At 43.2% G+C, this 134,165-nt stretch overlaps 3 protein-coding genes and 1 non-coding gene across 21 annotated transcripts; 2 read left to right on the forward strand and 2 right to left on the reverse strand.

Moving 5' to 3' along the window:
• Positions 1 to 30,392: 30,392 nt before the first annotated feature.
• TCEANC2 (transcription elongation factor A N-terminal and central domain containing 2) lies at positions 30,393 to 74,588 on the reverse strand. Of its 4 annotated transcripts, none has more exons than XM_019957422.2 (5): positions 74,449 to 74,588; positions 73,218 to 73,361; positions 56,568 to 56,709; positions 38,771 to 38,964; positions 30,393 to 31,430 (listed from the first exon to the last, which is right to left on the reverse strand). In XM_019957422.2, exons 2-5 carry the CDS (start codon positions 73,317 to 73,319, stop codon positions 31,242 to 31,244), a joined length of 627 nt encoding a protein of 208 aa, XP_019812981.1. In that variant the 5' UTR covers positions 73,320 to 73,361; positions 74,449 to 74,588; the 3' UTR covers positions 30,393 to 31,241. The 4 variants fall into 4 exon arrangements, with proteins under 4 accessions (XP_019812981.1, XP_019812982.1, XP_019812979.1 ...); XM_019957423.2 differs by lacking the exon at positions 74,449 to 74,588 and adding an exon at positions 74,194 to 74,343; XM_019957420.2 differs by lacking the exon at positions 74,449 to 74,588 and adding an exon at positions 74,148 to 74,342.
• Positions 54,537 to 54,666, reverse strand: LOC139182386 (small nucleolar RNA SNORA42/SNORA80 family). The gene has a single exon (XR_011566051.1). It is a non-coding gene; the product is annotated as a small nucleolar RNA SNORA42/SNORA80 family (small nucleolar RNA).
• TMEM59 (transmembrane protein 59) lies at positions 74,584 to 100,301 on the forward strand. Of its 4 annotated transcripts, none has more exons than XM_019957416.2 (9): positions 74,584 to 74,901; positions 78,786 to 78,818; positions 79,827 to 79,932; positions 81,728 to 81,822; positions 84,814 to 84,966; positions 87,027 to 87,108; positions 88,745 to 88,829; positions 91,127 to 91,235; positions 99,661 to 100,301. In XM_019957416.2, exons 1-9 carry the CDS (start codon positions 74,713 to 74,715, stop codon positions 99,814 to 99,816), a joined length of 1,008 nt encoding a protein of 335 aa, XP_019812975.1. In that variant the 5' UTR covers positions 74,584 to 74,712; the 3' UTR covers positions 99,817 to 100,301. The 4 variants fall into 4 exon arrangements, with proteins under 4 accessions (XP_019812975.1, XP_019812976.1, XP_019812977.1 ...); XM_019957417.2 differs by having other exon boundaries at positions 74,586 to 74,901; positions 88,748 to 88,829; XM_019957418.2 differs by lacking the exon at positions 78,786 to 78,818 and having other exon boundaries at positions 74,600 to 74,901.
• Positions 100,302 to 107,036: 6,735 nt separating this feature from the next.
• On the forward strand, positions 107,037 to 119,187 carry LDLRAD1 (low density lipoprotein receptor class A domain containing 1). 12 transcript variants are annotated; one of them, XM_019957425.2, is made up of 8 exons: positions 107,107 to 107,211; positions 108,202 to 108,481; positions 108,998 to 109,052; positions 111,657 to 111,785; positions 113,866 to 114,003; positions 115,737 to 115,784; positions 116,151 to 116,279; positions 117,693 to 119,187. In XM_019957425.2, the coding sequence occupies exons 2-8, from the start codon at positions 108,461 to 108,463 to the stop codon at positions 117,839 to 117,841; spliced, it is 669 nt and encodes a 222-aa protein (XP_019812984.2). In that variant the 5' UTR covers positions 107,107 to 107,211; positions 108,202 to 108,460; the 3' UTR covers positions 117,842 to 119,187. The 12 variants fall into 12 exon arrangements, with proteins under 12 accessions (XP_070642601.1, XP_070642597.1, XP_070642599.1 ...); XM_070786496.1 differs by lacking the exon at positions 108,998 to 109,052 and having other exon boundaries at positions 107,099 to 107,211; XM_019957427.2 differs by lacking the exon at positions 111,657 to 111,785.
• The last annotated feature ends 14,978 nt before the right edge of the window (positions 119,188 to 134,165 follow it).

Below are 134,165 nucleotides of genomic sequence, written 5' to 3' on the forward strand. Positions count from 1 at the left end.
GGAGGAAGGGTTCTTCAGGCAGGACGTGGCTAGAGATTAAAGACTGGGGATCCCCAAGTCCACCAGGTGGGAGTGGAGGTGGAGGTGACAGAGAGTGGAGGTGATAGGCCAGAAGTGCAGGTGGGGACAAAGCCTGGCTGTCGAGATTCGTCCCACACAGCAGGGCCAAGGCCTGGGGGATCTGGGATGGCCACGTCAGGCTCCCCAAATCATAAATCCTGTGCACTGGCTTTATAGCTGAAGCCTGGACAGAAGGCAGTTGGCCTACGGTCACCCAGGAGAGCGGGAATCACACCCAAGTTGCCTGACTCCAAGGGACACTCTGTCCCTGCAGTACAATCTCATGGCCCTTCCTCCTTCCGGGGGGGTGAGTTTCTACCTGATCACCATGGTAGCCATCAGGGACCCCAACTCCTGGGATTCCCCTGGCAACTCTGTTGACAAGGCCCCACCCGCATCACCTGGATGAGGGAGTTTCCCTGTCTTTGAATTCAAACACAAACAAACCCCAAACAGAAACTGCCCCACACCTGAGCTCCAGGTATTCACAGCCCAAGCTTGTGGGGTGTACACACCTTTTGGCTCACACCCAGGAGAGGGAAGGAAGCTGTTTGAATATAAAAACTCCTCTGGATGAGTGCCCAGCATTTTACAGTTTGCAAACTGCTTTCCCCAAACATTCTGTTCTTTGATCCTCACACCTGTCCTGAGAAGGAGGTGTTGCCCATTTTGCAGAGGGGGAACCTGAGGCCTGAGAAGTAAAGTGATGTGCTCAAGGTCACCCTGAGAGCTACTGATGGAGCTAAGGTTAGAAACAAGCAACTGCAGGAGGCTGTGCGTGCTGAGCCCACATCAACCAGGCAGCTCGATCCTGATGAGTGTGGGGGGTAAAGCCAGGAGCCCTTTGGTCTGGGTGGGACAGAGGAGGTGCCACTGGGGCTGGGTCCTTCAAAGATGCACTGCAGTCACCAGGCAGAATGGGAGGAGGGCTTTCTGGGCAGAGGGAACAGCGTGAGCAAAGGCCTGGAGATAGGAAACCTAGAGGATGGTCCCAGACAGGGAGTATTCCAAAAGGGCTGGTGTACAGGGGCTGTGGGGCCAAGAAGGTGGCTCTCCTCCATCCCAGGGGCCCTTTTCTCCCTTCCTCTGTCTCCCAGCTGCCTCTGTCAACATCTGCTTTTCTGTCATTGTCAGCGTTCAGATCTGACTCCTCCATCATTCTGGAAGCTTCTGGAGGTCAAGGACCCTATCCAGTTCATCTCTGTGTCCTTGTCTTCTAGCACAAGCCTGGGCTGGCACAGAGATATAGTCTGTGAATGAATAAAAATGAATAAGTGAATGAGGCCACAGTGCTGGTTGCATATGAAATAGCAGCCAACAGCGTTTTGAATATCAACTGTGTGCTACCAGGTGCTTGGCTAACTGCTTTCTATATGTATCCTCTCTTTAATCCATTGATTTTATTATTCTCATAATCTCTGTTTTATATGTGAGGAGCCAGAGGCACAGAGAGGTGAAGTAACCAGAGCAAAATCACAAAGCCCAGAAGTGTCTCTGGACTTCAAACCTAAGCCACAGGCTCATCTGAGACAGTTTGCCCATGTTCTCTGGTGGCTCAGATGGTAAAGAATCTGCCTGTAATGCAGGAGACCCAGGTTTGATTCCTGGGTTGGGAAGATTCCCTGGAAAAGGGAATGGCTATCCTCTCCAGTATTCTTGTTTGGAGAATTCCATGGATAAAGGAGCCTGGTGGGCTACAGTCCAGGGGGTCACAAAGAGTCTGACGCAACTGAGTGACTAACACTTCTACTTTCGCAGGCACGTGGAGCGATGTCCTCCTGCACACACACACGTACACACACATGTATGCACACACATGTACACACATACAGATGCACACAGCGTGGATATCCAGGCCTCAGGCCCGTGCTCTTGGGCACCCACTCCTCCCTGGGTTCACTTATGCCTGGCGGGGCCTGGTGCCAGGCCTAGGGAGGGCGGCTGGGAAGGAGTCAGGGGGACTCTGAGCCTCTCACTCCCTCCTCCTCCGTTGCAGCTCGCTGTCCTTAGGCACCTCCAGCTCTGTCAGGGTTGTGGAAATGCTTTCTCTACAATTGACCCTGTCCATACAATCCCCAACACAAAATGTTGGTTGCCCATCATGAAGGAAGTGAAGACTTCCGGTCTGCCTGTGGTGTAGCAAGCCCTGTCCCAGACCCCTTACTAACTGTGTCACTCCTGGAGGGGTTCCTCAGGATGCCCACGGTCACCCAGAGTCAGGGGCAGAAAGGGAGTTCCGATTTATGTGGATGGGACCCTCCAGACCAGCGTGTCCCTCACCGCCCAAGTTTCTCACTGGGACCCCCAAGCCTCTTTGAGGTCTGACAGAGGACAATCCAGTTATAAGGAGCAGAGTGGGGACCAGAGAGGGGAAGGCCTTGCCTGAGGCCACGCAGCCAGTGGAGAGGAGCCAGAACTAGGGCTAGCTGTGGGGACAGGTCACAAGAGCACATGTCCATCCCGAGCTGAAATTGAGGCTGGCTGGGGGCTAGTCTGAAGGTTTGGGGAAACCCTGCCTGGACACCCGTCCTCTTTGCCGGCTCCATCTCAAAGCCGAAGGGAACCCTGGAAGGAAGGGGCCTGCTGGGTGTGGGGGGTCCAGACCAGGCCTGCAGTTCTGAACGGCAGGTGACTTGGTGTGCATGAATCCTTGCACTGGCTTTCACAGTTCACACGCGTAGCCGCACAGGAGCTCCGCTGAGTGTGGCTGGGGGCACAGGTGCGAGGGTCTGCGTGTGGCTGCGTGTGTGGGTGCGTTTGGAAACATACGTGTGGGTCTAACATTATGCCCACTGCACTCTCACGTGTGCCCGGCCTGCTTGGCTCTGTCTCTTCCAGTGTCTCTTTTGATTCCCACCAAAGGGCTGTGAGGGGGTCGTGGAGAAAGGGAGGTTGAGAGGAAAGCAAGGGAGGGGTGTTTGACTGCAGGAGGTGGCTACGTGCATGTGCTCACGTAAAGGGGTGCTCCTATGCATGTGTGTGCATGTGTGTGTACTCTGTCTGGAGGGGACTGGGAGTGGTGATCCCTGAGGTCCCTCCTGGTTCTACCGAGCCTGTTCCCCCAGAGATGTCAGGTTTGGGGTTTTGGGGGGCCTGTGTGGGCAGAAGAATGTGTACATGCCTAGTAAGAGAGAGCCCTTGTGTGCACTGCGGGTGTCTTCCTCCACCAGATAGTTCCTAAGGACCTGAGGCTTGAGGAGGGTAGGGGAGCCAGCCCAGAGGATTGGACAGATGCTTTGGAGGCCACTCTGCCCACCCACCTGGCAGAGGGCTGGGTTGGCGTTGGGCACAGCGCCACCTTGTGGGGCTGCAAGGTGGGCTCTGCGGCATCCCAGGGAAGCTGATGACCTCCCTGGGGAGGATGGAATGTGACAGGGAAACATGGTCTGAGGGATCTGGCAGGTCAAACCACCAAGGAGCCGGCCTGAGCCACTGCATCCTGGTTGTGCCAATTTCCCAGTAGAAAAAAGACTTTAAACGCCTCCTGGAAGGTTTTCTCCAACATCCCAGAATGGCCCTGAATCCTCCTGGCACCCTTCACCTCGCTTTTAATCTTAAGTCCTATTACCGTTGCTGAGAAAAACAGACACTGACCAAATCCTTAAAACTGGGATGTGTGAAAGGTGGTCAATTGTCCCAGCCTGCCTTGGCTTGCCAGGACTGAGGGGCTCCCCAGGACATGAGACTGTCAGTCCTAAAATCAGGGAAGCCTGGGCAAACTGGACTTGTTAGTCCCCCAGATGGGTGAGTGTGTCAAAGGGGCAACACCCAGTGCAGTGGAGACAATGTCCACTAGCTTGTCTGAAGGATCTAAGGAGGCTTCTGCGCCCTCACCCAGCAGGGTCTTGGTCGATCTTGTGTGTCCTGGGAGTTCTGTTACCGTCTCCGTGGTATTGGGTGACGCCCAGTCTGGGTCTCCACCCAGGCCTCTCTCTTAGCTTCAGTCCTTGTCCCCTGCTCTAGATGACAGCTCCGCGCTGCCCCACAGGACAACGACCACACAAGCCTCCAAGGGAGTCATTGTGTTCCCTGAGCCTCTTCCCCTCCTGTGTTACTATCTCAGTGAGTCACTCTGACAGATACCTAGGCTCATCTTTGATCCCTTCCCCTCCCTCACTTCCCACATCCAGCCAGTCAATTGCACGTGTCCCCATCTTTCCAGTGTGTTCCTGTCTCTCTCATCCCTACTGCCACTACACTGTCATTGGTAACCTCTCCTGGCCTCCCTGCCTCCAGCCATTGCCCTGAGTTCATATAGACCGTGGACAGACCATGGAGTCTGGGCATGACTTAAAAATGAGTAAGAATGTTGGTTTGAACTTGGTTCCAGTTTCTAGGTCCTGAGAATTCTTGCCATGCTGGTCTGGGGACACTCCTTACCTACCCTGCACAGGAGGGATGGTGTAGGTCCCCTTTATGTCCTTCAGGGTCTGTCTGGGCCCTGACTGGAGGCCCCTCTATTTCACCTGGGGATCTTCCTGCCCAGGCCACTCCAATGCTCCCCATTGTCCTCAGGATGAAGTTGGAGCTCCTCAACCTTGCCCACAAGGCCCTGATGACCAGCTGCCATCATCCTCAGAGTGATACTTATATCCATTGCTCTACCTGTACCCACTGTGCTGCTGGTTTTCTAACTCTGTTCTGTAGAGAAAGATGATATGTGTATAATGGGATGTGTGTGTGTGTGTGTGTGTGTGTGTGTGTGTGTGTGTGTGTGTGTGAATGCTGTGTGTATGGTGGTATTTGTGTATGTGATAGTTGTGATGATGGTGTGTGGTGGGGTGACGTGTGTGGTGGTGAGGATGGTGTGTGGTGGTTGAGGTAATGGTGTGGGTAGTGGTGAGGGTGATGTGTGTGGTGGTTGAGGTGATGGTGTGGGTAGTGGTGAGGGTGATGTGTGTGGTGGTTGAGGTGATGGTGTGTGTGGTGGTGAGGATGGTGTGTGTGGTGGTTGAGGTGATGGTGTGTGTGGTGGTGGGGGTGATATGTATGGTGGTGAGGATGATGTGTGTAGTGGTTGAGGTAATGGTGTGTATGGTGGTGAGGATGGTGTGTGTGGTGGTTGAGGTAATGGTGTGTATGGTGGTGGGGATGATGTGTGGGCTGGTTGAAGTAATGGTGTCTGTGGTGGTGAGGATGATGTGTGTAGTGGTTGAGGTAATGGTGTGTGTGGTGGTGGGGATGGTGTGTGGGCTGATTGAGGTAATGGTGTATGTGGTGGTGGTTGAGGTGATGGTGTGTGTGGTGGTAGAGGTGATGTGTGTGGTGGTGAGGATGGTGTGTGTGCTGGTTGAGGTAATGGTGTGTGTGGTGGTGAGGATGGTGTGTGGGCTGGTTGATGTAATGGTGTGTGTGGTGGTGGGGTGATGTGTGTGGTGGTGGTTGAGGTGATGGTGTGTGTGGTGGTTGAGGTAACAGTGTGTGTGGTGGTGAGGATGGTGTGTGTAGTGGTTGAGGTAATGGTGTGTGTGGTGGTTGAGGTAATGGTGTGTGTAGTGGTGGGGGTGATGTGTATGGTGGTGAGGATGGTGTGTGTGGTGGTTGAGGTGATGGTGGGTGTGGTGGTGAGGATGGTGGGTGTGGTGGTGGGGGTGATGTGTGGTGGTGAGGATGGTGTGTGTGGTGGTTGAGGTGATGGTGGGTGTGGTGGTGAGGATGGTGGGTGTGGTGGTTGAGGTGATGGTGGGTGTGGTGGTGAGGATGGTGGGTGTGGTGGTTGAGGTGATGGTGGGTGTGGTGGTGAGGATGGTGGGTGTGGTGGTTGAGGTGATGGTGGGTGTGGTGGTGAGGATGGTGTGTGTGGTGGTTGAGGTGATGGTGTGTGTGGTGGTGAGGATGATGTGTGGGCTGGTTGAGGTAATGGTGTGTGTGGTGGTGAGGATGGTGTGTGGGCTGGTTGAGGTAATGGTGTGTGTGGTGGTGAGGATGGTGTGTGGGCTGGTTGAGGTAATGGTGTGTGTGGTGGTGAGGATGGTGTGTGGGCTGGTTGAGGTAATGGTGTGTGTGGTGGTGAGGATGGTGTGTGGGCTGGTTGAGGTAATGGTGTGTGTGGTGGTAGAGGTGATGTGTGTGGTGGTGAGGATGCTGTGTGTGATGGTTGAGGTAATAGTGTGTATGGTGGTGGGGATGGTGTGTGGGCTGGTTGATGTAATGGTGTGTGTGGTGGTGGGGTGATGTGTGTGGTGGTGGTTGAGGTGATGGTGTGTGTGGTGGTGGAGGTGATGGTGTGTGTAGTGGTGGGGGTGATGTGTATGGTGGTGAGGATGGTGTGTGTGGTGGTTGAGGTGATGGTGTGTGTGGTGGTGGAGGTGATGGTGTGTGTAGTGGTGGGGGTGATGTGTATGGTGGTGAGGATGGTGTGTGTGGTGGTTGAGGTAATGATGTGTGTGGTGGTGAGGATGGTGTGTGTGGTGATTGAGGTAATGGTGTGTGTGCTAGTGAGGGTGGTGTGTGTAATGGTTGAGGTAATATGGTGTATTGGTGATGGGGGTGATGTGTGTGGTGGCTGAGAAGATGATGTGCTGTGGTTGGGACACAATTGGGCTTTCAGACCACTCAAGTCTACTTCAACCAGACCATATCTACTTGTATGTTTTGTGAGTAGGGTCCTCACAAAACTTCATTTGTAAGGCTTCTGCGGCTCTGAAAGTTTTATGAGGAATCCCTGCCCTAATATGACTGGCTGTTCTCCGTTCCTTGTCCATGCCAAGCAGGTTCCCATCTCCATGCTTTTATCCATGCTCCTTGGAGGCCTCCATCTCTGTAGAAATTCTGCCTTCTCAAATGCCCATGCCTCCAAGAAGCTTCCAGGACTCAGTGTCAGGGCAGGACCACTCCCTCCTCTGTATACACTGCCCTGCATCTCTGCTTCCTGTGTTTTTGTCTGACTCACATACCTAGGCTGAGAGCTCACCACCTCAGTCATCCCCACGCTAATATTCTCCTTTCTTCTCTGCTGACTCATACACAGAGCTACATAGAACCTCGTAAAGATTTGCCTGCAGCACAAAGTCTGGGAGGCAGGGGAAGACAGACACATAAATGGATGATACTGTGACATGAGTATCATATGATGGAGGGGAGCCCAGAGGCCCTGGACCAGGGACGGGGGAGGGGGAAAAAAGGCTTCTTAGAGAAAAGACTCCTCAACATGGTTTAAAGGATGAAGTGTGAGCCTAGAGAAGTGGGAGAAAGTGTCCAGGCAGAAGGAACAGTGCATGCAGGGGGCCTAGAGCATTAGAGACAATGGTTAGCTGGTGTGGCAAACTGTAACTAGTGTGTGGAATAAAGAGTGTATGTGGGGAGCAGCAGGACACGAGGCCTGGGAAGCAGGTGGGGAGCCGGATCACAGACGGCCTTGGGTACCAGGCTGTGGAGCTGGAACTTAATCCTAAGAACAATGGGGCCTTTACAGGGAATTGAAAAGATACTGACAAGGTCAGATTTACTTAAAAAAATTTTTTTATTGTGGTAAAATACACATAATGGCAACCCAGTCCAGTACTCTTGCCTGGAAAATCCCATGGACGGAGGAGCCTGGTGGGCTGCAGTCCATGGGGTCGCTAAGAGTCGGAAATGACTGAGTGACTTTACTTTCACTTTTCACTTTCATGCATTGGAGAAGGAAACGGCAACCCACTCCAGTGTTCTTGCTTGGAGAATCCCAGGGACAGGGGAGCCTGGTCGGCTGCCATCTATGGGGTCGCACAGAGTCAGACACGACTGAAGTGACTTAGCAGCACACATAACATAAAACTTACCATCTTAGTCATTTTTAAGTGTGCAGGTCAGTGGTATTAAATACATTCACATTGTTGTGGACTTTCTGTGGTGGTCCAGTGGCTGAGACTCCGTGCTCCCAGTGCAGGGTCCTGGGATTCGATTCCTGGTCAGGGAACTAGATCCCACATGCCACAACTAAGAGTTTTCGTACCACAACTAAGACCTTGTGCAGCCAAATAAATAATTTTAAAAGCCTATAATATAAAGCATTTTTAGAAATATCCACAGGGAGCTCAGCTCTGTGCTCACTGATGACCTAGAGGCCTGGAATGGAGGGTTAGGGCAGGAAGGAGGTTCAAGATGGAGGGGATATACATACACATAGCTGATTCACATTGTTGTATAGCAGAAACTAACACAACATTGTAAAGCAACTATACTCGGATTAAAAAATAAATGAATGAATACATTCACACTGTTGTGGAGCCAACACCACCATCCATTGCCCTCTCTCCTTTCATCTTTTAAATCTGAAACTCCACCCATTCACCAAGACCTCCCCATTCTCCCCTCCCCACCAGCTCCTGGCAACCACCATTCTGCTTCTTGACTGTATGGTTTTGACCACTCTAAGTACCTCATACACGTGGAGTCATACAGTATTTGCTTATTTCAATCAATGTCCTCAAGGCTCACCCATGTAGCATATGTAGAATTTCCATCTTTCTTTGCTACTGCTGCTGCTGCTAAGTCGCTTCAGTTGTGTCCGACTCTATGCGACCCCATAGACAGCAGCCCACCAGGCTCCCCCATCCCTGGGATTCTCCAGGCAAGAACACTGGAGTGGGTTGCCATTTCCTTCTCCAATGCATGAAAGTGAAAAGTGAAAGTGAAGTCACTCAGTCGTGCCCGACTCTTAGCGACCCCATGGACTGCAGCCCACCAGGCTCCTCTGTCCATGGGATTTTCCAGGCAAGAGTACTGGAGTGGGATGCCATTGCCATCTTTCTTTAAGGTTGAATAATATTCTATTATTCAGTATCTGCCACACTTTATTTATTCACCCTCTATGAACATGTGGGTTGCTCCTACCTTTTGGCTATTGTGAATCATGCTGCTTTGAATGTGGGTGTGAAAATCTCTCTTGGAGACCCTACTTCCGATTGTTTTGGCTGTATGCCCAGATGTAAACTTGCTAGGTTATAAGGTGATGCAAGTTTTAATTTTTTGAGAGACCACCATACTGTTTTCCACAGCAGCTGTGCTGCCTTACACCCCCACTGACAATGCACAAGTTTCCAATTTATCTATATTCTTGCCAACACTTGTTATTTTGCTTTTTTGATATTAGCCACCCTAATGGGTGTAAGAAAGTATTTAAAAAAATAATTTACTGAGGTGAAATTCACATAACATAAAATTAACCATTTTAAAGCAAACAATTCTGTGGCATTAAGTACATTCACAATGTTGTTCAGCCAACAACCAATTCGAAAACATTTTCATGACTCCAAAGTAAAATCCCTTACCTGTTAAGCAGTTTCTTCCCATTCTTCCTCCTCTCAGCCTCTGGCAACAATCAATCTGCATTCTGTCTTTACGGACTTTTCTATCTGGACATTTGATTTATAGAACCATACAATATGAAACCTTCTATGTCTGGTTTCTTTCCCCTTACTTAATATTTTTGAGGTTCATCTGTGTTGTACCATCTATCAGTACTTAATTCCTTTACATGCTGTGCTATGCTAAATCACTCAGTAATGTCCAATTCTTTGTGACCCCATGGACAGCAGCCTGCCGGGCTCCTCTGTCCGTGTGGATTCTCCAGGCAAGAATACTGGAGTGGGTAGCCATTTCCTTCTCCAGGAGATCTTTCCAACCAAGGGATCAAACCCGGGTCTCTCGCATTGCTGGCAGATTTTTTTTACTGCCTGAGCCACCAGGGAAGCCCTCATTCCTTTATATGGATGAATAAATCCCACTGTATGTACAGTTGTCCTTTGGTATCTGTGGGGACTGTTCCAGGACCCCTGTGGATATCAAAATGCACAGATGCTCAAGTCCCTTACATGGTATAGAATGGCACATTTTCCAGTATACTTTAAATCATTTCTAGATTACTTATAATATCTAATACAAAGTACATAGTTGTTAATACAATGTGAGTACCGTGTAAATTGTTGCCAGCCCTTGCCAAATTAAAGTTTTGTTTTTTGGAACTTTCTGCAATATTTTCCTGAATATTCTGGATCCACAGTTGGTTCAATCCATAGATGTAGGACCTGTGGATATAGAGGGCCAACTGTACATACTACAAATTGTTTATCTGTTGATGAACCTTTGGGCTGTTTGGGTTTACTTTTGATCCCTCTAGCTAAGTCCATACAGTTGTTTGGAGGGGAAAGTCTGGATGAGGAAGATGGATGCAAGCATAGGTCACTGACGTGGGAAGACAGAAGGGCTGCATTGATTTAGAAGGCAGGTGGTTGTAAGTGCTAGAGGGAGGAGTGAAAAATGTCTCCCCAGTTCATTGCTCTTGAGACAAGCTATAGGGGAAGAGAAGTTTCGGGAGAAGATCATGAGCTTGGTTTGGACCTTGCAAATTTGAGTTGCTTGTGGACCATCAGATGCAAATGCCCTCCAAGGCGTTAGAGATGTGGATCTATGTGCATCTGGAACTCAAGAAAAAGTCTGGGCAGAAGAGGGGTTTGACAGTCATCAGTTTGTAGCTGAGATTATCAGGAGGGAGTAGGGAGGTGGCAGGAGGGAGGAGGCTCAGAACAGGACCCCGAGGGTTCTGGAAGGCAGTTCCTGCTCATCCTGACCATCTTGCTCACCACTGAGTAAGCAGGCCCAGGTGCAATGACGGACACAAACAAGTAGCGACATAAATCCTCGTTGAATGAATGAAACAATCCACAGAGGCCTGAGAGACCTAAGAGGAGAAACCAGAAGACTATGATGTTGGAAAACTTGAGAGGAATTCAAGGATGAAATGGTCCGCAGTGCCGATGTTGCAGCCGTTATTCTGGGTAAGAACCAGTGACCTTGACTTCTATCTGGGAAAGAGGAAAGCACTGATGACCCAGGCAAGTGACACAGATTTGCAGTGGTGCAGAGTCGGGACAATCCCGAGAGGCCTTGCAGGAGCGGAGCTCGGAGCAGAGAGGGTGAGCTGCAAGGTCCCGTCTGGTCAGCCTAGGCTCTGGTCAGGAAGCCAGGATCTGACTGAGTGACTTGGCTGAGTCCCTTCCCTCTCAGGCATTTGAATGGCCGCTCCTGGAGAATCTGCAATGACTGCTATTCATCCTCACTAGCTGTAATCCCACCTCCCAGAGCCTCCCCAGAACCTCCTCACTTCACAGGTCCCTTGGCTCTGCGTAGGGAAGGGCTTATCTCAGGGAACACTAATGAGTCCCTCGTTTTTTTAAATATTTGGCTGCACTGGGTCTTAGTTGTGGCATGGGGAATCTCTGTTGCTGGGCAAGGACTCTCTAGTTGTGGCGGTGAGGGTTTAGTTGCTTTGCAGTATGTGGTATCTTAGTTGCCTGACCAGGGAGCAAACCCACATCCCCTGCGTTGCAAGATGAACTCTTAACCACTGGCCCGCCGGGGAAGTCCCTGCGGTCCCCTGTCTATAACTGGCCCTCAGAAGTATGTAGGTGGAGAAGGGAGAACCAGAAGCTTCTGGCTGCTCGACCAGCATTTCCAGGGTTCCATAACAGTTTTCTTCTCCTTTTTCCGAAGTTGAGGTTTTTCATAAGCCCCAGGCACATCAGATGGGAAGAGGAAAGGTATCTGGGAGAGGCTGAGAGACCCCAGGAACACTGAAAGTTAGAGGGAGGGCTGACCTTGCATCCAGATGGCTCACAGAACACCCCCCACCTCCCACCCCGCCCCCCCCCCCCCCCGCCACACACACACAACTCCCTGCTAGCTCAGAGGAGATGCCCACATAGGTGGTGGGAGATCTAGACACCCGGGGCTTTGGATCTGGCTTCTCTCTGCTTCACTGAGTGACCCTGGGCTAGGGCTTCTCTTCTCCAGGGCTGCTTCTTGTCTCTACCATGGATTCACTTGACTGCCTCATGCCCTGACATTCTAGAGCTTCAAACTGCCATACTGAGACCAATGTGGACACAGTACAGCACAGCAGATCCCAGCCAATGAGGGGCTGATAGACTCTCCAGCTCCCTCACCCCTTGACTGGGACAACTTTGAGGCACATTCTATGTCATCATCCAGAAGTCCTTGGTGGAATCCTTGGTTATCAGAAACTTATCTGAGGGCCTCCCTGGGTGGCTCAGTGGTAAAGAATCCACCTACCAATGCAAGAGACATGGGTTCAATCCCTGATCCAGGAAGATCCCACATGCTGCAGGGCAATTAAGCCCAAGTGCCACAGCTGTTGCGTCTGCACTCTAGAGTCCAGGAGTTGCAGCTACTGAGCCGGGGCACCACAGCTACTGAAACCCGAGAGCCCTAGAGCCCGTGCTCCGCAACAAGAGAAGCCACCAGTGGGAAGCCTGCTTACCACAACTAGAGAGTAGCCTCCACTCGCCACAACTAGAGAAAAGCCTTCACAGCAACGAAGACCCACACAACCAAAAATAAATAAATCAAAACAAAAAAAATTTTTGTAAAGAAACATTTGATAACATCCTCCTTTCCTTGTCTCATCTTCCAACATGCCTGCAGGTGCTCTCTCTTGTCTCAAATCCTTATTTTAGGGACTGTTCCTGGGGAAACCCAGCCACAGACAGTGCAATAATAGTAATGGTGAAAGTGAAAGTTGCTCAGTTGTGTCTGACTCTTTGCACCCAGTCCTATCGAGTGCAAGGAGTGGACCCCCTTGTGGACTGAAAGCTTGTTTGGGAGTCCTGGGTCAGGCCACCTCCGCTCTGAACCTGAGGCATTTCAACAGAGACATAGAGGTGGGGGTGCAGCTAGTGAGGGTGTATAGTTGTCATTGCAGATTCTCCAGGAGTGGCCACTCAAATTCCTGAGAGGGAAGGGACTCAGCCAAATCAGTCAGTCAGATCCTGGCTTCCTGACCGGAGCCTAGGCTGACCAGACAGGACCTTGCATCTCACCCTCTCTGCTCCGAGCTCCTCTCCTGCAAAGGCCTCTTTGTGACCCCATGGACTCTGAAGTCCATGGAATTCTCCAGGTCAGAATACTGGAGTGGGTAGCCTTTCCTTTCTCCAGGGGATCTTCCCAACCCAGGGATCACACCCAGGTCTCCTGCATTACAGGTAGATTCTATACCAGCTGAGCCTCAAGGGAAGCCCAGAAATACTGTAGTGAGTAGCCTATCCCTTCTCCAGTGGATCTTCCCGACCCAGGAATTGAACCAGGCTCTCCTCCATTCAGGTATATTCTTTACCAACTGAGCTATCAGGGAAGCAATAACAACAGGAACTGCCGTTTACTGAATGCCTGATATGTGCCAGCCTTCATATTATATAGACCTCATGTGATCCTCCCAACGAGCCTTCCAAGTGGACGTTATCACCTCTATGTCTCTGTTGGGATGCCTCAGGTTCAGAGGGGAGGTGGCCTGACCCAGGACTCCCACTTGACAAGCTTTCAGTCCACAAGGGGGTCCACTCTTTGCGCTCGATAGGACTGGGTGTCGAGGAACCTGAACCCAGGGGCCTGGCCCCAGTGGTTATCACACCCAGAGCAAAGGCAGTGTGGGGCACTTTCAGGCACTGACACTGTCCCCACGACAGCACCATGAACAGTGGCGGCAGTGGACTCCTTCCAAGGTGTCACTAGCCAAGGATACTGATGAAGATGGAGTCCGAAGCTGGAGAGGAAGAACAGGCAAATATGGCGACTGCCATCGACAGGCTGGCTTGTGGCTACTCTTGGGGATTCCTAGCAACACCTGGGGGACTCTTTGAGAGAGATAAACTCCCATGTATGCAGAGTGAGGCTCAGGATCATCGTCCTTTGGACGAAAATCGGACTCCATTTTGTAATCACAGGTCATTAAACTTGAGCAGTGTTTAGGCTGCATCCAATACATTCTTAATGTGTTTGTGTAGACAGACTATGCCTTTGTTTATGGAAGCACAGAGATATTTTGCTTTAGGTTTAAGTTTCAAAGCATGGCTCCATAGTAAATATTTTAATTATATAAAAAGAAAGCTAGGGATTTCCCTGGTGGTCCAGGGCTTAAGAATCCACCTTCCAATACAGGGGATGTGAGTTCGATCCCTGGTCAGGGAATTAAGATCCCACATATCACCTTGCAACTAAGCCTGAGCGCTGCAACTAATGGGCCCTCGTGCTCTGGTGCCCGCATACCACAACAAGAGAGAAGCCCGAACGCTGCAACTAAGACTTAATGCAGTCAAATAAGGAAAAAGAAGAAATAAAAATTAAACTGCTGTTATTTTAAAAAAAGGCTATTTGAGTAATAATGAAGTAATACACTCATGTACACTAAAATAAGCTCCCTTGACGGTATTCAGGAGGCTACACTCCACTTCACACTGGGTCTATTTTCCCAAGTGCAGCTCGGAGTAACCCCCCATTTCTGGCCTCAGTTTCTTCACGGGTGGTAAGTGGAGCACCTGGATAAGCCCCAAGCTCTCTGAGGTCCCAGACTTGACAGGGCCGGTGGCTCTCCCTTGGGGCTGTTCAGCAAATCTAGGCAGGTTCCTGCCCCCACTGTCTAGCCTAGAAGCAGATCTGTAATTGAGCCTGCAGGGTCACAGTGACAAGCACAGCCGTAAATCTCAGCTGAGGAAGCAGCCCCCGGGAGATAAATTGTACTGAGGCTGGCTCTTTCCTGTCTCTGGGGTTAACGTGGAGAGAAAGGGAGCCGACAAAACCGCTCCCTGTGGATTAGACAGTCCACAGGCTGTGGGCACCAGGACCCAGGCCACCCATGGCCGGGAGGGAGTGGCTACAGAATGCTGTTTGCTCCTCGGAGCCCTTGAACATGGGCATAGGGTGGTTTAAGCCAAACAGTGACTTGGTCAGAATGAATGCTTTGTCATGGAGTGTCTACATGTCTCTTTCCTCCCCTGGATTCTGCAGCCAGATACTGTGTCTCAGTCAGCTTGGTGTGTCAGCACAGGGGCTGTATGTATTACTGAATACCCATAAAAGATGATAACAATGAGAACTAATATTGAGTGTGAATTCTGTGTCAGCCCTGTGCTTATTGTTCTACACGTATTATTTACTCCTCACAACAGTGCCAGAAGGTACCCTTAGGAGACAGTTGAGAAGACATAGCACAGAGATGTTAAGTAACTCATCTAGCATCACTCAGCTAGTTGGTGGCTGAGCCAGGATTTAAACCCAGGTAGTTTGGCTCCAGAGATGGGGCCCTGGATCACACTGCGAGGTGGTCACAGAGCAGTCATGACAACAACAGTGAAAACGGACAGTCAGGCACAGGAGCCCACCAGGTAGTCTGGCAGTGGGAGCACCGGGTTAAAGACAAGGGGCTGAGAACGGCCACTGCCGTTTGAGGAACGATGATACACTTGGTAGATAATAGGATGTGCTGAGAGATGAACATAGGAAGCTGGGGCCTGATCCCAGTGAGCTCGGGGGCCAAGCTAAGGAACGTGGGCTCTCTCCTGCGGGAGAGGGCAGAGCAGTGACACAGCCAGGCATGAGGACCCCCTCTCACTAGCTCTGTGACCTCGGGCAAGGCACTGCCCCTCTTGGAACCTCGGTTTTCCAAAACTAAGATCATGGCATTCGGTCCCAATCACTTCATGGCAAATAAAAGGGGGAAAAGTGAAAGCAGTAACATATTTTCTTTTCTTGGGCTCCAAAATCACTGCAGATGGTGACTGCAGCCATGAAATTAAAAGACGCTTGCTCCTTGAAAAGGAAAGCTATGACAAACCCAGACAGCATATTAAAAAGCAGAGACATCATTTTGCCAACAAAGGTCCATCTAGTCGAGGCTATGTTTTTTTCCAGTAGTCATGTACTGATGTGAGAGCTGGAGCATAAAGAAGGCTGAACGTTGAAGAATTGATGCTTTTGAACTGTGGTTCTGGAGAAGACTCTTGAGAGTCCCTTGGATAGCAAGGAGATCAAACTAGTCAATCCTAAAAGAAATCAACCCTGAATATTCATTGGAAGGAGTCATGCTGAAACTGAAACTCCAATACTTTGGCCACCTGATGTGAAGAGCTGATTCTTTGCAAAACACCCTGATGCTGAGAAAGATTGAAGGCAAAAGAAGGGGGTGACAGAGGATAAGATACTTAGATAGCATCACTGACTCAATGGACATGAATTTGAACAAACTCTGGGATAGTGGAATACAGAGGAACCTGGAATGCTGCGGTCCATGGTGTCACGAAGAGTCAGACACAACTTAGCGACTGAACAGCAATAACATTCATTCATTCCTGCTGCTTTCTGCCTCTCAGGGTCTGGGCAAGGACTAATAAGACAAGAGACAAAAACGATTATATAAATTGTAGCAGATCTGACAGATGCAGGTTGGTGGGAGGCATGGAAAGAAGTGAACAGACAGCAGTTGTGAGAGTAGCCAGCTGTTTTCATCTAGAGGCTACCAGATTGCCTCCAACTTTTATTGTTATTAAAAGGAATAGCATTTGCATGAGGCCTTGCTACTGCCATGTGGCTTTTATCACCTCAGTTGAGGGCCCTCAAACCTTTTAAGTTAGATGTAATTATTTATCTTGGGCTTCCCTGGTGGCTCAGACAGTAAAGAGTCTGCCTGCAGTGCGGGAGACCCGGGTTTAATCCCTGGGTTGGGAAGATGCCCTGGAGAAGGAAGTGGCAAACCACTCCAGTATTCTTGCCTGGAAAACCTCATGGATGGAGGAGGCTGGTGGGCTACAGTCTATGGGGTAGCAAAGAGTTGGATACAACTGAGCAACTTCACTTTTATTCAGCTTACAAGTGAAGACACCAAGGTGCAGAAAGGTGAGGTGATCCCCATATCCGCTGAGCCCTACAGGCCAGGGGCAGAGCTGAGCACAAGTTTGGGGTTCCAGGTGCACAGCCGTGTTCTTTCAGTCTCTCATGTGACCTTCTTTATACTGTCAGCTTGTCAGAGCCAGAGGGCAAACCAAGGGCACGAAGGTACAAGGAGACAGGAAACAGCAAGAACTGAAGACTAGAGGTATTTGAGGTCTCGAGCACTGGTCAATAACCTCGAAGGTCTAACAGGTTATAACTTGTCATTTTACTGAAGTCCAAATCTGAATTCTTTGCTGCAAGACCGATAAGTGGGGCAAAAGCCTGTCAGAAAGGCCATCCGGCTGACTGCCCAGTGGGCGGTTCTCAGCTCAGCTGCCCGGTTTTCTTCCTGGGGGAGGCGGAGAGGCCTGGGGTTGAAGTTGTACAGGGTTAGAAGCAGTCCATCTGGGGAGAAATCCCAGCTCTGCCACTTGAAGCTGTGTGATGTTAAGTGACTTCCTGTCTCTGAACTTGTTTCCTGATATGGGATATAAGAATAATAACATCTACTTCCAAGGATGTTGAGAGGATTAAATGAGATAGTCATTCATAGGCTCTCAGGAGAGCCAAGGAACTGGGTGGTACAGGGCAGCCTCTGGGAGGGGAAGTGGGAGGCAGGGATGCAGAAGAGGGAGGAAGGCTTACTGCTCACCATATACCTTTTTGTAATCTCTTGTTTTGTTTTAATCATGTGTAGAGGGTCCCTTTTCAGATATATTAATAGAATTTCAAAAAGTGAGATAATGCATATAAAATACTTGGCACAGTCTTGACGTATATCACCCCATAACTCTTAGCCTTATAGTTATTATATATATTAGTATAAAGTAGTTATTATGAACTCTTTCTTTGTGGACAATGACTCCCTCCTGCAAAGATGAAACCCTTGATGGAGCTGAAAAGGAGGATGCTAAAACAAGGGCTGTTTCTTACCTAGAGTTTCACGGAGTTTCAGGGGGCAAATACTTGCCTTTGACCGGGCTTCTTGCTAAGAAAGGTTAGGCTGACACCTGGGCATCTGGAGGATCATGGCAGCCTCATTGGAGTAGGAGACTGGCCTTAAACGTGTGTCAAACCATTGGTCCACAGGCCTGGGCTTGGCGCCTGTCTCTGTCATTCACTGGCAGAATAACCTTGAGCAAGTCGCGGAACCTCTCTGAGCCATCAGATTTTCAATTGACAAATGAGGATGGTAAGAGTGGTCTGCCTTGCAGGGCCATTGGGAGGATTTTGAGAGAATTATGTGGTACCTCTCATCATCACGTCTTCATCTTCATCACTGTAAGGTGTCTGTCCTTCATCTGGACACAGCGGGAGCCAGTAAAAGGTTTTCTGCCAGGCACAGTAGGGTTGGATTTTAGGCATGAGAGGTCACTCTGGAGGTCAGTGTGGACAGGGGACTGAGCAAGGAGGGGACTGAGAAGGATTCTGTGTGGACCCCCAAGCCCACCCCACCTGACCTCTCTGAGCAACACCTTTGGCCATGAATTGTACTCACCCTGGAAAAGGACTGTTCTGGATGTGGCAGGGAAACAAAATCTGATGTAACTAACAGAGCTTTGCCTTATCCACTTGCCTGGGATGGTATTTATGTTAATCCTATTCCCAGCTAAAGCAACTCACTAATAAAATCGGCGCCTCTGCTCTGGGCTCCACACCATCTGTCAGTTCCGCTCGGGAGGCGCTCTTCCCAGGGAGCAAGGAGCCCATGGCTGGGCTTCATGGGCCCTCGTGGGCCAGCCTGGAGGTCCTGTTTACCTTGCACATACATACGAAGCCCTGCTGGGGGCCAAGCCCTGGGCCAAGCACTGGGGACCCGGAGGACAGAAAACAGACAAGGTTGCAGGTGCTCCATGAAGCATGCACTCTGTTGCTGCTGCTGCTGCTGCTAAGTCACTTCAGTTGTGTCCAACTCTGTGCGACCCCAAAGACGGCAGCCCACCAGGCTCCCCCGTCCCTGGGATTCTCCAGGCAAGAACACTGGAGTGGGTTGCCATTTCCTTCTCCAATGCATGAAAGTGAAAAGTCAAAGTGAAGTCACTCAGTCGTGTCCGACTCTTTGCGACCCCATGGACTGCAGCCTACCGGGCTCCTCCGCCCATGGGATTTTCCAGGCAAGAGTATGGGAGTGGGTGCCATTGCCTTCTCCGTGCACTCTGTTAGGAGAGGCAAAAACAAAAACACAAGTAAATAAATAAGTGACTAAGTTCAGATGGGGTTAAATCCAATGCAGAAAAAAAGCCCTCATGTGTCAGAAAGTGGCCTAATGAGAGGGTGAGGGGAGACCTTGTTGAGAAGGTGAATCACCCTGGCCCATCAGAGTGTGCCAGGCAGAGGGAACAGAAGCAGATCCCCCAAGGAAGGGCCACTGTCAGCGAGTTTGAGGACAGAAACCAGAGCACTGGAGCCGGGGTAGGAGATGAGACGGATCCCGCCGGTGGCAGAGGTCAGGACATGGGGGACCCTGGAGGCTGTGGAAGGACTGTGAGGGGAACCACAGGAGGGTTTTGAGTGGCATGACCTGCAGTAGTTTTAGACGTCACACTGGCTGCTGGGTGGAGAGTCCATTGCAGGAGGGACAAGACTGCTCCCAGGAGACAGATAAGAGGCTCTGGCAACTGGAGATGGGAGAGAAGTAAGGCTCGGGGTTCCCTTTGAGGGTAACAATGTGAATAAGATCCAGAGTGTAGTTTACCTAGCACAGCATCTAACACACCTCGGGAGCTCCCTCCATGATGGCTAGGGGTTTGATTATTAATATTTTGATTCTCCTCTGCCGCACAGCTTCTCCAAAATATTACCCTTTAAAAATCCTGATATTTGATCACCTCAGGTGCAATGCTATGGGCACTTTCCCTGGCAGGCTGGCCTCCAATCACGTCCCCAGTGGCCACGTACGCTGCTGACCTCCGAAGTGACCCTCCCAGGGGCCATGCATTTATTTCCTGGCTCTGAAGCAATCCAACGTTTAGTGCCTCCTCAGGGAGCCTTGCTCTCTGCTTCAGGCAGGAGGGGGTGGGACTCTTGCACACAGAGAGATTTCGAACCTGACACAGTCCCTGCCCTGGAGCACCTATTAAGGTGGAGTGGGAAACAGTGTCTGATGCACTACTCCGTATTTGTTGATTCACAGCTACCCACGTCATAAGCCCCTCCTACTGTACCTATAACTTTACTTGGGTATCTCCTCATCTCAAAACCTTTAAACTTCTCCAGGTAGAAACTCCCAGCCCAGAATTCAGGCCCTTCACAGACTGGCCCCTGCCTCTTCTCCAGTCTTCACTTCAGGCATTCTGCCTCTTCATGCACTTTGCCTCCTGCCACAAGACACTTGGGCTTCCCTGGTGGCTCAGTGGTAAAGAATCCGCCTGCCAATGCAGAAGATTTGAGTTTGATCCCTGGGTCAGGAAGATCCCCTGCAGAAGGGAGTGGCAATCCACCCCAGTATTTTTGCCTGAGAAATTCCATGGATAGAGGGCTACAGTCCATGGAGTCACAAAAGAGTCAGATATGACAGTGGCAGTCCATGGGGTCGCTAGGAGTCTGACACGAATGAGCGACTTCACTTTCACTTTTCACTTTCCTGCATTGGAAAAGGAAATGACAACCCACTCCAGTGTTCTTGCCTGGAGAATCCCAGGGACGGGGGAGCCTGGTGGGCTGCCGTCTTTGGGGTCACACAGAGTCGGACACGACTGAAGCGACTTAGCAGCGGCAGTAGCAAACAACAACAACACACGACACTTCTTATCGTTCCCTGTTCTCTGACATGTCTCTGACTTGCACTACCTTTCCTTGTACCAAGAATATCACTTCTCCCATTCACTACCTGGTAAACTCCTATACATCCATCAAAGCCCAGCTCCAGGGAATTCCCCAGCAGTCCAACAGTTAGAACTCTGCACTTTCACTGCCGAGGGTGTGGGTTTAATCCCTAATCAGAGAACTAAGATTCTGAAAGCTGTGTGGCAAGGGCAAAAAAAAAAGGTCCAGCTCCAACATTAGCATCTTTGCAAAGCCTTTCTGATTGTCTCCAGACTGAGAAACTCAATAGGCAGAGTTGGCCCCCACTCCACGATACTCCCACAGTCTTCCACCCATTACTCTGGCATGCCAGACTGCTATGGATCAGTGATTCAGTCCTTCCATTGGACTGTGAGCCCCTAACGGGTTCATCTCGGTGACCCACAACAGGGCCTAGCTAGAGGAGGGAAGTGGTCAGGAAATAATTTTGTTGGGTGACAAGGATATCGGTGTGGCCACAGTTATAGGTAGATGAGAGGCACAGGCATGAGGCCAAAGTGGCCAGGAGACGCCTGGAGGGCAGGGCCTTGGGTGCCAGGGCTTGGGTGGATTTCAGCCACTGGAGAGAAAGATGAGGAAGAAGAGGAAAACCAAATCCCACTTAAAAGACCTGGGAAGGAGAACTATATGGCATTATGATAGGGGATATAAATATTAATTATGTTTACACAATGTTCTCAAAGGCTATTAGCTCTGGGTTCATTGTCCAACATAAATAAGATAACCCTTGCCATTAAGAACTTCAAGTCTACTAATAGGTAAAAAAATACCTGTGCACCTATAAACATATAAAATTGTCTCTTTCTTGACCTCTGACTCCATCTCATCAAACATTCCCTTATGCAGATGTAGAAATCGAGTCATGGAGAGTTGAACTAGCTTGTCTAAAACTTGTTAACTGAAGCAACAAGCTAATGACTATTCAATTCAAAGGCAGTCATGAAGTGCTTTGGAGGAAGAAATCTCACCAGTCACAGAACTTGTTTTTCATCCAGTATGGTTGCTTGTGTTTTCTGCCTTATACATGGATTGATACTCCATGTATCAATGTATACTGTATACTCCATGTATCAATGTATAATGTATCAATGTATCAATTGATACTCCATGTATCTGTGAAAAAAACCCAGATTGGATTACAACCCAAAGTATAAAATAAATATGAGTCCATACTTACATAAAATAAATAATAACTAGGGGGGAATGGGCAAGTCTTCCTTAGGAAGAATTCCGAATACTACATGTAGATACTGCACCCTCCTCCAGGAGGTGGAGTTTGATTCCCATCACCTTTGAGTATGGTCTGGGGAGGAGAGTCTGAGATGGAGATGAGCACACAGGAAGTTTATTAGGGGCTGCTCCCGGGTGGAGGGAGGGAAATGGGTAAGATTAGGCAGAGATCAGTTGGGGGATGCAGTAGTAAGACCTCAGCTGGTGCCACAGAGCTGTGAAGCTCCCAGTCCTTCAGAGTCGTGCTGAATTGGGACAGTGGAAATAGGCCTTTATAAACTTGAATCAACCTGCCCTGGGGGAGGGGTCTGACCTGGGGGGAGGTAACTCTCCTCAGCTGAGGGAATTCCCAGCAAGGGGTTGCTGGCTGAGGGGGAATGAGGGTGTCAGTCACAGGGATAAGGTCTGGGCAACACAGGACAGCACCCTCTAGAGCCCACATTTTGTGCCATCCAGCCCCACTTCTTGAGTTCTGGGAGCATCTCTTCTGGGATTCCAGTGGGCCTCTTTTCCTGGGGGAAACTTACAGAGCAAAGTTAGTGAGACAAACTGCCACCCTCAGCACTGTGACTGGTCTGCAGCTGATACTCATCTTCCTCTTCTGTTACCTGTTCTAGATTCCCCTTACCCTCAGCTAGCACCTCTTCTGGGCTCAGTGACCTACGTGGTGGCGTGATCCTGAGAGCCTGTGGTCACCTGATCCTTCTCAGGCCACGGCTCCCACACTGTCTATCTACGGTAAGTATTGGGAAAGGATCCCCTGGAGAAGGAAATGACTACTCACTCCAGTATTTTTGCCTGGGAAATCCCATGGACAGAGAAGCCTGGTGGGCTACAGTCCATGGGGTCACAAAAAGAGTCGGACACGACTGAGCGACTAAACAATCTGCCAAGGGAATGCCAGGGGATTTCCAAATGGATTAGCTGGGTATGAAAGATATACCTCTCTGCTCTCCAGTGCTTAACAGCAGCCTTACCACTTCCCGATGATCAGGGTTAATTATGCTGAACGAATGGTGACTCTGCGTCTTGCCTGCTGGTTCCTGGAAACCAGGATCTCAAAGTACCTGGGTGTCAGACATGGTGAAAAGTTCAATAGTCGTCTTGAGGTTTCCCCAGCTGAAGTGTTGCCTCTTGAGAACCAGACCTCCAACCCTGCAGATGCCAGAGTTGTGGGGAGTGACGGTAAGTGTGAGACCACTCCTGCTTTCATCCTTGGTTTCTGGACCCATGTATTTATTCTCCCTGTTGGAGACAAAGCGCTGTGTAATGGTCTTTGATATACTGCTTCTAGGAGGATGGCATCCTGCCCTCACAGAGTGTTGTTTCTGAGCTGGTGGCTCAGCCGTGCCTTTACAGACAGTTCCAAACTGGCAGCTTAAGGACAGTGCAGTATGTGGAGGGATGAGTTGCCTCCATGGCCATGTGCCTACTGATGTAGAGTCATGCTGGATCCCACACCAGTAGCTTAAACACCCTGTGATCCTTGCAGAATTGTGCAGGATGAAGCCCTACAGAGAGATACCTAGGATATATGTCTATTTCAGGAAGGATGAATCGCAGCTCTTTCCAGGGTAGAAGGGGTTTAACATAATCAAGTTGTCAAGTAGCTATTTTTCTCAAGGAAGGAGACATATCTAAGATTGAAAGTGGGGTTTTGTTACTGGTAGCTTAAACACTTAGCATCAGCCATAGCTACATGAGTCTTGGTGAGCGGGAACCCATGCTAATGGGCGCATACATTCTCTCTCTCCATGCCATCATGGTTAGTGTTTATTGACACCCCTATTGCCAACACTGGGATGGTCTTATAATGCATATACATGGTTGTTTAATGCTTCCCCCCCGCCCCCCATCTGGTTGGTGATAACACAGAATTCAGTGACCTTCACACTCGGTGCACATTTCCATAGGTCCATCCATACACCTCTAGCCCAGGTCTCCTTGTCCCTGGTTTTCTAATCTTATCCTTCCAGGCCCCCAACTGCTGCCCGTGAGATCCAGTAATACTCCATCCTTGGGCCCCTTTTCATTCCACAGAGTGGATGACTATGTGTGCTATTCAAAGCCCTGCCCACTGGAATTATTTTCTCCTCCACTGTCTTTCAAGGACACCCCTATGTGAGGCCTGCAGTGCAGCAACAGTCTATTTTTGGCTTGCTCACACGTACTGAGCCTACCCACTCATAAACAAATTTTGGCTTTTTTTCCTCCAGCTGGATATAAGGAGCTCTCCAGGCAGCCATAGGTGAGCAGAGGAAGAGACACTGGTGCAAAGGTGGTGGGTGACAAGGTGTCTGGGCCACCTGTTCATGCAGCTGCCTTCTGCCCTGTGGTCCTGTGACCAATCCCAGCGGTACCACATCTGTCTCATGATGAACTACTGCAGGCCTTGTCTGATCTTCCAACTTGGTGGATCTGATAGAATCCAGCTCACAACGAGCAGCTCTGGCTGTGTGGTCAACTTGATGATGCAGAGTCAGATGATCTAACCTGGTAGCAAATCAGGAGCTGTATTTTGAAGTGTGTCATTCCTGGCTAGAGATGACATGGCCCTGCTCCAGAACCCCAGGGGTCGGGATGGTGATTCTCCTACTAGGCCTTGTCATAAACTCCACAGGCATCTTTTCCCACTACAGCTGCCTCAGATCTGGGTTCTGCCAGATCATATGGTCCACAGAGCAAAGCTACTTGTCTTACAGCCTGGACCTGCTGCTGAGTCCCGATCTAAACTCTGGGTCCCGATCTAAACAGGCAGCCCTGGAGGCTTCCCTGGCTCAGATGAAGAATCTGCCTATCAGTGCAGGAGACTTGGGTTGGATCCCTGGTCTGGGAGGATCCCACATGCCATGTGGCAACTAAACCTGTGAGCTGCAACTATTAAGCCTGTGCTCTAGAGCCCAGGGGCCACAACTACTGAGTCCATGTGCCCTAGAACCCTGGAACAAAAGAAGTCACTTTAATGAGAAGTTCATGCACCACAGCTAGAGAGTAGCTCCCACTCCCTGCAACTAGAGAAAAGCCAGCAGTGAAGACCCAACACAGCCAAAAAAACAAATAAATAAAATTACATATATTAAAAAAAAAACAAACCCAAACAGGCAGCCTCTGTGTTATCTGATATATGGGAGGATATATGGGAGGAAACAGTACGTATTCCTAGTTATGGAATAGGCTGCCTCCAAAACCCAAAGAAACATTGTGCTTCCTTCATAATGGAGGAGTAGATGCAACACTTTTGTCTTCTACTTTGGAGGGAATGTGTCTGGAAAATCCCCGATGACTGGCCCCTAGAAATTTCACTGATATGTCAGATATGCAGATGATACCACTTTAATGGCAGAAAGTGAAGAGGAACTGAAGAGTCTCTTGATGTGGGTGAAAGAGGACAGTGAAACAGCTGGCTTAAAACTCAACATTCAAAGAACTAAGATCATAGCATCCGGTCCTATCACTTCATGGCAAATAGAAGGGGAAAAAGTGGAAACAGTGGCAGATTTTACTTTCTTGGGCTCCAAAGTCACTGTGGATGGTGACTGAAGCCATGAAATTAAAAGATGCTTGCTCCTTGGAAGAAAAGTTATGACAAATCTAGACAACATACTAAAAAGCAGAGACATCATTTGGCCAACAAAGGTCCATCTAGTCAAAGCTATGATTTTTCCAGTAGTCATGTATGGATGTGAGAGTTGGACCATTGAGCATTGAAGAACTGATGCTTTCAAACTGTGGTTCTGGAGAAGACTCTTGAGAGTCCCTTGGACAGCAAGGAGATCAAACCAGTCAATCCTAAAGGAAATCAACCCTGAATATTCATTGGAAGTACTCATGCTGAAACTGAAGCTCCAATACTTTGGCCACCTGACGTGAAGAGCTGACTCACTGGAAAAGATCCCGATCCTGGGAAAGACTGAGGGCAAAAAGAGAAGAGGGCGGCAGAGGATGAGATGGTTAGATGGGACCACCAACTCAGTATACATGAATGTGAGCAAGCACCAGGAGATGTTGAAGGACAGAGAAGCCCGGTGTACTGCAGACCATGGATGTCGCAGAGTCAGACACAACTTAGCAACAACATCAGGCTCCTGAATCTTGGTAGTGTTTTCTCCCATTCTCTGCAATGTGTGTGTCTCACTAAGGTTACTTGCATACTTGCTATTTCTTGCTCATCTGTTTCAATTAGCTGATGGGTTTAGTACAATAGATATGTTTGATATTCTGCAAGATACCTAGTTGGTACAGGTCTTTCAAGACTAGATTGTACGACAACATGAAGAGTTAACAGCCCTGGAGCAAGACTGTAAATATATACTTTTGTCTGTTCCAAGTGAATATGGAGTCTGAGCTTTCTTTCTGATATGGAAAGAAAAGAAAAATATTCACTACATCAGTGGCTACATACTATGTACTAGAGAACATATTAATGTACTCCAGGAAAGACACCACATCTGCCATTAAAACTACCACTTGGCTGATCTTGCTCTGGTTCCCTGTCACCTTCCAAGGTACATCTGATTTTTGTAGGGGACAGACCAGTGAATTAAATAGAGAGATAAAGGGAACACTATTCCTGCAACATTTAGGTCTTTAAGGATGGCATTAATCTTTGCCATTCCCTGATTACCAGTGAGGTTGAGCATTTTCTAATATGTTTATTGGCTTATTTCCTCTTCTTTGAATTCTTGTAATTTGTAATTGTTTACTTTTAAAAAAAAGGTCGCTCTATCTTAGTCATCCCTGTGATCCTCAGACTTGGCACATGAGAACTCAACAAATATGCACTGAATCAAAGGTTTTTCTCTCTTTTTCGGCCGTGCTGCCTGACTTGTAGGATCTTAGTTCCCCAACCAGGGATCGAACCTGAGCCTTCAGCAGTGGAAGTGTTGAGTCCTAATGGGAAATTCCCTAAATCAAAGATTTTAACAAGATGAAAAAGTAGCATTTGATTGGACATCCTGGTCATCTGGGATCTTGAAACCAACCTCCTTAACTTATGGGTAAGTCTATTCCTGACAGCAATTGTATCATTTTGGTTGATTTAAAAAGAAAATACAAAGTCATCCAATCAAATCATCTCTCTTCTGAAACCGAGGCAGCGTCACCAAACTAATCGAAGCTCCAAAGCCTTGTTTTCTGGATGGACTCCCTTTGATAGCAATAATGGGCAGTAACAAACTGAGCCCTCAGCCCATCTGGCTGTGATAAACACATCCAAAACACATTACAAATCTCAGAGTGAGGCTCTGAGGCCTGAGGCTGCAGCAAAAGAAAACCAAGGCTGACAGGCACAAGTTTAAAACCCTGATATTTTATAAATGAAAAAAGGCCAGCTGCCTGTTCCTTCACCACTGAACACGGTAAATGAATTATCTGAGCTTCCTGCCATTTTTCAAACCTGGGACTCTCAGATATCATTAGAGTGTATCATCAACTCTAAACTTCATTTGTCCAAAAAAAAAAAATCTCTAATTTACTGAATCTCTAGTGTTTCTTTCCTTTGCCTTAAATTGTTGTTGTTTTTAAATCATTAAGTTTTTTTCTTATGTATCTGTTTATACAGGAACGTCTTTATCTTTTTAAAACACACACCTTATTAGGTCTCTCACTTCCTCAGAAACTTCTCATGCCTTCCCATGATCTGAAGGCCAAAGTCCAAACTCCTTCACAAGGCCTCCAGGGCCCTATCTACTTTTTTTTGCCCAATTTCTCTCCATTCCTAAGACCCTTAAGCTTCTACCACCCATTTTATTGCCTTTACTGAAAGAAGCCATGCACTTTATACCTCTGTGCTTTTGCACACATACTGACCCCTCTGCTAAGAACTCTGTGTGAAGACTTCCTTTCCCTTCAGTTCAGTTCGGTTCAGTTCAGTCGCTCAGTCATGTCTGACTCTGCGTTAGAATGGTGTTAATCACCACTTTCTCCACTTCCTCAGCATTGTACATAAATATCTACAGTAAGCACTTAATATGCTATACTGTAATTATTTTCCTATGTGTTTGTCTCTCCACCAGACTAAGAATTCCTGAAAAGTAGAAACTGTATCTTCATTACTGCAGTTTCCCCAGTGCCACTCTAGTCCCTGGAACAGAGGAGGTGGGCAACATTTGTTTATTGAGTGAATGAACAGACAAGCTCCCTACTCCAAAGACCAGAACCTCCAATTTAACAACCACAAGAAAAGGATCAATAAGCTGCTGGAGCAGATTCTAAGAGTATTTACTCACCCGAATTTTCTCCAGCAACTGAACACACTCAGAAGACATATTCATGCCTAGACTTACGGGCAACTCAGAGGTCCCAAGAACTTCTCTCACCCCATTTCACAACCTGACCCTTTCATTTTTAAGAGGCTGGAGCTCAGAGGTGCTTCTTAGTGGGTGGGCAAGCTTGGATGGATGTCGGCAGGCTTCCCTTCGGCAAGCACTCAGAATAGCTCCATTAGTGTTCATGGAAATTCTGCACGTGCATCAAGGAGAAAACAGCCACAAATAACACAGCCTGCTTTCCAAATCTCCAAAGCACATCTCTGCAATCATTTTACTTTCCAACTATCACCACCAAAGCCTTTCAGCCATAGAGCGATTTGTCTTCAACTTACTCTGGGCTCCTAAGTTAGCAGAACCCTTTGGCTGTTTATAAATGAAGCTTCCTACTTCCGGTCTCTCTCCCTGCTCCAGCTTCTCTTCTACACAGCCACTTATCCAAAATACTAACCAGTTCCTGCATGGCATCAGTCCAAGTACCTTCACCTGATGCTCAAAAGACCCTTCAAACTTGATCCTGGAAATCTAGGGGTTGACACTTGGGAGACAGGGATGGGCTGAAGATACAAACTGGATTGCCATCAGCATGCAAAAGATGCTTGAAACCATAAGCGTGGATGAAATCAACCAGGGAAGCTATATATAGGCAAATCACCTGAGTTTTGAAGCTTAGATCTGCTATTCACTATCCGTGTGACCTTAAGTAAGTTATGAAACTACTGTGAGCCTTACTTTTCTCATCTTTAATTGGGTATTTTAAAAAATGTCCAGCACAGTGCTGAGCAATTATTATTCAATCTCCCAGAGTTACTAGCAGTGGGAAACTGAACAAGATACTTCTGCTTGGTAAGCCTCAGGGTCTCATCTGTAGCTCCCACTAGGTATCCACAAGGCACCATGGAATGGGTGCTTAGCAAATGACTGCCAAATAAAAGAAGAAATCTAAAAAAACTGAAACAAAACTTAGTAATAAAATAGATGAGATGATTCAACAGGCTTTTTTAAACTGTATAAAGATCAATGTAAATGCTAATAAATTATCTTAGGAAAAGGATCTAGCACTTAGAAGGTAGACAATGTTAGGCCCTTTCTTTCCGTCCTTGCTTTAAAAAACAAACAAACAAAAAAGTTTCTAAAATAAACAAATCTCTGATAAGCTTAATCCACTATAACAGCAAAAATATAAACACAAGTACATATAAAATCATACAAATACATTCAACATCATTACATTGGCATATTTCATTTTGCTAGACTTTTTTCTTCCCCATCTCCTATTTCCTTTCATGCCATCTTCTGGATCCCCTCTCTTCCCTAAGGCAGCCAGTGGAAATAGTCTGATACATACCCTTTCATACACTGCTCATATAATCCTGTACAAAGACATATATTCATATATAGGATTCTTTTGCTTCCTTTTTATAAAACTGAATTCTTATTAAAGACATTTCTCTGTAAATTCTCGCCCCCACCCCCCCGCCCTCGCACTTAATACATCTTGGTCAATCCTTCAGGTCAATGGATGCAGAAGTCATACTTTCTTTTCAATGACTGACTGCTCACTGTCAGTCTTCCTCCTCCCACAATAAAGCTACACACAATGTCCTTACAAGGATTATGTGTTTCTTTAGGAAACTTCTCTGCTGGGTCAGTGTACACACGTTGTCTTAAATATGAGTAAATATTGGCAGATTATTTTCCAAGAGGGATGTGGTCATTCATATTCCCACCATCAGTGTAAAAAGGGACCATTTCTCCACATCTTCAACAGAAGTTGGCATTTTAATTTTAAATGTTTTCCAGTTTTATTGGTGAAAATGGCATTGTATTGTTGCTTTATTCTTCACTTTCTTGAATATTTTTGAGGTTCCGCATAGTTTGTTGTTTATTGTCATTTGTGATAAAGATCTTCAATGTACACAACTTACTATCAAGAATATCAGAAAAAAAACTGTGTATGAGCGAGAAAATGAGAGCGAGACGGTGTCCTTGCTTTTTTAATCTATCTCTTCCTTTTCTGGATTTTAAATTTCTCTTTTTGGCCCAAGCCCCAAGGCTAACAGGACCTTATAGTTCCCTGACCAGGGAATCTGGAACCCCTGCAATGGAAGCAGAGAGTCCTAACCACTGGACCAAACAGGAATTCCCCAAACTTCTTCCTTTCTACTGGCTCCTTCTTTTCAGATTACAAACATGCTCCAGTCTCCCCTAATCTAAAAAGTCTTTTTGGGGTCTCATTCTATCTCCCTAAATTCCTGCCTAATCATTCTTTCATCATTCATCAACTATACTCTTTTCTCACCTCAAAACACTTTTCAATGAAAAAGCCATACCTTTGGTTTTAGGGGAAAAAAGCCCCAGTTTATTATTTTTTTAAAAAAAGCAAGTATCAGTTCCATAATTGTTTAAGCAAGCCTATATACAGGTATTTTGTTTTAAAAAACATACGTATATAATTTTTCTCTTACAGTAATTCATTTCAAGAGCAATTCCATTAGGTATCTTCTACAGAGCCCTAAACCGAGGCAGCCAGCATATTCAAATAAACTCCAAGGAGTGGGCACGCTTCAGGCCAGCTCCTCATTAGAAACCCCAGCATGGGGGCTCTGGAGACCAGTGCGCGGAAGGTCTTCCAGGGAGAGCTGAAACGTTCAGATAAGTCAGTTCTGCAAAGAAGGGGTAGCTGGCGGGCTCCAGCAGGCTCACCCCTGGGGTAGCGCAAAGAGAACAGACGGGGGAGTTCTGAGAGGCACTGGCGCTATCTAAACTCGGGGGGATGGAACCGAGTGAGCAGCAGCGGTAATTGAGTTTCAGTTACCTGCAGGGTGGTGAAATAAAGCAGTAACTTCATCCGCCTGACGCGGGGGAAGTTTAGAGGTGTCCTTGGCATACTCACAGTGAAATCTGTCACCCTTTCACTGTGTTGGGCGATGGCAACCGTACTGCGCTTCCTAGTGACAGCGAGCACTCGTCCTGTTAGGCAGCCCCAGCGCACTCCAGCTAATGAAGCATTTCCTGCAGGCCTGTCTCCAGGGCTCTGCATCCTCTGTCTGAAGGAATGGCACCATGGGAAAATTTAGCACAGCCAGCATCAACCATCGCCCAAACTCAAAAGAATCTTTGAATGGCAGAGAGAGGCCCATTTTCCTTTCTGCCCAGCCCAGTGCTGGAACCACCCTCAGGTCACTTTTTGTGGGTCTGTACAAACGTGCCGACTGGCAGCATGCCGCTCTTCACCTGCTCCCGGATTTCAGCTCGATGCTTTAATGTGAAGACCAGGGCTCTCACCGTCCGCCGGTATGGCCCATTAATGAGGCGGGAGCAGAGATGAAACGTTTCCCGTTCAATATTTTCAACCAGTAGGTGATCCATCTAAAAAAACAGAAAAATTATCAAATTAGGGCCTTGCATTGCATAAAGATTAAAAGCAAGAGAGGCTGGAGCACTTTGCTCAGAGGCCTCCATTAATCAACTGAAATTCAAGGACATCTACTTCCTGTCACAAGAGAAACAGGAAGAGCAAATTAATTCCACCCTGGCAATTAAGGAACAAGGCCATGTGCTTTGTGACAGGGACCTCATTCACAACCCCTGCCGGGTGGTAATATTTGCCATTATAACAGGAAACTGGCTTGAACCAAGCAATGGGTTCTGGGCTCTGGGCCCTGTACTTTACCAACCAGGAAACGAAGACCAAGGATAATAAATCAGTGTAAGAGTATACTTTTTGTTTGTTTGTTTGAAAGTGCTTTTTAACCCCTTATAGCATTTTTAAACACTGGGTCTGGATCCTAAATGTGTGTTAAGCAGTTTATAAATCACTTTTCACATTTAACACTTAACAACTCCTATTATCTCATTTTACAGATGAAGAAACAGGTTCAAAGGTAAAGAAATGCTCTAGATTTTACAACTATTAAGAGAAGTTGGGACTCTGACTCGAACACTCATGTTTCTTCCCTTTTACCATACTCACTGCCCCCATAGCCTCCTGAGGGACCATGTGAGTTTGGAGAGACCCCGACAGGGTCAGCTAAGCAGAAAAGGGCAGAGAGGATAGGATCTGTGGCTATGCTGGGGTGTGCGCCTCAGGTCCAAGCCCTCCTGAAGCCACAGGCCTGATCAAAGAAGGATAGGTCTGGGACTTTGTCCATATGCTCCAGATCTAGGCCAGACTGGGCTGCTGGTTGGGGACCCCCTCATTCCTTCCTTTCCAGGTGCATCGCTCACTCTTTGCCTCCCTGGTCCTGACTCCAGCCTAGCCTGAGCATGCTCAGTTGCTTTCACACACGTCTACACCTCTGCACAGGTACTTGCTCTCTCAGCAAGACACAATGTCCCAGGAAACGCATTCCTATTTGTATGTGTAGCTAAAATACAAAAAGCAAAAAAGCTAATCCTAGTTTAAAGGACTACAAGTTCTTCTCAGGGCTGCCATAATGTCCTGAGCTCCCCGTAGTCATTTTCACAACAGAATGGTGTTGTCTTCCCTAAGAATGAATTCCTTGAAAACAGGAAACAAATTTCTCTCTCGTTAGCTTTTTTTTCCTTCACTCTTTCCCTCCTACCCAACCATATATTCAGATACTTACTCAGCACTTACTATGTGCTTGGGCTGAGAAAAGAGCAGTGAACAATGTCAATACAGCTCTTGACTTCACAGAGAGCATGGGCCAGCTGGAGACAGACAGGAGCAGACCCTGGCAGTGTAGCGAGGGCTGGGAGAGGGAACAGAAGCAAGTTCTGGGGCACTGAGATACAGCAAAGGGACCCAGCCCAGGAAAGAGTGAGCACTTGACGTGAGACCTGGAGAAAGAGTAGGATCAGGCCAGGTGACGTGGCCATTTGCTTGGTGATAAATTCAGTGAGCTGTACATATATGTACTGTACTTATACTTTAAAAAGGACAAGTTTAAGGAAAAAATGCACCAAAAATTAAAAAAGGATTATCTGACATTTGATAAAAAGTGTCCTAACAAAAAAGAGAGACCAACAGACCAAAATGAATGAAGAATCCTGGAAGAAATGAGACCCAAGCAGGGGAGCAGAATAGGACTGAGAGACAGAGAGAGAGAAGATGAATATCCAGGCCCAGACGTCTGCTTAGATGTAACAGACGAAAGCCGTTCAGGGAGGTTTGTGGTCCTGATGACTGACTGGTCATCTCCAAGGAGGGTGCTGGAGTGAGTTGGCTGGGCGCCACAGCTCTCTAAAACCCAGATTCCTCGAGCGTTCATGGCCTCCTGGGTGGGCAATGAACTAGCCCCCAGCCTGAGGCAGCCCCCGAACCAGACTACTTTACAAGGTGGTAAGGGTGGCCGGCTGTCTGCCCAGCGTTTGTCCAGCAACATTTGCAAGAGAGGCTCCTCACCCCAATGTGGGGTTCCTCATCCCAGTGTGAGGGTGGTTACTTACTGACTGTTTAGAGACTCACTTAATATAACAGGCAAGAAAAAAGTCTGTTTTTTTCCTTCGTTTTGAGGGGAGTGGTTGTTCGGGGAAGAAGGGTACGTGCTCCTTTGCAAAAATAAATCATGGCCATTCCATTAAATTATAGTGTGTATATATATATATAAAGAACCTGAGAGTACCTTGAAATTCACAGAACTGAATACTTATTCATACTTCATTCAACAAATAGCTATTGAGTTACCACTGAGTGTGGTCTGATTTAGATATTTGAGACACCCAAGCAGAAAAGACCTGACACCCTACCCTTAAGTCACACCCTAGAAAGGAGAGGTGCGTACACAGAAAACCATGGGGCAGGAGGACCGGAGCTATCCCAGCGATGTGATGGGAAGGAGAAGCAAGCAACTAACGATTCTCATGGATGCCTCTTGTTAAATGAAGGCCAGTCAGAATGAAGACATGAAGAAAAACATTCGTAATACTAAAATGTAAACCATAAAGGAAAGTGATTCATCATGTATCCTTGTGTATAGTGTGTTCACTGCACAAAGTGAAAAACGCCTCTTATAACGCCTTTGGATATTCCAAACCTACCCAAGCTAAGAGTCTTTCCCAGTGGGTCCTAACCTGGTAATTTAGGTAAGCCCCTTTGGGTGAAGCATTGAAGCTGAAGCTCCAATACTTAGGTCACCTGATGCAAAGAGCTGGCTCACTGGAAAAGACCCTGATGCTGGGAAAGACTGAAGGCAAGGAGAAGGGGACGACAGAGGATGAGATGGTTGGATGGCATCACTGACTTGATGGACATGAATTTGAGCAAACTCAGGGAGACAGTGAAGGACAGAGAAGCCTGGCGTGCTGTAGTTCATGGGACTGCAAAGAGTCAAACACGACTTAGCGACTGAACAACAATAACAACAACTTCAGGTGAAAGGACCAGAGTCTTACTAAGACCTTGAGAAAAAGGGACTTTGCTATGGGACACACGTACGAATGGGAACAAGAATGCTGTAAGGAACCTAGGGAGATTTATTTATGGGCCAAATCCTTTCTCTGTGTCTCTCATGATCTGCCTGATCTCTTTTTCACATATTTTTGCTCCTTTTCATTTACCTTACTATCAGTTCTAACTGCCTTATTCTCTCCTCCTGCTATACATCTCTATCCATAGCTTCTGCTTCCTGAAACTCCTCCAAGATTCCTTCTGTTTCAAAACTTCCGTTGTTGTTTCTTGGTATTTCCTAGGTCAGCTTCCTAGAGACAGAAAATCTGATTTGCCTTCCTTATATATTTGTACCTATGGGTTGAAAATGTGTTATTGAGTTGTCCAATCATGGACAAACTGGGAGAAGATATAAAACACATCTACCCCGAGCTGTCTTATGTCAAGGATTTTGGACTCAGAAGAAATGGGGCCATCATCAATTAGTGACGTCTGCCATGACTGTAAGCTTTTTAACAGCAAGGGAAGAAACTCTTCTTAGTGTGTTTATCTGAAGTGCAGAACTTCCCACACTGTATTATAACTTCTATTTGCCTATTTCCCTCAGAAGATTGTGAGTGCCTCCAGGGCTGATACCATGCTAGATCCATTTCTAAATTCCCCATGCCTAGCATAGGTACTGGCACATATTAAGTGCTCAGTAAATATTTGTTAAATGAATTTCCTCTTTCCCCATGTATACCTCCCTCCTTTTCTGCTCTTTCAGTAAAATCCTATATATAGCAGATGAAATATGTTTCTATTTTATATGTATTTTCTAGTGAGCAAATTCCAACCATTCTAAGGCTAGTTCAACTGCTGTCTTTTCCATGGACTTTTCCCAGATTTCCCCATCAGATTTCACTGTTCTGTCTTTTGTGTGTTTACACCTCTTCCTAGTACCACTATTTCAGACAGATTTCATCTTGCCTCATATTATTTGCAGGCTCTTAGTCAGGAGACAGTAAACTTTCTTAGGATAAGGACTGCAGTTCATCTATGTTCGCATTCTCCGCTGGCACCAGTAGTAGCAGAACTAAACACTTGGGGAATTGAATATCCACTAAAGGAAACTTTGTATGAGTTTTCCAATAGCATGATTGAACTTGTACATATATACCCACACTCCTTTTTGACCATTTGAATACATTTATTAAAGAGCTGGTCAAAACCAGAGGTGCAGTCTGAGGCCATTAAGCAAAGAAAAAACTAACAGTCCCATATGGGGATGTACGCCTGACCTGGGTCTCATTAGCACCATCTGACAGCCAACTGGGCCAACCAGCCAGTGCTTCATAACTCTTAACGATAACAGGCTCACTTTGAGAATCAGATTTATTTTTTTTAATGGCATAATAGGAAAATGATCACAGGCCGTGAGGTAGGAAGGGGAGTGGATAATGAGGAAGGGGAAGTAAGAGAATGACACCACAGGGGACGTTCATATGAGGAAAGATCTAAAATGCAGGGAAGAACAAAGAAGATCTAGAAGGGAGAAAGTAAAGGGGAATGGAGCGTGGGTCTCAACAATGAGTTTTTATTCATCTACTCCATTATTCCAAGAACAAGGAAACAATCCACGAATCTGGAAAGTAAGATCTGTAGAGTAATAGAGAGATGCACATTGGGGCTGTGTGTATATATTCTTCATCTGTGGCTGTCACTACTTAGACCAAAACAAATATCATGGAAACATTACTTTCTATAAAAACGTAATAAGTAGATTTGAAAAAAAAACACATGCTAAAATCAAATTGCAAAAGCTTTTAAGTCACTGGGCCAATAACTTACCCAATGGTTTACTTCTGCCTGATAAAATACATTTATGGAGATCTGATGTCTGATATGAATGCACTCAGCATTATTTATTGTCAAAGACCAGATACTGGATTAGATGGTTCATTGATTTACCCTAACATGAAAATGTTTCAGATGATGATGGGTGTTAAGAGTTAACTTTAAAAAGTGTTTGTATTTATCTTTTCTGATGTATCAAACTATATATAAAAATACTATAAAGTGCTGTTTATGCAAGGAAAAGAGATTGACTTTCTTTGGCCAAGAAAGACAGTAAGATGCACGCTTCTAGTTTTTAAAATTTACTCTTTGTGAGCAAAACCATTCAACTATGCTTAATCTGATATTTTTTTCTAATTATATTGGAAAGCACTAACAAATGTATCACTTTTTTAACTTTGCTTTGTAACACTTGAGTGCTTACCACTTGATGTGCCATTTAAAGGATAATTAATGGATAAACTAAAAGGATAATTATTATGGAGTTTAATATAGCAGGCAAACTGCTCATTAATCCTTACAAGCATAGCTTCGTTATTATCATTTACTTAAAAAGATACCATAGGGAACTGGTATTTACCACCACATTAACTACATATTATATATCCACACTCTATGTTTCTGCAATAATTTTGGTTTATTTGAAAAATAAACTTCTCTTAAAATATCAAATATCAAGTCTTGTTGGCTAATCAATGACTCTGGAAAATTAGACTTACGATCTTCGTATTTTTTTCTCTCTTCCAAGGGCTTAATGTTCATATTAATGCTTCTTTAGGAAAAGTTAAACAAACTTACAGTATATTAATTCACTGAACCATCAAATAGACAGTAAAAGTTAAAAACACAAAAAGTAGAGATAGATAAAAATAATAGAAAACTATATACAAGATGATACTGATACTGATCAAGATTAAATATAACATAAAAATAAATAATTGTCAATTTTGTGCAGTGTCATTTAAATAATCAATAAAAATACTTTACGGAACAGCTAGCACATAACATAACAGACTCTTAATAAACCTGGGATAATCATAACTTGACCACAATTCTTTGAAAAAGCTATAATAATTTACCAACAGGAAATGCACCAAAATGTTAACAAGATTATGTCTGGATAGTAGGTTCAATGGTGACTTTATTTTTCCTTTCTATATTTTTCCATTTTCTATCATGTTTGTATTAAAAACTCAAAATTTTATTTTTAAATAAAGTAAACAATATACACAAATCCATTTGCCTTTCTTTTGTGGATGCATAATTGAGACAGAAAGGTTAAAATATTTTTTTAGAGAATATAGTGACAGATCTAGTCGAGTATTTAAATCAAACTTCTGAATTGCTTCTTTTTTGTTAATATTATTAAATCATTCTTTAAGGATACTTTATTAGGGGTACCTTGAGAGGAGGAAAAAATACCAATGTTATATGTCTGATTTTCCCAGAATACTAACTGAATATTAAGATTCATTTGATGATGATGATTGATATTATTGCTAATGAACAAAAATTTCTCTTCCAGCATTTGTACCTCTAACACCATCTAACTGCTGGTCCCAAAGATGATAGAGATTATGTCTAGTCAACTGATTATAAGCATTAGAACTAAAGGTAGAATGCGGACAAAAAATGTAGTAGTCTTTTCAAAAAACAGTTATTTATTGTGCCATTGATATTGCATAAGAGTCCATCTCAGAACTTTTGCTTCAGTGGGAAAGAATTTTACTTATTCATTTATTTTTGTTGAAGTATAGTTGATTTATAGTGCTGTGCCAGTTTCTGGAATATAGCAAAGTGATTCAATTATATGTATGTATATGTGCGTGTGTGTGTGTATATATTCTTTTCCGTTACTGTTTATTATAGGATATGGAATACAGTTGTCTGTGGTATACAGTAGGTCCTTGTTGTTTATCTATTTTGTATACAGTGGTTTGTTATCTGCTAATCCCAAACTCTAATTCATCCATCTCCTAATCTCTTTCCCCTTTGGTAATCATAAGTCTGTTTTCTATTTCTGCGGGTGTTTCTGTTTTATAAATAAGTTCATGTGTGTCATATTTTAGGTTCCATATATGAATGGTATCATATGGTATTTGTTACGGAAAGGATTTCAAAAATCGGAAAGAACCAACATTCATGAAGTGACTTCTAACCAATAGGCACTATACTATTCTTTTGTACATATAGTTCATTTAATCTTTCCAAAAATTTTAGGTAGTAGGAATTATAATCTTCATTTTACAGATTGAAAAATAAAGTCTTTGAAATGTTAAGAGACTTGCCTAAGGTGTCACAACCAGTACATACGTAAGCCAGTGTTTTAATCCATGTCTTGCTAGTTCCAATGCCTGCACTCCTTACATAACACTGTCTCCCAGAATGTTTACAAATCCAGAATCTTTAAAAAATAAAATTAGAATAGTTATGGTCCTAAAGAGAATGAAAGTTCATTGTGAAAATGTGAAGGTCATTTAACCAAGAATATCTAATAATCACATTCCAACCAAGACATTACCTCTAATTCCAAGGCTTCTGAGAGTAATTTCTGGGCATTTTTCCTAAATGTCTCAGTTTTGGCATCACTTCGGACTTCTATGGAAGGTCTATTGACATGTTTTTCTATGAAAGTTCTCCACTCAGTGTAAACTTCTCTGGCAAGACAAGCCACTTCTGAATCTGAGTGTTGACGCATCTTGTTCACAGTATGACCTGGAACAAGAGAACAGAAACCAAAGGAAACATTGTTCTGTCTTCTGAGAAGTGTAGGACTGGAAAGACTGATGTGTGGCCCTTAGCAAGTCATTCACATACCTAAGGATGTAGAGGCTCTTGTGCAAATGAAGACCTCTGTCTCAAAGGCTGAGCTAATGAGATAATCACTAGGGAAGAACCACTGGGTCAGCTAATGCAATAAGTCATAAAACAGAAGCATGATCAATAGATACTTAAAACGGAACAGCGAAGGTACCAACTCCTTAATCCAAAACTTGCAATGAAAGAAAATGAATTAAGCATTTATCTTGTCTTTTCAGTACATGTTATATTTTAGGACAACCAAACAGTCCCAGTTATTGATAAAATGTTCTTTATTCAGCTAATGAATATGGTAAAATTGACAGTATTTAAAGAAATTTTTGTGGCCCACAATGAAATAATTTATTTAGGTGACAATCAATAGTGGGTGAACACAGTCAATGAAAAATTGATGGGGAAATCTACAGTGGAAGGATGGGCTGTCATCACCTCCACTGATCAATCTCAGCGTCCTGGGTGGGATTATCAGACGGAGGCAGCACTTCACAGACCTACCTACAAAGTAGTCTTGCACTCTCTTTCTGAGGAAAAAATGAACCACAACCCAACTAACTCATCATTCAAAGCTAACCTCCAGTTAAAACAAAATACGTGAGCCAGAGGAGTAAGTTAAATTATAGCACAAGAGACAAATCCAGAATGTGAGGCATTCTGCAGGACAACAGACTAGTTTCTTCAACTGTCAATGACATTTTTTTATAAAAGGCAGTAAGGTTATAGATTGATAAAGATTAAAAGAGTTTTTGAGTTCAAACTATCAAATGTGATGTGCAATCCAAATCCTGAATGGAATAAGCCAATCAAAATACACTTGGAGATAAACAAGGAATATGCATATACACTGGTTATTAAATTATGCCAAGGACTACTGTTGATTTTGTTAAGTATGATAATAGCATTGTGGCTATGTAAGAAAACGTATTTTTTTAGAGATGCATACTGAATGAAGTATGAACTAAAATGACCAAAGGTCTGAGATTTTGCTTTAGAATACTTCAGTAACAGCACAAAAACACAGGAAGGGGAAAGATAAAGTGAATAGGACCAAATTTTAATAGTAGGTGTTCTTTGGAAGGAATGATGCTAAAGCTGAAACTCCAGTACTTTGGCCACCTCATGCGAAGAGTTGACTCATTGGAAAAGACTCTGATGCCGGGAGGGATTGGGGGCAGGAGGAGAAGGGGACGACAGAGGATGAGATGGCTGGATGGCATCACCAACTCGATGGACGTGAGTTTGAGTGAACTCCGGGAGTTGGTGATGGACAGGCAGGCCTGGCGTGCTGCAATTCATGGGGTGGCAAAGAGTCGGACACGACTGAGCGACTGAACTGAACTGGACTGGATGAATCAAATATAGGTGAAAGGCCTATGTGAGTCTGTATTCTTGTCTTTATTTTTGTGACTGTCTGAGATTTTCATAATAAAAATGGAAAAAGAGGGAAAAGGTCGAAAACTACCATAGCAAAAATACTTAGATAGAAGTAAACACATAGAAAAGCCAAAAAAAAAAATCAAGTAAGTACTTAGAATTAAAAAGTGTAAGAATATCAAGGTAGGTGTATTTTTTAAAAAATCAATAGCTTTTTTATGTTAGCCATAAACAGAATATAATAGGGGGAAAGTCATGCTTAAACTAGTGAAAACCATAAACCACTTAGCAGCACATTAACAAGAGGGGGCCGCATGTGCCCGTGCTTGCTGTTTGTGTATGTGCCTGTCTCCTTCGTAGCTCTGGAACCACTCCTAAGCGCCACCTCCATCACCACGGCCGTTACCGCAGGGCATGTCGCCTCCAGATGACTCCAGCAGCCTGCTGGCCTGTCAGCTGAAGTTTGGAACCCTGAATGCCATCTTCCACATTGCAGCCAGAGTGACCTTTATTTAACTTTATTATTTTCTCTTTCAGGGATATTTTTTCTAAAACATTAATCTGACCATTACACTCCCCCACTTAAACCTTTCAATCCCATACCCAAATTCTTCTCTCTTGTCACGCAAGGACCTTCACAATCCGCCACCCTCCCGTCTCCCTCCCAGTTTTGTTTCCAGCTGTCAGCCTGCTGTCGTGTGATATTCTAGCTACTGCAGTTCCTACTGCTACTGCTGCTAAGTCACTTCAGTTGTGTCCGACTCTGTGTGACCCCACAGACAGCTGCCCACCAGGCTCCCCCATCCCTGGGATTTTCCAGGCAGAGTACTGGAGTGGGGTGCCATTGCCTTCTCCGCTGCAGTTCCTAAGACACTTCAATAATTTTCTCATCTCTTTACTTTTGAACATATACTCCAAAGAGCATTTTGTCTGCCTAGAGTATGTTTTCTTCTTTCTTCATCTGGTTAACTTCTATTCTGCTCTAGTTCAGGAGTCCTCTCATCCTTGAAGTCTTAATAACCCCCAATCTTGGTTGGTAACTCTCCTCTGTGATTCCTTAGCATCTTATGCTTCTGTTCATCACAATAACTATTATAATTAGTTGTAATTATCTGATCAGTTATCTCTCTTGCCACCAAAGTGAGCTCCTTGAGGGCATGAGCTGTGACACATTCATCTTTGTATCTCCAGCAGAAAACACAGTGGCAGGAAGTAGGGGTCAGGAGAATGGGTGTATGGTAAATGTTGAGGAATGAGAAACCCGTATGAAGAAATATATATGCCTTTACTAAAATATGCAACAGAAAATCTGAATGAAAGAGGAACATATATCATATTATATGATGGAAAGACTAGTACAGAGATGTCAATATAAAAATTAATTTGTAGTTTTAATGTAACTATGATAAAAAACGTCAGTAGGCCACTTTTATTAGAATACATCCAAACAGCTTTACACTCATTTTATTAATTTTTTATTTTATATCTGAGTAGTAGGCCTCTTGAGAAACCTGTATGCAGGTCAGGAAGCAACAGTTAGAACTGGACATGGAACAACAGACTGGTTCCAAATAGGAAAAGGAGTACGTCAAGGCTGTATATTGTCACCCTGCTTATTTAACTTATATACAGAGTATATCACGAGAAATGCTGGGCTGGAGGAAGCACAAGCTGGAATCAAGACTGCTGGGAGAAATATCAATAACCTCAGATATGCAGATGACACCACCCTTATGACAGAAAGTGAAGAACTAAAGAGCCTCTTGATGGAGGTGAAAGAGGAGAGTGAAAAAGTTGGCTTAAAGCTCAAAATTCAGAAAACTAAGATCATGGCATCTGGTCCCATCACTTCATGGCAAATAGATGGGGAAACAGTGGAAACAGTGGCTGACTTTATTTTTTGGGGCTCAAAATCACTGCAGATGGTGACTGCAGCCATGAAATCAAAAGATGCTTACTCCTTGGAAGGAAAGTTATGACCAACCTAGATAGCATATTGAAAAGCAGAGACATTACTTTGCCAACAAAGTCCAAAAGGTCCGTCTAGTCAAGGCTATAGTTGTTCCAGTAGTCATGTATGGATGTGAGAGTTGGACTATAAAGAAAGCTGAACGCAGAAGAATTGATGCTTTTGAACTGTGGTGTTGGAGAAGACTCTTGAGAGTCCCTTGGACTGCAAGGAGATCCAACCAGTCCATCCTAAAGGAGATCAGTCCTGAGTATTCATTGGAAGGACTGATGTTGAAGCTGAAACTCCAATACTTTGGCCACCTGATGCAAAGAGCTGACTCATTTAAAAAGACCCTGATGCTGGGAAAGATTGAGGGCAGGAGGAGAAGGGGATGACAGAGGATGAGATGGTTGGATGGCATCACCGACTCAATGGACATGGGTTTGGGTAGACTCTGGGAGTTGGTGATGGACAGGGAGGCCTGGCATGCTGTGGTTCATGGGGTCACAAAGAGTCGGACACGACTGAGTGACTGAACTGAACTGATAGCTGATTAACAATGCTGTAATAGTTTCAGAATTTTAGACTTATTTTAGAAAAACAAGAGTATAAAATACTATTTTGAAAAAGAGGAATTCTGAGGTATAATTAGACTTATAAGATACTAGAACATATTATAAAGCCACTAAAATTATATGGACTGGCACCAAAAAAACAGATCGATAGATCTACGAATTAAAAAAACGAAGCTCGGGAGTAAATCCTAGTGTACACAAAATTTAATATATAATAAAAGAGGAATCAATGAACAGAAGAAAATGGAGAATTCAAATTTGAGAAGATGGTCAAAACATTTAGAAAATTTCTCAGATCACGCCAACTGCACAGTTCAACACTCGCTGGATTTATTTACTTCCCACACGTCGACTGAAGGCCTACTCTTCGTATGAGGAACTACACTAGTCGTGTGGGGCTGAATGAGAAACCGTCCCTGCTTTAAAGGTTCTGTGAGTAGCATCCTAGAGGTGAGAACAAAATGTAACTTTTAAGGGAAGACAAGAGTCTTTAACTTGTGTCTACCCAATTATCTGTCAAGAATTTTTACCAAGTCTTTCTACTGCCCAGGGAAAGAAGTGTATCAACACTCAGTACACAGAGGAAGGGGAAGGGGAGGAATGCGGAGCCCTCGTTAGAAATGGCTCAAGGTGCTTCCTAGCTGGCGATGCTTAGTGAAGTGCTTCTGAAACACATGGCATTTAAAAGTTGAAGTCAGTACTCAACACTTTTCTTTTCTGGGCAGAGTTCTCCATATCCTTGAGATTATTCATTCGGAAAACAATTTTTTTGTGCTGTTGGTCACTGTTGTGGATGCCAAAAATACCAAGATAAATGAGACACTGCAGGACCTCAAAGACCTAAATTCAGAGCATTTTATAATTTTATTTATTTTTGGCTGTGCTGGGTCTTCGTTGCTGTGTGGGCTTTTCTCTGGTTGCGGCAAGCAGGGGCTACTCTCCAGCTGTGGTGCACAGACTTCAGTAATTGCAGGAAGTGGGCTCAGTAGTTGCGGCTCCCAGGCTCTAGAGCACAGCTTCAATAGTTGTGGCGCATGGGCTCAGTTGTTCCACATTATGTGGAATCTTCCCAAATCGGGGACTGAACAGGGGGAATGATCCTGCATTGGCAGGCAGATTCTTTATTACTGAGCTTTCAGGGAAGCCCCAGGGCATTTTAATACTTATATTGAGCACCCACTAACTGCCTGGTGCTGTAGATACACATGAGTGAGACACAGACTCTGGAATTTAACCTACACACAGCCCTGCCAATGTGTGCAAATTAGATTCATGTATAAACATATTCATTACAGTACTGTGTACAGCAGCAACACGCTAAAAACAACCTACAAGCTCACCATTAAGGGTCCAATTTGTTAAATGAAAGGAGTACATCAAGGCTATATATTGTCAGCCTGCTTATTTAACTTACATGCAGAGTTATATCATGAGAAATTCCAGGCTGCATAAAGCACAAGCTGGAATCAAGATTGCCAGGAGAAATATCAATAACCTAAGATATGCATACGGCACTATCCTTATGTCAGAAAGTGAACAGCCTCTTGATGAAGGTGAAAGAGAAGAGTTAAAAAGCTGGCTTAAAACTCAACATTCAAAAAAACTAAGATCATGGCATCCAGTCCCATCACTTCATGGCAAATAGATGGGGAAACAATGGAAACAGTGAGACTTGATTTTCTTGGGTTCCAAAATCACTGTAGATGGTAACTGCAGCCATGAAATTAAAAGACCCTTGATGCTTGGAGGAAAAGCTATGGCAAACCTTGACAGCATATTAAAAAGCAGAGACATTACTTTGCCAACAAAGGACTGCATAGTCAAAGCTATGGTTTTTCCAGTAGTCATGTATGGATGTGAGAGTTAGACCATAAAGAAGGCTAAGTGCTGAAGAATTGATGCTTTTGAACTGTTGTGTTGGAGAAGACTTTTGAGTCTCTCGGACTGCAAAGAGATCACATCAGTCAATCCTAAAGGAAATCAATCCTGAATATTCTTTGGAAGGACTGATGCTGATGCTCCAATACTTTGGCCACCTGATGGGAAGAGCTGACTTAGTAAAAAAAACCCTGATGCTGGGAAAGACTGAAGGCAGGAGGAGAAGGGGACGACAGAGAACAAGATGGTTAGATGGCATCATCGACTCAATGGACATGCATTTGAGCAAGCTCCAGGAGATGGTGATGGACAGGGAGGCCTGGTGTGCTGCAGTCCATGGGGTCACCAAGAGTCAGACATGACTGAGCGATTGAACAATGAATACTTTGCAGCCACTAAAGACTGCAATCGCTCTATATGTAGTAACGTGGAAAGATGATTACTTTATTCAGGTTCTCAGAAGAGCCTGCATAGTCTAAGTCAATATTTATTTTTAAAATTACATTTGTATACACACACACACATACACATATAAATACATATATTTGCTCACATGCAGAGAAAGAGTCTAAAAAATTCTGTAAAGAAATTATTTACGAGGGTCTCTTCTAAGTAGTGGGACTGTGTGTATCTATGCAGTTCAACTCAAAATCTCATGGGTTGGCTCAACCTGTAAGGAATCCTAAAAAAGCGGGTAAATGGTATACTGTAGGTGCATTTGAGTGTCTTTGGAATAGAGATCTTTCCCTTCATGTGTTCCCCACCTTATCCTTTTCTCTTCCCAAGAAAGGCACTGTTGATCCAGCTTTCTCCTTGAGAAATGAAGATGCAGAAGTCCCTCAAAAAGAGAGTGCTTCTACTTGTCCACTGGACCTTTTTATCGTGATGTTACTTTATCACTCTGTGGCATCTGGCACTGCTGCCTTCTTCCTTCTGAAATATTCTCTTCCACCGCTTTTTGAGGTACCACCTGTTAATGGTTCTCCTCTTCCTTCTCCATCTCTTCTGCTGGTTATGTGCCTTGCCAAACCTTTAATTACCAGTGCAGCCTAGCTGGGGCATTGTCCTTGGCCTCTTCTCTTCTTTCTTCAACTGTTTTTCCTGAGTAATCTTACCCGCTTCTGGGGCCCAACTACCATCTGCAAGCAGATGACTTCCAAAGGCTCTCACTGAGCTCAAGACCCATGTATCCAGCCCCTGCTGGACAGCTCTACTTGCTTATTTTGCAAGCCACCTCTAGCTCAGCATTTCTAAAATGGAAAAGTGGAACTCATCACTTCCCCCTCAGTCCCTCCTCCTGTATTTCATGGCAGTGCTACTCACTCATCGTTTTTATCTCCTTAACATTTCTTCTAACTTTTCCTTTTTCTCACTTCCCACTTTAGTCTCACTGCTGCCCTGATTCAGGTCCTCATCACGTCTTCACCGGTCTACTGCAATGACTTACTAACCAATCTTTGTCCCCAGACTGGCTTTCTCCGATTCATCCTCCATATTAAAGTTAATTAACCTTTTAAAAACACAATTTGATCACATCATTCCCTTACTGGAAGCCCTTCAGTGGCTTTCTCCTCTGTCTTCAAATTAATTTCTCAGTATAGATTCAAGCCCTCAATGCCCTGGAACCTCTTTGGCCATATCTCTTACCATGTCTCTCTCTTTCTTCAGTCTCAACCTTCCTACATCTTGCCCCCCAGGGACAAAGTTCTAGTCATAGAGAACAGTTTGCATGCCCTTGTTTGGGGTCAGGCTGTCTGGCCTTCTTAAATTTCTGTACCTTAGCTCACAGTTTCCTCTGCCTAGAAAGGTTAAATGCTCATTTTTTCCTCTAAGCTTGATGTAAACATCTTGGGGGCAGAACTCCACACCTTACTCCTTACTCCAAGATACATTCCCAGCTCCCAGCACAGTGCCTACCACAAATCATTCAAGAAATGTTTGCTGAACTGAATCAGTTATATTAAAAAAAAAAAAAAAAGTTTACATTTGGCTTTCAAATTGGCTTTGTAGTAACATCTGAATATGGATACAGCTGATTGGGAAAATCACACAATTGCAAACAAAATAATGGAACTATACTCTAAAGTACTGAATGAAAAGGTTCTAATTCTTACCCACTGCTAAGAATGCTTCTTGTTTACTACTCCAAATTTTATAGGAATTATCTCATTTTTTAATAACTAAAAAATGAATTAAATACTATTGTTATATCTCTTTTTACAAGTGAGAAACTGAAGCTCAGCAAAGCAATCTGCCCTGGCCTCACAGCTAGTAAGCGTGGAAGCCAGAATCTGAGCACAGCTGCCTGACCCTAGAGTCTGCACACTTAACCCAACACCCTGTCCTCCTCAGTCATTAGGGACTGGCATATAGGGAGTGTTCAATAAAGCTCTGTTGAGATAATGTTGTTCACCTTCTTGATATTCCCAAATCAGAAGAGCACAGGTCCTGAGAGGTGGCCAGATGGCAGAAAACGTGGGCTCTCAGGCCAGGACAAGTGATCACTGCTCCTGGCCCGCAGGGGGCAGTATACTCCACAGTGTCCCCCACTGCAGCCCCACCCAGCCTGGTCAGAAGGCTCTCCCAACACCAGGCAAACACTCCAAGCAGGGCAGGTCTAAGGAGAATGGGGGGTGCAAGATTTGCCAGTAACAGGGTGACAAAGGGAGGAGTGTCAGCAGGGAAGGCATTCAGTCTGGGGCAGGAAGAGAAGAGAGGAGGCCTAAGGAACCGCCTTCTATAAAACACAAGGCACAGTGAAACTTTAGATCAGAAAATGAATTTCGCGATAAGAATAATGACAGTTAGCCACTGCACTGAACACTCTACACTTAAGTCAATGAACTCTCAGAACAACCCTATGAGGTAGGTGCTATGATACCCTGTTTGACAGGTAAAGAACCTGAGGAACTAAGAGTTTAAGGAACTTGCACAGGACACAGCAAATAAGCAGCAAGGCCAAGTTTCAAATGTAGGCAGTCTGGCTCCAGGGCGCAAGTATTAAACCTATACTGTTGCCTCCAGTGATCATATAGTCCTACCTCCTCCTGATTCAGATGAAAAAATGAGGCTCCATGACCTTTCCCCAAGGTCACAAGTTGGTCAGTAGCTACATCAAGGAAGTTAATGATCTGCAAAAAGTCATTATTTGCTCCATGAAGTTTATGTTTTAAAGCAAGCAGTGCCACTGGCTGGTCTTATGATCTAGGTCAAGTCCCCTGGGTTGGAGAGTATGGGGTTTCTGCATCCCAGCACATTGTTAAGAAAAACTCCCTGCAGGAAGTGGTCTTTTGCTCATTTAACAAACATTATCAAATACTTAGTTAAGTACCAGACCCTGTGCTAGAACTTGGGATAGAATGTTGAACAAGACATAGCCCTTTATTCAAGGAGCTCCACAGAGGTCTAAGCACAGGAGAAGACATCTAAACAAAAACAAATGCAGCCAAGTGTCACAGGTTCTCAGACAGTGTTGAAACGGGAACCCAAAGGAGAGTCAAAAGGACAGAGAAGTCAATCTGGCTGGCAAATGGGCCAGGGAATACCATGCAAGAGGCAATTCTTGTCCTAAGTCTTGACAAGCAGTGGAGTGAACAAGAGCAGAGAAGCTGAAACAGCAGTGTAATTGGAGCGCTGTGATAGGCAAAATGATGTTCCCAAAGATATCCATGCCCTAAACCTCAGAACCTATGAATATGTTGCCTTACAAGGAAAAAGGCGTGATTAAAGTCAAGGACCCCAAAATGAAGAGATGAGTCTGGATTACCTAGGTGGGGCCAATCTAATCACATAAGTTCTTAGAGGCAGAAGAGTGGGTCAGAGACATGAGGTGTGAGAAAAATCCAACCCACCATTACCAGCTTTGGAGATGGAGGAAGGGAATCACAAGCCACAGAAAGCAGGTGGCTTCTAGAAACTGGAAAAGGCAATGAAACCGATTGTCCCCTAGAGTCTCCAGGAGGATTGCAGCCCTACTGACACCGTGATTTTAGCTGAGACCTGTACTAAAGGTCTAACATACAGAAATGTAAGATAATAAATCTAATGTTTAAACCATTAATTTTCTGGCTTTTGAATAGTGGTGCTGGGAAAGACTCTTTAGAGTCCCTTGGACAGCAAGGAGATCAAACTAGTCAATCCTAAAGGAAATCAACCCTGAATATTCATTGGAAGGACTGATACTGAAGCTGAAGCTCTGATACTTTGGCCACCTGATGCTAACAGCTGACTCACTGGGAAAGACCCTGATGCTGAGAAAGATTGAGGGCAGGAGGAGAAAGGGGGTGAAAGAGGATGCGATGGTTGGATGGCATCATCGACACAATGGACTTGAATTTGAGCAGACTCTGGGAGATAGTGAAGGACAGGGAAGCCTGGAGTGCTACAGTTCATGGTTCACAGAGTTGGACACGACTTGGCAACTGAACAACAATAGCAACAACAATTTTGCGGCAGTTTGTATGGCACTATTCCTAGACAATGAATACAGGAGCGTCTCAGTAGTTCAGGATTGCTAAAACAGTGTGAATCTATAGAACAACCTGAGAAAGGAAGGCCGCTGGAAAGTACCTTGCCACTAAGTTACCCTGTGAACCTGGGCAAGTCAAATCACATACCCAGTCATTCATTCACTCACTAACTCATTCACTCACTCAACAAACACTTTTGCTTCACAAAGAAGATTATGTTTCCTCTGGGCCTTAAAGGTCCAAGGTACCCAGCTCAAGCACCTTGAGCCTGCCAAGGTGCATCTTTGGGTTTCAGGAGGTGGCAAGACATGGCCTAAGTCCCTCTTAGCTTTGTAGTTTATTTTGTTTCCTGAACTGGGGCAAGTTACATTAAACTCTCTAAGCCTCAGTGTTCTCATTTGTAAAATGAGAAAATAATAATATTTACTTTATAGAATTGTTATATAGATCAAATGACGTCATAGTGTCTTAGTCACTCAGTCGTGTCCAACTCTTTTCGACCCCATGGACTGTAGCCTGCCAGGCTCCTCTGTCCATGGGATTCTCCAGGCAAGAATACTGGAGTGGGTTGCCATTTCCTCCTCCAGGGAAGTCATAGTGGGGAAAGCATTTTGTAAGTATAGGGTTTTTTGTTGTTAATCAATTATAAATGAAAATCAGATCAATATGATTGACTTAAAACCTTTCCCAGATTATTTATATCTGCAGTATTGCAGAAGTAGAGCATGCTCTCCTTGTAGGCTGGGTGCAAGGCCTAACTACACTGCCTTACCAGCCATTTACTGACACCCCCTGCCCACTGGTTTCCTTTATAATAAAGGTATTCAAGCCACGGAGGCCCGATTAAGAGGCAGATCCAAAGGCTTTTGCCCAGCTAGCCCTCAACTTCCCAGACCACTTGAGAACCGTGAGGCCACTCACTTTCCCTGTCTCTTAAAACACTCTCCTCCTTAGTCCACAGGTCACTGCATGGCCCTAGTTCTCTTCCTCTAATTACACTCCATCCACTTCTTCAGCAGCTCCACTTCCTCTTCCCACTTTCCTTCCACGGATATTCTCCTCATTTCAATCCTTCAGCCCTTTAATCTTTTCTTTTACTCAAATAATTCATCCACTTAAATGATTTTAAGCAAACGCCTCCAGGCAAATGTGTTCCAAATACAGATTTTTAGTCTAACTATCTCTCATCTGAGTTTCAGTTCTCCATCTCTAACTGCCTATTGGACATTTGGTCCTAGAGAGTTTATGTCAGAGCAAACACTGACTAAAATGAAAATACTAGGAGAAAACTCCCATATGACGTACACAAGAAAAGGCACTAAATTCTGATTTAAAAGAGGTGAGCTTGAGCAGATGGCAGAACCCATAGAGATAGTCCAATAAAATAAAGGCACATATGGCTGGGATTCAGGGCACAATGGCAGTCTGCTAACCAAGAAAGAACACTGCCCCAAGAGACCTGGGTTCTCATTACATCTCCGGTGCTAACCCACTATGTGGCCCTGGATAAGTCACTTCATCTGTCTGAGTCTGAATTTCCTTGTTTATAAATTGAGGTAGCTAAATGGATTTATAAGTTTATGACATTGACATTTATAAAGTTCAAATACAGATAACAAAAATTATAAGATCTCAATAGACAACACAAAAATTCACACAAAGAGGGCAGAGTGCCAATAAGCCAATAGAAAACAATCCATTCTATACAGCAAATGAAAACAAGATGTTATTGGAAATGGTACTAATGTAAATTAGAACAGTAATTCTAAAAATCTAAGATTCAGAAATGGATCAGGACAGGAGACGCATATCCAGGAGTTGTCTGAATTAAGGCCTCAGTTAAGTGAAGAAGTGAACAGCCTCTCTGGCTAAGTGCTCTAAAGCAGAGCCAAAGACTGAGGTCTCCGAGCTTTATGGAACAGTCCCCTCTGAGAAGACAGGGAACAAAGATGGAAGAAACAGAGAGAGGCAAGAAACAGGAATACAGAAAGCTAGAAATACCATGGAGAAAACCTTGTTTGATTTTGTCATTTTCATTCATTTGATGAATATATCCTGAGCATAGGCCACATTAATGCTTAAAACACACTGGTGAATAAAATACACAGCATGGTCCTGCTGGCATAGAGTCACTATAAATAAAAACAACAAAGTAAATAACCAAATAAGTAATTACAAACTCAGACAAGGACTTGAAGGAAATAAACATTGATAAAATAGACAAAGAATTACCAACAAGTTCAGTGTCATTTATGTTAACAGAAAAGAGAGTAATCAATGGTCTCAAATTCATGGTTCTGGGAAGATGAGAACTGAGACAAGACTATTGGATTTGGATAGGATGAAATCACTTGTGTCCCGAGAGAGAAGAACAGTGGTTGTGGGTGAAGCCAGCATGGAACGAGAGAGTGGAAGAGCCAGAAATGGGAGTTGCGATTATTAATCATATTGAAAGGAATCTGACTATATAAAGAAGAAGAGAAACAAGGTATCCGGAAAAGATGACAGACAATTAAAGGAGAAGATTTAAGTGTATGTGAAGGCAGAAAGCAAGCACATGAGGCTATGAGAGGCATCCTGGCATTCTCATTTCCACAGCCAATTCCTGCAAAGTCCGGTCCATTCTCCCTGATTAAGGCCTCCCTACGAACCTGTTGCTCAACAGGTTGTCTTCTCTATTTTTAAAATTAGAACATTTTTCAATCCCACATTCCTTTCTGATATTGCCACCTCTCTCTTTCAATACCAAACTTCTTGAAAGAGTTGTCTATTTTCACAGTTCATTTCCTTACCTCCTCTTCACTCAAGCTTCTGCCCTTAACCATGCCTTTGAAACTGTCCTTAGCAAAATCATGAATGACCTTACTTTGCAAAATCCAACATGCACTTTAAAATTCGTTTCTTTGGCCTTTGACAACGATGGACAGTGCTGACGAATCCCCTCTCAGAACCACTCTTTCTCTTTCCACAGCAACATTCTCTCCTGTTTCCCCAATCACACCTTTCCCATCTCCCACAAGCCTCTTGCCTGTTGGTGTGCTTCAGGATGTGGGATTTGGCTCTTTGCTTTTCCTACATACTCTTCCCGGGCAATTGCCTTGCTTTCTCACTACATGCTGATGGTGACTCTCAAGTATATATTTATAGTCCCTCCTTAGCTCTAGCCTTATATATCCAACATTCTGTTGGATATTTCCTCTTGGATGTCCCACAATATGTCAAACACAGTGAGTCCAAAACTGAACTTACCATTCCCCCCACCTCCAAACATGCTGTTTCCTATCCTAATGAGTAGTGCTGCCACACACCTATTTGTCCGTATCAGAAATCTGGGCCTCAGCCTTCACTCTTTTCATTCCCCAACATCCAATCAACTTCTAGGTTCACTGGATTTTAATGCATTTATGTCTCTTGATTCCAACCACATTTCTCCATCCTCATGATTACAACTCCTTCCGGGCCACCCTAATTTCTCATCTAGATGTTTTAGTAGCTTCCTAACTGGGCTTTCTGCCTCCAGGTTTGCTTTCCTCAAACACTCTTCCCCTATGGCAGAGACAGGTATTTCTAAACTGCAAATAAGAATTCAAAAATCCTTTGATAACAACCACTTATGATCTTTAGGATCTGAGGTTTTATAGTGGACTAAAGCTACACTTTCACTGCAATACAATTTGATTCTGGATAAAAGTCATCTCAAAAAAAATAAGCGGAGGCTAAAGGCATAGGGTTATCCTAAGGGCCGACTAATAGCAGCACTACTGAAATACTCTGCTTTGGGTCAGTGGTGAAATGAGAGAGCTAATGCGGGGACTCTGATTCTGAGCTAGGATCCTTGAGTGGGAGAGTAAAGCATTTCAGGTCAGAAGTGGTTCTTGACTACTGGCACAAACAAAAAAAGAAGCTAACCCCCTCTACAAAGAAATGTTTCCAGTTTAGCCTCACAGAATTCCACATATTGAAAGAAAATAATGAGCTCACAATTAAAAATCAACAAACAAGGAATTCTCTGGCAGTTCAATGGTTAGGCCTCTGTGCTTCTGTTGCTGAGGGCCTATGCTCAATCCCTGGCTTGGGGAACTAATAAGATCCTACAAGCCTCATAGCACAGCCCAAAAAAAAAAAAAAAAGAAAAATCAACAAGCACAGGGAAAGGCAAACACCAGGAGAGTCAACAGAAACAATAAACACTAGAGTTAAACCCTAAGGACAACAAATATTAGAATAGTCAGATGACTACAGAAGAACTATACACTATATGTTTGCAGACATAAAAAGGCACAATCACAAGTGTGTACAAATAACATTTAAAAGAGACAGATTTTGGGAAGAAAGAAAGCTTGCAAAAATTAAAAAAAATGGTTTCAGGAAGAAAGAACTCAATGAATGGGTGAGATAGCAAATTAGAGTCAACTGAAAAGAGAATTGGTGACTTGGAAGATATATCTCTGAAGAAATTGCCCACAATTTTATGAGAGACAAGGAGACACATGAGCTAAAGAAAATGGAAAATTAAAGCTCTAACCTATTTCTAATTGTAGAATCCCAAGACAATGAAAAGGAGGTGCTTTGAAGAGATAACCACTGTAAAACTTCTACAAATGAACATAAATCCGCAGGTCCAGGAAGAAGAATATATCTAGGTTAAATTTAAAGAAACACATGCTGTGATAGCCAGTCTACAAGACAGCCCCAGTGATCCTCACCTCTTGGTGTTCATAACCCACGTGTAGTTGTCTCCCAAGCTGTACCCAGGTTGGTCTGTGTGATCAACAGAATATAATGGAAGCAATGGTATGTCACTTCCAAGATAAGATGATAAAAGATACTGTGGTTTCCATCTTGGTTATTCTCTCTTGGATCACTTACTCTGGAGAAAGTCAACCATGATGCCATGAGCAGCCCTATAAAGATATAAGCCCAGGCATAGGGCTGATAAGAAACTGAGGCCTTCTATAAGCAATCCTGTAAGTGACCCATTAGGAGCAGATCTTCAAGCCCTGCTCAAGCTTTCAGATGATTACAGCCCCAGTCAATAGCTTGATTGTAACCTCTTAACAGACCATGAGTCAGAAGTACTCAGATAAACAGCTCCCAGATTCTTGACCCTCAGAAAACCTGTGTGAGACAACAAATACTTTAGCTGCTAAACATGGGGGTAATTTTTACACAGAGACAGGTAACTAATACACATGCTAAGACAACATTTTCGGGTTTTTTTCCCACTGTGCAACCCACTTCAGTGCCTGCAGCCTACAGACAGAGGCCAGGCAATGGTTTGGGGCCAGTTTGCTCTGTCATGGGATGCTATGAGAGGCCTGGGGGACAGCCTGCCATAAACCCAAACTCATGCCTAAGACCAAACAGTTTCAAATGACTTACAAAGAATCTTTTCCATCTGATCCAGACTCTCTAACTGATTACATTTCAAATATACCAGACTGCTTTTAGTCTCTGCAATGCACCATGCTCTCTCTGTACAGCTCACATGACATAGTCCTGCATGACACATTCTTTAACATCTTCTCTACTCTCAACACACGTACTCCTTGATCTAACTTCTCCTCATCATCAGAGCACTCACAGAAATCTCATGGGACAGGGACAGGAAGGACTCTAAAGGTGGGAGAATGTAAACATTCTCAGGCAATGATACAAATGAATCTTCAGGCTAGCACCTAACATAACTACAAAGGAACCGAGGAACCCTTATATTCCACACAACCTTAGGCAAGGCCCGGGATAAGGTCAAGACTCAAATGTTGGATGGTTTCCAGGTCCTCCTAAGTCATACCCCCTTGCTGTGGTTTCATTATGATCCCTGAATTGAAATTCCTGAACATCAGACACGCCCATTCTTGAAAGCATACTCGTAATTGTACTTAGCATACTTGCAACTGTACTCAAAGGACAAACAGAAATGATTTTTAAAACTGTCATCTGTTCTGTAGTGTAGGATAATTCCAGTCTATTATGTCGATATTTAAGATCTGATTGTAAGTGTATTTGCGGTGTGCCTAAATATGAACATATATATACACACATATGTACATGTACACATCATAAAATATTAACCACTAGTACCCTCTACTGGTGGAAATACCTTATCTGCTCATATGAATGGTCTTATTGCCCTCTAGTGACCACAACCTATAAAGAGAAAATCCAGCAGCAGATGGGAGAATCTCCTTGGCTATAATGATAGGGTTTTATGTTCTTTAAGCATCTAATTTTCTCAGATTCTGGTTTATATTACAGGGGTGCAACTCTCAAGACTCTTGGGGGAACCTCTGGGGGATTTCACACAGCTCTTGCCAGCTGTTAGCGCCAGTCTGAAGCTACTCTCTCTCCTGCTTCTCATGAACAAGAGGTCAAGGGGAGGCAGAGAAGGCAATGGCTGCACGGGTGAGGGCAAGCACAGCAGCTGTGAATGACTACCCTGGACTCCCTGGGGACTTGGGAGCAGCTTGAGGAACACATGTTGGCCCTCCCTCGCATATTATTCACAGTTGTGTACTGTACTAGAACGGTAATTCGATGTAGTTCCTGACTTACCTCTTAAGATAACTCCAATGCTGTAATAAGTGATGTAAGATGCTATCATTTTGCTTTTACAAACCATGCTTTGGAAGTTACTTCTACTTAAGACAGAAAAGCCAAGATTTAAGTGACCTGTTGCCTCTTCTACAGAGTTTTTTCTGAATTCCCCAGATGTAAGACTACTCTGTTCTCTGTGCCAGCATACACCTTGCACAGATCAGAATGGTACCACAGACATTATTCATATATTTTAATTTTTAATCTAAACTATTTTACTACTTACACTTGTCTACTTGCTGGTTTCTCCACCAAACCCTAAATTCCTTGACGTCACAATCATGTCTTCTTCATTTTTGCACACCCAGCATCAAGCACACTCAAAACATTACCCACAGATCATGCAATAAGTACAGAAACTGAAGTAAGCATTTAGAAACTTTTATAGTAGTCTGACAAAGTACTTCCACATCTGTTGAATCTAATTTTTTTAGAAATAGGGCTTGCACTCTGCATATTTTAATTTCATTTAATTGTTAATTTTATTATACTATAAAAGTATTAGTCTACAATCAATGGAGAATTTTTTAAACAATGGTCTCTCACCACAGATAGTTTGAGAAGTACTGATATGATAGATAACTATGTTTGTGAGAGAGAGGAAGGAGGAAGGAGATAAAACAGAAGTACTTCTCATAAAATTCAGAAGGAACATACCTATCTTTGTTGACTTTAACACTTCTCTGGAAGGTATTTTCTTCTTTAATTCTCGTAAGGCTTCGACTAGATTCTCTTTGCTTTGATCAGGAAGCTCCAACATAGTTTTCCATCTTTTTATGTCTTCTATAACCACAACTCTCTGGGAAAAAGAAAAGTCATTTGGAAAATGGAACATTTTCATTAGAAAGACATCTGCCTTCACCTGAGCTAATGGGGCTCCTACTGACATATGAATTATTGATTATGACCTGAACCAAAGCACAGTATATTGATGGCCCCAAATGATGGGTAATTGCTTAAAAGCAGCCCCTGCTTACTGCAAATCAGGAAGAGAGTTACATCTATTAGGAAAAGTGCAAGTTTTAATCTTACCATGTCGGACACCACGGGGCACTTAGCACTGAGAGGCAAAAAGGAAGAGAAGAAAAGAAAAACGATGCTGAGGTGAACCAACCCTATAGCTCACTTAAGTGTCTCAATCCATAGGGGAGGACAGAGAGCAGAGAATTCATAAAGACATAGTTATTTCAACAATAAAAAGCACACTTCAACAGCTTCCTACTTCCCAGATGGTAAAACTCAAACCTTCTCTTGTATGAAGAATTTTTAAAACTTCAAACACAAAAAGTTAGAGTAACTCGACCACTTATAATGAAAGAGTTACATTTTGCCATTTCACATAAAACAATAAAACACTGTATAGTTCAAGTCTCCTTACACCCTTTACCCTTTAATCCCTTCCTTCCATATCTAGAAAAAACTACCATCTTAAAGTTGACATGAATCTTTCCATTAACTGTAAAATATTAACAAGCAATCCAGGTGAAAGGGATGAGGAATGTCTTTGTACTATGTTGCACTTAAAATTATTTTCACTAATAATTTTTTAAAATAAACTGGGAGACAAAAAATAAAGTTGCTTTTATAATAACAAAAAAGTTTTGTTTCTTGTTTTGTATCATTATACCTTGGGGTGGTGGGCCGGTTAGGGTCTGGGAAGGGGCACAGGGGCTTCTGGTTCATGTCCTGTTTCTTGATCTGGATACTGGTGACACAAATGTGTTGTGAAAATCTTTAAGATGTACACTCATGATTTGTCTACTTTGCTACATGCCTGTGATAGTTCAATAAAAAGAAACCCCAAAAAGTCTTCATTTACCGCCCTGGGCAGGGTCTAGCCTAGCTGCCTGTGCTGGGAGAAGGGGTTGTCTGGGGACTTCTCTATTTCCCCATCTTTGCTTCTCCTCCTTCCCCAGCTGCTTGTTTGCTTTAGTCTCTGATCCTTCCAGGTTTGAAACTGGGAAAAGGAGGTACAGTAACAGACAGGAAAAGCCTTACTTTTGGTTGCGATGCTGTGCTCACCAGGTTTCAGTACTCTCTAGACTTGGCAGATAGTCAAAAGCTGACTCTCTCTCGTGAGCTGTTTCTGTGGTCCCATGGCAGCTCCCAGGGTTGAGCTCTCACCTGTGGTATTCCCACAGCACTGGCAAGGTCTCTTCCAGCCAGCCACATACAGGTCTACCCTAAGTCTCCAGCTTCTGGCAACCAGCTTCATACATTCTCTGAAGGGGTCCCATTACCCTTCCAAGGATCCTTGTGAACCAAGCCCCTTTAATTCAACTCCAGGTTAACCAGTATTATCTCTGCTATGCCCGCATCTTTGCCCTGAAAAACTCTGAGCATAACAGCCTTCCAAATGCAACCACTTCCCTTTCAGTGGCATCAGTAAAAACCTTCTGGTTTTAGACTTTCCCAGGCACAGGTCTGGTCTCTGTCTACCAACGCCAGGAACTGAGGTCAAGTTCTCCAAAAGAAAATACCACAGCCATCCCATTTTATCCAAAGGAATTTTCATTCCTTTCTTTCTTTACCTTCAACTTTCCTTATTACCTAAGATAGGTGATAGGTTCAGGATTCCAAAACCGGTCTTCACATCCTGCCTTCACAAGTTCTGCACAGATGGTTTAGAATAACTTTTGGGAACACCACTTTATACCTAATGCTTTGTTCTCAAGGCTTCCCAGGTGACGCTAGTAGTAAAGAACCCATCTGCTAGTGCAGGAGACCTAAGAGACATGGGTTCAATCCCTGGGTGGGGAAGATCCCCTGGAGGAGGGTATGGCAATCCACTCCAGTATTCTTGCCTGGAGAATCCCGTGGACATAGGAGCTCGGCAGACTACATTCCATGGGGTCGCAGAGTCAGACACGACTGAAGCGACTTGGCATGCACACACACACACTTTGTTTTCAGTCCTTAGGAACCCTAACCAAAATTGAGACAGAGGACTTTTCTATGGCCTGTTACAATATAAAATAACATTGGTGTTAAATGGCATGAAAGACAAATGAATGAAGCTAGGTAAGGGATATTTTCGGAGAAGGCAAAATACTGAAGACCCACTCCAGTACTCTTGCCTGGAGAATGCCATGGACAGAGGAGCCTGGTAGGAGTCCATGGGGTCGCTAAAGAGTCAGACATGACTGAGCGACTTCACTTTCATTTTTCACTTTCATTCATTGCAGAAAGAAATGGCAACCCACTCCAGTGTTCTTGCCTGGAGAATCCCATGGATGGTGGAGCCTGGTGGGCTGCTGTCTATGGGGTCGCACAGAGTCGGACACAACTGAAGCGACTTAGCAGCAGCAAGGGATATTTTCAGTAGGAAGTAGATATAAATATATTATGCAACTTGCACTTCTCACTCAATATAGTTTGACTCACCCATACTGATGTGTATAAACCCAGTTGATCCATTTTGATAGTATTGAATATTATTCCATTATTTTTATATACAATGTCTCAGCGTATTAAAATCTATTCCCCTAATGCATATTTAGCATTTTCTCCCCCTCATATTTTTCCTATTATAAACACTGCTTTAGTGAACTCCTGCCTATTATATATTCGTATGTCTTCTATCCTTCACTTTCAACTTTTCTGGGTCATGCTTTAGTAACTTATGGCTGCTTTATTTTGCTCCTCCTTCCCCATCCAATCTGAAAATTTCTATTTTTTAATAGGCATGGTTAATCCATTTGCATTTATCATCATTCCTGATATACTGGACATACTTTCTCTTTGCCTTTTTTCTTCCTTTCTTATATTTTATTTAACAGCCCGAGTTTTCCTTAATCTTGTTTTTCCTCTCATGTCTTGGAAGTTATACATTCTATTTCTATCATTTTAGTGTTTGTCCCTACAATTTTTAAGATACTCAATGAAATCTATACCAAGTCTCTACATTATAGAAAACTCCTGTTAGAAATATATGTGGTCTCTTTGCCTGTCCTTCAAGTCTCTTAACTTTTCTGCCATATTTCTATTTCTGTGGGATGCATTCTAGTGATTTCCTCAGGTCTAGCTTTCAATTTGGGCTTCCTTGGTAGCTTAGATGGTAAAGAATCTACCTGCAATGCAGGAGACCCAGGTTCAATCCCTGGGTTGAGAAGATCCCCTGGAAAAGAGAATGGCTACTCCAGTATTCTTGCCTGGAGAATTTCATGGACAGGGGAGTTTGGCGGGCTACAGTCCATGGGGTCGCAGAGTCAGACATGACTGAGTGATTAATACTTTTTTTTTCAGCTTTCAATTCAGTATTTCTCTCCATAGCTATGACTTTACTTTTAACCTGTCCAATGTATTTGTCAACAAATATGCTTTTTCATTGGACAAATTCTGTTTTTTTGCTCTCTAAATCTGCCCATTTTTTTCATACTATCCTATCCTTACCATTTCTATTCCTTTCTTTATCTCTGTGAATATTTTTAACACATTTAAGATCTCTTTTAGACTGCTACCTATGTTTCCTGGAGTAGAAATTCTATTACTTAAATCTACCTGCTCATTCTCCCTCCTGGTGATTTATTTTACTGTAAGTTTTGTAAGTTTTGACCATGAGTACACTTTTAATGTTTTCCATGGGAATCCTATGTACTCTAGGCTTAGAAGTATCTTAACATGGAAATCTCACCTTTGCCTTTGTCAAGGCCCTTGGATTTCCCTGGTTCTGGACCAGTTTTTATGTTAATTTTTCAGCTTTGTAGACAGTATGAAGTTAAATACACACACACACAGTAATAATCGTGAGGTTCTAGTTTATTATGGGGTCAACTTTTTTTGAACCCAAACCCTGACATGATACAATCTTCATGCTGATTCCTTAGACTGGTGGATGGAATTTTTCTAGTTCATTTTTCAAAAATATGGTAGCCCTATGTTGACTTCCAGGTCCTTATCTGCTATCCTCATACTGGCCCTAAAATCCCAGCCCCCAAACTCTGTACCTGGTTTCCATAAAACTATATAGAAGCGTACCCTGTATTACTGCATTTCACTTTACAGATACTGCTTTTTTTTTTTTTTTAACAAATTGAAGGTTTGTGGCAACCCTGCATTGAGCAAGCCTACAGATGCTATTTTTTCCAACAAATGCTTACTTCGTGTCTGTCATATTTTGATAATTCCTGCAACGTTTCAAACTTTCTCCATTATTATTATATTTATTATGACCTGTGATCAATGATCTTTGATGTTACTATTTTAATTGTTTTGGGGGGTGCCATAAACCATGCCCATGTAAGACAGCAAACTTAGCTGATAAATATTTTGAGTGCTCCACCAACGAGTCATTTCCCCATTTCTGTCTGCTCCTTGGGCTTCCTGATTCCCTGAGACCCAGAAACACTGAAATTAGATTAATTAACAGCACTAAAATGGCCTCTAAGTGTTAAAGTGAAAGGAAGAGTAGCTTGACTCTCACTTAAAGTCAAAAGCTAGAAATGATTAAGCTTAGTGAGGAAAATATGTTGAAAACCAAGACAGGCCAAAAGCTAGGTGTTCTGCATCAAATAGTTAACCAAGTCATAAATGCAAAGGAAAAGTTCCTGATGGAAATTAAAAGTGCTACTCCAGTGAACACACAAATGATAAGAAAGCAGAACAGACTTAATGCTGATATGATAACATTTTAGTGGTCTGCATAGATCAAACTAACTACAACATTCCTATAAGCCAAAGCCTAATCTGGAGCAAGGCCCTAATGCTCTTCAAGTCTATGAAGGTGAGGCAACTGCAGAAGAAAAGTTTGAAGCTAGCAGAGGTTGGTTGATGAGGTTTAGGGGAAGAAGTTGTTTCCATAACATACAAGTGCAAAGTAAAGCAGCAAGTGCTAAGGCAGAAACTGTAGCAAGCTATCCAGAGGATCTAAGACAATTAATGAACACTACATAACAGATTTTCAATGTAGATAGAACAGTCTCATACTGGAAGAAGATGACATCTGGAACTTGCATAGCTAGAGAGGAGAAGTCAATGCCTAACTTCAAAGATTCAAAGGACTGGCTGACTCTCTTGTTAGGACTAATGTAGCTGGCGACTTAAAGTAGAAGCCAATGCTCGCTTGTCATTTTGAAAATCCTTGGGCCCTTAATTATGCAAATTACTCTTCCTGGGCTCTATAAATGTAACAAAGCCTAGATGACAGCACACTTGTTTACAACATGATTTACTGAATAGTTTAGGCCCACTGTCAAGACCTATTACTCAGAAAAAAAGATTCCTTTCAAAATATCACTACTCATTGACTAATGAACCTGTTCACTCAAGAGCTCTTACAGAGATGTACAATGAAACTAATGTTGTTTTCATGCCTACGAACACAACATCCATTCTGTTGCAAGGAGTAATTTTGACTTTCAAGTCCTAGAAATATATTTCTAGGATACACACATGGAGAAATACATTAGAGATACATTTCATAAGGCTATAGCTACCATACATAGTGATTTTTCTGGTGCAAAGTAAATTGAAAATCTTCTGGAAAGAGTTCACCATTCCAGATGCAGTTAAGAATATTCATGATTCATGAGATTAAGTCAAAATATCAACATTAACTGGAGTTTGGGAAAAGTTGATTCCAAACTTCATGAATGACTTTGAGGAGTTCTAAACTTCAGTGAAAGAAGTAACTGCCAATGTGGTGGAAAGTGCAAGAGAACTAGAATTATGAGTGGAGTTGAGGATATGACTGAATTGCTGCAATCCCATGATTAAACTTCAATAGATAAGGAGTTACTTTTATGGATAAGCAAAGGTTTCTTGAGATGGAATCTACTCCTGGTGAAGATGCTGTGAAGTCTGTTGAAACGACAAGGAAGGATGTAGAATATCACATAAACTTAGCTGATAAAGCAGCAGCAGAGTCTGGTAGGATTGACTTCAATTCTGAAAGTTCTACTGTGAGTAAAATGCTATCAAACAGCATTGCACACTATAGAGAATCATTCATGAAAGGAAGGGTCAATTGATATGGCAAACTTCAGTGTTTTAAGAAACTGCAGCAGGCGCCCTAACCTTTAGCAACCACCACCCTCATCAGTTAGCAGCCATCAATATCTAGGCAAGACCCTCCAAAAGGCAAGACCCAGCAAAAAGATTCCAACTCACTGAAGGCTCAGATGATGGTTAGCATTTTTTAGCAATAAAATATTTTTAAATTAAGGTATGTACATGTTTTTAAACATAACGCCATTGTACACTTAACAGATTATACAGTATAGTTCAAACATAACTTTTATATTAACTGGGAAACCAAAAAAATCCGCTTTGTTGCAGTGGTCTGGAACCAAACCTGAAATATCTCTAAGGTTTGCCTTCAGCTCCCACTTATAGCTCTGTATTTGGATTTCCTCTCTCTTCCTGGCACCTGAGGGTTTCTCTTTTTTCTTTTCAATCTCAGGTCCGTTCTGGAGACTTTTTGCTGGTGGTTTTTTTTTGGTCGCACAATGTGGCATGCGTGATCTTAGTTCCTAACCAGGGATCAAACCCAGGCCCCTGTAATAGAGTCTTAATTGCTGTACGGCATGCCAGGGTAATTCCTGTATTGGATATTTTTTATTGAGCATTTCTACATGGCTGGAATGAGGTTGGGGGTTCCACATCAGATTATTTCAACATATGGAACTAGAGACGTTTAAGCTCTTTAGCATGGCATAAAAGGCCTTACATGACCTGGCTCTTGACACCCTTTTCAGCCTCACCATTGGCTCAACATACATCAAACAATTTGAAACTGCCTAAACAAATCACAGTATTTGACATCCTCTGCCTGGGATGCTCTTTCTTTGCCTGAATCACATGATAAACATCTGTTTATTCTTAAAGACATTAAAGAATCAACTACTATACAAAGACTTTCTTGCCTCTCTCCAACCACATTTAACCAAACTCCCATGGAATCTGCAAAGACATCAATTACTGCATATGTGCTTTCTGCAAATAGTTATCTACAAGGCTGTCTTCTCCACTAGACTATGAACAAGTTGAGGGCCAGAACAATTTCTTATTTCTCTATCCCCAATGCACAGTAGATATAAGAAGAAGAAGTGAAGTTGCTTAGTTGTGTCCAACTCTTTGTGACCCCATGGACTGTAGCCCACGAGGCTCCTCCATCCGTGGAATTTTCTAGGCAAGAGTACTGGAGTGGGTTGCCATTTCCTTTTCCAGGGGATCAGCAGATGTAACTGAACAGTTATTTCTACCCTCAAGGACTAAGTATAGTGGTCTTCAGATCTGAAATATTAGACCAAAAATAGAGAAATATAGCAATTAATTTCAGAGAAGAATTCCACATACTTACAAAGAATGTTTCTCTATTTCTGTCCAAATATGAGCCCCAAAATAGATACTGCAAGTTCTTATCTGAAATATTTAGAGGAAAAAAAGGGAAGTGGACATGAAATATCAATGGGAAAGCTACTATTAGTAGTGGAATGGTTACTGCCAGAAAGAAAAGGTGCTTCCAAAATCCCATTTGGTCCTACATTTGGTCCTATAGTTGTGGATGGCTGAAATACAAGGTTTGATAAAACCAATGAGGGAAAATGCTTCACTCATGAGCAATAACATGGGCATCATTCCACTGGTGGGGGCAGGGACAATATTGGCTAGTCAATCCTATAACAGGAGTGAAGGCTTACAGAGCATTCTTAAGTGCAGAACCTAAAATAACAGGCATATTTCAGACTCTTTCAATTTAAAAAATCTCCTATTGCAACCAACAGAAGAAATCACTTTCCCTTAGGGAGTAAGAAGAGATTAACCAAATTAACCTTTACTATTCAAATGTACACCACATGAGCTCTATTGAGTAGCACTTTCATTGACTGTGATAAGGCTATGGCAAAATTACTTCTAATATGCTGATAACAGAAGTACAATGGTCCTAATATCCCAAGATTTTTATACCTCCTTTGCTGGCATTCAGAAACCTCCAATTTTTTTTAGTTCTCCCTATAGGAGGCAGACTGTGGAACCAGATTGTCTAGTTCAAATCCCAGCTCTACCACTGAGAGCTTCATGACTTTGGACAAGCTACTTAATCTCTCTGTGCCTTAGATTTTTTTCATCTGTAAAATATAAATGATAAAAGCATCCATTTCACAGTGCTATTATTAGAATTTAGAGTTATTATGTGTAAAGCACTTAGCACAATGCCTGGCCCATAGGAATAGACTCAATAAATGTAAGCCGTAATCATTACTATTATCATCACCATCACCACCATCATTCTCAGCTCTAGGCTTACAACACAAGCCTCTTTTTTTTCCATATAAGAAAAGAGAGAACTACTTATTAGTTTTTATTTTGTGCCAGGCACAATGCTTAGCCCTTTCAACATGCATTTATTTATTTAGCCCTCATAACAACCCTGAAGGTGAGATACTATTTCTGATGTTACTGATAAGGAAATTGAGGCTTGAACATTCAGCAAATTCTTAGCATTAAAACATAATGGTGGTGTGTGGGAAGTCACTTGGAAAAACATGGATCTAGCTAACTCTCTAGAATTCAAATTTAACTTGTTTTTAATTTGTACTGTGCACACAGGAAAGTAACCATGCGCGCATGCCTAAAGGAAAGGGAATAGGAGGTACAACTTATTGAATGGCTAGATGTCACTAACTTCCCTCTACCTAGCCAAATCTTTCCATCTATTTAAGGTACTCTAACCTCTAAAACAGACACTGAGCTCTCTCCTCTCTTAACTCTTGATCCTTATTGTCTAAACAACAATTTTGTAATGGATCATATATGATTTTGTATCATTACTTATTAATTTCTTATGCTGTCCTAAGAAGAAGTCCCATCAAGGCTTATACTTTTATCTTAAATTTTTCTTATGTTCTTTAGAGTACCTAGCATAGAACTGAGTATAAAGCTGTTTCACAATAGCATTTGTGGAGGAGCCTACTGTCCAGACCCAGCAAGAACATCCCCAAATAATAATGATTATTGTTTACTCAATAAATCTTTACATACAATGTGGCCGACCCTGTGTTAGGCCTTAGAGCAGAATCAGAACACAGTATGATACTGCAGTCCCAGTCCTAATAGTTCATGATAGACTGGGGAAACTACAGGTAATCAGGCAATTGCAATACAGTAAGGTAAGTGCTAAAACAGATATTTGAACCAAGTGCTAAGAGAACATCAAAGAGGGAAAGATTAACTCCCCAGAAAGCATTTCAGCATTCACTTTTTTAACAAGTATTTACTAACCACTTAATATGTGCCGAACACTGTCTTAGGTCCAAGGGTAGAGAGGTAAATAAAACGTCCAAGGTCCCTGTATTTATGAAGTTTATAATCTAAGATTCACTTGAGTGGGTTGACAAATGAGTAGCAATTCACTCTGCAAAAGATGCAAGAAAGGGGATCAGCATCAAGTCAAAGCCCTGGAGACATGAAAGAGAGGAACTTAGAAAAAGAAGAGCAAGAAGTGAGGCGTGGCTGGAATGCATTCCTGTTAAAGGGGAGCTATAAGAGATAAGGTGAGATGGCACCTCAGACAGAACAGAAGAGAAAGGGTTTCATATGCCAAGTCCAGGCGTTTAAAGTTTTAGCTCATTTGGTCATTCAGAAAAATGCACCATGGCCTTCTATATGCCAAGTCCCATGACAGCTTCTGGGGCCACAAAAACATTAAGACAGTCTTTCCAGATGCAGACAGTATACCAGGACACACGCATGGAAAGGAACACGTTTCCATCACAATACTGTAAAGTAATTATCCTCCAATTAAAAAAGAAAAACACCTTTTACATAGCACAAGTACAACAAGTGCACTAATGGGGCATGTTAAGAAAAGGGATAGCTTAGAGAAGGGAGTTGTTATATTGGCTCTGTATTTGAGGGACAGAGGGTTGGGGGACAGAGGGCGGCGAGGAAAGACCTTATAACAGAGGAGACTCTTTACTAGGTCACGGGGACAAAGGATTTCATAAAGTAGCTGATAACAACAAACCCTTACATAGTACTTAGTACTAACCAGGTACTGCTCCAAGCACTTTACATATATTGACTCATTCCAACTTTGCAATGAGCTTATTAAGTAGATGAGGCTTCCCTGACAGCTCAGTTGGTAAAGAATCCACCTGCAATGCAGGAGACCCAGGTTGATTCCTGGGTCAGGAAACTCCGCTGGAAATGGGATAGGCTACCCACTCCAATATCCCTGGGCTTCTCTTGTGGTTCAGCTGGTAAAGAATCTGTCTGCAACGCGGGAGACCTGGGTTTGATTCCTGGGTTGGAAAGATTCCTTGGAGAAGGGAAAGGCTATGGACTCTGGTATTCTGACCTGGAGAATTCCAAGGACTGGATATTCCAAGGACTGCCATGAGGTCGCAAACAGTCGGACACAACTGAGCAACTTTCACTTCAGTTCAGTCGCATCGACTCTGTGAGCCCATGGACTGCAGCACGCCAGGCTTCCCTGTCCACCACCAACTGCCGGAGCTTACTCAAACTCATGTCCTTCGAGCCAGTGATGCCATCCAGCCATCTCATCTTCTCTCATCCCCTTCTCCTCCTGCCTTCAATCTTTCCCAGCATCAGGGTCTTTTCAAATGAGTCAGCTCTTCGCATCAGGTGGCCAAAGTATTGGAGTTTCAGCTTCAGCATCAGTCCTTCCAATGAATATTCAGGACTGATTTCCTCTAGGATGGACTGGTTGGATCTCTTTGCAGTCCAAGGGACTCTCAAGAGTCTTCTCCAACACCACAGTTCAAAAGCATCAATTCTTCTGCACTCAACTTTCACAGTCCAACTCTCACATCCATACATGACCACTGGAAAAACCATAGCCTTGACTAGACGGACCTTTGTGGACAAAGTAATGTCTCTGCTTTTGAATATGCTATATTTTGAATGTGAATTCCTCAGACAACCATTTTGCCTTTTTGCATTTCTTTTTCTTAGGGATGGTCTCTATCCCTGCCTCTTGTACAATGTCACGAACCTCCGTCCATAGTTCTTCAGGCAATCTATCAGAATCTAATCCCTTGAATCTATTTGTCACCTCCACTGTATAATCCTAAGGGATTTGATTTAGGTCATACCTGAATGATCTAGTGGTTTTCCCTATTTTCTTGGTGATAACTTTTGTTCCAAGGAGTAAGCATCTTTTAATTTCATGGCTGCAATCACCATCTGCAGTGATTTTGAAGCCCCCCAAAATAAAGTCTGACACTGTTTCCACTGTTTACCGATCTATTTCCCATGAAGTGATGGGACCGGATGCCATGATCTTCATTTTCTGAATGTTGAGCTTGAAGCCAACTTTTTCACTCTCCTCTTTCACCTTCATCAAGAGGCTTTTAGTTCCTCTTCACTTTCTGCCATAAAGGTGGTGTCATCTGCAAATCTGAGGTTATTGATATTTCTCCCAGCAATCGTGATTCCAGCTTGTGCTTCTTCCAGCCCAGCATTTCTCATGATGTACTCTGCATATAAGTTAAATAAGCAGGGTGACAATATACAGCCTTGACGTACTCCTTTTCCTATCTGGAACCAGTCTGTTGTTCCATGTCCAGTTCTAACTGTTGCTTCCTGACCTGCATATAGGTTTCTCAAGAGCCAGGTCAGGTGGTCTGGTATTCCCATCTCTTTCAGAATTTTCCAGTTTATTGTGATCCACACAAAGGCTTTGGCATAGTCAATAAAGCAGAAACAGATGTTGTTCTGGAATTCTCTTGCTTTTTCCATGATCCAGCGGATGTTGGCAATTTGATCTGTGGTTCCTCTGCCTTTTCTAAAACCAACTTGAACATCTGGGAGTTCACAGTTCACGTATTGCTGAAGATCTCTAGTCTTTCCCATCCTGTTGTTTTCCTCTATTTCTTTGCACTGATCACTGAGGAAGGCTTTTTGTCTCTCCTTGCTATTCTTTGGGACTCTGCATTCAAATGGGTATATCTTTCCTTTTCTCCTTTGCCTTTCGCTTCTCTTCTTTTCTCAGCTATTTGTAAGGCTTCCTCAGACAACCATTTTGCCTTTTTGCACTTCTTCTTCTTGGGAATGGTCTTGATCCCTGCCTCCTGTACAATGTCACAAACCTCCGTCCATAGTTCTTCAGGCACTCTATCAAAATCTAATCCCTTGAATCTACTTGTCACTTCCACTGTATAATCCTAAGGGATTTGATTTAGGTCATATCCAAATTATCTAGTGGTTTTCCCTATTTTCTTCAATTTAAGTCTGAATTTGGCAATAAGGAGTTCATGATCTGAGCCACAGTCAGCTCCAGGTCTTGTTTTTGCTGACTGTATAGAGCTTCTCCATCTTTGGCTGCAAAGAATATAATCAGTCTGATTTTGTATTGACCATCTGGTGATGTCCATGTGTAGAGTCCTCTCTTGTGTTGTTGGAAGAGGGTGTTTGCTATGACCAGTGCATTCTCTTGGCAAAACTCTGTTAGCCTTTGCCCTGCTTCGTTTTGTACTCCAAGGCCAAATTTGCCTGTTACTCCAGGTATCTCCTGACTTACTACTTGTGCATTCCATTCCCCTATGATGAAAAGGACATCTTTTTGGGGTGTTAGTTCTAGAAGGTCTTGTAGGTCTTCATAGAACTGTTCAACTTCAGCTTCTTAGGCATTACTGGTTGGGGCACAGACTTGGATTACTGTGATATTGAATGGTTTGCCTTGGAAACAAACAGAGATCATTCTGTCATTTTTGAGTTTGCATCCGAGTGCTGCATTTCAGACTGTTTTGTTGACTATTATGGCTACTCCACTTCTTCTAAGGAGTATCTTGCCCACAGTAGTAGATATAATGGTCATCTGAGTTAAATTCACCCATCCCAGTCTTTTAGTTCGCTGATTCCTAAAATGTTGATGTTCACTCTTGCCATCTCCTATTTGACCCACTTGCAATTTGCCTTGATTCATGGACCTAACATTCCAGGTTCCTAGGCAATATTGCTCTTTACAGCATCGGACTTTACTTGCATCACCAGTCACATTCACAACTGGGTGTTGTTTTTGGTTTGCTCCATCTCTCTATTCCTTCTGGAGTTATTTCTCCACTGATCTCCAGTAGCATATTGGGCACCTACTGGTCTGGGGAGTTCATCTCTCAGTGTCCTATCTTTCTGCCTTTTCATACTGTTCATGGGGTTCTCAAGGCAAGAATACTGAAGTGGTTTGCCATTGCCTCCTCTAGTGGACCACATTTTGTCAGAACTCTCCACCACGAGCTGTCCATCTTGGGTAGCCCTACACGGCATGACTCATAGTTTCATTGAGTTAGACAAGGCTGTGGTCCATGTGATCAGATTGGTTAGTCTTCTGTGAAATTGATTTTCATTCTGTCTGCCCTCTAATGGAGAAGGATAAGAGGCTTATTTTAGGTTATTATAAAATAATGGCTAGAATTCCCTGTGCTATACAGTATATCCTAGTTGCTTATCTATTTATTTGGGCTTCCCTGGTGGCTCAGCTGGTAAAGAATCCGCCTGAAATGCGGGTAACCTGGGTTCGATCCCTGGTTTGGGAAGATGCCCTGGAAAAGGGAATGGCTACTCACTCCAGTATTCTGGCCTGGAGAATTCCATATAGATTATTATAAAATAAAATAATGACTTTCACTTCACACTTCATTTATTAAATAGATATTATTATTAATCCCATTTTTACAGATAAGGAAAGACACAGAGAGATTAACTTGCCCAAGGTCACACAGGTAGTTTAAGTGGCAGAGCTGGAATTTTAACATGGGCAGTTTGGCTCCAGAGTCTGTGTTAATTACCACACCATACTGCCTCTAAGATGAGAGAAAAAAGCCATTCAAGGAAAACAGAACAGCATATGCAAAGGTGTAGAGGTATGAAAGAACATATCTTTGAGAAATTGTGAGTGGCTGACAATGGAAGGTACATAAGAAGAGCAGCAGGGCAGGCAGGTACCAGGTTACAGACAGCCTTTGGTGTCATGTAAAGAAACGTCTTTATCGAAAGGTAGTTTAAAAGCACTGAGGGAAGGGTTTCCTTTGGCAAGGAGGTGACCTGGGTAGATTTTTTTTTTTAAGCTTTATTTCTCTGACTTAAGTGTGGAGGTTGGAATGACAGTGGATGCCAAAGTCAGGGAGACAAAGTTAACAGACCACAGAACTGCTCTAAATTCAAAAAGATTTTGAAATGTAAAGAGAGAGATGTAAGGGCAGAAAGGATTCTTAGGAGACAAAATCGAAAATCGGATATAAAGAAAAAGAATTAAGGGTGGTTTCTAAATTTCTAGTCCCAGTTACTTGGCATATGGATAAAGTTAATACGGGAGGTTTGGAAGAAAAGCCATTGCACTGAAGGAGAATGTTACTTTACATGCTTGTTGTTTATTCTGACTCCACAATCTTCACATGACATATTCTCATCATCACACACAGTGATTCTCAACTGGGGCCCACCTGGGGACACCAAGGGCAGAAGGGACAGGTGAAGGTATATTAGAATCTGGGTGTCTGTATGTTGAGTGTACATGTAGGTCAATTACTACTATCCCTTTTTTTCTTCCAGACAGTCTGATACCACAGTCCTGCCCACCATTGTCTCTGAGAATTATATATAGTAGTGACTATATACAATATACAGTCTACAATTATTTGTGGATAGTCTGACAAAACAGTTTAAACACTTGAATGTGTTCTGCTGCTGCTGCTGCTGCTAAGTCGCTTCAGTCCTGTCTGACTCTGTGCGACCCCATAGACAGCAGCCCACCAGGCTCCCCTGTCCCTGGGATTCTCCAGGCAAGAACACTGGAGTGGGTTGCCATTTCCTTCTCCAATGCAGGAAAGTGAAAAGTGAAAGTGAAGTCGCTCAGTCGTGTCTGACCCTCAGCGACCCCATGGACTGCAGCCTTCCAGGCTCCTCCGTCCATGGGATTTTCCAGGCAAGAGTACTGGAGTTGGGTGCCATTGCCTTCTCCAAAATGTGTTCTAGGAATTCACAAAACCTCAAAACTAGGGGAGATTTTAAAGATCATCTTGAGCTTAGTAGGTCTCAACTAAGGGCTACTTGTAAATGCATGAGGGCATTTTTGGTCATCACAGTTGGAGGCGCTACTGGCATTTAGTGTCTGAGGGCCTGAGATGCTCAACTTTGTAAAACTCACAGGATGGTTTCAAATGATGAAGAACTGTCTTGCCCAAAAGGACAACAGTATTTGTTTGAAGAAACTCTGACATAGGTCAACCACATTTCCTAGATAAGGACAAAGTGAGATCCCAGTTTAGAAAATGACTTGCTAAAGATCACCCAGCTGCACAGGAGGGCCTAGAACCCAGGGTTTTTGTTTACACTTCCCTATATTGCTTTCTAATCTGGGTCTGGTAAACCTGTGGTATATCTAAAAGTCCAATGGAGTACTTAAGTCAAGTACTCAGAAGGCCCCCCACACCATCACAGTCTTTGTAAATTTTTCTCTAGCCCCCGATCCCACTCTCTTCAGAAACCTAGGCCAGAGGTGCAAGTTTGGCAGTCATCAGCATGGCAAGCCTTAAGATGAATAAGATTACCCTAGCCAAATACATAAAATGTGACAAAGCTCTGTAGAGCACAAACATTAGCAGTCTAATGGAGAAAAGAGGAAGCAAAAAAGGAAATCAGAAAGAAAAAGTCTGTAATGTAGAAGGAAAGGTTCAAGATGACAAAGGGAACTAATTGCAAGCACTTTTCTGCTTGTTTTTAGTGAAGTAACTTGTTGTTCAGTCGCTAAGCCATGTCCAACTCTTTGCAACCGCATGAACTGCAGCACTCCAGGCTCCCCTGTCCTTCACTATTAAGTGAAGCAATAATTACCATTAATTGGGTTCTTACATTCATTGATTCACTGTTGGTTGTCTATACTGTATTCATGATGCCTTGCCTCTTCCTTGCCAACATAAGTCAGACAGTTTGAGGCTGCAAAGAGTCCAGTTTAACAGTCTCTTTCTCAGTCTCAGCTGTGGCTATGAAGGCCACGTGATACAGTTCCGGTCAATATGATATGAGGGGTGGTATCATCATCCAATCTTACTGAGTTTGTACGGGGTACACAAATCATATTGAACATTCCATTTAATACACAAGAACATCTTGCAAAAGAAGAATAATTTAAGAGGATATATCCTACCAGTTAGTGAAACATACCACAAAGCTAAAGTAATTAGAAGGGTGTAACAAAGGTCCAGAAATTGATAAATAGTGCATGGTGGAAACAAATTTGGAGCAGTCAGGAACACGGTGGGGAGGAAGCACATAGGTCTTCCATAGTAGAACTCCTCCAGACCTCCTTGCCATCCCAGTCATCTCCACTCCCGGATCCCCTCTCACCTTCAGAGATTCAATGGTGGCCTGCTTGTAAATCTTTCCTCCAGGATCTTTCTTCTGAGGACTACTCTGGATTCTGGGTGTTCGAATGACGAATTTATCCATTCCTAGGGGACTCCAACTACCTTCACGTACTTGTACCGTGTTCTGCTCAACAAAGAGGGCAGGTTCTAAAAGGTCATCAGAACTTCAGTGATGTGTGCTCCCTAAAGTGACATAATTGGGTTCTACATACTCTGGAAGCATTCTTGAATTATTAGGACTCGGGTGGAATTTAAAATAAGATTTCCTCTTAAAAATGAAACATCTTCCTAAAACTGAAAATTGTATACAATGATCGGTCTACTTCCTGAATTAAGAGGTACCTAGTGCACACTCGGTAAAGAATCTGCCTGCAGTGCAGGAGACCTGGGTTCGATCCCTGGGTTGGGAAAATCCCCTGGAGAAGGAAATGACAACCCACTCCAGTATCATTGCCTGAAAAATCTCATGGACAAAGGAGCCTGGTGAGCTGCTGTCCATGGGGTTGCAAAGAGTCGGGCACAACTGAGCGACTAACACTTAACTTAGTGCACACTGTAAAGGGGCTACCAGTAGAGGGCCAGGCGTTGAACCTGGTGACTTCTAAAGCCTCTTCCATTTTAGGTTGCGTTGTGGTAGGGTTAGCTTTCCTCCAGGTTCAGTGAAGCTCTCAACTACCCTACTATAGCCACAACCCCAAGGGTTCCCCTTGTAACCAATAGTCAACAACCTCCTCCAGATCTCAGCAGGGTCCTCACAACAACCAATCATCTCCAGGAAATGCTCCACGGTCAAAGGACCCTAAAGACTGTCCTGCTCTAATCCCATAGCAACGGGAAACACCACCTTCCTCTGCCTTCAGCACTCAGGAGCCCAGGAAGGGGAAGGCTAACCTTGGCACGTGAGACCCACCAAGAAAAGCAGCCCTGCCAAGCAGCTGGGCCTCTCCGGCACGCACCCTCTGAGGGCCCAAGCCTGGGCCTTAGGGGGTCGTAACACCTTTCAGGGTTGGCAGTTTCTCGGTAAAAGCTCCGCCAGGCAGCTGAAGTCCAAGGCCAACCAGCGGAGGTTGGGGCGGGCGGGGTGAACCAAACCACATTCCCCAGAATACACCGCGAATGGGCAGGCTCGGGACCGCCTAGGGCAGCTGGTAGTTCCCCGAGACCAAGTTCCCCAACCACCGTGCGCCTCCCGCTTGAAGAGAACTACATACCCCAGCATGCCTCGCAGAGGGAGGAGTCGTTTCGCTCTAGTACTCGCGATGTTTGGATCCACTTCCTCTCGCCAACCTAGAAGTTCGTAGACCTAGAGGTGGGGCGGGAGGCGGCAGTTTCGGACGGGTCAGGGCGGAGCTGAGACGACTACAGAGGCGGAAGCAGCGGCCCGCGGGGCGGGGAAGGGGCTGGTCCCGGAAGGAGGAGGAAACCTTGAAAAGAAAACAGCAACAAGCTGTGCTGCTGTGACAGAGGCAAACAAAATGGCGGTGCCGAAGGGGAGCCTATGGCTCAGGGCCCAACTGGGGATCCCGCCGCTGCTGCTGCTGGCCATGGCCCTGGCCGGAGGCTCGGGAACCGCTTCGGCTGAAGCGTTTGACTCGGTCTTGGGTGATACGGCGTCTTGTCACCGGGCCTGTCAGTTGACGTATCCCTTGCACACCTACCCCAAGGTAGGGCCCGTCCGAACCGGGCTACAACCCTTCCCTGGCCGCCCATCTTTCCGCTCTCCCGCACCTCTGTCGTTTCTGGGAGCCTGACTGTTGAACCCACCCTTCAACCTTTGTCTCCCATCTCTGTGGCCCGTTTTCTTTCCTAATCCTACCCGCATCCCACTCGTCCTGTAATTACCGGAAGTTTGTGCCGCACCTACCCTGTAATAGGTCGGGGACAGAAAAATAAGCAAGACAGGACCCCCCTTTTTTTTTTCTGGGGCTTTACGGGAAAGGGGGGGGGGCGGAGGAGGATCCAGATGATTAACGCAGGGTCCTCACTTTCCAGGGATGGCGGGGCGGAGGGGAGGCAGTTTCAGATACGCCAGTCCTCTAAAAGATTAGTTCTTAACCCCCTCTTCCCTTAGCGCCTCTCTGGGCTGGAAGCCAGCAGTCTGTATAGTATGAAATGTATTAAGGAGTTGGGAGACATCAGGAAGGGCTTTCCGCCTATGTTGAGTAACTGTGTGCTAGGTGCTGACACTGGGATTGGGATGGCTTAGAGAAAAAGCAGTTAGGTTTGTGCATTCAGAGAACTTACCTTTCGGTGCAGCAGAAGACAGGGGATTAGTAGAATGTGAAAGAAACGAGACTGGCGCCCGCCACGGATCACATATTACGAAGAGAGTGGACCCTTCTTCCCCTCCTTGTCCGCCCCTAGGTGCAGCCTTTCCTTTAATTCCATTCCACTTCTCAAGTTGTTTTTGCAGCTTTAGAACTGTTGACTGAGCATCCTAAACTGCGTGGTTTGTCCCCCACCCTTCCAAATATGTGATTTCGGTGTAAGCCCCGCCCCGCACACCACCGCCTTTCTTTATAACAGCTTGTGCTGGTCTTTCTACCCTTGTTTTTACTTTGTCTTCCCTATGCTATATACTTAACCATGTGGCTAGGCCTCTTTGCTCTCTCAAACTACAAAGAGACTAGGAGGAGTTTAGGATGTTCCTTATTGGCAAGTGCTTTCAGGCTTTTGAAATGAAAAGTTCTAAATGCTGTTTCTGCCCGTATGTCTGTTTACTGCTGGGTTTTACATTGCTTGAGGATTATCAATCTTAAAGAAAAAGTGTGGGAGAGGGGATTATCAAATTATCAGAGACAAATATATCATTAGCAATCAAGAGAGAGAAAAATGAGGAATTCTGACTTCTAGACTTTTAAATCAATGTGTACTGCTCCTGAATACATTATTTTCTTCTCTTTTTATAAACCGCTCATAAGTAAGAGGATTGTATGAGGAAATTAATAATGATTTGGCCTGGAATTGGGCAGAGATTTATTTTGTATCTTTTTAGCGTTTGGATGTACTGGCCTTCCCTCCCACCCACCCCTGCCCTTTTTTTGAGATTTTCCTAGCATATTTGTAGTTACTTGAGTACATACGTTGGAGAATAAGCAATTTAAAAGATTAGACATTTCGGGAACCTCTGAGTACTTTTATAATATCCACTACTTTCTAACAATTGATGTGATATCTATAAATCTTTCTTTGTTTTTCAGTAAAGCTATTCTCCCTAGGAACTCTAAATCACCTGGTTTCCTGTCCTGGACTTAAAGTTTATAAACTGCCTGCTGTCTTATTAGCCAGTATGATGGGAGATTTACCTCCGTTATCCCTAATTCTCACCCTGCCAAGTTGGGCTTGTCAGCTGAGGAAATCAAGGCTCTGACAGGTTCAGTGCCTAAGTCACATAGCCAAGAAGTAGTGGAGTAGCAGGAATTCAGTCCTAAAACTGGCTACACTGTACGGCTTTCTACTAATAAAGTTGTAGATTAAAAATATTTAATTATTTCATTGATGTCCTTTGGTCCTCCGTCAAATTATTGTGCTTTATGATTTGGAAAAAAGCAGTGGGTGTTACATTATTTAAATTTACAAGCTCCTAAAGCCTCTCTTCGGAGAAGGCAATGGCACCCCACTCCAGTACTCTTGCCTGGAAAATCCCATGGATGGAGGAGCCTGGTAAGCTGTAGTCCATGGGGTCGCTAAGAGTCGGACACAACTGAGCGACTTCCCTTTCACTTTTCACTTTCATGCATTGGAGAAGGAAATGGCAACCCACTCCAGTGTTCTTGCCTGGAGAATCCCAGGGACGGGGGAGCCTGGTGGGCTTCCGTCTATGGGGTCACACAGAGTCGGACACGACTGAAGCGACTTAGCAGCAGCAGCAGCAGCAGCAGCAAAGCCTCTCTTGGTCTGATATTTGTGACCAGTAAATAGAAATCTCATTTTAATGACTCTTTTTCAAAATTATTTGTTGCAAGAAAGCATTGTACTTTACTTGTTTGTAGTAGGTACTTAAAAATTATCATATTTCACCCTTTAACTTTCCTCAGAAGTAGAATTGTGTAATTTGTCTGGGTCCAAATATGGGAGACATAAGTCCTGTTAATAATAAAGGTAATTAGAGTCAGCCTGGTCATTTTTAAGAGTGTGGGCTCTGGAACCTTACAAACCTGGTTTCATTCCCAGCCTTACAGTTACATATCTGTGTGTCCTTGATAATCACTTCTCATGACTTCATTTTGTCAACTGTAAAAAAAAAAATCTTGTGGAGTAAGTGTGAGGATTAAAGATAATATACATGGGACCCTTAGCACAGTACCTAACACATATCAACAGATAGTTGTTTCCTTTGTCAGATGTCATAAGGCCAGTTTGGTATGTGCAGCATGTTAGTAGTGCTGAATAAGAGAGAATAGTTAGCTTGACTTAGCTTAGGATAAGAAAATGTGTGTAAAATCTATAGATAGTAGGGTTCCTTTAAGGAGGATTTGGTCTAAGTTAGAGAAGGTATATTTTATACAAGCTTGCCAGTAACTTTGGATGCATAGGGCATGAAACATTGTCTAAAACATGAAACACTGATTTAGAACAAGGATATGACTTAATAGCTACCAGTTGAGTGCCTGCTGTGTGCCAGGTGTCCTATGATATATTGTTAACTCCGTACCTGGTACATTGTGGGTGCTCACAAAATATATGATTAATGTCATATCTGTTTATTAGTATAGCATAATTTTAATGATCCTATGGATATAAAATAATATGTAAATAAAATAATAAAATATAAAATCCTCATCATATTTCAGGATTGACATATAAGTATTGTCACTGTTCTACAACTAAGGAAATTGAGGCTGAGCGAGATTAAGGCCCTTGCCTGAGGTTGTGCAGAATAAGTGATGAGGCTGAGCGACTAACCAGGGCTAATTCCTGAGCCTAGACTCTTTCAGCATGCTACACTCTCTTCTGAAAATCGTACTGGAGGGCTTACTGGATTGGTTTAATAAAATAAAACATATCTGAAAGCAAAATGGCTTGCAGTATAGCTCATACTAATGAGCTCATACTTCTCCATGCCATAGTAGGAAGTATGTGATGCTCCAAAGACATGAGAGAATTCTACTGTCTTACAAAACCTACTCAGGTATAAAATTTACTTTAATGGTTAAAACTCTTTCAATTTCACTGTAACAATAAATGCATCTAGAACCGACATCCAGAAATGCACTACCTTCAAAGTTGTATAATAAAGATTGTTCAATATTAGACAATTAGGATGAAATGGTTGGATGGCATCACTGATTCAATGGACATGAACTTGGGCAAACTCCAGGAGATGGTGAGGGACAGGGAAGCCTGGTGTGCTATAGTCCATGGGGTCGTGAAGAGTCTGACATGACGTGGAGACCGAACAATAATAAATACTAGACTGCAGCCATCTCCTCTTAACGGATTGTTGCTGCTGCACAAATTTTACTAATCCTGCTGGAAAGAAATGCATAACTTTGTATTCCATTGGTTGCTAACTGGTATATGCACATGCTGTTTCCTTCCTTATTAGGTGCCTGCCAGTTTGTACACAGTGGATCACACAGTAAGTTGAGGGGACTTCCCCACATATACTGGTTTGTTTCAAATACTATACATTTCACCAAAGAAAAGCCTGTTGAAGACATTGTCATTAGTCTTACTGAGCAGTTCACATTTTCTAGCAATGAAGAATCTTTCTTAATCTTGAGCTCTCACACAAATACAATGATGCCTACAACTGTTGTTTTCTCTTTTTAAAATATATTATTATGATTAACACTACTACCATTTATTGAGCACCTTTAATGTTCCGGGCACTGCACTAGGAATAGCTGTCTTCCAGCATTATTGAGGGGTTTAGAGATAATTCATAGCTTTTATTTCCTTTTTGACGTTTGTCAGTAGATAGGTAAAGTAATGTGCATGCTGACCTGAAAGGTTTTAATCCAAGTCTGGCTGATTCCAGTGGCCTTTTCCATGTGTCACATGTTGCCCTTGTTTGTGTTTTCAGTTCAGGTAAACTGAGTTTAAAAAAATCCTTTCATTTAAGCATTTTTCTAAATGTGTACCTCACTTTGTGGGGGCCTTTATAGCACTATCTGCTTTGTAAAACTAGTCATGATATTTTTCCTGATAGGCCTGATGATTTGTATAAATATTTATGTGGCAGAAGTACACCATTGGTCCTAAAGTACTTGTTTTCTCATTTTTGCCTCTATTAAAGTTCTGATTATGTCACTGTTATTTTTATTTTCAACTTTTCCCCCCAAAATATGACTGTGGAATGTAGGAAAAGGGTGATGTTTTTATGCGCTCGGTTTCTTGATATCACTTATTATTTATTTGTTTTGGATATCACTGTTAAGAAATTAAAACTTCTTTATATGGCAGACTATATAGTCTTTAAGTATTACCTGACTTCTATTATTTTTTCTTTCTTTCAGTTATAAAACTTTTATTGGACAATTTATTATAAACCCTACTAACTTTGCTTTCTTTTGACTTTTTTTCCCCCCCATAAGGGAAAAACGCTATTTTTTTGGTTAATCCTCCCTGTTCTTGACCTCCCTAGGAAGAGGAGTTGTACGCGTGTCAGAGAGGTTGCAGGCTGTTTTCAATTTGTCAGTTTGTGGATGATGGAATTGATTTAAATCGGACCAAATTGGAATGTGAATCTGGTAAGATGCTATGCTAATGACATCAGCAGTATATAACATTGGTGTTTTCTTTGAGTTGTGTTACGCTTTTTATGTATTTTCCTCGGAAAATGACAAGCATACTATTTCAACTAGGCATCAAGCATATTTTAATAATTATAAAGTTGAACTTCTAGTAGCTGCTGCTAGAAATTTCATGGGCTTCAAATTTCATCTATTTGTTGAGACAGTGTTTATTTTGTACTATAGATAGGAACACCTTTGTTTAACCAAGTATTTGGTTTAGACAAATGTAATAGTGATTACCCTTCTCATAATTCATCACCATCCTTTCAGTGGATAGCATAATTTTCCTAAGCCTTTCAATCATAGGCTAGTTGACTTAGCTCCCAAGTTGTTTTTTTTTTACTGAATCAGGCCTTTGACTCAGTATTTAATAGTGTATTCTTTGTGAGTCATGCCAATAAAAGAAGTAACTAGAGTCTTTGTCATCTCTTAAGCCACTATTCTTACCTTTTGCCCAAAGCGATGTGTTTAATAAAAGAAACCTGTAATCAGGACAAAATTGATATTTAGCTTTTTAAAAACCATAATGGACTTTTCTTCATTCATTACCTTACACTGTTTATTCAGTGCAGTAGGAGGTAGCTTTCTCCCTATCACTATGCTACTATTTCCATCTACCTGTGTAGTATCATAACCTCTTTTTTTATGGCTCAGTCTCCTAACTGGCCAACTTTATATGTGCATAATACTGTTCAGTTTATTATCTAGTACCTTCGAGAAGTGTACTACAAATGCATGACTGGGTGGAAAGAAAAATAAAATTGCGGTCTAAAGTGTTATATCACAGGAAAGAAAATGCTCTAGTGAACTAAATGAAGAGTGTACATGTGGTAGAGACTCATTCCAAGTTTGGAATCCTGCTGTAGAACATTTTCAAAGTTCAATTTTCTCAGAATTTAGGATGTTAGACTGTTTTATTTTTCTTTGCCTTGTGAATACCCTTGCTGCTGAACTCAGTGATCCAGTTCTTAACAGTAATATCATATATTTGTATAAATACTAAAGTATATCATTTTGTTCAACCCCATAAAGTAGGTGGTATTAATTCTGTTTTAGATATAATAAAGATCAATAGTCAGAGAGGTTAAATAGCTCTACCTAGGTCATATACACCGGAGAAGGCAATGGCACCCCACTCCAGTACTCTTGCCTGGAAAATCCCATGGACGGAGGAGCCTGGTGGGCTGCAGTCCATGGGGTCGCTAAGAGTCGGACACGACTGAGCAACTTCACTTTCACTTTTCACTTTCATGCATTGGAGAAGGAAATGGCAACCCATTCCAGTGTTCTTGCCTGGAGAATCCCAGGGACGGTGGAGCCTGGTGGGCTGCCATCTCTGGGGTCGCATAGAGTCGGACACGACTGAAGCGACTTAGCAGCAGCAGGTCATATACACAGCCAACAGATGATGGAGCCAGAATTTCAGGATGCCAATTCATTGTTTTTTCTTTTCTGCAAACCTTAGCTATGAGGTTCACCTCATATGAATGTCATCATAGCCAGAGCCTGAGTGTGTAATTAATAGGTTTATTCCTGAAACATTTGACTTGTGGGAGGCAGAAGAAGATATGGTATTTTAGTAAAATAAAACATTTGCTGTTATTGCCAAATATGAAAATTCATATTAATGAAATACTTTTTAAGTATAATAAATTGCTTTATAAAGTGCTACATTCCTTCCTTTCTATTCTATCCCTTTTCTTTCTCTCCTTCTCTTTTTTTCTTGTAATTTACTGTTTTTTTCTTCCAGCATGTACAGAAGCATATTCCCAATCTGATGAGCAATATGCTTGCCATCTTGGTTGCCAGAATCAGCTGCCATACGCAGAATTGAGACAAGAGCAAGTACGAAACAATACTGCCCTTCAGAAATGCCTGCTTAGATCGCACTTTGTATTGAAATGTATATTGTTCACATGATCCTATTGCAGTATTATATTTTGTAATTAGTCTTCAGCAAACAAATTATTTTTGCAAATAGAAAGTCAGTTATTTTTGTATAAGGCTTTAATGTTAAGCGGTATGTTCACACCCATAATCTCATTTTGTTTTTTTTCTTAGTCCAGTGACAATATTATCCCCATTTTGCATATGAAAAAACTGAGGCTCAGAGAAATGGAAAGTTCCTTTTACCCTATCTGCCGTTACCTTAGATCAGCATCATTTCTCATCTGTATTACTAAATTAGCTTCCAGTCTGTTTTCCCACTTCAGCCTCTTCTAGTCTATTGTTTAGTCTGTGTCTGGATATTTATTTTCTAAATGGAAATCTCATGCCATGATTCTTCTATCTTATATTCTTTAGTAGCTTCCCATTCTATACAGGTTTAAGTCCAAACCATTTATCACAGCCTGGCTTCTGATTGCCTCTTCTATATCATCGCTTAGAATTTCTACCCCTCATACTCTATCCAAGTATTCGGGGAAAAGTTGTTGAATTTTATTAACTTTGGCATAGGAGATACAACCACATGGTACAGAACTCAAAGGGTGAAAAAGAAAAAAATATGTATATATATACACACATACAGTTGACCCTTGAAAAACAGGGATTTTAACTGCGAGACCATTTACACTTGAATTTTTTTTTCTTAATAGTATACTGCACTACATGATCTATAGTTGGTTGAATTCTCAGATGCAGAATCACAAATATGGGAGACCAACTATAATCTGTGTATATTCACAGATTTCAGCACACCTAACCCCTGCCATTGTTCAAAGATTGTTGTATAGTGAAAAGTTTCCTACCCCTGTATCTCTTAGCCACTCCATTTTCCTCCATTAATGTAGCCAAGGTTACCAATGCAGAGGTATTTTATACATATACAAGGATACATGTATTCTTTTCTAAAATATAGTTAAAGACTGTCTACTCATTTTTTTCCAGTACATATATATTTCATTATATGGATGTATCATTTATTTAAGTAGTCCCTTAGACATGTAGGGTTGTTTCTGATGGAGAAGGCAATGGCACCCCACTCCAGTCCTCTTGCCTGGAAAATCCCATGAATGGAGGAGCCTGGTGGGCTGCACTCCATGGGGTCTCGAAGAGTTGGGACGACTGAGCAACTTCACTTTCCCTTTTCACTTTCATGCATTGGAGAAGGAAGTGGCAACCTACTCCAGTGTTCTTGCCTGGAGAATCCCAGGGACGGGAGAGCCTGGTGGGCTGCCATCTAAGGGGTCACACAGAGTCGGACACGACTGAAGCGACCTAGCAGCAGCAGCAAGGTTGTTTCTGGGTTTGGTAGGCTGCTGTCTATGGGGTCGCACAGAGTCGGACACAACTGAAGTGACTTAGCAGCAGCAGCAGCAGCAGGGTGGTTTCTAATTTTTTAGATGTATGTATAATGTTGCATATTTTTCACATTTATATTTCTAGAATAAAATCATAGGAATACAATTGCTGAGTTAAGTATATGCATTTTTAATTTTTAGAAATAGAGCAAAATTGCCTTGTATGGAATTTCTATCAGGTTTTAAAATTGAGATATAATTCATACTATAAAAATCATTCTTCTGAAGTACACAGTGTAGTAGTTTTTAGTCTATTCCAGACTGTGCAACCATCATTACTATGTACTTCCACAACGTTTTTATTATCAAAAAAAGAACTCTCTTACTCATTAGCAGTCACTGTCCTTTCCTCCTCCTCCCAGTCCTTGGCAATGTAGTACTTTTATTACAGTTTTAATTTGTGTTTCTCTTACGAGTAACTTTAAACATATTTTCTAATTTTTAAGACCGATTTTTATTTCCCTTTCTCTTAATTATGTACGTACTGAGAAGTTCTTAATGTTTGTAATATATTAATCGTGACATTATTTCTTGTTTCTTCTATTCTGTATCTGCCTAGTGAATCCTTTTGACTCGGGGCAAGTATCATGTCCTCTGTGAAGCCTCCTTCACCACCTGTCACCCCACTTTGGGTCAGATGCCTCTCCCCCGACACGTGTATCACCCTGTGTTTCACCCCTGTCCTACGTAGATTAAACACAGACACGTGGATAAATAAAACACATGGTTTCTGACTCTTAAAATTTATAATCTCAATGAATGCTTACTTAGTGAACTAAGCAATGAATGATTTCACAGCTTTTAAGTGGGGAAATTAGATCACGAATACAGATCTCTTCTGATTCTAAAAGCTCTTCTCTCTTAATAACCCCATACTGTCTTTCTTTTGAAATATAGCTAGAACCAAAGCTGTCCCTAGAGTTCAGCGAATGGTATCTCATGCTTATTCTCTAGAGGGGCCCACTGCTGTAGAATTAGTCAGTGGTCAGAATTAAAGGGGAGGCGATACCAATTAATGTAAAAATCTCATCAGTAGCTTACTGTAGGTAGTCAGCCCATAAATATTCCCCTCACTCTGCCCTGCTACCAGATATCTCACATTTTATGCATACATTCCTTGGATTGATTTTTTCCCTTTTTTCATTGGTGTGTGTTACAGGATGGTTCGTTTTACATGAAAGTATTAAAGATTTGTCCCTTCCCCTTCTACCTCTTGAGGCCTTGCTAATCCTTATTTAATCAAAAGAGAAGAATTAAGATTCTCTACATTTTTGGACCTAATTCAAAAGCCTGTTAATTTGATAGAGGTGACAGGTAGCTTATATTGTATTAGGTGATACATTAAAAGATCCTAGGAATTTAAACTCTCATGGTTAATTGCATAGATAATGAAGAGTTTACTCTGATGCTAATGATGATAATAGGATCACTTGTTTTATACTCTGTCCATATAAGGATTTGATTATATTGTTCTTTTGTATATGTGTATATAAAAAATAATATATTTCACCTTGATTTAATTTTTTTTTTTAAGCTCATGTCCCTGATGCCAAAAATGCATCTACTCTTCCCTCTAACTCTGGTAAGGTCATTCTGGAGTGATATGGTGGACTCTGCACAGAGCTTCATAACCTCTTCGTGGACTTTTTATCTTCAAGCTGATGATGGAAAAATAGTTATATTCCAGGTGATAACTGTGCTCCATAGATTCATTTAAATACTAGCAGTAGTAATGTATATATTTTAAATGAATGTCTTAGCATAGAATCACATACTTAGTCCCTTACAAATATTTATTATCAAATAATAATTACTTTTTAGCCTGTATTAAAACCTACATTGGGCATCAGGACTCAATGTGATTTACTCCTCCCTCTGCCCATTGGAAATCTATTTAAAGCCCATTGATGTGTATCTAACAAGATCTCTGAGTCTTCTAAATTTTAGAGTGGTTAATTGATAAAATGAAACCTATAGATATAATAGCGGAGAAGCCAATGGCACTCCACTCCAGTACTCTTGCCTGGAAAAAAGGAGCCTGGTAGGCTGCAGTCTGTGGGGTCGTGAAGAGTTGGACACGACTAAGCAACTTCACTTTGACTTTTCACTTTCATGCATTGGAGAAGGAAATGGCAACCAACTCCAGTGTTCTTGCCTGGAGAATGCCAGGGACGGGGGAGCCTGGTGGGCTGCCGTTATGGTGTTGCACAGAGTCGGACATGACAAGTGACTTAGCAGCAGATAAAAGAGAGAAGAAAAATTAATGTAGTTTGAATATAAATAATGGTGTGTGTTTATACCACATATGGATATTAGAGAAAAGCAATGGGACATAATTTTTAGTCGTTAATAGTGCTTTTCCTCTTAACTCTGATAAGAGAGCTTGTTGAAGAAACGTGTTGCCTTCTAGAGAGAGAACTTTGCTCCCAGTTCATTGTTTATCATGGGATATGATAATTATAGCTGCTGTTTAGTGAAGGTTCATGTGTACTAGACATTTATGTATATTGTCTCAGCTCTCCAAACAACTTCATGAAGTTGCATTACAGCTGTTTTATTGATGAGGAAACTGTGAAGTTAACTTGTTTAATTAAGGTAACACTGCCAGAAGTAACAGAATTAGGCATCAAACCTGGGTTACTTTAGCTCCAAGGCTCATATACCACCCTACCATGCTGTCTTCTTTTTAATTTGGTTCTTAAGTTCTCGAATTTACCAGCCAACGAATTATGTTATGATGCTTTCTCAGGAAATAATGAAATTAAACCTTTTAATTATTATTGCCAAGTAAGTGGCTTACTGTAAGCCTAGTATGTGATTTTTAGCATCATCCTGAGTCTTGGGTACCCTGTAATTTGGTAATGTGGGAAACACAGAAGGAATTTTCACTTAAGTTCATGAATAAGTTCTATTTGCTAAAGCTACTTAAGTTGACTCTTGAAAGTAGAGTCCTTCATTCCTGATTAGATGTACGGTTAACTGTTTTTCTTTTTGTGTCAACTTAAGAATGATTATGATGGAGAAACCCCCTACTCCAGAGCATCAGAGCTATGTGAAGATGTAAAGTATAGAGTTGTTTGCTGTGTTTTTAGTCGCTTAGTTGTATCCGACTCTTTGCGATGCCATGGACCGTAGCTGGCCATGTTCCTCTGCCCATGGGATTTCCCAGGCAAGAATACTGGAGTGGGTTGCCTTCTCCAGAGGATCTTCCCAACCAACCCAGGGATCGAACCCACATCCCCTACATTGGTGGGCGGATTCTTTACTGCTGAGCCACCAGGGAAGCCCTAAAGTATGGAGTATTGAGCTATAATTTATGAGTTACTCATAGGTAGAAAAGAATAGAATGTTTCAGATGAGAAAAAATAGAGATGTCTAACCAGAAATTTTGGCAGTCTGCCACATTATTCCTGATCAACTAGAATTAGAACTCATTTTTTACAGGATATGATACTTAATGCACTATGTTGTAATCTATTTTTTATTTTATTTTATTTTTTTATGTTGTCAGGAAATTAAACTGACTATTCTTGACAATGATAGAAGTCTGTTTCTTTGCAAGACACTGGATCTAGTGTTTAGCACAAGCAGTTAAAATATACTGTAGTTACTGTGTTTTATTTTTTATACCATACTTCTATTACTTTTTCTCAATTTGAATGTCTATAGAGATGATATGTTATAGAACTTGGTACTAAGAAAGGCTTAAGAAGTACAAACGACTTAATTGCTTTCTTATCATTTTAGTCTAAGCCAGAAATCCAGTATGCACCACAGTTGGAGCAGGAGCCTACAAATTTGAAAGACTCATCACTAAGCAAAATGTCCTGTAAGTTTTATTTTCAGTAGCCTAGGATTAAACACATTAGCAGTCAAATCTGATGCTTGTAGAATTGGTTGTATGATTGTTGAAAGGTGAATAAATGACTTAAAACCGTGGTCCTCTGGAGAAGGAAATGGCAACCCACTCCAGTATTCTTGCTTGGAAAATCTCATGGACAGAGGAGCCGGGCAGGCCATAGTCCATGGGATCGCAAAGAGTCGGACATGACTTAGTGACTGAACAACATATCCTATATAGATATACCTAGGACCTTTATTTAATATCCTCTTATTGTGCAAGTATTTTTAAAAAATATTTATTTATTTGGTTGCTTCAGATCTTAGTTGCAGCACATGGGATCTCTCGTTCTGGCTTCTCTCTAGTTGTGGCTTGCAGGCTTAGTTGCCCTGCAGCATGTGGGATCTTAGATCCCCCACCAGCACTGAACTGTGTTCCTTGCATTGGAACGCAGATTCTTAACCACTGGACCACCAGGGAAGCCCTTGCACAAGCATTTTTATAAAATGTGAATTGTTCTTGTGTGTGTGCTTAACTTACAGAGTAGTGTCAACAACAACAACAAAAAAACTGTGGTCCTCAAACTTTACTGTGCATTATGATCTGGAGCCCCCCCTCCAAAGTTTCCAATGGACTCAATCTGGGATAAGACATGAGAATTTGCATTTCTAACAGATTGCTGGGTTCTGTTGGTGGTCTGGGGATCACACTTTGAGAATCACTATTCTAAAAACATGTAGTTTTCCTTTAAGGATGTTATGAGTATGAACTAAGGAGATGTTCTGGTATCTTCCAATAAACTAACCAAATAGTGAAACTACCCTGAAAATGCATTTTTATTCTCTTTTTATTTCTATGCTAGAAGTGAATTTAAACTCATAGAAATATAAAACATCAAGCTAAAACTATGCTTACCTTTTTAAAGCTATTAGCTCATTCCTTATCTTAAATACTGATTTTATTAACTTTTTAATTATTTTGGTGGGTGAATGATGGCAGCACACAGCACAAGGCCATCTTTAACTGTATCTTTTTATTTTTTTAAGATTTATGTATTTATTTTTTAGCTGTGCTGGGTCTTCATTGCCTCTTGTGGGCTTTCTCTAGTTGCAAAGAACAGGGGCTACTCTTCATTGCAGTGTGCGTGTTTCTCTTGTTGCAGAGCATGGGCTCCAGTAGTTGTGGTGTGTGGACTCAATAGTTACACCCCCCAGGCTCTAGACGACTGACTCAGTAGTTGTGGTGCATGGGCTTAGTTGCCACGCCACATATAGGATCCTCCTGAAGCAGGGATCGAACGCTGGTGCCCTGTCTTGGCAGGCGGATGCTTAACTATTGGACCACCAGGGAAGTCCCATCATTAATTTTAGATTTGAACAAACCATTCTATTATTACATTCAGACATAGAAAGCATCAATGTCAATAAAAATTTGAAAATAAAATAGGAAATTCATAATGTTGTATAGTATCCAGTTGGTTTTTAATGTGCCAAAGGAACTTGCATTCATTATACCAGATTACATTTACGGAAATAACTGGGTACAGTGTGTATATCTAGAAGCAGTCATTTGAGACCCCCTTTTGGAATATAGGATATCATTAACTTGTACCTTATTATTTCAGCAGATCTGCAAATGAGAAGTTCACAAGCACATAGGAACTATCTTGAAGATGGAGAAAGCGATGGCTTTTTAAGATGCCTGTCTCTGTATGTATTCATCTTCACTTATGTGTACAGAAGATAAAATCTGGCTTATATCAGAGAGATGCAGTCCTTTTTATTATTTTAAAGTTATATTAACTGCTCAAAAGTAAAAAAAAAAATTTTTTTCCATCTTTTCCCTACCAAAACTGTACTTTTGGATATTTTGGTTTGTTTAAAAGGTGATACTCACTCTACTTTAATAAAACACAAGGTTTTTTTCCTGAAGTACAGAAGCACTCTTGTTCTCAATGGGAGTCTTTGATTTATGTTACAATATGCACTTCTTCAGACATCTCAGTTAAGCTTTAATTAATTTAGTTGGAGGGCCAACTGTATATTTATTGAAAAAAATTCACATGAGTTTTTTTCAATTAAAAAAACAAAATTTTTAAAAATAAAAATAAATAAATTCTCCCACATAGTTCAAACTTAAGATGTTCAAGGATCAACTGTATTTACATAGCATTTATGTTTTACTAGGTGTTATAAGAATCTAGAGATGATTTAAAGTGTATGGGAAGATGTGTATAGGTTATGTGGAAATACTATGCCACTTATAAAAGGGAATTGATCACCCTCAGATTTTGGTATAGGAGAGGGTAGCAGTCCTAGAACCATTGCCCTGGGAGTACCCAGGGTTGGATTTTCATTTTTATCTCCATGGCCAGACAGGAGGCTAGGGGAGGTGGATAAGGGCTATAGATTAAGGAGGGCTTTGTGTTCTATGCTGAGTGTCATCTCCATGCCAAAGATTCTTAAGGGTGGCAAGGGAAGGTGGACTGGCGAGGGTAATGGGTACCTTGTGCCCTCTTGGGAAGAAATATCAAGCTTTCTAGAGTGAGGAGGGTTTTATCAAAGTATGCAACCTTTTACTCCTCCAAGGAGTTCTGATATGAGCCTTCCCCCGACAACCACCTGCAGCCCCTCGCCAAACAAAGGGACAGTAGCACTTGGTGATAGTGGTCTACCGTGCCAGACAGCAGGTCAAGCACTTGAGTAGAGGTGAACAAGTGGACTCTAGTGTCTCCAGTGTAACACTTCAGTAGTCCAAACTGCATGCTTCCTGTAATTTCTTAGAGCAGAAATAGTTTCTTGACAGGTTTTAATCAGATATCAGATACTTTTTATTTTAAAGGCTAGGTAAGAAAATAAGAATTGAACTTCAAAATTTCCCCTTCCTTTAACTTCTAAACCTGCTTTTGATTTTGTACCAAAAAAGGGGAGTTTTTCTCTCATTCAGTGTTTTGGATTTTGTTGCAGTTTGATAAGTTTTATGAAACCTAAGTTATTACCTAATCTTAAGTTACCATTTATTCTTTTTTTCCTTTTTGGTCACATCACTCAGCTTATAGGATCTTAGTTCCCCAACCAGGGATCGAATCCAAGGCCCCAGCAGTAAGAGCAATGAGTCCTAACTCATTGGAATTCCATCAAAGAATTCCCTACAGTTTATCCTTAACACTACCTAGCATCTTACTGGTGCCTTACTATCCTAATAACATTTTGTCATTATATGTTATTCTTTTAAATCTAACATTTTAAAAATAGCTTTTTCTTTGAATCTTAATCTATTGTTTGGGAAACAATAGGTCAATTATGGAGAAAACTCCAGTTACTAATTCTTGTAACTAGCCTTCTACACTGAGATATTTTAATCATAAGAAAAATATAACTATCTTTTTTTAGGATATGCTGTGATGAATACAGGATGCCTCATAATAGATATACTCTTGTAAATTGAAATTCAAGTAAATTGTGGAGAGTTAAATATTTGAAATATAGTAGAGAACTTCTGGAAGCCTGTTGTGAATCCTTTTATAAAACAAGTTATTGTTTCATAATTTACCTATTCTGTACCTTAATTCTTTGGGCTATTGGGTTTTCGTAAAGAAAATGTTATCTTAATACCTTGCAAATATATATTTGTATAGGAGTATACAGTTTATAAAGCACTTTGATTTGCTTCATCTCATTTAGTAATTTTAAAAAATCTTTAACAGTAATTTGCTTTACTTTTATATATTTAGCAGAAAGCCAATATTTTTTTTTAATTTATAAAAGTTATATGGCCATGTTATAGAAGCTTGAGAAATGGAGGAAAGGACATTATATCACCCTAATATAATAGCTATTACAATGTTTTCTTCTGTATGTTTTTTTTAAATAGTTTTAAGGGTAGTACACATGAAATTTTGTATTATTAAACTAAGTATACAAAATTGATTGCCTTTAATTGTAAAGAACCTTCTGTTCTTAATATTATGCAATTTTAAGAAAACTGTTGAATTTTTTTTTTCCAGTAACTCTGGGTGGATTTTAACCATGACTCTTGTCCTCTCTGTGATGGTGTTGCTCTGGATTTGCTGTGCAACTGTTGCTACAGCTGTGGAGCAGTATGTTCCCTCTGAGGTAAATTTAATTCTAACCCTTAGGCCATTTGAAGACTGAGCCATATCATTTCCTTTTTTAAATGTTTTGTTTGTTTAACTAGAAAAGCAAAACCTTTCTACTAATAGAATGAGAGAAAATTTGGCGGTTTTAATCACACACATGGGGGTTGGCACACACGAGAATTACAGGTTTGCAGCATAAGCATCACTTCCCAATTTTTTGTCGTGCTAACTACTATAGTGACCAGTGTACACTGGCAGACTTGAGTTCAGTGTCTCTCTTCTCCCTAGGTCTTTTTTTTTTTTTAATTTATTTTTTTATTTTTGGCTGTGCCACATGGCTCGAGGGATCCTACTTCCCCAACCAAGGATCAAAGTTTTGCCCCCTGCAGCAGAAGCACAGAGTCCCAACTACTGGACTGCCAGGGAATCCCCTCCATAGGCCTTGGAGACTGAAAAAAACCCATTGACATGTTTCTAAGGTGATATATAAGAAAGAAGGCTTGTGGAACTACTTCACATTTTAAATTTAACATTGCCACAAATGTTAAGGAATAACTGTTGCTTTAGAAGCATCAAGGCTGAAACGTTTGATTTTGAGTAATGTGTTTTGCTGTACTCTGAGACAGATGGAACACTGTCTTGACTTTCTTGTTAATTAAAATTTAACTGGCCCAGGAATCATAAGGTAAAGGACTTTTGTTTCAGAAGAAGCCTCTAATTTGATGATTCAACTTAGCTTTAAAGGAAGAAAAATTATTTATGTAACTAAACATGAGATAATAAATTTTATTGACATCACATCCAACTGAAATAAACTTTAGTTCTCGTGTGCCTCCAAAATCCAGTAGAAAAAGAGTGAAAAGAAGGAAGGAGGGACATTTAAATAGAATCTGATAATAAGTAGTTAGCATGTCCCTAACATGATGCTTGAACAGTACTCTTATGTTCACAGACTATAAAGATATGCTGTAAGATTTACCCATGAATAATGATTCAGATAATATTTTTCATGTTTTTATTAAAACCATATGGGATATAGGCAGGCAGAAACTGGGACAGGATAATGTTGATAACTAATATTTATACAGTTGTTCAAAATTTACAAAGTGTTTTCATGAATCTTACATGTCCAGCACACCTCTACAGCAGGTTTTATTATTCATTTTATAGATGAGTAAATAGGCTTATGAAGTTCAGATAACTTTCCTGGGGTTGCGCAGCTATCAAAGTTTTGAGCCTGGAATTAAGCTCCTGTCTTTTGACTCTGCAACTCCTATGTCTTTTCCTATATACCATCTTTCCTCCAGCTGATCAACTATTTAAGTGGCACAAGTAATAAATATATGAAGTGTTAAGGAAAGCAGAGAGTATGTGTTGGATTGTTAGGATAGGTCATGAGGGTCTTGACCTGAACTTTGAAGAATGGTATGGATTAGCAGAGAGAGAAAAGTGGACGATTTTTAAACAAATGGATAAGGTTAGATAGGATTGCCTTGAATTGTGGAAATATTAGAGAATGGGTAAATTTCTAAAGAACTCATCTGTTTATGATAGCATCTGAACATCCTCTTGCTTATTACCTACTTGTGTTCTTGTTTAGTTCTGATGTCCTTATTTTAATCATTTTTTTGTTATTGATAAAGTAGAAGTTAGACATCTTACATAGGATTGCCTTTGCCTGTTAACTTACTTTTGAACTGCCCCATGCACTCTAAATCTTCATGGCAGCAAAGCTACAAACCTATAGTAATAAATATTTGTTTTACCCTCCATCACTAGGGAAATTGATAATGTGACTCATATAGGAGCTCATCGTCTGTGTAACCTCTTTGACACTAGGAATTTGAATACTACCAGCAACACATGGTTCATGTTTTTGAGCCAGGATGCTCAAACTCTTACTGAAACAGTTCCTAGATGGACATTTCATAGTTCTTCCTCTCTTAATCTCCTTACTTGACTTACAGAATTGACATCTTCTGGTGTTGTTTAGACATAGCAATGCCTCTCATTGGTGTTTGATTGCATCTTACAGACCTGGGAATCCGTCCCTCCTTTTTAGATGACTTTTGAGCTTTCTCTTTCTTTTAGATGTTGTCTCTGCTGTGATAAATTTTGTCTTGATTGTATAGTTTTAATTCTGTGAGAAGTTCTCTCCCCTTATTTCCAGGTTGCTTGTAGAGCATCTCACTGTTTCTGCATATGCCCCCCACACCCCTGGATCATGAAGCCTAAAGCATTAGAACCACATGTGGAGTCCTATTAGCAGTTACTACATTCCCTCCTGATACCTGCATATGGGTGTCACTTTGCCCCTTTACTCTTGCCTGGAAAATCCCATGGATGGAGGAGCCTGGTAGGCTGCAGTCCATGGGGTTGCTAAGAGTCGGACACGACTGAGTGACTTCAGTTTCACTTTTCCCTTTCATGCATTGGAGAAGGAAATGGCAACCCACTCCAGTAGTCTTGCCTGGAGAATCCCAGGGACAGGGGAGCCTGGTAGGCTGCAGTTCATGGGGTTGATAAGAGTGGGACACGACTTCACTTTCACTTTCATGCATTGGAGAAGGAAATGGCAACATTCTCCAGTGTTCTTGCCTGGAGAATCCCAGGGATGGAGCCCATCTGTGCGGTCGCACAGAGTCAGACACGACTGAAGCGACTTAGCAGCAGCAGAACTCTTCTTCCTGTCCTTAACAATCAAGAATATGGTGACACCCTCAAAGAATATATACTTTTCTAAAATAAATTTTCGAGAAAAATGTATCAAAGACAGCTATTTGTATTCACTGCTTTTAGACTTTACTTTTATTTGAAACCACAGTAGCTAAGTACTAATGTTTTTTCATCTCTATTTTTAATTATGAAAGGTCTATATATTTGACATAGAATTTATAAAGTTATATATAAAGAAGGAAAAAAAATCACTCATCTAGAACTATTTTGTATTGCCATTTTAGTGGATTTCTTTTCAGTAAACTATATCAGTACATATTAATGTTTTTAAAATATTGCAGTATAGATACTCCTTTTGTGATATTTTCTCCTTAATTTACTGTAAAAATAGCTGAGAATTTAAGTCACCTACTTTAAAACTTTACTTTCATAAAACCTTTTCATTGATTTTATTTTTTGAACATAAATTACTTCTGACCCCTCTCCATAGTAACATGAGAGTGCATTTTAACTTATATAAGCAATGAGCAATGCTGTTTATATTTTGTTAATATAGTTTGCATATATAATCCTGTGTGTTTATAGGAAATCAGAAACCTGCTGAAAGAATATGTTTGTCTTCAGTATGGACCTGGTATCTTGAGCTCAAACATGAAATATTAAAAGCTTCCTTTTCAGTCACTACAAATAAAGCTTAAAATGTTTGTAATAAAGGCCAGAAATGTAGTCTTGGAAACTTACGAACAGCTTTGCTCTTCTTATTTAGGAAAGTTGTGAAATAACTTATCTTTAGCCTCTTTTGCACATAGTAAATATTCATCTCATATTATTTAAGAGTAGTGCCGGAAAGAGTAGGCACTGGTTGATCTTAAAGCAGTATCATTTTGAGTAACTTGACTTATAAAGATTTTGATCCTTATTTCTCCGCTTTCCCCCCTGTTCTTTCACATGTATGATGTCATTTTTTGGGAAACATCATGAAATAATGCTTTTCTCTTGTTGAACTATCTATTTAAGATAGTAAAGAATTGTCATTCATAGTGATCCTTGTCAGGCAGGTCAAACCTGACTTATAAAAACAGGGTTCAGTATTGGATGTTCCTTTCTAGAGATCAAGCAGCCTCAGAAAAGTCCCGAAACAACAAATAATCATAGAAATGCTGCCTCTGTTATCTTATTATCTGTTTGCTTCCTTTTTTATTTGTGAAACCCATGATCATCAGATTTCACACGGTCAGTTTAAAAGTTTTAAAAGACTCCAAATAATATTCATGTTAGTAAATCACATATACTTACTGGTAACATACAGTGTGCCAGGCCCTGTTCAAGAGATTAGAGAGATAATGAAGAATAAGATCACAATGAACAAAGTTAAATGTTAAAGATTTCAAAGACTCGTGTAGAATGAAACATGTTTTAAACTATAATAAACATTATTTTCTTTGTCTTAAAAAAAAAGACCAAGAATCTTGCTGTTTCGAATCTAAGTCTCAAGAGAGACAATCAAAATATTTTATAAATGCCAGAGCTACCATAGCTTTTTAATCTAAATTCTGTTAAGAAATTTAGCTTTGCTGTTTTTTGCTGTTCTTTCTCAAGCCTTTATCGAATGTAGTGTTTTTGTATACATATATATAAAAATAGTATGTATAATATATATATTTTAGAAAACCTATGGATTTTTGCCTAGTTAAAAAATGTATGACATTTTGATTCCACTTGTCTAAGTACGACTACAACTTCTATTCTAAATTTCTAACTTATATTCACTCAAAACTTTGATATAGTTCCATTTTTTCTGGCATCTAATATTATTGCTTGAAGACTAGAAAGCTTATTAGTGGTTTTTTTTTTAAATTGAGGCTTCAAATTTCTAATCCAATTTGAGAATATAAAGAAATACTTGTAACAAAGTAACAAATACTTTTGTTGTAAAACAAGACAAAGCAAAATAGGAAATTAACATGTGATATAGTATTATTAACTAAAGTGTGGATTTTGTTCAGATTTCACAAAATTTTATGCTAGAGTCCCTTACTTGTTTCTTACCTTATTCAGGATTCCATCTTGTATTTAGTTGCATTGAGCAGCTTTAGCTGCATGTAACAAACTCTGATAAATTCAGAATTTTCATTTTTATTCTGTTACAAATATTTCCTAATTGTCCTTGTTATGGCTTCTTAGATACATCCATCATTTAACAGGGACATTTAATTTCCAAATACATGGTGTTTTTAAAGTATCTTTTAATATTAATTTCTCATTTTGATACTTATTTCTCATTTAAATGCTTGCTTCTCTGCAGTTTTTTCAGTCTTTTAACTTTATTGAGGCTTTTGATGGCTAAGTCAAAGATCTCTCTTGGTAAATATCACTTTGCACTTGAAAATATGTGAGTTATTTTCAGATATCTTTTGATACTGATTTCTAACATAATTCCACTGTGATAAGAGAACAGACTCTGTAAGATTTCGGTACCTTTAGACCATGAAATTTTTGACCTTTGTTTTATGCCTCTGCATATGTTCCAGGGTCTCCTGGTTTATATCTATGAGAACTTGAATTTGTGTCCTACTGTGTGAAAATTGTATAAACCTTAATTATGTTGACTTAGCTCATAGTTGCTTTTCAGGTCTACTATATCCTTCTACTTCTCTATTCTATTAATTTTTGAGAGTTTGATATTGATACACCAGATAAAAATCTTAATCTGTCTACTTAAAAAATAATTGTAATATATAGTGGAACTATATGTAACTTTGTATTTTCCAAGTCTTCATAAATGTATTATCTTACTTTCATAATTTAAGAAAGAAAAAAAATTGAGTCTAGAAAAAGATCTATGTATAATAACTTGCCTAAGATTGCCGAACTGGTTAGTGAAAAGCCAGGCCTAAAACCCAAATACATATTTAGTAATTAAATTTAAGTTTTAGAAGTAATACATGTGACATAAGGGGCTTCCCTAGTGGCTCAGATGGTAAATAATCCTCCTGCAATGCAGGAGACCTGGGTTTGATTCCTGGATTGGGAAGATCCCCTGGAGAAGGGAATGGCTACCCGCTTCAGTATACTTACCTGGAGAATCCCATGGACAGAGGAGCCTCACGGGCTACAGTCCAGGGGGTCACAGAGAGTCACACGACTGAGTGACCAACAGTGAGCGACTAATAAAATTGATTTCCTCTTCCTCCGTTGTCAGTAAACCAGTCAGTAGTATTAAAACATTTTCCCATGCAGTTACGTTTTAAAAATTTTCTATTTTTAGCTTTTAATAATTTTAGACTTTTATCTGATGTCCTTCTACTATAGATGAGGAGTTTAGCTCCCTTACACTGCCTCTCACTTCCATCTCTTCACTTGCTAGTTTTTATAATGTGTATTATTATTTCGCATACTTGTAGTGAATGCTTTATAAATTTCTATTGACTCCTTATTACTGCTTTTCTCTTTCTTCCCGTACTCTTAACTCTCAATTTTCATTAGATCCTTGAGAAATAAAATAAATTCATTCTTCTTATATATACTTTCAGACTCTGCTATTAGTTGATCTGAAAACTTAAAATCCACTAGATAGCATTTACAACATTATAACTATGTAGATATTCAAAATAGAACCAAGTACAGTGGTGGTTAGAGTCACATGAAAGCAAGTTATAAACCTGAATTACTTAAGTGTTCCCAGGAGAATCTTCCAAATCTCTCTGCTTAACGGAACGTTTTTGTTTTTGTTTTTGTTCTGGCTTTCTTCCCATAAAAGTCATCTCCTTTGCCACTGTTTCTTGTATGTTGCTTTCTTCCTTAGATTCCTCTTTACTTTTGCTGGAATACCTTAAGTAATTTTTTTCATAAAGGATACTTGGACAGTAAACTTTCCAACTTAACACATTTGAAAATACCTTTGTTGTACCCTTGTATTTGATTGATAATTTGGAGAAGGAAATGGCAACCCACTCCAGTATTCTTGCCTGGAAAATTCCATGGATGGAGGAGTTTGGTGGGCTACAGTCCATGGGGTCGCAAAGTCAGACACAACTGAGCGACCACTTTGATTTTCACTTGAGAATACAGAGTAGCCACAAAATCACTAAATGTACTGGTTAGAGGTTATCCATATGCTCCCATCCATTTCTCTGCACAGATTTTACTCTTTCTCCTTATTCTTTTAGATAGCTTCTTCCATACAGATGTTTGAAATCATTTAAAATTTCTGTCACTGTTTCAAGGCTTTTAAATGTTAAGTAGAATTGTGAAAGTTTTTCTTTTATTGTGCCTTAGAGCAAATTATCACCCAAATAAAACCCAAATTATTAATTTGGATTTTAAGGAGCCCTCACTGGATCAGATCCATGTCCAATCCATCAACCATTGAATTTGTCTTGAAAATTTTCTCTTACCTGGAAAAGTATCAAGTACTGGGCCACCTCCTTGTTGAAGGATTATTGTTACCTTGAAGCAGTAGACAGCAGACCACATCAGAAATGTGTTCAAGTAGGCAGCCATCATGAGAATCACTTCTAGAACATTTTCATCACTCCAGAAAGGAAACGTATGCTAGTAGTCACTGCCCATTTCCTCCAAGCGTCTTTACCAGCCATAGACAATCCATATGTCTTTCTGGCCTTTTTCACTGAGCGTTACGCTCCGTATTGTTGCACATATTGGTATTGTAGATACTTAAACTTTGAAGGTGCTCTTTATTCAACACCGACTAAAAGCATCTTTCCAACACTAATACTTCTATGTGGTTCTCTGTTTCTTTAAATACATATTTATTTTTTACTTATTTATTTATCTGGCTGCACTGGGTCTTAGTTGTGACATGTGGGATCTTCTGGTTGTGGCTTGTGAACTGTTGGTTACAGCATGTAGGATCTAGTTCCCTGACCAGGGATCAAACCTGGGCTCCCTGCTTTGGGAGTGCAGAGTTGTAGCCACTAGACCAGCATGGAAGTCCCTGTCTTTTTAATATAGTTAGTTGCCCTGTCAGCGTCAGCGCTTCAGGTTTTAGCTCACGGAATCAGATTTATTGCCACATGCGTTAACAACAAAATCTACCCCACCTCTTAGTAAAAACTTTTCTTTTTTTACCTTTAGGAGATAGACCTGTACCTAAATAGAGGTACTTCCATTATACTTCAGTGAGTTTTATGACATTTGCCCTGATATTGTTTATGCTTTCCTTCTCTCATTTTAGTATCTTTTTGAGTATGTTAGTAACAGTTTGAACTTTTATACATTTATGAAGACCTTTCTGTCAATGTTAAATTATTTCGTGTATATTTTTTGTTCTACTCACAGACTTAAAATCGTACATACCATTTTCCATATATGTTAATTTAGAACGTTTAGTAGCAGAGGAACTTACTCCAAATCATTTGACCACTTGGTTGGAGAGATAAGGTCTTAAAGGAATTGATCACTCAAGGCATCAAGCATCTGTAATCCATGCTCCAGAATCAATACCAGGTGTGGTATGACCACACTTAATCCTTTTAAACCTGAGCAGTTTTTCCTGATACTCAGTTGTTAATTTGTAAGTATTTTAATTCAGGACATGTGGAAAATTTTTATTTGACCAGCCCCTGGGAATTGAATCACATATCTATAACACTTTGAGTAAAAGGATTCTTGAGGATGTTTATAGAAATTTTTTTTTTCTTTAACTAAATCTTAACATAATAAATTGCTATTTGAAGCCTTACTTGGAGAAGTTCCTAATTATGCAAATTGCTAATATTCATTGATGTTTTTTTGTTTTGCAGAAGCTGAGTATCTATGGTGACTTGGAATTTATGAATGAACAAAAGCTAAACAGATATCCAGCTTCTTCTCTTGTGGTTGTTAGATCTAAAGCTGAAGATCATGAAGAAGCAGGGCCTCTACCTGCAAAAGTGAATCTTGCTCATTCAGAAATTTAAGCTTCTTTTTTTTTTTTAAAGAAAAGTGGAATAGACATCTAAATTTCCATTCCTCATAAAGCTTTTTAAAATGGTTTCATTGGATATAGGGCTTAAAAATCACTATTAAATGCAAATAAAGTTACCCAAATCTGTGAAGACTGTATTTGCTGTAGCTTTACCTTCAATTTTTTTCTAGTAATTTAAGAGATGGCTCTTCGGGATTGTATTTTTATTTTACTAATATCTGTAGCTATTTTAATTATTATTTGCATTGTTTTTGTTTGTTTCCTTGCTTAGCCACATTCTGTGAGCTGATCATTGTTCTTCCCTACCGCCTGCCTTGTCAGTCACCTTAGTTAATAAGCTGAATACTCAGTAGGATGTGATGCTGTTGCTCAGAAATGGCTGACAACTTGTAATTTGAAATTTAGTAGAAAATACCCTTTAATACACTACATTTTCAGTTGTATTGAACTGAAATCATTAAAATTTTCTTTGAATAATTATGTGCTGAAATTTGAGTTAATATGCAGCTGATTTTCCAGATTTTCCCTTTCGCCACTGCCCAACCCAGAAAATAAACAGGAAATGTTCTGTCTGTTTATTGCTATATGATCAGGAAGCAAATGAAAGCAAAAATGATCTTCTCACAAGTGTTCTTTATGTTATTTTTCACAGGCTATAGATTTTTCTGTTGGATGGATCTTTCCAAAGAACTGTTTTTCTCTGTTATAAAGCATGTCAAGTATAAGTTATTTCCAAGAACTTCATTTTGACAGTAAGAATTTGACTCTAGTGATGCAGGACTAAGTTTAAATTTCACTTTGCAGAAAATGGTTGTTATTATCATTCCTTTATTATTATTATCAATAATACAGATATAGAAATAAGAATGACATCAGGTAACATAATACACTTCAGTCTTACAGTGATTCAGTGTCATTATACCATGAAATCTTAAATGACTTTGCAAACCAATATTTTTTCACTCACATGGGCATTACTGGCAACTGCAGTAGGGCCAGTTGACTAAAGAGTGAGTCACTAACTTACCTTCAGTCTAGTCGTTAGCTTTCTCTGAGTCAAAAGAAAAAACAATTAAGTAAGGCTTTGGTCACAAGATCATAGGTTTTGGTTTTCTAAATAGTAGGTTGTCTAGATTTGGTAGATAGAGGGTTAGAAAGTATGTGAACACATTCAAATGGGGAAAAGAGAAATTACTAAGTGTTGCCAAGCAGTCATTGTCTCTTTCTTATTTTGTGTCAAAATACAGTTATATAAACAAGAAAAGGACTGGATTTACCTTAGGAAAAAAAAAAAGAAGCCCAGTTGTCTTGTTTACCACTTACGGCACACACTTAACGTTCGTTAATCAGACACAGGTTTAATTGTGGTGCCAAGCGAAGGAAACAGGGATATGTCCATAATGCTGCAGATTTGTAGGAGTCAGCCTACAGTTAGGAAAGGCCTCCCTTATAAAAACAACAATACAAGAGATAACAAGAGCAACTATATGACTGTCCTGTATTCTTCAGCCTTCCCTTGGTTTTGTTTCTCTCTGCTTCCTGAGTGAAGTATGCCAAGACATCCTCATTCCTCTTCAAAGTATTGATCCAAGTTTAGACAAAATTTTCCCCTCTTGTTATGAGACAGCTCCTTATATGTAAAAGTACCCAGTCATTCCTCTATTTGGTAGGCACTCAGATATTTGTGTCCTATCTTTTTATTTTAGTATGATTAACCAGACATTTTCAAAAACAATTTTACTTTAACAAAAAGAAAAATTACTACCCCCTCCCCCAAATGTATACAGCATTAAACTATTTGACTTGAAAACTCCAACAGAAGCAATAAAACTGGCCTTTTTTCCTAAAGTAACAGTTTGGCCCTTTCGGTGGGCCCAACTGTGCAAACACCTTTCCTACCACACAGCATCTTAAGCTTACCTTTGCTCATATGCAAATTATCAAAAACTCTTGAGTCGGTTCAATCCTGCCAGAAGGACTTCCTAAGGTCCTCCTTGTTTCAGGTCCCTGGTCTAAGAGATAGGCTGATTCAGATGATTACAAAGGTGGTAGTAATCCTAAGAATGATCTAGGCCAAAGATTCCCAATCTTTACACAAAACTTCATGGATACCTTCTCAGTACAGTATATTTTTTATCAATCAGGAATGATCAGATTATCTGGTCTATTGATCTTAGAAATCCTTTTGTGTTATCTGCCAATCTGAGCTACGTATTAGCATGTTGAAACCTGGTACTTTGACTCAGCCAAAAGCAAACAACTTTATCCCTTATTATTAGTCTGTGTGGCTTTATTTTAGGTAAATGTGACATTTCCACTGTGATTTTTTTTAATACATAATTCCCATTATAATTTTTGTGGGCTCTTATGTATTTTAGGATCACATGAGAGGAATCATTAATACAGAAATTTGTAGACCTTTTTTAATAAAGCTAGTCAGCCCACCCACCAACCTTTGGAACAATCTATACAATTCTCAGCTATGTCCTCACTGTCCCCACACCATGGCAGTGATTTTGCCAAGATATCCTATTAGAGATCCACATTTTAACCATTCAACAACCACTTGAGAGCCTGAGTGTCAGGCCCTATGCTGGATTATGGGGCTGCAACAACAAAGACCCAGTACCCAACTCTGGTTGCTCAGGTTTTAAAGGAGACAAACTTATTAATGTGATATGACCAGATAAGCATGAAGTACTCTGTGAGGACCCCTAACTTCAGTGATACCCAAGCTTAAACCTAGAGGGAAAAGGAAAGCCAGACAAAATACAGGGAGCAGTGTACCAGTGAGGATAGCATGCTCACATCTAGAGGCATCAGGTGGGGAACTGCAAATGGTTTAGAAGCCTGAGATAGCACATGTAAAAATAGCAGTAGATGGGGCTGGACAGACCACAAAATAAAGGACCTTAGTAAACCTGAACCTGGTCCTGAGCAAGATGGCAAGCACAGAAAGGTTTTAAGCACGAGAGCTGCAGCGCTGTGGAACAATGCCCTGGACAACGGTGCTCCTTATAGACTAGAGGGGCATTTGGGAGGACAGCAACGTCTTAGCTCTGTAGTTACCTCCAGGATCTGTTAAATTTTGTGTTTATCCAGCCACAGAGAAATGGGAAATCCCATTTGCTTCCCAGGGTTGTTTTTTTGTTTTTGTTTTTTAATGCCCAATAATCCTATTTCATTTTGTTTCACATACATTAATATTTTTGAGCTCTTAAGTATAAGGGTCTCTGTTGTTCCACATTATTGTTTGGATGGTAAGCCTACTCATTGGGTCATAGGCACAATCTGAGTATTGCCAAGCAAACTGGAAGGCTGTCCCATGGACTCCTAAGCTTCTTACCAGACTTCACATTGGGCTAAATTTTTAAACCACAGTGCTTGGTCTACTTATTATTGTCCTCAAATTCTAGGTGTGCCAGCCCAGCTTCTACTAACCCAGGGTATTCCTGACCCCTTGCCTCCACATTACCAGTTGCAGAGCAGGTTATGTTTGCATTTGAGTATCATAAGTAGAAGCTACCTTTTTTATCTTTCTTTCTACTTCTAGACTAGAGTCTAGGGGTGGTGGTATGTGAAAGAAAGTTACGTGGCTCAAAATAGCCTGGAGTTAAAACTCCACTCCGGGTCCTCCCCACCATTCTATGCAGAACAAAAAACTCTCTCACCTGAAGAAAAAAAAAAAAAGGACGTTAAGGTTGATTAGCCCAGCTCCCAGCCGGTCCAGCCTCCAGCCAAACTCCAGAATTCCTTGCCCCAGCCATTTAAGAGAGAACTACTCCAAACAACCTTGGAGAAGAACAGGCCCCCTTAAGACAGTAGATTTCCACATATATGCCTATATATACTTACTATTTTCTTAGGTTAGTGCAGCAGCTCACTAATCTGACTCCTGCCCCTTTTCGCCTCACTAAAGGTGACCTGTTCCTGTAAAGTGCCAGTCTCGTTCACTTTTTCCGAACCTCGCCTTCTCTAACTCCCTTACCCTACAGTATGTACAGTGACAGAGACAAAAGATTGAGATAGTGGGAAGCGCAGCCTTCTGTGAGAAGCTAGACTGCACAGTTAGTGTAGATTTTCTGACTCTTTGCAATAATTAAATTCTGAAGTGCTGTTTGTATACCTTCTCTGAAATGTATAATTGTTGAAGTCAGCTTTACTATTTCACTATTAAGTATTCTCTTCCTGTGATGTTAATGAATTATCTATTTAGAGCAGGCGTTCTTGACCTTTGTCACGCCATGGACCTTTTTGATAATCTGGTGAAGCCTATGGACTGACTCTTCCTCAGAATAATGTTTTCACATGCATAAAACCAAGCATAAAGGATTGCAAAGAAAACTAATCATATTAAAATACAATTGTTATTTTCAAAATTTTCCAATTATGTATATATGTGCTTCTTTATTAACACATAACATAAGGCCTAGTGGTGGTTCTCAGAGAAGACGATGGCACCCCACTCCAGTACTCTTGCCTGGAAAATCCCATGGACGGAGGAGCTTGGTGGGCTGCAGTCCATGGGGTCACTAAGAGTCGGACACGGCTGAGTGACTTCACTTTCACTTTTCACTTTCCTGCTTTGGAGAAGGGAATGGCCACCCACTCCAGTGTTCTTGCCTGGAGAATCCCAGGGATGGGGGAGCCTGGTGGGCTGCCGTCTATGGGGTCGCACAGAGTCGGACACGACTGAAGCGACGTAGTAGCAGCAGTGGTGGTTCTGAAACTACTGGAATTTCAAAGTAATTTCAAATTTTATTTTGAAATCTCGGCAACAACTGGAATATGTAAATATCTGATTTCTATTGGTGATAAAGTCACAGGAACTGCTCACAATACTATCAATCGTTGACTGTGTTCATAATTAAAGGACATGCTATATTTCAGTTAGAAGTTAGTGAAAATATTTAACTTTTTTCTCTTCCAAGTTACTGAAACTCTGGTTTAGGGGTTGTCTAATTTTACTTTACTTGTTATTTTGAGAGTATAATATTTCTATTTGTTCACTTCTAAATGATTTGGGCTTATTTTACTATTATATGTTTTATATACTTGAATTGTTTGGCAACATTGCAGCAATAATTGAAGGCTTGGGTGGAAAGAAATCAGCAACTGATTAGAAATGAAAGGTTTCAACAAAAACTCTTGAAAATGTTACCTCAAGAGATACCATCATGCAGTCATTATTGGAGCCCCACATCTGAAAATTTCATAATGCTTAAGTATGTATGTGTCAAATAAAATTTGGTTCATCTACACTGAGAAATATTATAATGCTATCTTGTAAAAGTGTCTACTTAGATATTTCATGGGAGAAGGCAATGGCACCCCACTCCAGTACTCTTGCCTGGAGAATCCCATGGATGGAGGAGCCTGATGGGCTACCGTCCATGGGGTCGATAAGAGTCGGACACGACTGAGCGACTTCACTTCCACTTTTCACTTTCCACTTTCATGCATTGGAGAAGGAAATGGCAACCCACTCCAGTATTCTTGCCTGGAGAATCCCAGGGACAGGGGAGCCTGGTGGGCTGCCGTCTATGGGGTGGCACAGAGTCGGACACGACTGAAGCGACTTAGCAGCAGCAGCAGCAGCAGATATTTCATGATGAAGTTTGTATATTGATTCCCCATGACTTTTGCAAAGCCCTTTAGAGTACTTTCACTGTCACCTTTAAATGTGTCTTTACAGCATCCTTCTGGGAAAGCAGGATGGGGTTTACCATCTCCATGTTAGAATTGAGGAAACAGAGTCTCAGCGCGGCAAGGCATCCAGCCAGGACTCCCAGAGCTATGGAAGGCACAGTGACAGATGCTGAAGCAGGGACTGAACCACCTCTAGGCAGGCCTGGAAGTCGACGTGACAGGTGCCTGGGTCAATCTAGTTATGGTGCCCACTTACTATTGACCAACCCTGAGCTGCGCCCTGGACTACAAAGTAGTCCCCACCTCACGCAGATCTCTTTGTAATTATAAACAAACCAAGCCATTCAGAAACAATATTGTATTCTCCCAGGGTGCAGAACACCTTCACTTGCGTGCACTTACTTCGTTCTAACCACAAAATTCTGAGGTAAGTATTCTTATCTCCATTTTCAGATAAGGAAACAGAGAGGCTGTGACTTGCCGCCTTAAATTAGGTAGGTATTAATTTGGCAGAATCAGAATAAAAACCCAGGTTTCTCTGACAAGCTGAGATTTGCTGATCTTATGGGCAGAGGATCTCCGCTAGCTATAGCCAGGGTCAGATGGAGCCCTAGACCATAAGGATTACGCTGCTGCTGCTGCTAAGTCTCTTCAGTCGTGTCTGACTCTGTGCGACCCCATAGACGGCAGCCCACCAGGCCCCGAAGTCCCTGGGATTCTCCAGGCAAGAACACTGGAGTGGGTTGCCATTTCCTCCTCCAATACATGAAAGTGAAAAGTGAAAGTGAAGTCGCTCAGTCGTGTCTGACCCTCAGTGACCCCATGGACTGCAGCCTACCAGGCTCCTCCGTATAGGGAAAGACAAATCCGAGGAGGTGGAGAGAGTTGGAGAAGGCTTCATGGAATGAGATTATTGCCTGGTTCTGGACAAGAAAGATGGATTTAGAAAGGTGGATGGAGCCAGCAGAAATCACTCTAAGCAAGTGACAAGCTACATACTGGGAGAGAAGTGTTTGATCCATGCCACAAAGGATTCAGATTCAGCATAAAGAAACCCGTAAGTCAATAAGAAAAAGATAAGTCACCTATAGAAAAATGGACAACAGATAGGAAAAAGCCTTTCACCAGGGAAGAAATCCACATGACCAATATATTTTAAAAGGGCAACATTACAGCATGGGCTGGGGTAGGGCTTTTCAAACTGAATATGCATTTGAACCTCCTTGTTAAAATGCAGGTTCTGGCTTGGGTCTGGATGAGATTCCATCTCTCATACATGATGAGGTCCTGCTGGTCTGAGGACCATACATTTAAGAAATGAGGAGATAGGTAGAGGTAATGTGTGAACTTTTCAGTCACCCACGTCTATAATGCAGCTGTGCCTCCTTTCAATTGTGAACCTTGGGCAAGTAACAATGTTTCTGTGCCTCAATTTCCTCAACTGTGAAATGGAGATAACAATAGTCTCCCTCACTTGTGGTCGGGAGGACTAAGTGGGTTAACATATGTAACACGTGTAGTGCAGCATGTGACAAAACAAGTGTTCAATACATGTTAGCAACTGGTGGTGGCCTAGGAGTTACTAGAGAAACGCAAACTAAACCGTAGTGAGATACCATTTCTCACCCACCAGAGGCGGATGTCAGAAAGTCTGACACTTTCAAGACTGAGGAGACAGAAACTCTTGTCACTGCTGATGGGGGTGCAAACCAGTACAGCCTCCTGGAAGAGTGGTCAGGTAATATCCGGTGAAGTTGGGGGGCCCTGCAGGGTGATTCTAGATGTATGTGTATGTGTATTTCTAGAGAGTGTGTAAAACCTAGCCACTGGAAGCATACGCGGCATGTTCGAGAAACTGGTTGGCTCTGGGGAGGGAGGGAAGGAATAATACAACTGGGGAAAAAAAGAGGACTACAGTTTTGCTATACTTGATGGAAAGATGACTAAATTTTAACATTATTATCTCTGGATGGTGGGCTTCCCTGGTGGCTCAGATGGTCAAGAATCTGCCCGCAATACGAGAGACCCGGGTTTAATCCCTGGGCCAGGAAGATCCTCTGGAGGAGGGCATGGCAACCCACTCCAGTATTCTTGCCTGGAGAATTCGATGGACAGAGGAGGCTGGCGGGCTTGAGTCCACGTGGTGGCAAAGAGTTAAACAGGACTGAGCAACTCAGCACAGAAACATACACATCTCTGGATGATGGATACATGATTATTTGTTACACTAGTCTTCCAAATTTTTTGTATTTTCTTACGTTTTTAAATTTTGTTTTTCAGGGAAAGAGAGGGGGAAGAAGGGAGACATTAGAGCAAGTGGACTGAGTGGGTCTGGTATAGTGTTGGGCGTTGAGTGGGGAGGACAAACAGATCCATCTGCGGGGGCACCACTTTTCTTCAGGAATGAGGGGAAAAGAAGTTTAGAGAGACAGATGAGAAAGCTGAAACTCGGGTTAAGTGACATATCATTTTAGTGGAAAATACATGTTCTTTCCACATAGGTTATGTATTTCATTGAACAAACATCAGTGAAAACATGATCCCTGCTTTTTAGCCACTGGAACCTTAATTCTGGGTATTTCTGCCTGGATTTTCATGCAGATGGGGGGACCTCCATCTCATCATCGATGTGGGGGAAAATCACACACTGAAAAATTCCTGAGTTCAGCTTCCCTCTCAACCCCGCACTGTGTGATTCAAGGGCAATTTCTCACTCTCTGAACCTCAGGCTCTTCTGTCACATAGAGAATTCTGGTGTTGGAGCATGGCTGTCAGCCTGCAGAGGGGGAAGAGGCCAGGCCGGAGCAGGGCCCTCCTGCCCTTTCCTCTTCTTGGGAGGCAGTCTGGGAGGAGCCTGCCCACAGGGAGGGTGCAGCTGGGAGAGGCCTCCTGTCCTTCCTCCTCCTGGCTACCCCTGGTGACAGGCCGGGAACCTGCCGAGTTTTCTGCATTGCCAGGGCCGGAGACAGGAGCTGGGAGCCAGAGACATGAACAAGATCTTCCCCCAGGTAAGAGCTGCCCTGAGACGGTTCCTGACTTGGGGCAGGGGTGCGGGGTGCAAACACCAGGCTAAGGGTGGGCAGTAAAGAGGGGAGACACTGAGATGACTCGGGTCCCCCACCGCCCCGGAGGCTCTCTACCAGGTTGTAGGGAGACGCAACAGGTGAACCAGGTACATGGTTCAGGTGGTGAGAGCTGGGAGGGGACAGGAGGCCAGGGGAGGGAATGATTGACATTAAGGGGGCCGCCTGGGGAGCTTCTCCAAGGGGGTACCCCCTGAGCTGGTTTGAAGGATGAACGTTTGCCAAATGGGCAGTGGAGGAAAAGGCTTTCCAGGCGAAGAGCACAATACAGGCCAAGGCGTGGGAACATAAAGTAGACACGAGTGTGGAGCAGCTGAGTGGGAGGGCCAGTGTTCCCACCCAAGGCTCTTGGTGACGCTTCTGGGAAACTTTTCAGTCCAGCTCCCTGAGGCTGGACCTCCCCTCCCCTCAGCCCACCCCACATTCTGTTCTCTTGGGCAGGGGGATGCCAATGGCAGTGCTGCTGCTGGAAGCAAAGCCCTCCCTGGAGGGGAAGGTAAAGGCCGGGGGGCCTGGGGCCAGCCCCTCCCCCGCATGGGACTCCCTTGATGCTGGGCTGTTGCTATGGAGACACAGAAGCGGCTCCCTAAGGCTCCCTCTGTCTCTCAGGCCTCGGCCCGTTGTTCATGTCATCCATTCCCAGTGTCCCGGCCATCTGTACCAACAGCCATTTGCTAAATGCATAAGCACATGTGAGCAAGTACTGTGCGCTGCCCACCCCACAGACATACAGTGCCCCCCAAACCCATAGAGGAGAGAGCTCTAGAGTCCAGTCCCTGACTCAGGGTGACTCAGGTGGGTCTCCACCTCTGAGGGATAAGGTGGGAGGGATCTCACGTTTATTGAGCACCTACTCTGTGTCCAATCTTGACTCTCACTTGACCACTGAGGGGAGAGACCCAGAGAGGAGCTACTACTAATAACTATCAAGGATCAAGGCCCTACTGTGTGCCCAGCAACATGGGGCCTCTTCTATACCCAATGGTCAGCTCTGAGGAGGTCTCCTGTTAGGTGCAATAGCAGATGAGGCAGCTGAGGTGACGTGAGGTCGGGTGGTTCAGCTGAACTGGGATCCCGCACGGATGGGAGGCGTGAGGCAGGGTTCAAGTTCGAATTAGGGTCCCTTGGCTTGCAGAGCCCCAATATCTTTTTGCTGCACACTGGCGCTCGTTTATTTCAAGCCTGCTTCATGAAGGGCCTGGTGTGGAATAATGGGCTCCTTTTCCCGTCTGTCCCCAGGGGAATCAGCACTTAAGGGCTTTCAGGCTTTGAAGTGCGACCTTCACCTGGCCATGGCCCCTGAGACGCTTCTGTGACCCCTCCTGCCCAACCTGTGCTGTGCAAATATTTGAGAAGCAGCTGCTTGGCTGACCGACCAGGACGCTTCTCCTTGCCAGCCTTCTCGCTGTCTCCCTGGTTACCCGAGTTTACAAGGGAGCCACCGACCGAGGCTGCAGGGAATGTGGGCTTTAGATTTATGCTGCGTCTCCTCCTCTGTCTCCCTTCCCAAGGTACACCCACCCCAGGCTTCAGCCACACTTGCTGTCCCCCATATGCCATCGGGACCTCTACCCTCCTGCGCCCTCTACCTGGACTGCGCTCTCCTTGCACCTTCCCCTCACCCGCCATGGAAATCCCATCCTCCTTCAAGCACCCAGGACACCTCATTCACCACACTGGTCACCTGGCTGTGCGAGCAGCTGGGGAACAGGTACTGGTCTGACTGATAGACCAGCACAGAGCAGACTGCTCTGAAAATGTGAGTGGACTGTATGGAGTGACCCGATCTGACCTGAAGTGGGTTCTTCCCTGGATCTCTAGGTCAGAACATTCCCAAAGCACCTATTGTGTGCCTGCTGCTGGGCTGACCTCTGAGGACACATGCCCCTGCCCCTTCCCTCAGATAATTGTCCCCGGGGGACAGAGGAGTGCTCACACTCTTCTTTTTATGTGTCCAGACCTTGTCTTCTAAGTGCAGCTGCAAGCTTTTGGAGGGCAAGGATCAGAGTTGTGACTGCTTTTATGTCCTCTACAGAGCAGGGCACCTAGTCACTCAGTCATGTTCAACTCTTTGCAACCCCATGAACGGTAGCCTGCCAGGATCCTCCAGGCAGGAATACTGGAGTGGGTTGCCATTTCCTTCTCCAGGGGATCTTCCCAACCCAGGGATTGAACCTGGGTCTCCCATGTTGCAGGCAGATTCTTTACCATCTGAGCCACCAGGGAACTTAGTAGGTCCCCAATAAGATTTTCTTTCATTATTTCACAAGCCAGAAAAAATTCAGGAGCAAAGTCACTTAAAGGTGTCACTATCATTTCCAGATTGGCACATAGTAGATGCTCAATAAAGACAAATAGTAGCTAGAACCTTTATAGCACTTACTATGTACCAAGCCCTGTTCTGATCCAGTACCTAGCTCAATCCTCTCAACAACTCTAATGTAGGCATTAGAGCCCCATTTCCCATGTGAGGAAAACAGGCACAGAGAAATAAAGTGGCTTCTCAGTGTGGCCCAGCTGAAAAGTGGTGGAGCTGGGATTCCAACCAGCATCCTGGCAGTTTCCAGAATGAACAACTAGTTGACACCGTGGAAAGAGCACCAGTTTTGGCAGCAAATAGATGTGGACTGACATAACAGCTCCACACCAGGGGACCTGGACTTTTCCTTCTCTGAGCTTTAGTTTCCTCGTCTGTAAAATAAAAGTTGTCTTGAGTAATTAAAATAATGGCTATGAAGGGCCTGCTTTGGTTTCTGCCCTATGGCAGGAACTCAGGAAGCAGGTGTCCGTGTCTCCTTCCCTATCTCCTGAGGAGACAGACTCATGGAAGGACATGGGGGTTATGGGTGGAGCAGAGACCTGGGGCCCTCGTCCCGACTGCCACTTACCAGCTGCTGGATGTGGGCCAGGGCCAGGCGTTTGGTGGGGTGGGTCCACAGGCAGAGCTGAGAACATCTCAGTGGGCTTGGGAGCGCCCTTCTCCAGGGAAGCCTGTCCTGCCCCAGCACCCCAGTGAAGGTGGACCACTTGTAGGGGTCAGGGCAAGGGTCCCTGGGCCCCCGCACTGGCTGCTCCATCACTGGTTTCCCACCCCACACAGCGAACTGCAGCCCTTGCTGCTGCTCACGCCGAGGGGCCTGCCTCTCAGCCTTCCTGATGCTCCTGCTGACAGCTCTTGCAGCTCTGATCGCCCTGGTCGCCATCCTTGGACCCCCGCCTCGCACGCCAGGTCAGGGTCGGGGAAGAGAGAGTGGGTCAGACTTAATGGGAGGGTAGAGGGAACACAGAGCCATGGGGGAAACTGATCCTGCCTGGCTTCTCCACAAAGTGACATTTGAACAGTTCCTTGGGGTGCATGTACAGATACACACCGACACTGACACGCACACATCTTGAGCTTCCATGTGCACACCTGTAGCTTGAGCTACTGAAGTGGACCCAGCTATGACGCCACCTCCTCCAGGAAGCCTTCCCCGCCTGCCTTGTTTAGGAGCCTTGTTTCAGCTCCCAGTGCTCTCACACTTCCTCTCCCCCAAGCCCAGTCACCCCGAGTGGTGTTGTCTCTCTGCTTGTCTGTCTCCACCACAAACGACGGGGACCTGTCCAGTACATCCCTGAGGCCAGGCAGGCTTCAGCATGAGCCCCAACACCAAACGTGACCTCGTGAAGCTAACAGTTTGCAGAGTGACACGGAGGTTAACCCAATAAGCACTTTAAGGCAGGCTTAGTGGGAGCTCTGAGCGTCTGGGGTGGGACTCTGGCCAGTCCAGGGGTCAGGATGGGCACCTTGAGAAGTGAACGGCACTGAAGCATGAAGGGAAAGCGGGGTTGGTTGGTGGAGGGGGTGGTGGGAAAAGCATCCAGGCACAGGGAACAGCATGTGTGGGGTGGGAGGAAATATGAGGAGAGGGTCAGTGGACTCGATGGACAGGGCAGTGGGTAGGGCCGGGGGCCCAGGGCCCAGCGCCTCTAAGGCTGCATTGGGGAAGGAGGTCACCATCTAGAGAGCCATGGGAAGGAATTAGCTGGGACTAGGATGTCACCAGACCTACCTTTCTGAGAGATATCTCTGTTGCCTAACAGGACGTGCTAAGGGGACTCAGTGAGGATAGGGGTAGAATCCACCCTCGTGCCTGTGCATGGACACTGGGGGTAGATGTGAACACATGAAGAGCTGCCTCCATGCATGCACCCGTGTGTCTGTGTGTACATGTGTGCAAGCATCCGTGTGTATGCACATGTTTGTATGTGCAGGTACATATCTGTGTGTGTTTGCCCTTGTGTGTGCATGTCTGTGTTTGTGCAAGTGTGTCCAAGCATGTATGTCTGTGAGCAGTTGTGTGTGTGTGACAATGTGTCTCTGAGAGCCAACACCTCACACTAGCTGAGGCAGTTCCAGGAGATGAGCTGTGATTCACATGCGCACAGACCCACATAAACTCGCCCCCACCTCCAACCCCACACACGTGTGTCTGCATGCACAACCCGCAGAGCTGGACCTCCAGGCTCCTCTGTCAGTTTCTCTCCCCTAATTCTTTGGAGCAGCCCCAGGGCTTGGTGCTCCACACAGTGGGACAGAGGGAAGACTCTCAGAGGGACAGACACTCAGACAGTCCCCACCAATCCTGGGCACTGCGGAGGCAGCCCGCCCTCAGGAAAGAGAGAGGCAGCAGCCTCGTTATTAGCTGTGTGGCCAGGCCTCTTGAACCTCACCGAGTCTTGCTTTTCTCATCTATAAAATGGGGCTAGTGATGGCATGTCACAGGAGGGTTCAGGGAAACAATAGAATAAAAATATGAAGGTGTTTGCAGCCTGTACAGCTGTCCCAGATATAAGGACTGTGGCATAACGGTTGCTAGCTGGCTCCAGGATGTTGCCTCTGACACCCTCACCTGCACCAGGAGCCCTGCGATGAAAACCGCTTCACTAACTCGAGGCCTGTCCTGAGGAGCTTCCCGTGAGATGGTTGTTCAATAGCCATGGGAACCATGACTTTCTCTGCACTCTCTCTAGGGTTATCCACACAGAGACTTTTATGTAATCTCCCCAGCAGTCCCACGGGGTGTGTGCTATGCTCCCCACTTTGCAGACAAGGAAGAGGCACAGAGAGGTCAGGTCACCTGCCCACGGTCACACAGCCGGCAAGTGGTTGAACTGGGGCTTGCACGCCATCTTCGACGCTGAGCTCAGGGTCTTCCCTGTGGCCCCAGCCCCTCGCTCCAGCTCAGGTGGGGCTCAGGGGGGAGAACTTGGTGATGCCCTTGTGAACACCACCCTTGACCCTTCTGGGGCTCGCCCCGCCCACCCAGGGGCCCAGGCCTGTGTGACACAGACGAACAGGACAGGCTTCCTGTGCGATGACCGGAGCAGCTGCATCCCGGCCAGCAGCGTCTGTGACGGCGTCCGCGCCTGTGCCCACGGCGAGGACGAGGAGGAGGCCTTGTGTCGTGAGTACCTACGCCAGGGCCCCTTGGGAGTTGCCCCCAACTCCAGCTCTCCCTGCAGCCAGACTGAAGCTCGACCACCCTGAACGTACCAGGCACCCTTGTGTGCTTCTATGCCTTTGGTTGTATACTGCCAGGAACATTTTCTCCCACCCTGTCCCAGTCACACGCACACGCATATGCTCACACGAGGGAATGCCTCCATTCTGGGTCTGGAGAAACTTTATGCAACCTTCATGGCAGAGTTCAAGTGTTAACTCCTCCAAGAAGCCTTCTCTGACTCCCAAACTAGATGAAGTTCCCTTTACTGGACTCTCAGCCCCTGTGCTTACCTGTGTCCCAGCCCCAGTCATATTGATTGTCAATCTCATTTGGCACATTTGCCACCCCCGTCAGACTGTGAACTCCTCAGAGGCAAACCTAGTCTGCTTGATCTTGGGGCCCAGGGCTGGAACAGGGCTCTGCACAGAGAAATATCCGGAATGATTTGTTGAATAAGTGATGAAATTAGTGAATCAACCAATGAATGAATGGGAAGGTCTAATCCCAGACCTTAGACCTGGAAGTTCTCAAGAGAGAGGAGTGTGGCAGTTGCCACAGAGGAGGGAAAGAGATTGGTGAGTTAGAGTGGGTGGGGTGGGGTAGCTTATGAGAGGAGGGTCATTGTGTCGTGAGCCCTCAAGACCAGAAGAGATCTTAAATTCATCTAGCCTATGTTCCAGCTCATGCCCCAATCCCCTCTGCCACCCAGCCTCTGCTTGCTCACTCCCAGGATAGAAGCTCACTACAACTTGAGGCAGCCGCTCCTATCACTCTGGTTTTCCAATGGGGACGTCTCCCTTGTACTGAGTTTAGGGCTACCTCCCAATAGCACCCTTGACTGGTTTCAACTGTAACCTCGCATCAACCCCTGCCCTCCAAGAACCACACGTCAATCTGTTTCCCATGACGGTGGCACTGCGTGGATTGGAGATTACTTTGTTGTCCCGCATGAGTTTCCTCGTCCCTGAACTACCCTCTGAACTCCCAGTCACCCCATTGTGATTGGTTTTTCCCACCCCACCAGCATCCACAGAACACAAACCAACTGCCCGTGTCCCTCTCCCTGGACTAGCTCCAGAAGCATCTGTGACACTTCCGGCTGGCTCTGGCCAGTCCAAGGAACAAAGACTTTTCCCCTCGTCTGGGTTATATCTCTAGTGATGTGGCCTGAGTTTGTGTTAATTTTTGGTAGCCCTGTCACACTGCTGTCTAACACAGAACCCACTTTCAAGAAGGGTGCTCTGATTCCCTCTCACAAAACATGTGAACCCACATGCCCTGAGTTCTGGGATCCAAGTGCAAGACTTCACATTTATTCTTTTAAAAAATTATTTACTTTATTCATTTATGGCTGTGTTGGGTCTTCACTGCTGGTCTGGCTTTGCTCTAGTTGCAAAGAGCAGAAGCTACTCTCTAGTTGCAGTGCTCGGGCTTTTCATTGCGGTGGTTTCTCTCACTGTGGAGCATGGATTCTAAGTGCAGGTGCTTTAGCAGTTGCAGTGCATGGGCTCAGTAGCTGAGGCTCTCGGACTCTACAGCACCGGCTCAATAGTTGTGGCTCACAGGCATAGTTGCTCCATCGGATGTAAAATCTTCCCAGATCGGGGATTGAATCGTGTCTCCTGCATTAGCAGGTGATTTCTTTACCGGTTAGCCACCAGGGAAACTCCACATTTATTCTTGTTGTGTTCCAGTTGGAGGAAACTTCCTGGAGGTGAAGGAACTTGAACCTGGACTTGCAGGTGGGATGGTTTTGGACAGGTGTCAAGAAGGACATTTCTGGAGGGAGGAGCAGAGTAAGACATGGTGTGGATGGGAAGGAGCAAGAGCTGAGTAGGAGTGAGGAAGGGAGGAGCAGCTCTGGGCATCCTGTTGGATAAACAGGGAAAGAACCCTCCTCTCCCCTTGATTGACCTCCTCCCCAGGAAACCTTCTCCTTGTGCCCTTCCTGGATGCTCAATGACCTTGGGTTTGTCAGCTGCCAGGCTGGTCAGGACAATCTACCTCCTTTTAGCTGTGAGACACCCGCAGCCTGAATGTACCGGCCTGCCCGTACCTGAACTGCAGCCAGATGTGAACTTGCTCCTGCTTCATCTCTCCCTCTGTAGGAGCTGTGCCCCAGAGCCTCCCCGGCTTTCTTGTGGCTCACTGTGGAGACCCTGCTTCCTGGATCTACTCAGACCAAATGTGTGATGGGATCAACAACTGTGGGGACTGCTCAGATGAACTGAGCCCAGGTGGGGGTCTGGGCACAGGCTGGGCTGGGCAACTGGCCAGGCAGCGGCCAGAGGGCAGAAGTTAACCAGAGAATCTCTGAGGTTTCCCCTGCGTCCCCTGTTTTCATTCTAGGAAGATGTTTCCCACTTCTGCTTGAATGCCTCAAGTGGCAGGGTGCTCATTACCACTACAAGTGGTTCCTTCCAGAGAGTTATTCTTCTGTGGTGGGGAGCTTAGTTTCAAGGTCTCAAATGAGGAAGCCAGGGAGCCCAGAGGGCAGTCACAAGAAGAGTACCTATGTGGCCCAACTGGGATTTGAACCTGGGCTTCCCTCATCTCCTCTGCACCACCCAAAAATCCTGTGAAGAAAGCAGGGCAGGAATCACTGGCCCCACTTTATATGTAGGTAAACTGAGGCCAGAGGGGAGAAGCGACTTAGTAAAATGAGTGATAAAGAGGGAGCTTGTGTATAAACCCAAGTCTCCCAACTCTAAGATTTGAGTTCTTTCACTGCCCCAGAGTTTGCTTCCAATCTCTTCCCTAGCATTCAACCCACAAATATGTTCTGAGCACTGTTGGGGCTGGCCTGGTGCCAGGTCCTGCTGGGGGACAGCCAGGGGTCAAACATATGTCGTATCCCCAGGACTTACATCATGCTAGTGACTAAAGGTAGTGCCAGGGGTCCTGGAGAGGTTTTCGTTGGAGTGGGGGAGGGGAGAAGAAATCATCAAGGGAGACTTCTCAGAAGAGGCTGTATTCAAGCTGGCCTTAAAAAATGGACAGGGTTTCACCAGGCAGAGACTGGGTGTGCAGCGGGGAATGCTGGAGGCCCAGGGTCCAGGTTAAAGAAGGGAGGCCTGCAAGGTTCCCTCAGGGAGTTGTAAGTGGGCTGGTGGGGCCAAATTAGGGTGAGAGAGGAGGATGGAAGATGACGGGCATTAATATTTGAACACTGACCATGGGCCTGGCACTTGGCCTATCTTTCTTAGTAACAACCTTGAGCAGATGAGGAAACTGAGGCTCAGACAGGGTGAGAGACTTGCTTGAGGTCACACGCAAAGTCACATAGAAGTTTAGCCCTTCTGGATGGCACACATATGATACATATACCACTTCCTGCTGCTTTGGTACTTAAGGCAGATATTACTAGGCTTGGATACAGCCTCAGTGCTTTTCTCAGCTCAATAATCCTAGTGGGGCCCACTGATGGATCACATAAGATGTACATGAGACAGGGTACTTGTCACCCTGCCACAAGGATGCCACCCCAGGAGGCTCTGAGCTGAGCTGGGGAGTCTAGATTCTCTCTTCTGTAGGAAATAAGGAATACAGTCAACCTGTGTCAGATAGGGTAGGGCTGGGGGGCTATGGCCAGCTGCAGGGCTTAGGAGTGCCCCGGTGCATGGGGCATTCCAGCTGTTCTGTCTTCCCAGTGACTACCTGCCCGCCCTGCGGCCCTGGGTGGTGGCGCTGCCCCTCGACTGTCTTCAGATACTGCAGCTGTATCCCCAGGAGCCTCTGCCGGGATCATGTGCAGCATTGCTTCGACTGGTCCGACGAGTACTCCTGTCCTGGCCCTTGACTGAGTCACCCAGGCCAGAGTGGGCTGCTGGCTGGAATGGGGTTGATAACCCTTCACATGTGCTATGAATCCAAGAACAGAAAGGAGTGTTTGAGATCACGTAGAGGAATCTACACACCATCGTCTCTGAATAGGAATTGCCTCTCCTGCTTTCAAGTTTTTCAACCTCTGCTTGAGTTCTTCCAGGATGGGGGGCTCATTACCATGTTAGGCAGCTCCTAACAAAGATGAGGGAAACCTGCTTCCATGATTTGCGGCCTGCCTCTGACGACACACAGAGGAAATCTTCTCCTTTGCTCCAAGGCAGGCTTATAGATACTGACCTTGCCACTCCTTGGAGAAAAAATAAGTTTTGAGCTTGAACACCAAGCTGAGAAGTTTAGACCTTCTGGATGGCACATATACGATATTTAATGCCACTTCCTGCTGCTTTGGTACCTAAGGCAGATATTGCTAGGTTTGGATGCAGCCTCAGTGTTTTTCCCGGCTCAATAGTCCCAGTGGGGCGCACTAATGGATCACATGAGATGTACATGAGACAGGGTACTTGTCACCCTGCCACAAGGAAGCCACCCCAGGAGGCTCTGAGCTGTAGGAAGAACAGCTTGAGGAGTCCCTCCTCAAGCCCTTCTATCCCCTCTCCTCTGGACCACTTCCACCCTCACCCCAAGACCACCTGCCCAAGCAAACAGCCCAGGTTCCTTCAAGTAGGGATTGTATTTCAGTCCCGAAGCCTGAGTGAACCAGCTATTTCTTGGCATACATTCCAGTTTTACAGCACCCAGGCAGGCAAGGATGGATATATCCATTAAACAGATGAGGAAACTGTGGCCACCAGGATCGTACAGCAAAGTCAGGCTCAGAAGTGGAACTCAAACACGGTCCATGGTGTCCCGACCCCAAAGTCGTTTCTGCTACCAATGTGACCCTATCTTGGCCGGGGTGGAGGCCAAGAGTCTCTGGGTTTAAAAATGTAGCTTGAGCCCCAAGCATCCAGTATCGTGCATCGAACCTGGACTGGCAACTCGGGAGGGTATGGGGAGGGAGGAGGGAGGAGGGTTCAGGATGGGGAACACAGGTATACCTGTGGGCGGATTCATTTCGATATTTGGCAAAACTAATACAATATTGTAAAGTTTAAAAATAAAATAAAATTAAAGAAAAAATGTAGCTTGAGGGTCAGAAAGTGTCCCACCCTCATTCTGAAAGATGGACTTGGAATCTGGCTAATAAGAGGGTTCCTGTTGATGGAGACAGACATATCCCTGTTGGAAATTAATATAATCAATTCTATGTATCAGTCTTCTGTGAGTTTTGAACTAAAAATGGACATCTGAGAGACAGGTGAGCTCCAGTTCATTCATTCATTGCCACTGAGTCAATTCATTTGCTCACTGAACAGTCTCTGTGTGCCTGTTCTGTGCCAAGCCCAGTGCCAGGCACCCTGAAGTGAACAGACCTGGACCCCAGCGCCCGAGGAGAAGAAGGTGTCACGGAGGAGGCACCTCACACTGGAAGGACGGGGGGGGCAGCAGGAAGTGCTGGGCTGAGGGCACCAAGGAGGGGCCTTGGAGAGCCAGGATGTGGCCATATTTCTGATTCAGATGACTTGAGGGCCAGCTCGTGGAACAGGACACCACAGAGATCCCACCTGAGCGAGGCTCAGCCTGGGTTCTGGCACCTCTGGCTGAGTTTCTCTCCAAGGGCAGCATAAACGGGGCACAGCCGGTATGCTCGCAGCATCCTCGGTTCCGAAGACTGATCCAGAGGAACTGACTGACCCCTGAGGAGGAAGAAATGAAAAATCACTTGGACAGAGTGCCAGGCGGGCTATAAACCACGGGGTAACAAAGAGTGGGACACAACTGAGCAACTAAGCATAGCACGGGGAACAAGAAACGGTCCAGCAGCTCATGCCCAGCGTTCACATGCCAACATGCTCCCGATGCCCAGAGCATTGGTTGTTGAAAACAGGGTCACTGAGGAGAGGCCATGGGAACAAGAGTCTACGCTAGCTCCCACTGAAACCACACAACTTAGGTTAGGGCTCATACTCGGCCAAAGCCCAGGCTGGGACTTGAACCCACTGTCTTTTAGTTGAGGTCACACGCGTGGTCTCAGGACTTAATGAAGCTCTGGTTCTTTAGGTCTCTTCACAGAAAGAATTCAGGGAGAGGTAAGAAGTGGGTTTATTTAGAGAGATACATATTCTACAGACAGAATGCAGTCCATCTCAAAAGGTGAGAGTGGCCCTGGGAGAAACACTCCACACACAGAGCGTTGGCCATCTCAGAAGGTGGAGGACCTGAAACATGGGGTGGTTAGTTTTTATGGGATGGGTAATTTCATAGGCTAACGAATGGGGGGATTATTCCAACTATTTTGGGAAAGGGGAGCTTTCCAGGAATTGGCCACCATCCACTTTTTGACCTTTTATGGTTAACCTCGGAACTGTCATGACACTGCGGGTGTGTCATTTAGCACATGCTAGTGTGAGCGTACAGTGAGGTCCACTGGAAGTCAAATCTTCTGCCAAACTGGACCTAACAGTTCCAATCGGTCTGTGTTGTATCCTCAAGGGCTATGCCATTCTTCTAAAGGTTGTGCCCTGACGGTGTTTCAATACCAGTCAGCCTCAGAGTTTCAATTGCAGGAGAGGCCCAGTTCCCACCAGGGGCTGGTGGTGCAAAGGTTGGCCCCTGTGGGAGAGAGATGGGGAGACCTCAGTTCTTCAGTGGGCTGCAGCTTTCTCATAAAAATGCTCAGAGGCACTCAGTTGCACATAATTCTACCCTCCGCTCCCAATCAAGGCCATCCATGGGCCTTTACAGGAAGGGGAGCCCCTTCCCAGGGCCTGAAAGTGGGCTCCTGCCTAACACTCAGAAATGACTTGTCCGAGAAGGCACACAAACTGACAAAGCAAAAGACTTGACTGTGAGTGGGCCCCAGGGTGGACAGCAACAGGGAACCCAGGAGGCCTGCTCTGCCACATGGCCCCAGTCGTATTATGGTAATGGGGCCAACCTCTGGGTTGTCTCTGGCCAGTCATTGTGCTTGGCTCATATTTGGTCTGACTCAGGGTCCTTACTGATGGGACCTCGTGTTGTGAGACAACTCATGAGCAAGTTATCATTGTGTCTGGCCAAGGCGGATGGTTTCAGTCAACCGTTCCCTGACAGGCCCGTGGGGTTAAGGTGTTTCAGTTTATAGGATGAAGAAACCAAAGCTGAGACCAACTTGCCTGAGTCCATTCAGCATGTCAGTAGCAGGGGGAAACCAAAACCCAGCCTTCTGGGTAGACACGGTTGGCACTTGCTGAGTGCTCACTACTAACCAGGCACCGTGTTAAGAACTTTACCTCTCATCCTCCAACAAGGCTCCGAGGGTGGTACTGTGCTTGTGCGAGGTTTAGAGAGGCCAGGCAGCTTGTTGAAGGGCGCACGACTGTGAGCGCAGAGCCAGGGAAACAGAATCCTGCGGGATCGCCCAGAACAAAAGCCTTTCCATGCCTCACCCCCTCATTTCTCACTTGGTCTCCTAGGCCTTTCCCGAGTTACAAAGAGCAGACTCCAGCAGTTACTATTAATAACTAGGGATGTGAAGAATATAGAAACAAAGGAACAGCAGTTAAACAAGAAAAGTAATGAGAAAACAAGAAAAGTTAAGAAAGAAAACTAATAATAGTTCAGGGATAAAACAGAGTCCTACTTCCTCCTCAAGGCATAAACATAACAATCTGATGCCTATCTTTGAGTTGTTCTGTAGCAACTCAGACCCCCACACTCAGATGGAGGCTGGTGACCACAGACTGAACACAAGCACTAGACTCCAGACTCTCCAGAACCAGAGGGTGGATGGTGAAGATTCCTGAAACACCACACTGTTACTTCTCAACCAACCAATGAAAAGAAAGTCAGGAATCCTGGAGCCTTCATCCCCAATGTTGCCTTTAAGAATGCTCCCCTGTAAAAACAAAATGCTCCCCTGAAAGCCATTGGGGAGTTCGGGTCTTCTGAGCCTAAGCTGCCTGTTCTTGCTTGGCCATGCAATAAACCTTTCTTTGCTCTAAACTCTGACACTTCCATTCATCTGGCCTTACTGTGCCTCAGGCACGTGGACTTGGGTTTGACAACACCAGGAGTTTGGACACTTAGCTATGGCAGTTGGCTGTTTCATGCTAAGTTTCGGGAGGTCTGGGAAGTTTCCAGTGGCAGTGACCCCTGAGCAGGGCCATGGAGGAGCCAGAGACAGGGTAGACCAGGCTGAAGAGCTGCAGGGTGCCAGTGCAAGAAGGGAGCCTAAGGGCATGAGAAGCAGTCCCTCATGGCTGGATTATGAAGAAGAGTCTTGGATTCTGAGCAGGAGGGGTGAACTTGACCCTGGACATGCAGGGTGCTGGCAGAGGTTTTCAGCAGAGAAAAACACATTTGCTTCCTTTTCCTGGAAGAGAGGCTGCAGAGGCTCTCCTCAGAAGGCTTTCCTTTGTACATGGATGTCATGACCAGACTACTTTGCAGGCAGGAGGGGGAGACGAAGAGCCAAAAGGTGAATTCCCCTGGGAAACAGTAAAGCTTCCAGCAGAAGAAAGGGCAGGGCCTTTAATGAGTATGTCGACAGAAGGAAAATATACAACTAAAAGTTGCAAGTTAAGTTTTACTCAGGGACCTTACTGAAAACTATAGTCCAGGAGACAGCCTCTCAGACGGGTCTTAGGAGCCACTCTGAAGAGATAAGGGAGGACCCCGAATATACAGGTTTTTTTTTTTTTTCTTGCTGGGAACACAAACAAAAACATGTAGTTGAACATCAAAAAATTACTGCTAATCACAAAGAAAAGACATTTCAAATGAATGATTTGGGCACTTTTCTATGCCTGGGAAGATACAAGACTCTGGGTTCACTGAAATCATTCTTTACATATCCTTTGTAACTCTCTGGGGCCAGTAACCAAAGCACAGAGTATTTCCTGGTTTTCTCCATTCTATATTCCCCTCATGGTGCACCATTGCTGGGAGGCTGCAGTGGCTAATGGCTCGATCTTTACAGAAGTGGTATGTATAGTGGGCACCATTCTTTGTTTACTGGAATGGCAGGCAACAGTCCCTGTCTACAAATATTAGCAATATTTGCTGAGCATTTAGTACATGCCAAGCACTATTGCAAACTTCTATGTCTTAGCTCTTATACCTCATTTTACCTTACCCTCATAAAGGAACCTGGCTTGGTATTCGTACTTCACAGGGGCTAAGACAGATGAAGTTGCTGGACTAAGACCACACAGTTTTTAAAGGGTGGTGCCAGGATCAAACCTTGATAGGCCCAAGCCCAGCGCCCACTACCTCCACTCCTTGATGGCTCACTCTTTCTTAGCCAGGACTCCCTAGAACAGAAAGCTGGAGCCTGCGCCGGGGGAGGCAGCCTGTCAACAGGAGGTGGCTGGTGCTGGCCGAAGAATGGTGTTTGTTCTTTTCTGGTTTATTGGTTCTTCTTTTCAGAAAGAAGCAGGTGCTGTAGCAACCTCCCAAACAGCATTCCATAAGCTAGTCCAGGAAGCCGCAGAGCCCAGGGTGATCAGCCAGGCCCCTCCCTTGGTTCACATCAACAGAACAGGGGATTTAATGTCACAGCCTGCAGAGAGGACTCAGGCAGCCAGCGTCAATATTTGCCATGTCCCAGCCTCCCTGGCCCCAGCTCCAAGATCAGTACGTTAAGTACAACAGGTTCTTCTCTGTGCAAATACACAGGGATAGATGAATGGAATTTAAAATGGCTCAGGCTTCGCCACAGGGTCTGGACTGGAAATCTGGCCTGGTTTAACCTTCTGCCATCACTGTTTGCCTGGGGCTCTCCATTCATCCTTAAATTCACCAAACCACATACATCAGAGCTGGTAAGAAGCTCAGAGTCCAGCCAGATTTCTGGTAGGAAGACACTGCTTCCTGGAGAAGTAGAGAGGGAGGGGACCAGCCCAAACTGGAACTGCCTGGTAGCCATCTCTGGGATTCTGAGGGCCACCCAGCAATTCCAGGCCAGGCAGAAGCGATTTCTCTTCGAAAAAGAGCGATTTCTCTTCTAAAAAAAAAGCAGTTTCTCTTTTTTAAAAAAGTTATTTAAAAAACACACATTTATAGTTATATTTACATTTAGTGAAATACACAGATCTTGAGTGTATAGTTCAGTGAGGTTTTTTTTTTAATTGGGCTTCGTTGGGTCAGTTGTGGCATGGAGGATCTTTCATCATGGCTCATGGACTCTGATTGCGGCACGAGTCTCAGTAGTTGTGGTGTACAGGTTTAGTTGCTTCGTGGCTTGTGGGAACTTAGTTCCCTGACCAGGGAACAAACCTGTGTCCCCTGCATTGCAAGGTGGATTCTTAACAACTGGACCATCGGGGGAGTCCCTCAGTGAGTTCTTTTAAAAAAAAAAAAACAGGTTTATTGAAGTATGATTGACAAACAGTAAGCTATACATATTTAAAATGTACTCTTTCATAAGTTTTGGCACACATATATACCCATGAAACTATCACATAATTTCATGTCCATCATGAACATGTCCATCACCCTCAAGAGTCCTTGTGCCCCTTGGTAATCCTTCACTCTCACCCCACCCTGATCCTCACTTCCATATTTAGACAACCACTTCAGAGTACATCATGAGAAACGCTGGGCTGGAAGAAACACAAGCTGGAATCAAGATTGCCAGGAGAAATACCAATAACCTCAGATATCCAGATGACACCACCCTTATGGCAGAAAGTGAAGAAGAACTAAAGAGCCTCTTGATGAAAGTGAAAGAGGAAAGTGAAAAAGTTGGCTTAAAGCTCAACATTCAGAAAACGAAGATCATGGCATCTGGTCCCATCACTTCATGGCAAATAGATGGGGAAACAGTGGACACAGTGGCTGACTTTATATTTTTGGGCTCCAAAATCACTGCAGATGGTGACTGCAGCCATGAAATTAAAAGACACTCCTTGGAAGGAAAGTTGTGACCAACCTAGACAGCATATTAAAAAGCAGAGACATTACTTTGTTAACAAAGGTCCGTCTAGTCAAGGCTATGGTTTTTCCAGTGGTCATGTATGGATGTGAGAGTTGGACTGTGAAGAAGGTTGAGAGCCGAAGAATTGATGCGTTTGAACTGTGGTGCTGGAGAAGACTCTAGAGAATCCCTTGGACTGCAAGGAGGTCCAACCAGTCCATCCTAAAGGAGATCAGTCCTGGGTGTTCATTGGAAGGACTGATGTTGAAGCTGAAACTCCAATATTTTGGCCACTTGATGTGAAGAGCTGACTCATCTGAAAAGATCCTGATGCTGGGAAAGATTGAAGGCAGGAGGGGAAGGGGACGACAGAGGATGAGATGGTTGGATGGCATCACCAACTCAATGGACATGAGTTTGAGTAAACTCTGGGAGTTGGTGAGGGACAGGGAGGCCTGGTGTGCTGTGGTTCATGGAGTCCACAAAGAGTTGGACACAACTGAGCGACTGAACTGAACTGAACTGATTTTCCATCAGTATAGGTTAGTTTACACTTTTCTAGAATGTTATGTAAGGGAAATCATACTGCATATACTGTTTTTTTGGTCTCTCTGGCTTCTTTCACTCAGAATAGTTCTTATGAGATTCAACCACATTGTAGCATGCCCATAGTCACTGCTTTTTATTGCTAAGTAGTACTCCATTGTATGGATGTACCATCAGTTGTGAATTCCAGGCTTAAGAGATGCACTCTCCATTTATCCATTCATTTGCTAATAGGTTTTAAGCTAGTCTCAGTTTGGGCTATTACAAATGAAGCTGCTCTGAACAGTTTTGTATAAATCTTTGTATGGACATATACTTTCATTTATCCTGGAAAATAGAATGGCTGGATGTGGTAGGTGTATGTTTAACTGTTTATGAAACAGTTTGTTTTCCAAAGTGGTTGTATCATATTCTTACCGACACTTGGTAAGGTGGGTCTTTATTTAATTTTAGCTGTTCTAATGGGTAGGTGGTAACATCTCATTGTTTTGCTGTTATTTGTTTGGTTTGTGAGGGTTTTGGCTGTGCTACCAGACCTGTAAGATCTTAGTCCCTGACCGGGGATAAACCAGTGCCTCCTGCAGTGCAAGCGTGGATTCTTAACCACTGGACCACCAGGGAAGTCCTAGCAGCATCTCAGTGTGATTTTACTTTGCATTTCTCTAATGACTAATGATGTTGAGTATCTTTCCATGTGCTTATTTGCCATTCATATATCTCCATTGGTGAAAAGTTTGTTCAAACAGTTTCTAATTGCTTGCTTTTTCATTATTGGGTTAAAAAAAATTTTTTTTTAAATGTATTGTGGCTGTTCTGGGTATTCATTGCTGCACGGGCTTTCTCTCTACTTGCAGTGAGCAGGGGCCACCTTTTGCTGAGGTGCTAGGGCTTCTCATTGCCGTGGCTTCTCCCGTTGTGGAGCACAGGCTCCAAGGCGTTCAGACTTCAGTAGTTGTGGCACATGGGCTCCGTAACTACAGTTCCTGGGCTCTAGGGCACAGGCTCAGTAGTTGTGGGGCATGGGCCTAGCCCCTCCGCAGCATGGGATCTTCCCAGGCCAGGGATCAAACCCGTTCTCCTGCATTGGTGGACTCTTTACCACTGAGCCAACAGGGAAACCCCATTACTGGGTTTTGAAAGTTCTTTATATACTTGGAACATATACCCTCTATTAGATTATTATTTGCAAATACTTCTTCCAGTCTATGGCTTGTCTTTTCATTCCCTTAACAGTGTCTTTCAAAGAGCAAATTTTAAAATTTTGATAAAGTTCAATTTGTCAAATTTTTTCTTTTATGGATCATGCTTCCAGTTGTTGTGTTTAAGAAAACATTACCTAATGCAGGTCACAAGGGTTTTATACTATATGTTCTTCTAGAGTGTTTATAATTTTAGGGTTTTTTCTTTCCAAGAAAAACTCCATTTTATAATGGAATGATAAAAAAGCTCCATTCTTTTGTTTAGATAAATTTCAGTATTGTCTAAGCTGATTTCTCCACAGATACTCTTTCTTTGAAAAGCCATTGACACCAAAAGATTCAAGATCAATTTGGTTTCATCCTTAAGGTCTGAAGTAAAACAATTCTTTGCAAGGATTTATAAATTAGACATTCATTGGTTAAACTTCAAAATATCACTTTGAATTGAATAATAGTGAATTCTCTTAACTGCTGGTGAGATTCTGGCAAATAAACTGATCAATTAGACTTGTTCAGTAAAGCCATTTTTAAAGCCTAGAAAAAGAATCCAGGAGTTTCCAACGACTCACCCTCCATGTTGAATTACTCTCAGTTTTGGAATCAAATATTCAGCATGTACTTACAGTAAGGGAATTCTGCTGTGACCGAGATAGAACTGTAAGTATAACTTGGACAATCTACTTCTAGTATCAGTATTTCCTATTTGGAATAGCTATCCAATACATATCACATCTGGAAGAAGAGTCTCCTGAGATGTCCATGAGTGCCTTCAGGGTTCTTTCACAGAGCTGAACACCTGTCCTGACGTCTTCTCCAGTTCTGAGGCACCTCAGTGTTTTAGGTTTTATAATTAGGTCTACGATTAACTTTGAGTTAAATTTTGTATATGGTGCAAATAATGAATCAAAATTATTTTTGTTTGGTATTCACACATGGAATCCAATTGTTCCAGCACCATTTGTTGAAAAGACAGTCCTTTCTCTATTTGATTGTCCCTGGTGGTGGTTTAGTCGCTAAGTTGTGTCTGACTCATGTGACCCCGTGGACTGTAGCCCACTGGGCTCCTCTGTTCATGGGATTTCCCAGGCAAAAATACTGGAGTGGATTGCCATTCCCTTCTCCAAGGGATCTTCTCAACCCAAGGATTGAACCCAGGTCTCCTGAACTGCAGGCAGTCTCCTGCATTGCAAGCAGTCTCCTGCATTGTAGGCAATCTTCTGCATTGCAGGTGGATTCTTTACTGGCTAAACCACCAGGGACGCCCTTCATTTGTCCTTGCATCTCTGTTAAAATATGGTGATTCATACACTTGTGATCTATTTGTTCCGTTGACTTATTTGTCAGTCTTGATACCAATACCACATTGTCTTGATTCTGGTTGCTTTACAGTAATACTTGAAATCATATCGTCTGTGAATAGACAGTTTTCTTTCTTTTAAATCTGGATGCCTTTTATTTCTTCTCATTTCAGGCCATTTTAACCTGCCATTAATGTCAATAATGCATTTTCATTTTATACAATGTTGTTTTCATTCCGAGGAGCTTGATTTGGGTCTTTCCTGTATTCTCCATGCCTCTACTTTCAACACATAGAACACAATTACTTTTAATGTCCCTCTCTGATGATTCTAATATCTGTCAGTTCTGGGTAAATTTAGATAGATTTTTCTCCTCACTATGCTGTGCTTAGTCAGTCGTGTCCAACTCTTTATGACCCCATTATATTTTCTTTCTTTTCTTGCCTGGTAATTTTATTTTTCATATACTATAACAGCTATTTTGTGGTATAATTTACATATCACTCAACTCACTGCTTTAAAATGTGCAATAATCTTTAGTATATTCATAGAGTTGTGTAACCATCACTATAATCACTTTTAAAACATTTTCATTACCCAAAAAAGAACCCTCGTACCCATTAGCTGTCTTTTCTACGCAGCCTTTCTTCCCTAGGCAACCACTACTCTGTCTCTATAGATTTGCCTATTTGGGGCATTCCATATAAATGAAATCATACAAAATGTGAGGGTTTTTTTGGTGGCTAATTTCTTTCACTTACATATTTTTGAAGTTCATCCATTTCGTAGTATGTATCAGTACTTTATTCCTTTTTATTGCTGAGTAATATTCCACTATGTGAATATATGTCACATTTCGTTTATCAGTTCCTTGGCTGATGGACATTTGGGTTGTTTGTACTTTTGAGCTACTCTGAACATTTATGTACGATTTTGTATGAACATTTTAATTTCTCTAGGAGTGGGACTGCTGGCTCATATGTTTAACCTGGTCATATGTTTAACCTTAAACATATTTATGCTGGGTCATAAACATGTTTAATCTTCTGAAGAAGGGCCAGACTGTTTTCTACGGTGGTTGTACCGTATTACATTCCCACCAGTAGTGTATGTACAAGGGTTCCAATTTCTCCACCTCCCCACCAACACTTGTTATTGTCTCTTTCTTATTATAAGCATCCTAGTGGGTGTGAAGTGGCATCTCATGTGGATTGTGATTTTGATTTGTATTTCCCTGATAACTGATTATGTTGAGCATATTTTAATGTGTTTATTGGCCACCTGCATATCTTATTTGGAGAAATGTCTACTCAGCTACTTTGCCACTTTTTTAGTAATTTATTTTATTGCTAAGTTGTAAGAATTCCTTATATATTCTGGATACAAAAGACCTTATCAAATACATGCTTTGCAAATATTTTCTGCCATTCTGTAGGCTGTCTTTTCACTTCTGTCCACGGAAGCATAGAAGCTTTTAGCTTGGATGTAGTCTAACTTTTCGTCTTTAATTTTCATTTTTGGTCATTGTGCTTTTGGTGTCATATCTGAAGAGACTTCACCTAACCCAAAGTCATGGAGATTTATGCCTATACTTCCCCTTGGACTGCAAGGAGATCCAACTAGTCCGTCCTAAAGGAGATCAGTCCTGGGTGTTCATTGGAAGGACTGATGCTGAAGCTGAAACTCCAATACTTTGGCCACCTCATGCGAAGAGTTGACTCGTTGGAAAAGACCCTGATGCTGAGAGGGATTGGGGGCAGGAGGAGAAGGGGACGACAGGATGAGACGGCTGGATGGCATCACCAACTCGATGGACATGAGTTTGAGTGAACTCCAGGAGTTGGTGATGGACAGGGAGGCCTGGCGTGCTGTGATTCATGGAGTCGCAAAGAGTCGGACACGACTGAGTGACTGAACTGAACTAACTGAACTTTCTTCCAAGAGTTTTATAGTTTTAGCCCTTACATTTAGGTCTATGATCCATTTTTAGATAAATTTTTTATTTGGTATGAGGAAAGGGTCTAATTTTATCCTTTGCTTGTGGCTATCAAGATACCTGGCACCATTTGTAGAAAAGACTATCCTTTCCCCATTGAATTATTTTGGCACCCTTGTCAAAAATCAATTAACTGTAAATTGAGGGTTTAGTTCTAGACTCTACCTGCTAAATTTTTATTGGATGCTAGACATTGTGAATTTTAGTTTGTTGAGTGTTACATTTTTTGATTTCCTGTATTCTTGATATGGCTCTGAAATGTTGTTAAGTAACTTATAACACTTGATTCTTTAAGATCTTGCTTTTAAGACTTACTGAGCAGGACTAGAGCCATGTTTGCATGAGTGCACACTAAGTCGCTTCAGTCATGTTCAACTCTTTGTGACTCTATGGACTGTAACCCACCAGGCTCCTCTGTCCATGGGAGTCTTCAGGCAAGAATACTCAAAAGGGTTGCCACTTCCTCCACCAGGGGATCTTCCCAACTCAGGGAGTGAACCCAGGTCTCCTGCACTGCAGGCAGATTCTTTACCATCAGAGCCACCAAGGAAGCCCAGAGTCATGTTTAGTCTTGGCTAATTACTATCTGGGACTAATTATTCTCCACTACGGAGGTAAGAATTTTCTGAATTCAATACCTTGGATAATGAGGTTTTTCTACTATTCCTAGTCCTGTGTGGCCATCAAGTACTGCTTCCTCTGATCCTTCTGGGTGGTTCTTTCTCTGGCCTGAAGTAGTTTCCTTACATGCAAGTGCTGATCAGTACTCTCTGGAATTCTCAAGGGGCACTCTCTGTATATCTCCAGAGTTCTCTGTGTCTATAGCTTTCTCCTCTCTGCTGCTCTGTCCTGTGATCTCTAGCTGCCTTGTTTTTTCCTGAATTCTAAGCTCTAACTCCTCAATTCATGGATTATGCTAGGCTGTGCCTGGATTCCCTGTCCCTTTGCTGCAGTCTAGGAAATCTCTCTAGGCAGTAAGCTGGAGCAATCATAGGGGTCATGTTGTATCCTGTCTCTTGGGAGTCACTGTCCTTTATTGCCAGTGTTTCTAAACTGCTGCTTCATATATTCTGCCTGCTTTTTCGGTTGTTTCAGGCAGGAAAGAAAAGCTGGGCCCATTATTGCATTGTGACTGCCTTCTGAACCCTTTGAGTAAAGCAGAGGGAGATACTTTCCCAGAGTTTTTCAACCCCACCAGGCCAGAGGTCTATACCTCCAGATTTGTCCTACCTCATTCACTGAGAAGACAAGGTCCAACCATCATTATTTCATTTTATAGGTTGGGATACTTAGGCAATGACTCAAATCTCCTATTCTTTTCAGATGGGAATGTGGGAATGAATGAGATTAAGGCCTACAAAATTCTCTCTTTTGGCCTGCACTCTGCTGTGGGGAAATACTGAACCTGAGAATCAATCTGAGACTACATCTTGACTTTCCCAAAGAGGACCCCCCCCTCACATCTCTGATACTAGTTTCCCATCTTCTAAGCACACTGAAATTACAGAGCACTTTACTTAGATCATTGTTACCCTCATTCCAACATCTTCATTCAGTATTTAAAAAAAGAGTCCTGGGATCTGCCACATCAGAGTCTTGGGAGGGGTGGGAATGTGCTGATTAATTAAAATGCATGCTCCTGGGGCCAATTAACTTCCCAGAATCAGAATGGAGGGGTGGAGGTTAACTGCACTTTTTTCTTTTTAAGATATTTTTTTTATGTGGATCATTAAGTCTTTATTGAATTTGTTACAATATTGCTTCTGTTTTATGTTCTGGGTTTTTGGATGCAAGGCATGTGGGATCTTAACTCCCCGACCAGGGATGTAACCTGTACCCCCTGCTTTGGAAGGTAAAGTCTTAACCACTGGACTACCAGGGAGATCCCTGCTTTTTTTTTTTTAACAGGTTCCTTGAGTAATGGCAACTCACTCCAGTACTCTTGCCTGCAAAATTCCATGGACAGAGGAGCCTGGTAGGCTACAGCCCATGGGGTTGCAAAGAGTCAGAAACGACTGAGTGACTTCACTAGAATGATCTCTGGGAACTTCAGGGAACCACTGATCCAAACTCTTAAGTCAGCAATTTTCCTCCCAAGATGTACAACACTTGCTGGATGTGTTATCTTGTTATCCTTTTTTGTTCCTAACCTCATGAGCATTATGTGGCTTGATAAAAAAAAAAAAAAAAAAATAAATATATATATATATATATATATAAATCAAAATAGTCTTTTTGATCATTTCGCAGAATTCTTTGAGATGACCAGGGAAACCTAAGTGTTTGAGATTTCCAAGCCTGGAAAGGACTTTGAAAGTCATCTAATCCAACCCCCGCCCCCGATGTTTGCATTGTTTATGTACCAGTCTTGCCGAATAATCACCCAGCTTCTGTAGGCGCATTTCAGAGGACCTTGCTACTCCTTCCCATAGCTATGCTACTGAATCAAATCTCTTAATTAGTTCTGGATCCAGAAAAATTATGTTCCCTCTGCCCCAGGAAAGCCCTCCCTCTGAACACAGTTTTGTATTTATTAATACAAGACTCCAGATGATCAAAGCTGTGTTTAACACTAAAAAGGCAGTGGGGAGAATCTCAAGACCAGAGAAAAGAGCTACAAGCTAACTCTGTGAAACTTGTCAAGATGTTAAATTGTGCCAAGCATTTCTATGATTGGGAAGCATTTTGTAAACAGTCCCCATGCTTTCTTATTCTCATGTGTTTTCCCTCTGTCTGGAGGCCTCAGGGGGAGAATCTACTTCTCTGCCCTCGTCAGCACCTAGAGGCCCCCGTTTTCCTTGGTCTGCAGTCCCTTCACTGTAATACTCCGACCTCTTGGCTCTGTCATCACATCTCTCTTTTGACTCTCATCTTTCTGCCTCCCTCTTAGAATGACCCTTGTGATGACAGGACAATCTATCTCAATATTTTTAATTTGAGCACATCTACAAAGTCCCTGTTACCATGTAAAGTAACATTTCCAGAGGTTATGATCTGGACATCTTTGAGGAGGTCATTGTTTAGCCTATCGCAATGAGTATATGAGGGTTTGTTCTATTCCTTTAAATGTTTGAATGAAAAAATGGAACGAAAATACTCCTTTGACCATAAGACCCCAATTACTACAAGAATTTGGAATTTATACTCCTTTGGACTTCCCTGGTGGCTCAGAGGGTAAAGTGTCTGTCCACAATGTGGGAGACTAGGGTTCGATCCCTGGGTTGGGAAGATTCCCTGGAGAAGGAAATGGCAATCCACTCCAGGACTATTGCCTGGAAAATCCCACGGACAGAGGAGCCTGGTAAGCTACAGTCCATGGGGTCGCAAAGAGTCGGACACGACTGAACGACTTCACTTTCACTTTCCTGTAGTATAGATGGAAAAGACATGGCTTGGGAATTTCTCCTGTAGTTCTTATTACCACCTTATCTCCCATTCTTTTTAATAAACTCCAGTTGGGTTTTTAACATTCACCTTTCCCCCCAACCCAATCAAACCATGGACAACCTCCAACTTGTCAAATAATTTGTCCTCATCCAATTGAAGTACTCACTTCACTATTCTCGTCATAGCATTTTCACTTCTAGGCGCATACTCTCCTGGTTTTACCCGTCTTCAACATCCATTCCTCCTCCTTTGCATGATCTTACATGTGGGAAGGCCCTAGGCTGTGTCTCTTTTCTATCTACACTTCCCCTAGGTGATTCTATACTCTCATGGGCTCCAAATGTCAACCCTATACTACAGAACCCCAACTTTATTTATACCTTCAGTCCTGATGACTTCTCTGAGCTCCAGACTCAAATGTCTGCCTGCCTACTTGAGCATCTCATTACATCTCTTCAACTTATCTAAAACAGAACTCTTAATTTCCCCACCCACCCCATATCTATTCCTCTCTGGCATTTTCCCATCCATTCAGATGCTCAGGTAAAACCTTAGGAAGAAGTCATTTTTTATTTTACTCCCTCTGTTCCTTCACTCTCTGACATTAAATACATCAACACAACCTATCAGCTCTACCTCCAAAACAGCCTTCTATCTAACCTTTCATCATCATCATCACTGCTTTTGCTATCATCTGGTCCAAGCTGCCAGCATCTCACTTGGGCTCCTTTAAAAGGAGTACATCAATGCTGTATATTGTCACCCTGCTTATTTAACTTATATGCAGAGTACATTATGAGAAATGCTGGACTGGAAGAAACACAGGCTGGAATCAAGACTGCCGGGAGAAATATCAATAACCTCAGATATGCAGGTGACACCATCCTTATGGCAGAAAGTGAAGAGGAACTAAA

This window comes from Bos indicus, chromosome 3 (genome assembly GCF_029378745.1).
Source record: "Bos indicus isolate NIAB-ARS_2022 breed Sahiwal x Tharparkar chromosome 3, NIAB-ARS_B.indTharparkar_mat_pri_1.0, whole genome shotgun sequence".
NCBI classification, from domain to species: Eukaryota; Metazoa; Chordata; class Mammalia; order Artiodactyla; family Bovidae; genus Bos; species Bos indicus.

Bases quoted from the DNA above. Each gene is read 5' to 3' on its own strand.
- TCEANC2 (XM_019957422.2), bottom strand. From the start codon at position 73,319: ATGGATAAATTCGTCATTCGAACACCCAGAATCCAGAGTAGTCCTCAG. The intron at 56,710-73,217 runs GTGAGAGGGGAT...TCTTTTTCCCAG, and splicing joins CCACCATTGAATCTCTGAAG to AGAGTTGTGGTTATAGAAGA. The intron at 31,431-38,770 runs GTAATGTCTTGG...CTGTTTTTTTAG, and splicing joins CAGAAGCCTTGGAATTAGAG to ATGGATCACCTACTGGTTGA.
- TMEM59 (XM_019957416.2), top strand. From the start codon at position 74,713: ATGGCGGTGCCGAAGGGGAGCCTATGGCTCAGGGCCCAACTGGGGATC. The intron at 79,933-81,727 runs GTAAGATGCTAT...TTTTTCTTCCAG, and splicing joins CAAATTGGAATGTGAATCTG to CATGTACAGAAGCATATTCC. The intron at 81,823-84,813 runs GTACGAAACAAT...TTTTTTTTTAAG, and splicing joins CAGAATTGAGACAAGAGCAA to CTCATGTCCCTGATGCCAAA.
- LDLRAD1 (XM_070786496.1), top strand. From the start codon at position 107,113: ATGTCAGAAAGTCTGACACTTTCAAGACTGAGGAGACAGAAACTCTTG. The intron at 108,482-111,656 runs GTAAGAGCTGCC...CACCCCACACAG, and splicing joins TGAACAAGATCTTCCCCCAG to CGAACTGCAGCCCTTGCTGC. The intron at 115,785-116,150 runs GTGGGATGGTTT...CTCCCTCTGTAG, and splicing joins ACTTGAACCTGGACTTGCAG to GAGCTGTGCCCCAGAGCCTC.